This window comes from Schistocerca serialis, chromosome 4 (genome assembly GCF_023864345.2).
Source record: "Schistocerca serialis cubense isolate TAMUIC-IGC-003099 chromosome 4, iqSchSeri2.2, whole genome shotgun sequence".
Classification (NCBI taxonomy): Eukaryota; Metazoa; Arthropoda; class Insecta; order Orthoptera; family Acrididae; genus Schistocerca; species Schistocerca serialis.
The window spans coordinates 304,858,690-305,002,868 of record NC_064641.1 but is presented as its reverse complement, the minus strand read 5'-3'; the positions used below and the strand labels follow the sequence as shown (position 1 = coordinate 305,002,868).

At 41.5% G+C, this 144,179-nt stretch overlaps 1 protein-coding gene across 1 annotated transcript; it reads right to left on the bottom strand.

The window, feature by feature from the left end:
- Window positions 1-78,069: 78,069 nt before the first annotated feature.
- LOC126473694 (replication termination factor 2) lies at window positions 78,070-142,176 on the bottom strand. The gene is made up of 5 exons (XM_050100933.1): window positions 141,962-142,176; window positions 120,910-121,089; window positions 118,833-119,045; window positions 91,205-91,463; window positions 78,070-78,368 (listed from the first exon to the last, which is right to left on the bottom strand). Exons 1-5 carry the CDS (start codon window positions 142,028-142,030, stop codon window positions 78,163-78,165), a joined length of 927 nt encoding a protein of 308 aa, XP_049956890.1. The 5' UTR covers window positions 142,031-142,176; the 3' UTR covers window positions 78,070-78,162.
- Window positions 142,177-144,179: the final 2,003 nt, after the last annotated feature.

Here is a 144,179-nt window from a genome sequence, read left to right as displayed (position 1 = left end):
TGTTGTACAGACACTGCAGATGGCAATTAGGTTGTTTTGATGCACATCTCAATGAGATTAATCTGAAGATTCAGTGTACTATGGAAGAGGTGGTAAATGAAAGATTAAATTTTCTTAATGAGCTAGTTTTCAAGAAAGAGGATGGTAGCTTGGGACATACTGTTTACCAGAAAACACACGGAACATTACCTATACGGGAATTTGAATCACTACCCTAAGACAAAAGTGAGATGGTATAAAAATGTTAGTGGGTGGAGCAAGGAACATATATGAAAAAGAACTAATCAGTGTGGAACTGAAATCTCTCACCAATGCATTGCTCAAGAATGGATATGATGCAGTGGGATTAAAAGAGCTCTATGACAACCAAAAAAGGATCATGGCAATGTACCGGCATCTGTGAAAGCCAAGATTTTCATGCTGTTCATTAAAGACATTATTGGCTGAACAGGAAATATCTAGATGAAATGGATTACTGGGGTAATTTACAAACCCGTCTGAATGATATAGAAACACATAAAGTCAGCCAAGAAAGCTTGCAAACCACTACATAAAGAAGAAGTTTACAGCATTCTATACAGTTGTGCAGACATGTACTTGAGTAATACCAAAAGAGCGATTAAAAAACAATTATAAGGACAGAATGCAACTGTAGGAAAAGAGAAACAGAATGATCAGCTGCTGTGGAACATTTTTTGCAGCCAGCAGACTACTATGTTCAATTTTTTTAGAACTCAGGTACTGGCAGCCACAAGCGGAATATATGTACGGCTATACAGTGAAGCCATAATAATTGATAAACACACCAATAACTTTAGTCTGAAGGAGAGTGTAAAGCTGAATGATATCTGGATTCTGGTGCTGAAGAATATGTCCACCAGTCTTCCACACATGGGGTAATAACAGTGGACAACAACTGACAATGGCCAGTTGCGCTCGATTAGTCAAATCAGGTGACGTCATGCCTCTCTGTGGAGGCACTTGGAAATGGAAGACCTTTCAGTTAGTAGTGAGTTAAAATGTGCATCAGATTTCCAAAGAAGCTACAACTCCTATTGAAGATGAACTTCACAGTGGTGGATGAAACACTAGGGTGTAATAAGAAGTTCATCAGACAATGGCATAAGATCCTGGAATATTTTAACAAGAATGAATTTACCATCTGTTCATCTACATCTACATCTATACTCCACGAGCCACCTTACGATGTGTGGCGGAGGGTACTTATTGTACCACTATCTGATCCCCCCTTCCCTGTTCCATTCACGAATTGTGCGTGGAAAGAACGACTGCTTGTAAGTCTCCGTATTTGCTCTAATTTCTCGGATCTTTTCGTTGTGATCATTACGCGAGATATATGTGGGCGGTAGTAATATGTTGCCCATCTCTTCCCGGAATGTGCTCTCTCGTAATTTCGATAATAAACCTCTTCGTATTGCGTAACGCCTTTCTTGAAGTGTCCGCCACTGGAGCTTGTTCAGCATCTCCGTAACGCTCTCGCGCTGACTAAATGTCCCCATGACGAATTGCGCTGCTTTTCGCTGGATCATGTCTATCTCTTCTATTAATCCAACCTGGTAAGGGTCCCATACTGATGAGCAATACTCAAGAATCGGACGAACAAGCGTTTTGTAAGCTACTTCTTTCGTCGATGAGTCACATTTTCTTAGAATTCTTCCTATGAATCTCAACCTGGCGCCTGCTTTTCCCACTATTTGTTTTATGTGATCATTCCACTTCAGATCGCTCCGGATAGTAACTCCTAAGTATTTTACGGTCGTTACCGCTTCCAATGATTTACCACCTATGGCATAATCGTACTGGAATGGATTTCTGCCCCTATGTATGCGCATTATACTACATTTATCTACGTTTAGGGAAAGCTGCCAGCTGTCGCACCATGCATTAATCCTCTGCAGGTCCTCCTGGAGTACGTACGAGTCTTCTGATGTTGCTACTTTCTTGTAGCAACCGTGTCATCTGCAAATAGCCTCACGGAGCTACCGATGTTGTCAACTAAGTCATTTATGTATATTGTAAACAATAAAGGTCCTATCACGCTTCCCTGCGGTACTCCCGAAATTACCTCTACATCTGCAGATTTTGAACCGTTAAGAATGACGTGTTGTGTTCTTTCTTCTAGGAAATCCTGAATCCAATCACAAACCTGGTCCGATATTCCGTAAGCTCGTATTTTTTTCACTAAACGTAAGTGCGGAACCGTATCAAATGCCTTCCTGAAGTCCAGGAATACGGCATCAATCTGCTCGCCAGTGTCTACGGCACTGTGAATTTCTTGGGCAAATAGGGCGAGCTGAGTTTCACATGATCTCTGTTTGCGGAATCCATGTTGGCTATGATGAAGGAGGTTTGAATTATCTAAGAACGTCATAATACGAGAACACAAAACATGTTCCATTATTCTACAACAGATTGACGTAAGCGAAATAGGCCTATAATTATTCGCATCTGATTTATGACCCTTCTTGAAAATGGGAACGACCTGCACTTTCTTCCAGTCGCTAGGTACTTTACGTTCTTCCAGCGATCTACGATAAATTGCTGATAGAAAGGGGGCAAGTTCTTTAGCATAATCACTGTAGAATCTTAAGGGTATCTCGTCTGGTCCGGATGCTTTTCCGCTACTAAGTGATAGCAGTTGTTTTTCAATTCCGATATCGTTTATTTCAATATTTTCCATTTTGGCGTCCGTGCGACGGCTGAAGTCAGGGACCGTGTTACGATTTTCCGCAGTGAAACAGTTTCGGAACACTGAATTCAGTATTTCTGCCTTTCTTCGGTCATCCTCTGTTTCGGTGCCATCGTGGTCAACGAGTGACTGAATAGGGGATTTAGATCCGCTTACCGATTTTACATATGACCAAAACTTTTTAGGGTTCTTGTTTAGATTGTTTGCCAATGTTTTATGTTCGAATTCGTTGAATGCTTCTCTCATTGCTCTCTTTACGCTCTTTTTCGCTTCGTTCAGCTTTTCCTTATCAGCTATGATTCGACTACTCTTAAACCTATGATGAAGCTTTCTTTGTTTCCGTAGTACCTTTCGTACATGATTGTTATACCGCGGTGGATCTTTCCCCTCGCTTTGGACCTTAGTCGGTACGAACTTATCTAAGGCGTACTGGACGATGTTTCTGAATTTTTTCCATTTTTGTTCCACATCCTCTTCCTCAGAAATGAACGTTTGATGGTGGTCACTCAGATATTCTGCGATTTGTGCCCTATCACTCTTGTTAAGCAAATATATTTTCCTTCCTTTCTTGGCATTTCTTATTACACTTGTAGTCATTGATGCAACCACTGACTTATGATCACTGATACCCTCTTCTACATTCACGGAGTCAAAAAGTTCCGGTCTATTTGTTGCTATGAGGTCTAAAACGTTAGCTTCACGAGTTGGTTCTCTAACTATCTGCTCGAAGTAATTCTCGGACAAGGCAGTCAGGATAATGTCACAAGAGTCTCTGTCCCTGGCTCCAGTTCTGATTGTGTGACTATCCCATTCTATACCTGGTAGATTGAAGTCTCCCCCTATTACAATAGTATGATCACGAAACTTCTTCACGACGTTCTGCAGGTTCTCTCTGAGGCGCTCAACTACTACGGTTGCTGTTCAAGTGACTTTACCATACAGCTGGTGAGGCTGATCCTTTGGTTAAAGACTGAGCTTTCCAGTTTCAATGAAGGAATCATTGTCTTCCTTTAAGTGTCAGGATATGATATGTATGACCAGATTTTACCAAAATAATCAAAGTATCCATCTTTTGTGCCTCAGTAATATAGTACAATGAATTTTGTCTGACCCTAGATTTGAATTACATAAAAATAAGGAATTTCTTAATTGAAAAATATCTGTCTCTCAGCATGGGAAAAGCCATTGGGCTTAATTGAGTACCTATTAGATTCTATGTGGAATAAAAGACTATCTTCCAGAACACTATGCATCGTTTGAACAACAGAGTGTCCCAGTAGATCTGAAACACTGATGATTGTTTCTGTCTTAAAAAATAATCACATGACACATCTCACTGATCTCATTTGCTGCAGAAGTATGTAACATACGAGGGTAAGTCAATTCTTATCCGCAAAGTAGTTATAAAATTTTATTGTAATCAAATAGGAAACTTACAAGAACATCATTTTTTGACATAGTCTTCTTGCATTTCAACACACTTGGTCCATCATTCTACAAGCTTCCTGATGCCCTCATAAAAGAAGGTTCTCGGTTAAGTTGTGAGACAGGAATGCACTGCTTCTTTCACTGCTTCATCCGAGGCAAATCAGAGGCCCCTTAATGCCTGTTTGAGTGGACCAAGTAAGTGATAGTCAGAAGGGGCAAGATTGGGACTATATGGAGGATGATCCAGTACTTCAAATTTGAGTTTCTGAAGCATTTCACCAGTGTGGACAGCAAAATGTGGACAGGCATTGTCGTGCAACAGCACAACACTTTTTGACAGCAATCCTCGTCGTTTGCTTTGAATTGTAGGCTTTAGCCTGGCAGTAAGCATCTCACTGTAACGTACACTGTTTATTGTTTTGCCTCTTTCCCAATAATGTTCCAGTACTTGAACTTGTGTGTCCCAAAAAACCATAAGCATCAGTTTTCCTGTGGACAGTTGGGTCTTCAACTTTTTCTTGCCCAGCAAATTTGGATGTTTCCATTCCATCCTCTGCCGTTTACTCTCTGGCTCATAATGATGGATCCATGTTTCATCACCAGTGATGATCCTGTCTAAGAAGTTATCCCCTTCATTACCATAGTGATACATATGTTTTTTGCAGATGTCCAAGTGCATTAGTTTATACAACTGTGTGAGTTGTTTTGGGACCCATCTTGCACAAACTTTATGAAACCCAAATCTGTTGTGGATGATTTCGTAGGCAAAAGCATGACTAATTTGCAGATGATGTGCCACTTTGTTAATAGTTAATTGTCTGTCTTAAAAGAATCATTTCACGTGAAAGCTCAATAGTTTCTTCATTTGTTGCGGTAAATGGTCATCCAGCTTCTTCATCGTGCATAACACTTGTGCGACCATTTTGGAATTTTTCAATCCATTTGCAGACATTCCATTGTGGCAAAACACTATTCCTGTACTGTACCAAAAGTCTCTGATGAATTTCAGCCCCTGATATGCCTTCCGACCACAAAAAACGGATCACTGAATGTTGCTCTTCTTCAGTGCAAATAGACAGTGGAGCAGCCATGATTAACCGCATGGCAGCAATAATGAAACTAACCTACCAGCTTGAAAATTGCAAAGATATAAGAACAAATAAACAAAGCATGTGTTATCAACGTAAAATGACAGTACTACCAATATAAACAAAAATAGAACTAAATTGTGGATAATAATTGACTTACCCTTGTATTTCACATGCACAGATGATTTTTTTAGACATTAAAAAAACCTCTGTAGGAACCAATAGGCATTTTGAAAAGCATGAAATTCATCTCTGTTCATTCACAATTTTCAGATGGCTACTGATAATGGAGTATAGGTTGATGTCATGTTTCTTGGCTTCTAGAAAGCCTCCAACACAGTTTTGCACCAGTACCTAGGAAAGAAATACATATTTAGAGCATAAATTTTCACTCTGAATTGGAGTATGTACTGATTTGAAATTACCTGGCAGATTAAATCTACGAATTAGACCATGAATCAAACTCGGAATCTGTGTCTTTCACAGGTGGGGTCTGCCAACTGAGCTATTCAAGCATGACACATGAACTGCCCTCACAGTTTTGTAGTGGTCACCCCACTCATCAGGATTTTTAATGGGCATGCAGGCTGAGCAGATAAGGTGGTGCCACTACAGGTGCAGGAGGCTGAGCTTGGGAGCTGGCAAGGGAAACTGTCATACACTCAAAGGTGTCAGTTAAACAGTGTTGTCTGAAAACATATATATTACTCATAATTTCACATTACACATTGATATCTCCAGAACAGCAGAAGGTGCACTGAATTGCTCACTCGAGTGCAACAAGGAATGTGGATGCAGCATGCTGGCATTGAGCTGGTCAGGACCTAACAGCAATGTCATGCAGGTAGCCGGAACAAGAATCTGCATGTACGAATCTACCATGGCTCACCAGCAACTTGTTGGACCCACATCATTGCTGTCAAAGACAGATGTGCACTCAGGTGTGGGCCAACAGCATATCATGGAAGATGGGTGACATGAAGACAGAAGCCAAGGACACAAATCAGCAACACAGTGTAAAGCTAGGGAGGCGGTACAAAATACAACCTGGGAGGCGGTGCTCAGGTGACTCTCTCGACCAGCTGCTGTCACTCAGTAAAGCCCTTTACCATGGGAAGACTCAGGCTCATCCACATCTTCTATTAGTCATAGAGGTGATCAGACAGCAGTGGCAGCTTGCAGTAGCTAAGTTCCATTAGAGCTAGCTGGCAGCAGTCTTAGACATGAAGTCTTCACTCAGGCAGCACGTCATGACTCGCCAGTCAAGTTATCCTGTAACTAGCAAGGCTGTCATTCCATCAAAATCAGAGATGCAGTTGGGATGACAAGACACTGAGACTGAAGCTTCTGAAATGGAGTTATTTAAGCTGGACATAATGTCGTTGGAGGCAGCAGTGTGGCCATTTGCCCTTGTTACCCAGAGGTGTCAGCAGACTTGTCCCAACTGTGGTGTCTCAGTTATTGTCAATTCCTCTTGCCTTCACACTTCCCATCAGTGCTAGGATGCTATGGAAAGCTGAGCTTGAATGTTACATGTCATGCCTCCATATTGCAAGACTTGGAGAATGACGTACTGGATGCTGTCATACTGCACTGTTTGTATTTCTTGATTACAGCTCAGATCAGTGTGGCAATATGTTACCAGTGGAGCTGTGCTTTCTGCAGCATTGGTACTCTTTGTGTGCTCCAGATACTGACTTAATACATGGTATGAGCCATACCCAATCCTCTGCTGTCTGTGTTGACTAACAATTTTAAAAAATTATCTGTACACCCAGAAATTGGATCTACTGTACAACAGCTTTACTTTCATTAGTTCCTCTCTCATACATTCCAAATACCACAGATTACCTGTGTGCCTTGTGAGACTTACACACCTGAAAGAAAGATATTAGAGGGAAATGGCTTAGTCAGATTCTGGGGGATTGCCCACAAAAGCAAAGATTTTGAGTTTGAGTCCCATTCTGACACAGAGTTTTAATCTGCCATGAAGTTTCAATTCAGCACACACTCTGTTGCAGAGTGAACTTTCATTCTGCATACAGTCCCCTAGCCTTTGGCTAAGCCATTTCTGTACACTGCCCTTTCTCACAGAAGTGCTAGACCCACAAGATATAAGGAAAACTTTGGTGAAGTTTAGAAGATAGGAGAGAGGAACTGGCAAAAGTAGAACTGTGCAGATTGATTATGAGTCATACTATGGTGTAATGCAGGATTCTTCAGAATAATGTGTTCCGTCTTTATCCTCTAAGGTTGATAAAAGATGTTAACAGTACCTGAAAAATGTAGTTTAGGTAGTGCGTAAGTGTTTGGACATCCCACTGTGGAAGTTATTATTAACATGCTTACAGATGGGTTGTGAAAGCCACCAGCATGATACACAAGGCATGACAGTAATTGTGTGTCTTCATCTGTTGTGGAGGCTCACTTGTTCTTTAGATGTCATGGCTTAGTGGCGGTTTGGAGGTCAAGGAGCAAAAAGATGTTTACAAGTATGTAAATGATCATAAACAACTGAAAACTCTCATTGAATCAATGGCTAATGTCAAAGCGACACATATATATGTTGTAGTCTGTCATGAGCTACAAAGTAAGATAGATCTCTTCACCCATTATTGTAACTAAAGCTATACAAGAAAAACACTGTGTCAAAATACAGAATAGTTGATGCAAAACTGTTTACGTCATTTAGTAGCTTGGACAGATTGGAGCTAGAGAGCTCCAGTACCTGCACATTGCAACTAGGTGATGAAGTCAAACAGCACAGCTCCATGACATTGCATAGTAGAACCACAAAAGTAATTACCTTTAAGAAAGGCAACCAGAGATTACTAACAAGATAAAGATTATATACACGCATCAGGGTGGCAGATTGTACATGGAGTGTAACCACACAACCAATCAGCAACAATAACACGGTATTTTGGTGACAGTGACAGGACATGAATTGGTGATGCAAAACGAAGAGATCATTTGTGAATATTCAAGAATTTTTTACCAAAATAAGGTAAAAAAATACGATGTTGCTTACAACAATCTAAATCAATATCCAAAGTAAACAGTGCAGAAGATATAAGTTGGCACACATTGTACTGTTGCACGAAGTAATTAAAGTACTTAAGAAGAAGTAATTTTCATTTGGTTGAAACCAAAGAAGTAAGAAATGTCCTAAAAGATTAAGTAAAGGAAATAAATTGACACTAATCATGAGGTCAGCAGCAAATGATATCTATGTGCTTAACCAACTTTTGGCATGGAAGTAAAGAAACTAAACTTTCTGGCAGATTAAAACTGTGTGCCAGACTGAGACTTGAACTCAGGACCTTAACCTTACTAACTGAGCTACCCAAGCACAACTCACAACTCATAGTGAGTCATGTTTGTGTAGCTCATTCAGTAGAGCACTTGCCCACAAAAGGCAAAGGTCCTGAGTTTGAGTCACAGTCTGGCACACAGTTACAATCTGCCAGGAAGTTTCATATCTGTGCACACTCCACTGCAGAGTGAAAATCTCATTCACTGAAGAAACATTTCATCAACAACATGGAAGAATTTTGTATGCTACTTTCAGGGCTATGAGTGTGGCAGCAGCTGACATCTGAGTGGCAGGCAACCAACACGAAGACAGAGCAGCTTTGATTTGTAGTGCAGTGGCTGGAAAGCTAACTACATTACTGCACAGCAGCATACTGCTGTATCTCTTTTCCAAGCACAGTGCATTGACAGCATAGTGCAGTGAACTGTAAGACTAATTAGGTGAGCTCTAATGTAAGAGTTCGTTAAACATATTTCAGTGGTTGGGGACAGTTGCATTCAAACAGCGTAATATTACAGCAGGTGGTTATAATTAAACTTTCCCTATTTAACACATTATAACACAGAAACTAATTACCATATGAGTACCAAACTTGGTAGCATTAATATCCAGAGTATGAGGTGCATGATTTCCATGCATCACAGCACCACCATCCAGTTCCAACTATGGCCACTAGGTACCATGATCAGTCATCATGATTTCATAATCTCACACATCTGATCAGTAGCAGTGGACTTGTTAATGTGTCAAAATGAGCTCGAACAAAAGGAGCAGGGCATCATTGGTGAACCTCTGTTATCAAAACAACAATAATGCTGCTCCTGAACTTCAAGAATATCACCAGCTGAAAGGATTATGGAAGGGTCCTCTTTCTCCACATGCTGTAAGGAGCATGGTGAAGAAGTCTGAATCAACTAGAGAGCTGGGCATTGCTCCAGGAAGAGACCCATGACCAGTTGTACCACAGGTTGTTGATGAAATCACTGTTGCTATGGCAGATAACGCTGTGTACAATCCCCAATTGTCAGCAGCTTGTGTATTGTGTTATGACAGTTGAACATCCCATGACCCACTGTATCGAAGATGCTTCAAACCATTCTTAAATGGTATCTGTACAAGATCCATATTGTATAGCAGCTTGCACCACAGGACACATGACACCATGTTGACTTTGCTCTCCACTTTCTCACAGGGATTGAAGTTGATGAAGGCTGGCCCTGGACCATCCTATGGACAGACAAAAGTCATTTTTCTCTGATGGGTGAGGTGAACACACAGAATTCCCGAGTGTGCCGAGTGCATGAAGTTCCTCTGTATGGTGAGTGTGTCACCCTGTGGTGAGGCTTCATGGCTACATTCATCATTGGCTCATTCTTTTTTGAACAGGTTGGTGCTCAAGCACCAGAGCCTTGCATTGTGAATCACCAGAGATACTGGTGATATGTTTTGCCAGCATGTCATACCCACACTACAGGAGAAAGACGCATTGAACTCAACAATTTTCATGTAAGGTGGGGCCCACTACACACCGCTCATGAAGTTAACTGCATCTCTGAATCACATTTGGAAATGATCCAATTATCAGCCAATCATTTATAAATGCTTGGCTGGTATGACCATCTGATCTCACTTCCTGTGATTTCCAGTTGTGGGGCTACCTGAAGGACAGGGTTTACTAGGGGAACTTTCACACATGTGCTGATCTGAAGTGTAGCATATCAAGAGGTAACCAGCATACCTATGGGCATGCTTCGTTCTATTGTGCAGAATGCAGTCCTGTGCTTTCAGACTCATCTGCAGACTGATAGGTGCCATACTGAACCCCTCTTGTAGCACTAATGGTGTAGTATGTAATGGCACAATGTATCATAGCAGCACATTAAAAGTGTTTCAATTGAATTGGTTCTGCATTATTTCTCTTCCCCATGTCCTTGACATTAATGCTACCAAGTTTGGTACTCATACAGTAACTAGTTTCCATATAATGATGTGTTACATAGGGAAAGTTTTATTATAAGCACCCCGCAAAACTACAACAAAATGAATATTTTGTTGTCTATAATTTATGCCTGTTACCACAAGCAGAATGGAAGAGTTAATAACTCTCATGAAAGTTCAAGTGGAGGAATTTTAAAAAATTATCAAATAGTATTAAGGACACTAAACAAGAGTTATTTGATAGCACAAAAGGCAATGAATGAGAGTTACCTGATAGTACGAAAGACAATAAAGAAGAGTTGTCAAATAATGTCACAGATTTAAAAACACAAGGAAAGGAGGTAGTTACAACTTTAGTAAAATTACCTAAGGAGTTACAGCTTGAAGTAGAAAAACAGTGTGATTTTGTTAGGAAGGAGGGTGTACAACAAGTTAAAGAGGTAGTTGATAAGATAAAATGTATAGAGGAACTAGCCACCCAGAAGTTTGCAGATATTCATAGTCATATCACAGATACACAAAGCTGAGCAGAAGCATTAGAACAAAGTAGAAATTTTGGTGAAGTAGTTAGTGCCGCATATGCTTTGACTAATTTGGAGCAGCATCTACAAGATTTAGTTGAATGAAAAGCACAAAAGGAATTTGAATCCAATGGTGCTACAACAAATTTTTTGGATGAAGCTGTAAAAAATCTACATTTACATCTACATCTATATCTATACTCTGCAAACGATGATGAGGTGCATAGCAGAGGGTAAGTCCAATTGTACTAGTTATTAGGGTTTCTTCCTGCTCCATTCATGTAGGGAGCATGGGAAGAATGATTGTTTGAATGACTCTGTGCATGCAGTAATTATTTTAATCTTATCCTCATGGTCCCTTTGTGAGCAATAGGTAGGGGGTTGTAGCATATCCCTAGAGAAATCATTTAAATCCGGTACTTGAAACTTTGTTAATAGACTTTCTCAATATAGTTCAGATCTGTCTTCAAGAGTCTACCGTTTCAGTTCCTTCAGTGTCTCTGAGACACTCCACCATGCATTAAACAAATCTATGACCATTCGCAATGCCCTTCTCTGTATACATTCAATATCCCCTGTTAGTCCTACCTGGTACAGGTCCCACACACTTAGTAATATTCTAGGATGGGTCATATGAATGATTTGTAAGCAATCTCTTTTGTAGACTGATTGCACTTCACCAGTATTCCACCAATAAACTGAAGTCTACCTCCAGCTTTATCCATGACTGAACCTATGTGATCATTCCATTTCATATCCCTGCAATGTGTTACATCCAGATATTTGTATGAGCTGACCAATTTCAAATGTGACTCACTGATTTTATAGACATAGGATACTACTTTTTTTTTCATTTTGTAAAGTGCACAATTTTACATTTCTAAACATTTAGAGAAGGTTGCCAATCTCTGCAATCATCAAGATCTGACTGAATATTTATGCAGCTTCTCTCAGATAGTACTTCATTATAGATAACTGCATCATCTGCAAAAATCCTGATTTTACTATTAATACTGTCTGCAAGGTCATTAATCTACAACATGAACAGCAAGGGTCCCAATGCATTTCTCTGGGGCACACCCAAGTTACTTCTATATCTGATGATGACTGTCCATCCAAAATAACACGCTGATTCTCCCTACCAAAAAGTCTTCAGTCCAGTCACAAATTTCATGTGTTACCCCATATGATCGTACTTTTGACAATAAGCATAGGTGCAGTACTGAGTCAAATGCTTTTTGGAAATCAAGAAACATTCATCTACCTGGTTGCCTTGATCCAAAGCTTTTAGTATATCATGTGAGAAGAGTGTGAGTTGGGTTTCACATGATTGATGTTTTTGAAAACCATGCTGCTTGGCATTGAGGAGGTCTTTCTGTTCAACATACCTCATTATGTTTGAGCTCAGAATATGTTCTAAATTCTACAAGAAATCAATGCCAACGATCTTGGACGGTAGTTTTGTGGATCAGTTCTACTACCCATCTTGTAGATGGATGTGCCTTTGCCTTTTTCCGAGAACTGGACATGGTTTGTATTTGAGGGATATATGACAGATTATAATGAAAAGAGGGGCTAACTCAGCTGCAAATTCAGTACAGAACCTGACAGGTATTCCATCAGAGCCTGGAGCTTTGTTCAGCTTTAATGATTTCAGCCATTTCTCAACACCACTGACACTAATACTTATTTCATTCATCTTTTCATGGTATGAGAATTAAACTGGAGAAATTCTACTGGGTTTTCCTTTGTAAAGGAACATTTGAAAATTGAGTTAAACATTTCAGCCCTTGCTTTGCTACCTTAATTTCAGTTTCTGTTTCATTTGCTAGGGACTGGATACTAATTTTGGTGCCACTAACAGCGTTTGCTGGCCTTGGTGACCGAGCGGTTCTAGGTGCTACAGTTTGGAACTGGGCCACCGTTATGGTCGCAGGTTCGAATCCTGCCTCAGGCATGGATGTGTGTGATGTCCTTAGGTTAGTTAGGTTTAAGTAGTTCTAAGTTCTAGGGGACTGATAACCTCAGAAGTTAAGTCCCATAGTGCTCAGAACCATTTGAACCATTTTTAACAGCCTTTACATACAATCAGAATTTCTTCAGATTTTGTAAAATGTCATTTGACAATATTCTGCTAATCATTGAAGGCATCACACGTTACTCTCTTAACAGTCAAACATGTTTCATTCAGCCTCTCTCTATCTATAGCCCTATGTTTTGTTTTACACCTATTCTGCAGTAATCTTGGTTTCTGTAGTAGTTTCTTTATAGTGACTGTATATCATGCAGGTTCCCTCCCATTTTGAACTGTTCTACTGGGTACACATCTATCCTATGAGTGGTAAACTATTATTTTAAACCTGACTCTAGTGTTCCTCTACATGATACTGACCTGCACTGAACGTTTAAAGTTCCACATTGTCATAAGACATAACTGATTTTTTTATCTAGTTTACTGACCATATATATTTTTCTGCTTGCTTTAGTTGTACTTTGGTAATCATTGTTGCCACAACCATGTCATGGTCACAGATACCAGTTTCAATGTGTACATCTGCAAAGACATCAGGACTATTTGTTGCCATTAGATCCAAAATATTTCCATTATGAATCGAGTTCCTAACTATCTGTTCTAGGTAGTTTTGAGAAATTGCATTTAGTAAAGTTTCACAGGATGTCTTATCACACCCACAACCAACAAAACTGTAATTTTCCCAATTAATTTTTGGATGGCTAAAGTCTCCATCGATGGTTACAGTATGATGGGAATTTACATACAAGTAAACTGAGGTTTTCTCTTAAGTTTTCAGTTACATCAAAAGATGAGTCTAGTGGGTGATAGAAGGATCCAGTTATCATTTTATGCCCATCCCTGATACTGAGTCTTGCCCAAACAATCTCATATGCAGCTTCAATTTCTATCTTGGTGGATTTGATTTTTTTGTGTACTGCTACAAATACACCATCTCCATTTCTCATTTGCATATCCTTTCAGTATACATTTAAATTTTCCCAAAAACTCTCACTGCTAACATTTTCAGGTTTGAATGAGCTTTCTGTACCTAGTATTAAGTGAGCTTCACTGCTTTTCATGAGCACTTAAGCTCTTGCACTTTGTTACAAACACTTTGGCAGCTTACCATTAGGATTTTAATATTCTCGCCTGTGTACGGCATTTATTTTGATCTTACACTGATACTGTGTTTTCTACAGCCATCGTTATGTAGGTTGGATGGAGAGCAGACTAATCTAACAACCTTCTCTGCCAGTTGCTGGAATGACCTGTGAATGGCTTGGGAGCCCAGACAACAGGCACCATTTGTTACAATGTGTGCCAAAATCTGCAGTTGGTTGCACCCTGTTCCCTTAATGACTGAGGGAATTGCCTTTTCAACATGTTGAATGAGGCCCCCAGGCATACACACTGAGTGCACCTGGTGTCCTTTCCTGTCCCTTGCTGCCATTTCCTTAAGGGATACCATCATTCACCATAAATTTGAATTGCCGACAATTAATAGACTCCTACCCTTTTGAACTTGCCTCCTCCTGACAGCAGACAAAACTGGTTTCCCCAAAACAGGTGAAGTGGGTGTCAGTGGCTCAGTTTTAGCTTCAGTGAAAGGCAGCACCTCAAACTTCAAACTTGTTGGTTAGGGGGACTGGTACAACACCCTGAGCCCTCTCTGGTCCCTGACCACCCAACACAGGATGCCTAGATCTATCATTGACATGTCACATGTACTCAAGTGGACAAATAATGACAGATCCTGTATTTTCTGAAGAGGAGATAGGATACACAGGAGAGGGTAGTACTTGAGATACCTTTGGTACAGGTATCACAGGTACACGACTCTTGGCAGCCCTTCCAACACACCAGTTCACAGCAGCTGTCAATCATTTGGCAGTAGTTAGGGCAATTTCCAGCTGCTTACAAATGTTGATCAACTCATTCCATGTTTGAGAACAGCATTCATTAGGGTCACATTTTGGCTGGTGCAATTTATTACAGGGCAGTGAACAAATGACTTTATACTAAAGCTATTGATTATCTTTCAATCTGTTGAGCTAAAAAGTTACTAATTCCCTTTAAAACTGAAGCATATACACAAAATGAGATTTATATTATGGCAACACAAAAACCTATGGTACAATTACTAGTTTTCTAAAATGTTTTGATGTTAATTACATTTGTTAGCAAACTCAAAAACCAAGTTAATTTAGGATAAATGCAGATAATATATAGGGCTACTCTTCTATAATGGAAAACTAGGAGCAACATAGATTTTAGTTAGAAACTCTGCTACAGTGACTAAATCACAAACCCTGATTGTTCAAAGATTATGCAAAGGACAATGGTAGCTTCTGAAAATTCTCAAAAATGCTTGTTTATTTGCATTGAAATACAATGAAACACAGGTGTGATGTATATTTTGGCTGAACTGTGATCCACAAATGCTGATTTGCTATGAATTAAATTACATATCCAAAACACTTGTACCACTAACTTATGGAAATATAGTTTTGTAAGGATCCAAAAATTATGAAACTAACCATTTTTCACATAATTGGATAATGAAATTAGAGAAAGATTGTTTTGAATGAGGATACGCCTACTGTCCTTAAAAATTTTAAAAGAGCACAATTTAATTTAAGCCTACAACTGACAATAACAATATTAGTTATAGTGGCACTTGTAAATGCTCGAAATTTCACAATATACAACACTACAAATGGTATTGATATAATCAACAAAAGATTGCACAGAAGAAGGGATGCAAACAATAAAACATGTGAATAAAGAACTTTAATTTGACACATGGTCTTGTACAATAGGTCTCAGACAAGGGAAAATTCCTAAGTCAGCTTTTATACATAAATAAAAATGCATATTGCACAGATTTTTCACTTAGCTGATTTTGTGCACACTTCTATGCTAGTGTGCCGAAAAAGAACTCTGCACTCTGCAGCATAAGTTTATCTCGATTAAAATCGCAAAAATGTGCAGGAGGAAATTTAGAAGTTGTCGGAAGCATTAGAATATATCCAGAAAGAACTTAGTAAGAAGATGGCTATCGTTAGTACTGAGTTATCCAGTGATTTAGCAGGGGAACTTCAACTAGGAAGTGGAATGGATTTATCAAAACATTAAACAAAATTTAAACCTGATGGGGAATTTGTGGTAAGATCCTATGGGACCAGTCCCTAGGCTTACACACTAATAAATCTAACTGACTTACCCTAAGGACAACATACACACCCATACCCGAGGGAGGACTTGAACCTCCGACACGGGGAGCCATGCGGACCATGACAAGGTGCCTCAGACTGCGTGGCTACCCCACGCAGCTCCTGACACTTAGTTATTTAGTAGGGGATGCAGTAGAATGGTAAATGGCTCATTCAGAAGATTTGAGATCCTGGGATAATTTTGAGGAAAAAGTCAAGAGAAAATATTGGTGCTCAAGCACACAAGAGAAACTGGCTTTAGAATTATTAGGCCCAAAATACTATAATAGTTTCTAGGGTAGTTATAAGAAATACATTGAATTGCATCTAACTCAATATAAATACTTAGATAGTCCAATGTAACTGGACAGACCAAAAATCTACTCGACAAGTCGCAACAGGAGAACACACATATAAAAGTATTAGGGTCTGCAGGCTTTCAGATCTGGTGGCTCCTTTTTCTGAAAGGAGGGTTCGAGGTAAAGTTGGAAGATGGGTGAAGGAAAAGGACTGGTGAAATGTAGCAAAAGTGGTAGAGTTTGGAAAAGTCGCCCAGAAACCCAGATCAGGGGAGACTTACCAGATGAGATGAGAAGGAAAGACTGATTGCTGGGGACTGCACTGGATAAGATTTGCAAACCTGAGAGCTTACAGGTGGAAGATAGGGTAATACACAAGACAGAGATTACTGCCAGAACATTGTGCATGAGTTAATAAGAGTGGAAAGCTAAATGTATTGTATGATAGAAACGGGGGAAAGGGAATGGACGGTGGCGAAAATTAATCAGGAAGTGAAAGATATACATATAACTCTAAAGCACTCTCCCCTCCTGGGTTATCTGAATTATCCAAGGATCTCACTTTCAGCTCTAAACCAGCATTTAACCATGCTGTTTTGGTGAAGGACCTATTTTCCTTCACACATAATGTCAAATGCAAATATCACTTTTAAGCCCAATCCCAAAACTATTCCAACAGCTAACCTGACACTGAATCCCACCTTGGACAGTTCTGAGCATGATCTCAACTTGATCCACCACCACTACCTCAAAATCATCCCTTACAAGCCTTCCAAGAATTCCTCACACCCTGCATTGTTTCATAGCCCTTCCTCAGGTCCCTACAACAGGACCCTAACCTGACCTCTGCAGAATTCCATGCACTTTGTTCCCTAAAAGCTGACGACTCCATCATTATCCTCCCAGTAGACAAATGATCTATCCCTGTGGTACTTGGCTGAAGGGAATACATAAGTGAAAGTCTATGCCAGCTGCCTGTTGCCTCTACATACAGTATCTGCTATCAAGATCCCATCCTTATGATTAAAACCTCAGGCCCCTCATAAGAACTAACACCTCAATCCACAGGACTTCTTACCACACCCAAACCATGCACCCCCACCATTTACCTTCTTTCTAAGAGCCCCAAAGCCAATCACCCTGGCTATTCCACCCTTGCTGGCTTCAAAGCACCCACTGAATGTGTAGCTGCCTTAGTTGATCAACACCTTTCAACCCATAGTGCAGAGACTTCCCTCCTATACTAAAGACACCAGCCATTTCCTACATAGTCTGAAATCTGTGCCCATTCCACTCCCACCACACACCTTGCTTTCCACCATTGATGTCACCTCCCTCTTACGAGCTAAAATCCCTCTTACGAGCTAAAATCCCATAGATGTTTGGGCTCACATGCGGTTCCTCTTTGTTGAAATGTCTAGGCTAAAGGGGTTGAACTGCACATGTCACATTACACGCCCTAAATTAGACACTTGTGACCCTTTGGTTAAATTGTCTGGCTGATGGCATGTTTGCAAAATACAAAATTAACATAACATATAAAAACAGTAATAATAATATTGGGAACTAAATTAACAACCCATAAATGATGTAGGCCACACAGTTGCGATTTGGTTAGAGTAATGTTTATTCAGGAAGCAAACTAATGGCAAAAGTGGTCATATTTAGAGTTACTGTTACACTCGAGCACATATCCATCTGACATAGTTCCATCATTCACAATCTCATCGTGAAATACAAGTTATCTATGCTAAAAGTTAGAGTTCACACCAGGCATGCAGCTGCTCACCGCTCAGAGACTAATTTGCATCACATAAATTATAGCTACAACGTCATGCAATTTCAGAATCAACAGTACCATTAAATACCGCTACATTTTGATTTAAACCTGAGCATAATACCTTTACCTCTCCTACACACTTCTGCGGCAGTTTAATTTCAGAACACGCATCAAATTCAGATCCACATTCATTCTCAAACAAACATTCAAGATCCACAGATCCATCCAGAATTTCAGGTTCACCTCCATTAGTAGAGAGATACACACAGATTTCTTCCTATGAAGTATCAATACCAGCAGCTTCAACTTTCATAACTTCAGCACATAAAACCTTCCTTCAAAAATAATTCACCAATATCTGCCAATACACACACAAGTTCATCAACAGCTGATGAGAATAATGCTACGCTGCCCTTATTAACCTCCTTAACAACTTTTGCCATCACAATATCACCTGAAATATCATCACCTTCATCGCTATTATTGTTATCGCTGATTATTACCTCTTTAGAATTTTCTATACCATCTAACTCCACCAAATTCAGCTCCACCTTATCCTCCTTTTGGCACATAGAATTTTTCATTGTATTAACATTCACACACTCCTTCATCTCACATTCATAAAGCAAATCATTTAGCCCTAAATTGTCATCATCACCTTTATCGTTATCTTTCATTATCTTAGGATTACACCTTTTATGTATGATGTGATTTGAAAATTTACCTATTTCGTTCTCATCTCTTACTAATTTCATTTCAAAATTCTGATGCCTTTCTGCCGATTTATTTACACCTATCACATTTCCGTTTACTCGCATCCTGTTCATTGCTGGTTTAGTTTGCAATCTCCGGGACCTGAGATGCAGTGAAACTTAGTTTCCCGATCTCCCATTATGCTGATTCATTTTGCCAGGTGCCGGTCCCTCAAATCCACATTCTTGGTGTCGGTCCCTGTCACAAAAGTATCTGTTCCCATTACCCCTTTGAAATTTATCATTGGATGTGTTCCTGTTAACATTTCCCTTATCAAAACTGCTGTTTGCATTCCGTTGATAACTTCCCGGATGTTTTTCATAGTAATTACTCGGACTATAGTTATGATCTCCACTCTGAAAATGATTTGTCTGATTACTTTGCAGTGTAAATTTCAATGCCCGTTCTAATTCTTCTACAAAGTCCAAAAATTCATATATTGAGTTGCTAGGACTGTGCACTAGACCCAATGCAAATTTTCCAGTAACTGCCTTTTCAGCATTGTAATTTCAGTAAGCACTCCCAATGGATGTTTCACATGCATTAATCTCACAACTACATGTTTACAAAATTCTCGCATCAACCCATTCCCATATTTAAATGTTGGCCCATTCAGAAACTCATTTTGGAGTCGTGTTTGCTTTGCTTCACTCCTGAACTTGTTCAGGAAACTGCTTTCAAATATTTCATAGGTGGTGAACGTATCAATGTGTATATTTGCACATGATTACAGCTCACCTTCCAAATGTCTTTTCACGAATTTTATCTTCGCCTTGTTGGACATTCCCCTTATAGAACCAACCCTGTAGGCTGCTAGAAAATTTACTGGGCGATATTTCCTGTCGTCTGCAAAACATTTGACCAATCCAAGGAGCACTGATCACTGTAGAGGTTTGATGTGCAGCTAAAGAATTCAGTTCACATTTTATTTCATTGATTTGCTTTTTAACTTCAGTATTTTCAATTTTAATGCCAGTTTCTACTTTTCCTCTATTTCATCTGCTTCTTTCTCCCCTTTACCTATTCGAACGGATAAGTTGCTAATAGCCTCTGTTGTCTCAGCCATTAGAGCATCTTGCCTACTCATACAATTTCGTACATTGCCTCCCAGAGCTGTCTGCAACTTCTCCACCTCATCACTGAAATTTTTCTCCGCTTGATCTACCTTAGAGTCAAGTATCCCAACTTCATCAGAAATTTTGCCCATTTCATCCTGAATGGTTTTTAATTTTCCGTCTATCAATTCCTCAATTCCACTAGCCATTTTACCTACTTTGTCTTTCACAACCAAAGCTATTTTGGATTGAACTGAATCAATTTTTAAATTTATGTCAACCATATTGGTTTTAACAGAGTAATTTTTTAAATTTACGTAACCCTTATCGGTTCTAACAGAATCAATATTGGATCCTATATCGGTTTTAACAGAATCAATATTGGATCCCAATCCTCTTATCATTTGCATTATTTGCAACATCACGTCTCTCCCCAAATTCATCTCCCTTGCCTGATTTCAGACTATTTGCCCTACTAAATTCACCGCTGATCACACTCTCCTGCTCCAACTTTAGGCCAAGTGGCTTGCTAGTATTTTCAGACCCACACAAACTGGCCAACTGCTTAACATTAGTGACATCTATTATTAAACAATGGAAAATCCAGGATGGAATTTAACAATACCAGAGAAGCAAATTTGCTACTCACCGTATAGTGGAGAAGCTGAGTCACGATAGGCACACCAAAAGATTCACACAATTATAGCTTTCGGCCATTAAGGCCTTTGTCAGCTGCAGACACACACACACACACACACACACACACACACACACACACACACGCAAACGCAACTTGCACACACATCTGCAGTCTCAGAGAATTGAAACCACACTGCGAGCAGCAGAACCAGCAGTGCACGATGGGAGTGGCGACTGGGTGGGGGTAAGGAGGTGGCTGGGGCAGGAAGGGGGAGGTATAGTATGATGGGAGTGGCAGACAGTGAAGTGTTGCAGTTTAGATGAGGGCAGGGGAGAAGGTGCGGAGGGGGGAGGGGGTAAGTAGTGGAAAGGAAAGAAATAAAAAGAAATTAAAAGACTGGGTGTGGTGGTGAAATGACAGCTGTGTAGTGCTGGAATGGGAACAGGGAGGGGACTGGATGGGTGAGGACAGTGACTGACAAAGGTTGAGGCCAGGAGGGTTACAGGAACATAAGCTGTATTGCAGGGAAAATTCCCACCTGCCCAATTCAGAAAAGCTGGTGTTGGTGGGAAGGATCCACATGGCACAGGCTGTGAAGCAGTCATTGAGATGAGGGATATGATGTTTGGCAGCATGTTCAGTAACAGGGTGTTCCACTTATTTTTTGGTCACAGTTTGTTGGTGGTTGTTCATGCAGACAGACAGCTTGTTGGTTGTCATGCCTACATAGAATGTAGCACAGTGGTTGCAGCTTAGGTTGTAAATCACATGACGGTTCAACAGGTAGCCCTGCCTTTCATGGGGTAGGTGATGTTAGTGACTGGAGTGGGGTCCTACCACCACCTACTCTGAAAGAGCTGCACTTACACATTCTTATATGGGCAGATCCTGTGTAATTATCTTTTTATCTCTTTGATGCAAGTGTCCCTCTGTTCACCCAACTACATTAAAAAAAGGTTCATGTTATTCCTTCTGTGGATTCACCTGACGTAGGAGTAGACCATCCCTTCCATTGGCCTGCTTATCCTTTACTCTCTAACACATTTATTACAAGTTCCAGGTCATTTCGTCTATGGATTCACCTGACCTAGGTGTAAGCCATTCGTCCATGTGCCTGTCTACTCTTTACACTCCAATACATACCTAAAATTAGGTATACCCCATCTTAAACCTTTAACAGCATGGACAACCTCTGACTCTTACACCTCTCAAAGGTGAAGTTTCCTCAAGACCTACCAACTCTACTCACTTTCCCAGATGGATGTTTCTTAACCCCTCCTTTTATAATTTCTACATATACTTCTTGCAATATTATACACTACCTTTCTATAAATACAGTTTGTTAATTACTATTTGGTCAGGACTTATTCATTACTACTCAATTATATGATTTAATTTTTCTCTGTTATCGCAGCAGTGACATTCTAACGTCACTAAAAATCATGCAGAAGTGCAATCAGCAATTACAGATAACATGCTCTATTCTTAACTTCTTGAGCTGCATACTCATACTACAACTTAAAAGACTCTTCTGAAATTCCATTGACAATAATTCTGCATTTACTCCTAAGCTGCATTTACTCTTCTTCATAGGTATAAAATACAACACAAGTACTTAATGACATGAAATCTCCAAAATGTGTACATGTTATTATGTCATAATGAATGTCACTTACAGAATGGTTTCCTTTCCCATCCACTTCCCTCCCATCTTCATGTCATGAATAACTTGTGTATTATCAGCAAACATCAGATCTGTGTTAATTTACTGTGTATCTGTGTCATCAGTGAAGGTGTTTACTACCCCATGCTATCCCATGCTAATAGGTTGTGATCACTACGGTGTGGTCTGTGGGTAAGAATGGTTTCAGTAATAGAAACATATGCATGTGGAAAAAGGGAGGATAGAATTGGTACTCCTCTCAGAGAAGACAGAAAATGAAAATTAGGAATGGGTTTGGTAGGATAAAAAAAAAAAAGAAAGAAGACAAAGCCCAAAAGCCAGAATCCCGTACCACCCCAAATTCCTTTCTTTACATAATGAGGTACCCTGCATACTAATATCTTCACCAGGTTCTGTTTAGATACAAAAATCTACTCACCACATGGTGGCAGGAGAACACACATGTGAAGGTACTAAAGTTCACATGCTTTTGGAACTCGTGGCTCCTCCTTCCGGCAGAAGGGTTGAAGGAGAAGATGGAAGAGGAGTGAAGGAAAAGGACTGGTGAGGTTTAGATAAATGGGATAGAGTTAGGAAAAGTTGCCCAGAACCCCAGGTCAGGGGAGACCTACAAGATGGGATGAGAAGGAAAGACTGTTTGTTTGGGACTGCAATGGATGAGGTTTGAAAACTGGAAGGCATAGAGGTGGAAGACAGGCTGATCTGATGCCAAGGCAGTGTGTGAGTGTTGGGGGGGGGGGGGGGATGTTTGACATGGGAAGGATGGCAACTATCAACATGTAAGTACTGCTGTTTGTTAATAGGTTTAATGTGAACAGAAGTGTGCAGCTGACATTCACTGAGGATGAGGTCAACATTAAGGAAAGTGGCATGGAATTTGTAATAGGACCATGTAAAATTTAACTGGGAGATGGTATTTAGAGATTCTCACCATGAGTCCATATGGCAAAGATGTTATCAATGTTTCTAAACCAAACCAGGGCTGAAGGATTATGGATCCCAAGAAAGCCCCCTCCAAGCTATCAGTGAAAAGGTTGACATACAAAGGAGCCATCCTGGTTCCTATGGCTTTGACCCTGATCTGTTTGTATGTCTGGTAAGTATGAAGTTGATTAGGATGAGCAGGAAGGATGTCATAGGTTTGGAATCAGGTGGGCTCTGTCTAAGGAAATGTTTAGTAGCACACAGACCTTGTACGTGGGGAATATAGCTACAGAGTGTCAGTTAATGAGCATTTCACTCTCATTTAAGTATATGGCTGAAAGAGTCAACCTTCAGGAATTGTGAAACAAAACCTGTCGTCCAGGACTGGATGCCACAAAGGGCATAGATTCACCACGAGATGGGGAAACTCATAGGCGTCTATTGTCTATTGAGGCCAATGAGTGAGACAGACGAGAACCTATGTCATAGGGAAACCCAGTAGAAGACTTTCATGGCAAAGGAGATGTAGCAGTGTTAAATATGGCAGACTTAAGATCGGCCATAAAGGGAAATATTTTTGAAAACTATTTAAATTTGTAGTAGTGCAGGGAATGCAGCCACAGTAATTTTAATCTGCCATCCTCCGTAAAATTTCATGGTGATCCCAATAAAACTTGAATATTGACCATATCTATAATAGTTTAGGATTTACTGTTAAAGTGAAATTAACAACTTTTGTAACAAAGTCCTGAATGCTACAATGTGAATGCTTTGGTTGATCTTATCAATCGATATTTCGTACAGAAGCACATCATTAGAATGAGAAATATTGTAAATATCAACTCTGTAACTTTATTTGTTTAAAAGATATAGTAAATTTAAATTATCAGTATTTACAGTTAAGCATCATGTCATCATTTCCTTCACACAAAACACAACGAACGATGACAGCATGACACCTCATTGAATCATTAGGTAATAGAATATTTGTTGTAAAGTTTAGTGCATAACAATTACTTTGTTCTTTATTTATTTATCAGAGAGCACATTGGTGCAAGGCTACTGGCTATGACATTCAAAGTTAAGATGGAAATTGTATTGGTTTTATGAAAAAGAATTTACCAATGGATATTGTTGTTGTTGTTGTGGTCTTCAGTCCTCAGACTGGTTTGATGCAGCTCTCCATGCTACTCTATCCTGTGCAAGCCTTTTCATCTCCCAATGGATATTATTGTTACTTTATTTAGAATGTGAAAGTGGTCAAGCTTTGATTATTTAAATTTGTTAAAATGTAAAATAATGTAGAATAAGCTGTAGCCAATCAGACGGACAGCTTCAGGAAAGGGAACTGCGCTAGTCAGTTGAGCGAAGATGTTCGGTGTGCAGGAATCATGGCTGGGGATGGGCAGAGGAAGTGCTGGTGCCAAAGCAGAAGGCAGACAGTTCAACTGGAGACACCAAAGGGACAGTTCAGATTGAGATGCGAAAGTGGACAGTCAGTCTTTAGGCAGCTAGGAAGTGAAACGACTTAGAAAATTTCGCATTTTGTGGTATCGCAGGACTTAGTCTCTGAGTGGTGAGCAGCCACAAGCCTGGTGTGAACTCTAACTTTTCATGTAGATAACTTGTATTTTGTGATGAGATTGTGAATGATCGAACTGTGTCAAATGGATACATGCTCGAGTTTAACAGTAACTCTAAATATGACCACTTTTGCTGTTAATTTGCTTTCTGAATAAACATTATTCTAACCAAATCACAACTGTGTGGCCTACATCATTTATGGGTCATTAATTTAGTTCCTGATATTATTATTAATGTTGTTATATTTTATGTTAACTTTGTATTTCACAAACTTGCCATCAGCCAGAAAATTTAACCAAAGGGTCACAAGTGTCTAATTTAGGGCATATAATGTGACACATACAGTTTAACCCCCAGATGAGTTTGAGCCAAGACATTTCAACAAAGAGACACCACATGTGAGCCCGAACATCTATGGGATGTTAGCTCACAATTGCGGGATCATCCGGTATAGGAACTTGGAAAGTTCCTAGATTTGAGGGATTAGAATCTTGCAAAGTGTCAGAACAGGATTGGATTTTGGAAAGTGTTAGTTGCAGAATATGAACTCTGGAAAGTTTAGAATTGGATCTGAATTCTGCAAAGTGTTTCCAAAAGTATTATCTAAACTTTGATAGGCAGGACCTCTCGCAAAAGTTAAATGTGACATAGGTTCATGACTGATTATTAAGTTTCTTTAATAGTTGTGAAATTACAACTGTAATTCTCACAGTTAATGGCATTCTGTGACCAAGGTCCCAAGTCTGTGGTAGTTTAGGCAGTTTGCATGGGGGCTCTGAGCTACGAATTTTGCAACAGTTGTGTGCACCGAGTTTTAGGAGTGGTTAGGAGTGATAAAAAAGTAATGTGGAAGAAGTGGCGACATCTAAAGCACATGGTTCCAGCCAGCAGTGGAATCTTCAATGGTGATTCATCGTACATCGGCAGTTGCAATACCACAGCGGAGGCTACAAGATCTTCAGTGTCGGCTGCAACTGCAACATCGGCAGCAGTACCATGGCAGAAGGATCCAGCATGACAAAGCTAAGTACCTGTGCTGATAGCAAGATTATGTATGGTTCTGGAGTTCACTCGCCAATAAGAGATGTCAGAGAAGGAAAGTTGCTACTCGCCATATAGCGGAGATGCTTAGTTGCAATAGTGACAGTTAGACACACTTTTTAAGTGTTTTCAAAATAGTTAGAATCTAATAGACTTACTTGGGGCTGATGTTTCTTTGCATTCATGTTTCCACACATCTGATTTACTATAAATCAGAGATCTGAGACTGTAGAAAATGTTGTAAATTAAAACGTCAACATTTAATTCCTTATGGTAAAGATGAACCTACTCATTTTTCCACCTCAATAGATTTGAAAAACATATGTTTCTGGAATCAATAAGTTCAAAGTAAATAAAAGGCATCTGTATTTGAGTAAAACTAATATAGCCCAATTAAACAGTTCAGCTACTGCTCATGTTCTTATTGACAGAAAAAAATTATTAGTTGTATCTTTACAAATAATAGAATGAAGTATGTTCAATGTTACTCTACACTTTTTCTGACCAAACTGGATATACTGATGGAGAATCATCAAAAACAGAAAAGGATTTTGTTGTAAAAGACTTAAAGCACAGAAAATCATGATGATAGAAATAAAAATAAATCTACTAGCATTTAAAGAATATTTTAGTTTCATATGATGTTTTAATTAGTTAAATGTGTTGAATTACATTACATCTTTTGTCTAAGTGGGGTAATGTGGGATTCTTCAGGCTAAAATGTCCCACCTTCCTCCTCTTAGGCCAACAAAAGATGTTCATCATAACTGAAAACATAGTTTATGTAGTTTTTAAGTGTCAGGACATCTCACCATGGGATATATTATTAACACATGTACAGATGGATTGAGAAAGCTGCCAGCTTCAGATACTAGCAAACTGCAACGGCAATTGTGCATCTCCACCTGCTATAAAGTCTTGGCTTGTTCTTTGGACATCATGGCTTGTTGGTGCCTTGGAGTACAAGGAGCTTAAAGATGTGCACAAGAATGCAAAAGATCATAAAACACAGTAAACTCATTATAAGAATTGTTGCAATATTATGAAATGGAAAGTTGCTACTCACCATATAGCAGAGATACTGAGTTGTAGGCACAACAAAAAGACTGTCACAAACAAATAAAGTTTTTGGCCATTAAGGCCTTCGTCAAAAATAGACATGGACACACACACACACACACACACATACACACAAACACACACACACACACACACACACACACACACACACACACACACAAATGCAACTCACACACACTCACCACACTCAGTGTAGTTTCAGTTGCCTGAGACTATAGTCGTGTGTGTGAGTTGCATTTGCGTGTGTGTGTGTGTGTGTGTGTGTGTGTGTGTGTGTGTGGTGTGTGCGGGGGGGGGGGGGGGGGGTTGTGTGTTTTGGTGTGTGTCTGCATCTATTGTTGATGAAGGCCTTAATGGCCAAATCTTTATTTATTTGTGACAGTTTTTTTGTTGCGCCTATCTGCGACTCAGCATCCGCTATATAGTGAGTAGCAACTTTCCTTATTATAATACTGTTACAGTCCATCCTAGATTTTCCATTATAAGAATTGTGGTTGATTCAATGGCTAATATAAAAGCTATACACATATATGCCGTGATTTGTCATGACCTACAAATTAAGATAAATCTATTCCCCCATTATTGTTACTGAAGCTGTACAAGAAAAACATAGTGCATAAAATACAGAAGAGTTGATGCAAAACTGCTTACTTTATTTAATAGTTTGGACAGACTGGAGCTCTCTTCCCACATCCACACATCAGAATAAGATGAAGATCAAGGCCATGGTTCCATGGCACTGCATGGCAGGACCATGAAAGCATTAACTTTTAAAATGGTGGCCAGAAATTGTTAAGGAGGTAAAGTTGACATACACGCATCAGGGTAACAGACCATACATGGAGTGTAACCACAGAGCCAGCCATCAATGCTAATACTTCAGTGCCTGGATAGCTTTGTAAGTAGTGTAATTACCTATGAAAGGCCAAGGTTCGAGGTCTGAGTCCTAGTTTGTCTAAAGTTTTAATCTGTCAGGAAGTTTCAAAATACATACTTATGGAGTATCATAACTTACATGCAGAGTGAATCAAGACTGCCTAATTAACACAACCTAGTACATCATCCTTAAAGGGTAGGCATTGTCAGAAGTCAGAATTCTGTCCAATATACTTTAAGGATGTGACAGGACTGTTATTATTTCTGATATACAATGTGATTCATGTAAGGCATAACAACCATTTTATTTTATGAATGATTCAAGGTATCAAAATGAGGTTTCAAGCAAACTATAGTGTGCTGAGGGTCATGTAACTTTGTTGCTTGCACAATCTTCCTAAAAGCAACAAAACACAATGCATGTCGTTTCTGACACACAACTCTTGTAAAAGAACAATTTTGTCTCAAGGTTGTCTAACAGACAATGAAGTCAACCATTTTAAATTCTTAGGGCTGAGGGTAGGTGAGAGGCTTTCTTGAAAGTATCACATTCCAGATCTTGTGCAGTAACAGGATGCTGCTATTGGAATTTTTCTTCCTACTTTTCCTATTTTGATAATTGGTCTTGACAGGTAAAACAATTCATTAGTCAATCCGTAGACTCCTTGTAGGTTGCAATATACTTATCGGTCACAGTATTTCTTATGCTGAAAGGGTCCTGTTAATCAGTGCCCCTTTAACTGTGGATCAGCTCTTCTCAGCAGACTTCTCCTTTTGCATAAAAATTTGGTGAAAGAGATTTCTGTTGTTTGATGTATCCACTGGAACAGCACACCCAGGTAGTTTGAACTTGATGTAATGCTATATTATACAATTCTAGATGATGAAAGACTGACTACATCTGCATGTATTCCAGTCGGACAGGAGAATGTATGTCTATCAGAATCCATCAAGACAGTAAAAACTGGTACAAATATATTTCAACATCATTTGTTCTCTGGTGAGCATTTCTTTGATGTCATGGAGATCACATTCTCTCCATGCCCTTCACCCATTTCACCACAGAGTAGACAATTCCATCCAGAAGGTAGGAGTGCCCTCACCAATAGCACAGTATTGGTACAACTCTGATTTGCACAGAGCATAAAACATCTCCTGAAAGTGGGATGCTTCCTACTTACTAATTACCCTGACTCGCAAACATCTTTTGTCAGCCATTGGAGAGCATGGAAGTGGGACATGTCATTCCCAGAATAACATGTCACAGTTCATATCCCCTCACTGAGATGAAAGATTTCATGCTTTTAAACTTAATTTTAAAAACTCTTAGCACATTCACAATAAGATGATGCTTCAACATTTTTGAAACCTTTTATGTTTGCAAAGTATAATATTATGTCAGTTTATGTTTGCAACTTTCTTTCTATCTGAGATGCCAGTTGTCCTTTTTACCACTCTCCCTTCACTACAGTAGTATGGGTCATTCTACTTTCATACCCAACCAACCTAAGATTTAAGTCGTTCTCTTCATAGGGCCACTTACCATTTATTTCCTAATAAAAAGTGATACAGGTCATTCCACCCATGGAAACACCTGACCTTGGTGTAAGTCTTCCCTTCTCTGGGTCCACTTTCTTGTAAATCCCTAAATATCTGCATTGTTTTAGGTACACTGCACCATTATTTTTCTATTTCTGTACAAAGTATCTTACCCTACTCACAACATCACTTTTAGAAGACGTTACTCTCCTTTATCATTTCACTCTCTGTTTTATTACTAACGGTATATTCCCACCTTCCTCAGCTCTTACTTTAGTATTTATGTTTATTAATATTTCCATACTCTGATAGCACTCAAATTATTACTTATCCTATTATTACTTATAACTCTATACCAGTTGTGATACCTTCCATCATCAACTTTGCTCTGACTTATTATCCTATGATATTATTGTTTCATGTTATTCCATCTTTTCAAAGACAGTACAGATCTACTTTCTTGATTATGTTTATCACTTCTTAAAATGACTTGATGTGCCCATGTTCACATGTCACCTTAACTGACTCACTACATGTGCTGTAAACTTCCTGTTCTCTTACCCACAATGTGCCTCAAGTCTAACATGAGGCACATAGAAAAGCCCCAGACATGTTTCTGTCTCACCAAGAGTCATAACCTTACTCACTTGTAGGATAGGATAGCAAGACATATCAGAAAGATGACAGGATAGAAAAAGAGGGAAGCCACTGTTCCACAGAAACTAAAAGGAAATAATGAAATAGTTAGCTCTGTGCCTGGTGAACATCACCCTGCCAAACCTGCCATGAATGCAAGTTCACATAAGGGTTTAAATTTATTTGCCATGTCTACATTGTATAGATCTTTATCTTACCCTGTTATAGAGTGAATAAGATAGACATCTTTTGGACGTGTAATATCAATTACACTCCTGGAAATGGAAAAAAGAACACATTGACACCGGTGTGTCAGACCCACCATACTTGCTCCGGACACTGCGAGAGGGCTGTACAAGCAATGATCACACGCACGGCACAGCGGACACACCAGGAACTGCGGTGTTGGCCGTCGAATGGCGCTAGCTGCGCAGCATTTGTGCACCGCCGCCGTCAGTGTCAGCCAGTTTGCCGTGGCATACGGAGCTCCATCGCAGTCTTTAACACTGGTAGCATGCTGCGACAGCGTGGACGTGAACCGTATGTGCAGTTGACGGACTTTGAGCGAGGGCGTATAGTGGGCATGCGGGAGGCCGGGTGGACGTACCGCCGAATTGCTCAACACGTGGGGCGTGAGGTCTCCACAGTACATCGATGTTGCCGCCAGTGGTCGGCGGAAGGTGCACGTGCCTGTCGACCTGGGACCGGACCGCAGCGACGCACGGATGCACGCAGAGACCGTAGGATCCTACGCAGTGCCGTAGGGGACCGCACCGCCACTTCCCAGCAAATTAGGGACACTGTTGCTACTGGGGTATCGGCGAGGACCATTCGCAACCGTATCCATGAAGCTGGGCTACGGTCCCGCACACCGTTAGGCCGTCTTCCGCTCACGCCCCAACATCATGCAGCCCGCCTCCAGTGGTGTCGCGACAGGCGTGAATGGAGGGACGAATGGAGACGTGTCATCTTCAGCGATGAGAGTCGCTTCTGCCTTGGTGCCAATGATGGTCGTATGCGTGTTTGGCGCCGTGCAGGTGAGCGTCACAATCAGGACTGCATACGACCGAGGCACACAGGGCCAACACCCGGCATCATGGTGTGGGGAGCGATCTCCTACACTGGCCGTACACCACTGGTGATCGTCAAGGGGACACTGAATAGTGCACGGTACATCCAAACCGTCATCGAACTCATCGTTCTACCATTCCTAGACCGGCAAGGGAACTTGCTGTTCCAACAGGACAATGCACGTCCGCATGTATCCCGTGCCACCCAACGTGCTCTAGAAGGTGTAAGTCAACTACCCTGGCCAGCAAGATCTCCGGATCTGTCCCCCATTGAGCATGTTTGGGACTGGATGAAGCGTCGTCTCACGCGGTCTGTACGTCCAGCACGAACGCTGGTCCAACTGAGGCGCCAGGTGGAAATGGCATGGCAAGCCGTTCCACAGGACTACATCCAGCATCTCTACGATCGTCTCCATGGGAGAATAGCAGCCTGCATTGCTGCGAAAAGTGGATATACACTGTACTAGTGCCGACATTGTGCATGCTCTGTTGCCTGTGTCTATGTGCCTGTGGTTCTGTCAGTGTGATCATGTGATGTATCTGACCCCAGGAATGTGTCAATAAAGTTTCTCCTTCCTGGGACAATGAATTCACGGTGTTCTTATTTCAATTTCCAGGAGTGTATTTTGTGTGGCCCACAATGTCTCAGAAAAAATTACTAGTTTATTTTTTGTTATTCAAACTATGATGATGATCTTGAACTAGAACTAACTAATCTATATTAAATATTGGACTATATGCACACCTATTAAACTTGTGTACTCTTAAATATACATGTTTCCTTAAATGCTGTTTCACCATCTTTTATTTCATCTGAATCTTCTCTTGGTGTAGGTGACCATTTAAATAATTTTAATAATGGTTCCCCAATGAAAGTTTCATCCATAATTTCAACTGGTGATAATCCTGTAACCATATGGTGCTGCTCACTAATTACTACCTGAAATTTTGCAATCAGTTAGGCCCACATAGTATGTCTTTCCGAGCAATATGTCCTGTGTAATCTTCCTATTTCCTTCACGATGTGTACAGACGGATATGATTGTGGACAATATTTTGAGATAGCTACATGTCTCAACCCTTCCCATGCAAGGAATTCTTTAAGATTACTGCTGATAAATTGTGGCCTGTTATCGTTTAAAAGTCATCATAGTTTTCCTGTATTCATAACATGCTCTTGTAAACAGAATATTACTGTAGGTTTATTATTGGCTTGTTTAACGGGTGAAGTTTAACCAGCACTCTCTGAGTACAAAGATATACAATAACCCAACTCAACCTTGAGGCAACGGGCCATAAAAATCTGCTGTACTTAAACCATATAATAACTTTGGTGTTACAGGGTACAACTTATAAGGTACAAGTACATTAGTTTCCTTCAATTTCTGACACACTTCACAGTTCTGTAAGACTTATCTTATTTTTCTACTTAAATTTTTGAAATAATAGTAGCTATTCATATGCTGTATACATTTTCTTGCATCATAATGTCCATACCTTTTGTAAATAAACTATATTAAATTGTTCTCTGCTGTTTGTGGAATTCATAACCTCCTCTTTCCACAGCCACAGGGATCTATCCTCTTGCTTCCAGTATCAGTTTAGCATTGCTTATTTTATGACTAAAATAGCTATACATTTTAATACCTTGTTTTATTCTTATTGCCAGTTTTCTTACTTCATTGTTAGTGTAATTTAACAATAGAAAATTTGTATTGAAATAACCCCTGGTTCACCAGTTTGTTTCACATCATTCATACCTAGGGACAGCCTAGGAAATGTGTCTGGGATTACATTATCTGAGACTTTAATGTAAATGATTTCTATATGATATTCTTGCAAGAATAAGACACATTGCAATAATTGTCTATCCAATATTCAGTTCTCCATCAGGTATAAATGGTTGGCAGAAATGGATATTTTAGATTCCCTCCCCCCCAATTAATATTTGAAACTTTTGAATACTCCATATAATTGCAAGTAAATCTTTCTCAGTTGCTGTGTAGTTTAGCTTGTGTGTATTTAAGCTATAGCTCACAAAAGTGATTGTATTATGTTCTATTTTAGGATCCCATTCCCCTTGAAACAATTCACATGCTATTCTGTATTATGATGCATTGGTTGCTAGTTTGAAGAGATCATTTAATCTTGGGTGTTTCAATACGCATGCATTCACCAAGCATAGCTTAATGCTGCGGAATGCTTCTAACATTCCCTTATCCCATTTCATTCTGATTCCTGTTTCATTAACAATAACAGCCTGAGATTGTTTGTTTGTTTTCCTTGTCTGTATGTACAATAAAATGCTGCTAATCCCAGAAATGAACATAAATGCTTTACATTTAGTGGCTCTGGAAATTCCTTAATCATTTTGATCTTTTCTGGATCAGGTTTTATCCCATGCACACACACCAGATGTCCCAGGATTGTTAGTTCTTCTGTTCTGAAGTGGAAATTTGCTAGCTTTATTGTAATACCTTTCTTCTGAAATTGCTTTAAAGTTTTAACCAATATTCCACATTATGGGATTAACTCTTGCAGCAGTTTCCTGCCTGCTGTTTCACCAAGCGCTCTTATAAACACTGAAACAGATGTTCAATCTAGAGAGTAAAATTTGAAGTTGGTACAATTTCCCACCATACAGAAACACTGCATATTTTCTTAATTCCTCATGCAGACCAACTTGCCAACTGCCATAGTTAAATCCATTGATCTAAAATATTTTCTATGTTCAAATTTTGCTAACAAATCTTAAGAGGTGTATGAGAATAGTAATGAGATCTACAACACTGTGAGTAATCTGTCAACACTGTGTTGTTTCTACTGAGCGGACTGGTGTATTCATCCCTTCCAGATGCTCAATCCAAGTTTCAGTTCCATATAGCCATAGCATGGTTTTTGGGTGGCCATCAGTTAAGTTGTGCTTTTGTTGTGTGTTATGAAACTGGAACAGCAGAATTTAGACCAACATTATACTGACAAGTTTTTATTAAAACCTTTAAAAAGTTGAAACAGGCCTATGGGGAACATTCCTTATCAAGAGCACAAGTTTTTCACTGGCACAAATCATTTTTGGAAATCCAAGAATGCAATGAAGACAAACCTCACTCAGGGAGATCTTCAACTTTGAAAACCAATGAAAATGTCAAATGGGTGTTCTCTTGTGAATCAGACTGATATTTAACAATAAGGAGATGGGAGATCTTGAAAACTTAAACACTTCCACTATACATCAAATTTTGACCAAAGTTTTGCACATGCAAAAGGTTTGTGCCAAAATGGTGCCAAAAAACTTCTCAACTGAGCAGAATGACAATCAAAGAAACATGTGCGTTGATCTTCTTGAGAGGATTGCAAATGACCACGAATGGTTCAGTCATGTGATCACAGCTGATTAATCCTGGATTGAGTGCAATCCTAAGACAAAGTAAAGAATGGCAAACGGAAACATCTCCTTGACTGAAAAAAGCTCAAATGAGCATATCAAAGGTCAAAACAATGTTGATTTGCTTTTTTGATATTAGGGGTATGGCACTTAAAGTAGTTGTTCCTCCGGGCCAAACTGTCAATAATCAAGTGTTTTATAAGAATGTCCTTGAAAACCTCAGGAAGAGGACGAATTGGGTGACACTGAAAGAAGATAAGTTGATGCTGTATCATGACAATGCCTCATTTCATGCAGCCCCTTCCATCATGGAATTTTTTACCTCAAATGACATTCCTGTTGTTCCACAGCCACCTTATTCACCTGATCTGAGTTCTTGAGTCTTTCTTCTTTTCCCAAAATTGAAAAATTTTGTGGTGGTTCCAGTCCTAATGGTGATATGGTAGAGAATGGAAATCATCAATAAGTGATTCATACCATAAACCTTAATGAACATGCAGAAGCACAATAAAATTGAACAGTTCATAATGATGTGGAGACCAAAGACAGAGAGAGCATAGTCAAAGACCATAACATCAAAGATGAAGAACAAAAGTTGATGTCATGACAGAGTCTTCCCCTGGAAATTCATAGCTTGAGGGAGGTGCAGAGAAGGCAATACCATTGTCAACAAAATCTTGCATCCACTCATATGGACAAACTGGATGTCCTGTGTGGGAGCAGGGGAGGTCTATGGCAGGAGCAACGTCCATAATTAGAGGTTGAACAGGGATGACGATGGAGAGCCACCCATCGCAGGAAATTTTTGGTGAAGTAACATCCTAGTCAGTGTTGAGAGGAAGCTCAAGAGAGTTCAGGAGCCAGATGTGCATAGTGGAGGCGTCATCTCCAGGAAGTAGTGAGATGACAAAGAGAAAGGCTGTGTCATTCCTGGCCTAAATAGAAAGTCATCAATGTTGACATCCCTGATCACTACAATGAACACAGCAGGTGCAGAGGCAGACATGGAGCTGACACAAAGTACTTCACTATTATCACACAGGTCACTCGAAACAATTGGAGAAGAGGTGGGAACCTCAAGGGGGAATGACTCACTGCTAGCTCACATATTGTATGTCAGATCACTGAAAGATGAAGCTGAGACCATGGAAGGCAGGTAGGGGTCATTAGGCAGGTCCAGAGGAATGGTAGGTGCAGACTGAATAAAATCAATGAAGAGCAACCAGGCAGCTTCAACAAGACCATTAAATATGATGGCGAATATGTTCTGTCCATGAGTAAGAACCTTGTGAGGGCCCGAGTGGGGAGGCTGGAATGATGTATGAATGAAGTCATCATGGAGTATCACATAAACACAGGTAGCCAGTTTTTTGTGGACAAAAAAGTGGGGTAATGAATGTGGCTGTGGAGGTGGCATACAGATGCATGTGATTTGTGCACATACTTGGTCAACCAGTGCCATAAGCTCATTGCCCTGTGGGAGACTAAGAGGGGCAGCAAATTGAGCAGGTAGGACAGCTGAGTGACACCTGGAGATCCTCCTTATAAGTAGCATGTATCCCAAAAAGAGTCCACAGTAGCATTTCTGACTAGGAACCAGCATGTCACATGAATGCCCCCTCAAGTGCATGGTGCCAATGTTCCATGAGACCATTGCTCTGTGGGTGGTAAGCGGTTCTATGAAATTTGTCAACACTGCACAGTTTGCAAAGAGTAGGGACTCAGATTGGTGGCCCTGGTCAGTTGTAATTGAGAGGGGAGTAGCCAAAGCAGGCCATCCAGGAGTTAACAAAAGATGATCAACTATTTTAGCCACAATGTCAGAGAGGGGAATGTCTTCAACCCACCTCATAACTCAGTCAATGATAAACAATATGTAGAAAAAACCATCTGAGGGAGTTAGTGGTCCCACAAGTGTAAATACCAACAGAAGAAATTTATTGTCTGTGACGTATGGCTTCAATGTTGTTTCCAAGAATGTTGCATAAAGCTCTTTTGTTAGGTTCCATGACATGGAACAAGTAACGACAACATTTTCATACTCGTCTTCTAATTTTTTGACAGTGGCAGCAACCCGAGGACCGAATTTATTCGCAGGCTCTTGCAAACATAAAAACACAAAGGCTAAAAGTGCCCCTGAAGTGGTTAAACTGTACTGTGCTGTGTAAGAGTGGGTGGTCTTCGATAGATTGTGTTTCTTCACCTTAACAGTCTTTGCAACTTTGACATCCAGAGACCTGTTGTACGTTGACCCATGCTGGCATCCGGTCTGGTCAGTGTTAATTATATAGTCGATGTTGAAATGTGGCATTAAATGTCTCATCTGCATACGAAACTTCTCTGCTGCTTGCACTGTTTCGTCCAAAGTTGTGACATCATTTTTGCTGACGAATTTCATAATTTTTTGCTTCCTTATCGAATATGTTTTCTTGAAGGATTTTGCCCAAGTATTAGAAGCACGGAAATGAAAACTCTCAGACAAATACGGGAATGCAGCGGTCACTTCCCATTGCTGTAGGGTTCTAGTCATCACCTGTTCATAGCAGCGTCATGCATCTTCAAATTTTTCCCATGTTTCTGAGTCAATTAAGGACAACTTTTCAAGTCTGGTGCCACCTTGGTGTACTTCTTTCCTCCAAATTTTAAGATAATGCCTTTACTTCAGGATTGGGTATCTAGACTGCAATGTCGCAAATTTCCATTTCGGATGAGTGTCAGCAAATTCCAGGACCCTCTTCTTGTCAGCCAATGTTGCTGATGTACGTGGGGAACTCGTGGAGAAATCTTCAGGAGTATAATCCTCATCTGTACTTGAAGAAGTCACCTGTGACAGATAAAAAGAGACTGCTTATGATAAACGCGTGTGTGTGTGTGTGTGTGAGAGAGAGAGAGAGAGAGAGAGAGAGAGAGAGAGAGAGAAAAAATGAGATGTTCCACGTACCTCTTTGTGCCGGCTGGTGTGGCCGAGCGGTTCTAGGTGCTTCAGTCTGGAACTGTGCGACCGTTACGGTTGCAGGTTCAAATCCTGCCTCGGACATGGATGTGTGTGATGTCAATAGGTTAGTTAGGTTTAAGTAGTTCTAAGTTCTAGGGGACTGATGACTTCAGATGATAAGTCCCATAGTGCTCAGAGCCATTTGAACCATTTTTGAATGTACCTCTTTGTAAATATTTTCTTCATCAGGCTCTGTGCATAGTAACAGATCTTTGTCGTGTTCTATGAAATGTGTGGTGTCACCGCCAGACACCACACTTGCTAGGTGGTAGCTTAAATCGGCCGCGGTCCATTTAGTACATGTCGGACCCGCGTGTTGCCACTGTGTAATCGCAGACCTAGCGCCACCACCAAGGCAGGTCTCGTGATACGAGAGAGCACTCGCCCCAGTTGTACGAGAACCTAGCTACCGACCAGATGTACGAAGCCTTTCTCTCTCATTAGCCGAGAGACAGAATAGCCTTCAGCTAAGTTAATGGCTACGAACTAGCAAGGTGCCATTAGCCATACAGTGATTGTACTTAAAGTCTCCTGTGTATCGTCAAGATCGATGTACCTCAATGATTGAGTAAAGTTAAGTATTAAACCTGCTCCGTACTTTTCTTCCTAACATTAATTACGTATCCTGTTCCAGTACTTCACGCCCGTCTGCGTTAGTCTAGCTTGCCTTTTCAGCCATCTCAACTTCACGGTGTCGGCCCAGATACCGACACAACAAAATGCATATTCATAACATCGAAAACTGCCTCTGCAATTGCTTCACCTATGGATATTACTGCAGGACTGAAGGACTTAGGAGGATTTTCAGTCATCATCCCTTTTTCTTTATACATTGAAAAAGCGTAGAAAAGAGCACTGGTGAAGTTTGCTTTGAAATCTTCATCAAACGTTTCGAGATTATCAGTCACTTTTTGTTGCATTGCCATGTTTGATTTTGGTGCGACGATACTCACAGCTCCACGAATCATTGCGAACTGACAATACAAGCATAGACTAATACATACAGTCGGGACACTTACTGGTGAGAAATTCATTACTGTCTGATAGCAGACGCGACACTTGCAATTCCAGCAGTTGGGTAGGGTAACGTCTGTTAGCGTCATATACATAATAAGAATAATATTTTATTTTCTAGCCTTTTTGTACGTCATTTACGATATGATTGTTTTATATTTTATTTGAAAGCTTGAATGTATTTCAATTCTATGGTAAATAGTTGAATAATCTGAAGAAAGAAAGTTAAATAACAATGAGAAAAACAGAAAAGGAAATAGGGAAGCATCTGGGATTGATACCAGGTAGCCTGTTTCGTAAGCAATGTGCTTGACCATTATGCTATGCCGTTACCTACTGACAGAGCACTGAATAAGGTATATAGTGCTGTCAGAAAAACTTTCGAGAGAATTTTCTCCTTTTCTAAGGTCAACTCAGGTGAAATATTTAAGGCACGTGATGTGGAGACCCACCACCTACACACACAATTTGGGCAATATCGGCGTGTCCCGACTGATGACCTCCCCGTGTAAGTGTACCCCACCTGCAGTTTTTCTTACAACAAGTAATGAATTGCTGCAAATGCTAAGATCCCTTTCTATAATCTTACTTTCGACCATTTTATCTATTTCATCTTGAATTGGCTCCCTTAAAACTAAGGGTGTGGACATGGTTTACAAAAGAACGGTTCTCTACCTGTAATTTTAAAATGGTGTACATAATCCCCAATCACTCCTGGTTACCTGAAAATACATCACTATGTATTTGTTAACTATTATGTAGCTCCTCCTACTGCTCCTTGGTTAATAGGTAGGATTTGTAAGCTTTGTTATGCAAGAGATCATCCCTTACCTCACATTCTGCAGCATTTTCTCCCTCGCTGCCAATTTCAGTATTAAATAACAGTAATATTTTCCTCTTTCATATTATGTGAATGATTTACTTCAAATGGTACTTCATAATGACATTGTTCATATTTTCAGTATAGAAGTTTGCTATCGAAGTAAACCTTCCCTTATAAGTTGTCAGCCAATCAATCCCTGACAATATATGTAAATTTACATCAGATACTACTAATGGAGTTTGAGTGAACCTAAAATTATTTATACATAATGGCAATCTCATCTCCTCTTTAATTACTCTGCCTTTAGTCCCAATGATCCAGCTAACAGATACTCCAGCTACTGGCAAATACAGAACCATGACATTTATTTTTAATACAGCCTATTAGTTCTTGCAACACCAAAGTGATTTCATTCCCTGAATCTATATAAATGTCTACCTGTCTACCTTCCATAGTTATTATTACTACAGTTTAATCTTTTCCTCTTCTGCTGATTGCTGTTCATCAAGTAACCACTCTCTCATTGACATTGTCTGCATAAAAGCAGTAAGTTATTTGTATGTGGGCCTAGTGTTGAAACATTGCATCCTACATAGTGGCCCCTATTCCAGGATGTTTTCCATTTTCTGTCACCATAATAGGGTAACTGGCCTTCCCTACACTTTGATTTACGTGTACCCCCTGCGGGTTTGGGGGTAAGAATAGGTCCGCGGTATTCCTGCCTGTCGTAAGAGGCGACTAAAAGGAGTCTCAAATGTTTCGGCCTTATGTGATGGTCCCCTGTTGGGTTCGACCTACATATCTCAAAATTCTTCCGAAGAGCGAGCCGATTGGGGAAGGGCGCCTTACTTGGTGCATTGTGTCCATCTTGCGATCAGACCTTTTGCCAGCTTATTCGTCGTTGCATTGTAGTCCTGACCGCTACCCATCTCTTGGGCATGGATACGTTCCTGCGTGCACTTTCCACCTTGCGCTATGCAGTGCCTCTTTCTGCACTGACGGCGACCATGGACCACATGTTACCTAACATCCAGCATGGTAGCCAGTCCATTGTGGTGGGGCCGCCATGTACCCTGTTGGTTGTAGCCCCCTGACAACACAGGGATCGCTCTACTGATGCCTGCGCCGTTAACTCCCCACTTATGCCAAGGAGTAGATGCCTATCCTCCTGGGGTATCGGGACTCCCGGCAATGGCCATCCTGCCAGGTGGCTCTTGCTGAGGCTGGGTGGTGCCCGTGGGGAGGGCCCTTGGTCAGAGTAGGTGGCATCAGGGTGGATGACCTGCAATGAAGCGTGGTACATCGTCTCTCGCTGGTGGCCAGCCACCAGCAGTCTCTAAGTGTTCTCGGGCTCAATTTAATGCTCAGAAGTACGATCCGAAAACATTCCCCTCCCTGGCCACACCGTGGAAGGAACGTAAGTCTCAGGATGGTAGTAGCAGTTATTCGCCTGGATTCTTAGTTTGTACGAGAGCTGATGGGGAATCTTTTCCCTCCACAAAGCCGCAGTTCTTCGTTGATCATTTAGAGGACAAGTTTGGGGAGGTGGAGGGCTTGTCCAAAATGTGCTCTGGGTCAGTCCTGATACAAACGGCATCCTCTGCCCAGTCACAACGGTTACTTGCTTGTGACAAGTTGGGGGATGTTGCTGTTACGATCACACCCCATAAGAGTTTAAATATGGTCCAGGGAGTTATTTACCATAAGGACCTTCTTTTGCAGTCTGATGACGAGCTGTGCGCCAATTTAGAGCGCCGAGGTGTACATTTCGTCCGGCGCATTCATCGGGGTCCGAAGGAAAATCAGATTGCTACCGGTGCCTTCATCTTGGCCTTCGAGGGTGATACATTACCGGAAAAGGTCAAGGTGATGGTCTACCAATGTGACATCAAGCCCTATATCCATCCCCTGATGCAGTGCTTTAAGTGCTGGAAGTTCAACCATATGTCTTCCCGCTGCACTTCCAGCCTCACATGTCGAGATTGCGGATGACCATCACATCCCAATACTCCATATGCCCCGCCTCCCATCTGTGTCAACTGCGGGGAGCATAATTCACCTTGCTCGCCAGACTGCAGAATCTTCCAGAAAGAGCGCAAAATCATGGAATGTGAGACCCTGGACCGACTGACCTATACTGAGGCCAAAAGGAAATACGACCGACTACATCCTGTGAGAATGACATCTTCCTACACCGCTGCTACAACACCTGCACTAGCCCCATCAGTGTCGCAAATTCCAGCTGGATCAATGAGTAGTACAACTCCTCCTGCCCCCTTGCCAGTGGAGGGCTCTACCCCCGGGTTGCTCCTGCGCCACCTACCTCAGGAGCAACACCATCTCACCCATCGTGGACGTCCATCCCCACTTCTAAGCCAGAGAAGTGTCCAACTTCTTCAGCTTCTCACGCTCGCAAGGGGTCTCTTGGGTCCCTCCCTTCCCAGGTTTCCACCAGTGGGAAGGCTGACGAGCGATAGTGGTGTAAGTGCCCACAGTCATCTGGTTGTAGGGCTTCACGATCCTCCTCTGTCCCAGAGATTGAATCGGTGAAGCCCTCCCAGCCAGTGAAACCCAAGGAGCAGCATGAGAAATCCAAGAAGAAGAGCTCTAAGCCCAAGGAAATCGCGGTGGCACCCAGCCCACTGCAACCTTCCAGCTCGGCATCTGAGGACGAGGTGGAGATTCTGGCATCCGCTGCGGACCTCGATCTCGCCAGTCCTTCAGACACCATGGATAGCACGAGCACAGGTGCTCAGTTGGAGGCAGCAGGTGACCCAGTGGCGTAATCTGCCTTGCCAGTCCTGTCACGCCTTTCTCAGACATGGACAATGTCATCCTCCAGTGGAACTGCAGGGGTTTCTTCCACCATCATCTAGCTGAGCGAGCTCCAACAACTTATCAGCCTTCACCCTTTCTTCTGCATTACTCTTCAGGAAACTTGGTTTCCAGCAATGCGAACCCCCACCCTCTGTGGCTATCGGGGTTATTATAAGAACCAGGCAGCTTATGACAGGGTGTCTGGTGGCGTCTGCATCTATGTCCTTCACTCTCTTCACAGCGAGTGTGTCCCTCTACAAACACCTTTAGAGGCTGTTGCTGTTCGGGTGTGGACGCCACAGGCTGTTAATGTCTGCAGTCTCTACCTTCCACTGGATGGTGGTGTGGTGCAGCATGTCCTGGCTGCCATGATAGCCCAATTGCCGCCACCTTTCTTGTTACTGAGCGACTTCAATGCCCATAACCCTCTGTGCGGTGGGTCAGTGGCGCCACCATTGAGCATTTCGTCCGGCGCATTCATCGAGGTCCGAAGGAAAATCAGATTGCTACCAGTGCCTTCATCTTGGCCTTCGAAAGTGATACATTACCGGAAAAGGTCAAGGTGATGGCACAGCTCAATCTTTCGATTTTAAATGATGGTACCTTCACACACTTTAGTGTGGCGCATGACACGTACTCCACCATTGACCTTTCGATCTGCAGCCCTAGCCTCTTACAACCTGTCCAATGGAGAGTGCATGACGAACTGTGTGGTAGTGACCACTTTCCGATCTTTCTGTCACTGCCACAGCGTCAGTCTTCTGGGCGCCCTTGCAGGTGGGCTATGAATAAGGCTGACTGGGACTTGTTCTCCTCCACTGCCGCTATTGAGCCTCTCTCTAATGATGACATTGATGCGGTGGTTCACTCGCTCACCACCAGCATTGTTACTGCCGCAGAATCTACCATTCCCCATTCTTCTGGGCCCCCTCGGCGGTGGACTGTGCTTTGGTGGTCGCCTGAGATCGCTGAAGTGATTAAAGATCACCGGCGGGCGCTCCAGCGTCACAAGCGACATCCCTCCATAGAACACCTCATCGCCTTCAAACAGCTGCGTGCACGAGCCTTATCCGTCAATGCAAGCAGGAGTGCTGGGAGCAGTATGTGTCCACCATTGGCCTCCATGTCACTCCATCGCAGGTATGGGCCAAGATTTGACGCCTCTATGGCTATCGGACCCCTGTCAGCATCCCTGCGCTCTCACTGAGTGGAGCAGTTTGTACTTACTCCGACGTAATTGCCAACCACTTGGCAGAGCATTTTGCTCTGAGTTCCGCTTCTGCCAATTACCCACTGGCCTTCTGCTCCATTAAAGAGTGGATGGAACGTCGGAGACTTTCATTTCGCACCCACCATTCTGAATCATACAATGTTCCATTCAGTGAGTGGGAATTTCACAGTTCCCTAGCCGCTTGCCTTGATACAGTTTCTGGGCCAGATCGCATCCACTGTCAGTTGCTGAAACACCTTTCAGTGGACTGCCAGCGGCGCCTCCTCGACCTTTACAACCGTATTTGGGTCGAGGGTGAGTTTCCGTCGCAATGGCGGGAAAGCACTGTTATCCCCGTTTTGAAACCTGGCAAGAGCCCTTTGGAGGTGGACAGCTACCGCACCATTAGCCTCACCAATGTTCTTTGCAAGTTGCTAGAACGGATGGTGAGCCGACGGTTGAGTTGGGTACTCAAGTCGCGGGGCCTCTGGCTCCAGCTCAGGGTGGGTTTCGTAAAGGCCGCTCTGCCGCTAACAATCTGGTGAGCCTGGAGTCAGCCATCTGTACAGCCTTTGCCCGCCATCAGCACCTCGTCGCTGTCTTTTTCGGCATGCGGAAGGCATACGATACAACATGGCGTCATCACATCCTATCTATGATTCATGGTTGGGGTCTTCAGGGTCCACTGCCCATCTTCATCTGAAATTTTCTGTCACATCGTACTTTCTGTGTGCAAGTCGCGGCCTCTCTTAGTTCCTCCCGAGTTCAGGAGAATGGGGTGCCACAGGGATCTGTTTTAAGTGTCTGCCTGTTTTTAATAGCAATTAATGGGCTCGCTGCAGTGGTGGGAACGTCTGTCTCAGCGTCCTTGTATGCTGACGACTTCTGCCTTTACTATAGCTCTATTGGCATTGCCGCTGCTGAACGTCAGCTGCAGGGCGCTATCCACAAGGCGCAGTCTTGGGCTGTAGCGCATGGCTTCCAGTTTTCGGCTGCCAAGACCTGCGTTATGCATTTCTGCCGGCAACGAACTGTCCACCCTGAGCCGCGGCTTTACCTTGCCGGCGAACTTCTTGCTCTGGTGGAGACACATAGGTTTTTGGGAGTTGTTTTTGATGACCGGTTGACTTGGCTGCCTCATATTCAGCAGCTTAAACAGATGTGTTGGTGGCATCTAAATGCTCTGCGATGCTTGAGCCACAGCAGCTGGGGTGCCGACCAATCTACCCTCTTCCAGCTTTACCAGGCATTAATCCAGTCCCATCTGGATTATGTGAGTCTGGCTTATGGCTCAGCATCCCCATCTGCGTTGCGGGTGCTGGACCCAATACTACATAGCGGGATACGACTTGCCACCGGTGCCTTCTGGGCCAGCCCTGTGGACAGCATACTTGTGAAGGCAGGTGTCCCTCCACTGTGGTTACGGCGCCAACATTTACTGGCTGCTTATGCTGCCCATGTTTTTAGCTTGCCCGGGCATCCAAATTATCACCTCCTGTTCCCGCCATCAGTCATCCATCTCCCAGAACGTCGGCCCTGGTCGGGTAGTACGATCGTGGTCCGCGTACGAGTGCTTCTCACTGGGCTTGGGGTTTTCCCTGTACCACCTCCTTTCCAGGCCCCTCTGCATACACCCCCATGGTGTGTGCCTCGCCCTTGCCTTCGCCTTGCATTGGCACAGGGCCCGAAGGACTCAGTCCCTCCGGAGGCCTTTTGCCGCCGCTTTTATTCCATCCTAGCCACGTATCAGGGCTCTGGTGTGTTTTACACTGACAGTTCAATGGTTGCTGGTCTTGTCGGTTATGCGCTAACTCTAGGGGACCATTCCGAACAACGTTCATTGCTGGCTGGCTGCAGCGTTTACACTACTGAGCTGGTCGCATCTTTCGTACCCTAGAATATATCCGCTCCTGCTCAGGTGAGTCCTTCATGATCTGTAGCGATTCCCTGAGTGGTTTACAAGCACTTGACCAGTGTTTCCCTCATTCTCATCTGGTGATGGCTATCCAGGAGTCCCTGCATACTCTTGCCCGTTGCGGCCACTCTGTGGTCTTTGTGTGGACCCCTGGCCATGTTGAGATACCTGGCAATGAAAATGTTGACCACCTGGCAAAAGAGGCCACAAGTAAACCATCTCTGGAGATTGGCCTCCCGGAGCCTGATTTGCGAGCAGTCATCCGCCGCAAGGTATCTGCACTTTGGGACGCTGACCGTACGCAATAAACTCCATGTTATAAAGGAGACGACGACTGTGTGGCGTTCATCCATGCGAGCCAACCGCAGGGACTCAGTTGTCCTTTGTCTGCTCCGCATTGGCCACACCTGGGTGACACACAGTTATTTACTGTGTCCTGAGGATCCGCCTATTTGTCACTGTGGGGCGGCCTTGACGGTGGTCCACATTCTGTTGGAGTGTACCCTTTTAACTGTGCTCAGGCAGACATTTGCGCTGCCTGATACGCTCCCTGCCCTTTTAACTGATGACTCTGTCATCGCAGACTTAGTTTTGTGTTTTATTCGGGCAGGGGTTTTTTATCATTTACTTTGAGTGTAATGTTTTTTTTTTTTTTTTTTTTATTATTATTCTGGCCTTTGGCCTACGATTTTAAACTGAGTTTTTAATGTCTCTTTCAGTGGTTGGTTTCTCCTTTTTTGTTCCTATGGTCGGCCAACCATCATCACACTCTGTGTGATTTTAATTCGTTTTGTCTGGTCTTTGTCTAAGTTTCCCTTGTTCTGTGTCGTCTGTCACCTATTCTGTTGAACGTTTTTTTATTCTCTGTGGGTGTTTTTAGTATTTGGAAAAAGGGACCGATGACTGTAGCAGTCTGGTCCCTTTAATCCCATGAACCAACCAACCAACCTGATTTACGTGTGACGCACTTTGGCTCTTCCTGCCATCTGTGACCTTAATACCAGAGGAGTAAATACTTGTGTTTCATTTGTTGTGGTCCTTGGTGACTGTTATCTTCCCCCTCCTTCCTACTTCCATCTATAGTCCACATTAAACAATGTCCAGTCCAAATAATTAATAAGCAAAGTCTTTTATGAAGATTTGAGAAGAGCGAAGATTACAATACACTTTCTAGTTTACTAAGCTTGTTGTGTTGAGATGGTTCCAGTTCTTGTCTGGGGGTTCTGATTCTTGAAGCTGAAAATCTCACATCAGGTCCTCACAGTTGGTTTTCTGGCATAACCACACCTGCCAACGGCCAATGGTGCGCTGATTAGGACCGCACCATGACAGGAACGACCTCTGCAAGAATATAAGCGCCGCCCCTTCCAGCCTCGGGCAGACATTAGTGGGCAGTATTTGCAGATTATTAGCATGGCCTAGCAGAGAATGGTATGATATCAGTTATTAGTGATCCGCAAAATTTATGTCAAACTTGCATGAACATTATATATAGCAAAGGACTTGGATTTATGTTGCATGTTGCCCATCACTTGTGACACTGTTGTTATTTCAAGTTAAGTATTGTCAATCTGCTTTATTGAAATAAAACTATGAATGTTATTTGCTTGGATTGTTGTATAGCATTCCAAGAACGCACCATCCCTTAGGTACCCTATACAAGATGAGTGGGCGAGACCCTACGTTTGGCGACGAGTATACTCTGAATCCAGTGCCCAATGGCCACAAATTATATTTTTTTTTACATGCTGGTGCTTTAATTCTCTCTTGTCTTTACACTGCAGGAGCACTTGTTTGCTTTGACAGTTTCTTGTAATTTTTGCTAATGTGTGTTTTCAGTAGGGTGTTGCATAAATTTTCTTTGTGTGTGTGTCCTAATTTTACTTGTTTGCCTTACCTGTTTTTTGGATTTGTCACTTCCAACATGCTGACCCCACCTATCGTGCCCCCTGTTCAGGTGCCACAGCCACAAGCATTAGATGCAACACAGCTAATGCAAATGTTTCAGTTCCAGATGCAGCAGATTTCGGCACTACTCAACACGGTGCAGCAGCTACAGGCCAACGCTGTGCAGCCACTGGAACAAGCACCACCTACTGCAGCTGCTATACCACCTTTTTGACAGTTTAGTGAACAAGACAAGGAATGGCTCAAGTGGTTGTCTCAGTTTGAAGCCCACGTCATCACCAACAATGCCCCAGGTACTGTGAAACTTCCCTATCTATTATCAAAAGTAGGAAGTGGAGTCTTCAGATTAGTTCCAAAACTCTTTCCTAATGCCACTCTGAGTGAACTTGTGTATGACAATATTCTCTCTTCACTATCACAACCAACAAATGAATGTGGTAGCAGCTACGTATCAATTCTTTAATTGAAAAAAAAAAAAAAACAGTCAGAAGAATCTTATCACAAGTGGGTAACAAATTTGCAGGGAATGACAAGGAAATACAAATTCAAATGTGCCTGTGGTGCTTTATATTCACATGTTATGTTGCATGATGCCATTGTGTGCAATGTACCTGATGTCAAACTCAGAGAACAGATTTTTAAACAGTCCGCTCCATCATTTCATCAGGTAGCACAAATACTAGATCAGTACGATTCCAGTGCCCTGTTGGCTCATACATTTGAGTAGCCAGCTATTTGCTGGGTTGAGTCCTTTGCTTGCAATAGCCCCATTCTGCAATGGCGGCGTGCGCTAGCCACACTGAGTGAACAACCTTCCACGCCTAAGCAGTTTGCTACACAGGTGAACAGAATTAAGTGGATGTTATACATGGCACAAATGCCAAGACTGCCCCTTCCGACAAGCTCAGTGTTACACTTGTGGTAAGAAAAGACATGTACGATTTGTATGTTTCCAACAGAATAAACATAAGAATTTGGTTTATTCACAAAACTCCAGTCACAAGGCCCATCTCATTAATGCTGTATATTCAAAATCTGCAACAGGCATTAGCAAACCTAGCAAGCATGAAGTTTCTTCAGTGACACACCAGTCAAAAAAACTTTTTCTTCATTTACTTTTTCTTCATTTACTTTTTCTTCATTTACTTATTTGTGGGAAATTTCAGTTGGACACAGGTACCTCTGTTGCATTGCTAGATTATCACACATAAACTGTTAGGCTCTCCATGCCTGTCTAAAACTAGCACACAACTGACAGCTTATAATGGCAAGACATTCCTGTTCTCGGAACATGTACTTTGCCTGCAATGTACTGCTCGCACATGTGAACAGTGACTTTTACAGTGTTACAATCACGCAAGTGTGAGAACATATTTGATCTTGAATCATTTGATTTGTTTGGCTTTAATGTTCAGGACAATGTGTTGTCAGTGTCTACATTCAATGCAACAGACAGTGTAGCTAGCTTGCTAAAAGAATTCCCAGAACTCTTTTCTGAAGGTTTAGGAAAGGCTAACAATTTTACATATTACACTGAAAAACATGCTCAACCAAAATTTTTCCAGGCCAGAACCATTCCCATTGCATTATGGGACAAAGTCGCTGCTGAACTTCAAGAATTGCCAAATAGCAGAGTTATTATGCCCATATCAGCAAGTCAGTGGGTAAGTCCACTAGTTTTACTCTCCAAACCTTTAGGTCGCATTTGCCTCTGTGTTGGCTTTAAGTCTATGGTCAGCCCACAAACTGTCATTGATACTTATCCGTTGCCACACCCAGAAGATCTCATGGACAAATTAGGCGCTGAACACTACTTTTCAAAAATTGATTTACGTGATGTATATCTTCAAATACCACTCGATGAAGAATCTCAAAAACTGTGTGTAGTAAATACTCATTTGGACTTGTTTAAATATTTGTGCTTGCCTTTTGGCAGTGCTTCCTCACCAGCCATTTTCCATCGGTATTTGGAACAGTTGACTGCACAAGTGCCAAACTGTTCAAACTATTTGGACAATTTTGTAATAGCAGGTCATACATCTGAAGAACATATGGCAAATTTACATGCTTTGTTTTGTGTGTTGTCTGAAGCAGGACTAAAGTGTAGACTGGACAAATGTGATTTTTTAAACATGAGTTGCAGTATCTTAGTCATGTCATAAACAGTCAAGCTGTACATCCTCATCAGTCGCATTTGTTAGCCATACGAGCCTTACCAGTTCCTTGCGATATCATGGAATTGCAGCCAATTTTAGGGAAAATGAACTATTATATTTGGTTCATTCCAAATGTTGCACAAATCACAGCTCCATTGCATCACTTGTGTCGCAAGAATGTCCCCTTTGTTATGACAGATGAGTGCCAAGTAGCTTTTCAAAAACTTAAAGATGTATTGCCCAGTGATTGATGCTTAGTTCACTATTATCCTGCCAAACCAGTTGTATTGCAAGTTGACTCTTTCTCTTACAGAATCAGTTCAGTCCTTTCACACAGACTTGGTGATAAAGACTGACCTATTGCTTCCACATCAAAAGTGTTGTAGCTCAGTATAACTTTTCACAAATTGAAAAAGAGGCTTTGGCTATTGTGCATGGTGTCACCAAATTCACCACTATTTGTATGCCAGAAAATTCTACTTAGTAACGGCTCACAAGCGTTTGCAGTCTTTGTTTCATCCGACAAAACCGGTTCCTGTATGAACTGTCCAAAAATTGCAATGATGGACTTTGTTGTTGTCTCAATACCAGTACGAGATTGTGTATCAATCAACAGCTTAACATGGTTATGTGGACGCACTTTCACATCTTTTGATTGGCCCTGATACAGACTTTGGCACTTCTGCTGCATCTTGTCACATCGATGCTCACAATTCTGAATTGATTCAGTCTTTTCCACTGAACTATACGAAAATTGCACTTTGCACATCGGCATAGCCTCACTGTACAGAAAGGTGTGATTCTTATTCAAAGTGTCAATGGACAGTCATGTGTGTTGATCCCTAAAGCTTTGCAAAAAGGACAGTTGCAGTTACTTCACCAAGGACACTGGGGGAATGTTCACACAAAACAGTTAGCGCTTTGATGCTGTACTTGGCAGGGTGTGGACACACAAATAGAACAGATGGCATCACAGTGTCATGCTTGTGCAGAAAATCAGTCCGCTCCACCACAAAAATTCTCTGCTTGGCCTAAGTTGCAATCGCCATGGCAACATGTGCACATAGACTTTGCAGGACCTTTTAGGAACACTCATTGGTTGCTTGTGGTTGACTCCTATAGCAGGTTTCCTTTTCCTGTGCCCATGAACTGGGTAACATCATGTAGCACAATTCAGGTGTTGTCATCAATTTTTTGCCTCAAAGGTTTGCCTGAAGTAATAGTATCAGATAACAGATGAATTTGAAACATTCTTTGACCACAATAGTATACAGCAGCTAACCAGTGCACTGTTCCATCCGCAATCAAACAGTGAAAAGGAACATTTTGTCAGAACATTCAAGTGGCAGATGGCCAAACTTCGCTCCGCACACACCAGGGATCAAGCATTACATCTGTTTCTTGCCTCATATTGTCCACACCCATGAGATGGACCATCATCTGCAGAATTGCTTCACGGCAGCTGCCATGGTACACTGATCCACCCTCCTCAGCATCTGGCACTGAAGGAAGGCTGCAAGTATTGCTTCACACAGAATGATATGGTGTTTTACAGGATTTTTAGCGGCAGCAGGCAGCGGGTGCGAGGTGAGATAATCCGTCGACTTGGTTCTTGCATGTATCCTGTTTCAGGTCCAGATGGCTTGCAGTGCCGCTATAAAAATCAACTTTGCCTCTCTCATGTACACAATGATCTTCCAGTCTCTCTTCCCCCAGATTCAAGGGTCCAGAGGACAGCACAGCGACAGCAGCCACCAGAGGGTGTCCTCACAACACCGCGGGATGACCCCATGGAGATGGAGCCTCCACCTCCTCTTGTCCTTCTGATGGAGCTGGACCTGCCCACACCTCAGCAGTTGCCACCTTCTTCATCTGGTACACAGCAGCAAGAGGTGGACATGTACCCTTCTGGTCATTTTCTGGGGGACATTTCCACCAGAGCATAGGCTGGGTGGTGGGGTATGACCGGAAGCTTGATGTCCCTTGCAGCCACAGCTTCTGGCTCAGCAATGCGCCCATACTCCTGCCTCCCCCACCATGGTCGCAGTCCCTACACGACAGTCCATCACTTTGGGGGGGGGGGGGGGGGGGAGGGGGAGGAGGTGGGAGGAATGTTCTGGGGTAACCACAAGTGCTGGAACGAAGATAAAGAACGCCAGAGAAGAGAAGGCGGTGAAATGACGTCAGCCAATGGTGCACTAATTAGGACCACACCATGACAGGAGCAAGGAGTGAATATAAGTGCCGCTCCTGCCAGCCTTGGCCAGATATTAGTGGACAGTATTCGCAGAGAGTGCTATGACATCAGTTATTAGTGATCCACAAACTGTGTGTCAAACTTGCATGAACATTATATGTAGCAAATGACTCGGATTTAACTACTAATGTTATTTGCTTGAACTGTTGTATAGCTTTCCGAGAATGCAACACTCCTTAGGCACCCTGTACGAGATGAGTGGGCAAGACCCTACAGGTTTGAACTAAATAAATCTGGACATTGTTGTTGAAGTATTTTTTTATGTAAATATATTTTCTCACATTTTAGTGTATCATTCAGTAATGCTAGAGGAAGATGTCCCTTTACATGATGCGAATGATAATAATAACAATAATAATAATAATAATAATTATTATTATTATTATTATTATTATTTTGTTTACTTTTAATTATAAGGCAGTAATTACTTTCCTTCCTCCTTATGTATCTCTTTGTGTGTCTATTGTCTTCACTATTACTATTCATATTGTTGTCTTTATGGGTGTATTCATCCCTCTCCTTGCACAATGTATCTAGTTTTTCATTCCCAGAATGACATGTTTCACTGTAAGAACTATCTCCACTGTCTCTAGCACTGAAATCCAAGGGCTTGTTTACTTCCACTTGACTCTCTTGTACAGAGTTATATTTTGAGGTAACTCTGTGCATTCACCAAGAACATTCTTTGCTAAGGAAAGGGCAGTCAGGCTGATATGCAGTGTCAGTTTGCGAACTTTGCATACACCATTGTTCAAGACTCCAAGTGTCTTGGCATTCTAATTCTGTCATCCCTGTGCATATATTCTATGATGGGATATGTTGTTGATACTAATGCCTCATTCAGAAGGAACTGCAATAGTCATTCAGTGAACACTAGATGGAAAAATGACATGCACTTGGATGACACTGCCTTATGCATTGGACAGAAAGGTGTTCACTATTCAGCAGATTTCATTTTAAATAGGCTGCCAGTAAACCTGAAAAAATTGTGAGATAAACCCCAAGTTTTCAAAGCCAAACTGAAAAATTTCCTTGCGGCACACTGCTTCTATTCTGCACAGGTGTTCCTCACAGCAGTTGACAGCTTTGCTCTGTATTTATTTGTAGACTTGAACATGTCTTGTGTTTTATTAATTGTGTAATTCTTTTGTTTATAAATTTTCTAATCTCCATTCTCTAAACTGTGAACTAACTAATTCCATGACCAAGTAGGTCTGGCTCACATGGTCGTATGTAACCTGATGGATAAATACAGGGTGCTAGAGCTAGAGGTACACAAAAACGTTTGTTCATATTTCAATATTATGAACAGGATTGTTGCTATTCAACGTATAGCAGAGATGTTGAGTCACAGATGGGCATAACAAAAAGACTGTCTTTTTTTGTGCCTATTGCGGCTCAACATCTCCGCTGTATAGTGAGTAGCAACTATCCTTTCCATAATATTGTCATTATTCCAGCCTGGATTTTCCACTGTTTGATTTTTTCATATTTCAGTACGTATTAAGGTTTATAGCTTTATCTGTCCACCATTGTACATGGGAACCCAAATGTTTTTGTGTATGTTCATACAGTTCAATGTGGACACCATTTGTAGCTTGACAAATATCAAAATGGTACTCCACTTCTCACCATATGTACATAAGCATGACAGGAGTTATGGTCTCTACTGTGATGTAGATCCATTGTCTCAGATGTACCAGATATCAATCTTTGTTCTGTAAACAATGTCACTGATAAACCCACATGCACCAAAATATCTAATGGAAGCAGATTGGAAATCCCATGGAGAAATGTGATAACATACCCATGATAGTGGGATGGGGCACCATCCTGCTGGAAAATTAAGTCAGGAGGCATCTGTGGAACTGCGAAGTTCACCACCATATTGAGATAGGTGTGCCCTGTCACTGGTGCACACGCAACATGTCACTCAGCAGTGTTCATGAAATGGTGATGATAACATATTGGACACTGTCTCTATTGATTGCATATTTACCCAACAACATTAAAATGTCAAGTTCTTTCATTATAAGGATTTGTTTGTGTATACCTCTAGCCTGCACACTCTATGGATAAATAAATAAATGCCTAATTCACAAATGGAATAGGAAGATGTGAAAATGATCCTCTTACAACACGTGTCCTCTACCACAAATCATATAGTGGCTTGTGGAATACAATACATGTGTACAAGTTACACATGCCACAGACAGAGCAGATTCTAATTTTCAAATGGAGGAAGTCTGGCTGGCTCTCCTGCTGCTGTGGTTCTATTCTTGGTCTGAAATGCTGGAGTCTATCCATGATAAAGTTAAAAAAAAGTGCTCTGTCATTGTTTGATCCGTTTCCTATTTATTGATTCCCAAACTTGCATTGGTAGTGTTGAGTGATTAATGGAATACAGGAATTATTTCAAAGATCTTTTCTTGTTCTATCTTGTGATCCTCATGCTTCTGCTCTTGTTATCTGGAAGGCTACCAGATTTTTGTGTTGGGAGGTTATATTTAAACTTCTAGAGAGCAATACATCTGCCATGCACTATGAAGCACAGTTCCCTACTCTACCATAGAACAAGCTGTTCTCTACGCTGATTAGGTAATCTTACAATACTTCTGTGGCTTGCTGAATCACACTGCTAAGGTGGTTCACTATGTCCAGAAAGCTGTCACATATTTCCAAAACAGCCAGCTGGCATCAATTACGCTCTGCTACACATCTATCTTGTTGGCACCCATTCATATAAAGCTCTTTCTGAAATTTGTCACAAGAGGGAAAATCACTGTAAAATTCTACTGAACAGTATCCACATGAGCAGGTGGGCACGAGTATCCAACTTCCAGTTCTAACGTTTCTCTTGCCCCTCTGTGCAGAAAACATTGTGAAGACATGGCTCCCACTCTAGTTTTGGTCTACTCACCATCAATGCCTTTCCTTTAACTCAGATTGTAGCTCCTTAGCACAGATGCACTGGCAGTTTGAAAATGTTTTTCTAACTATACAAGAGTCTTTTTGTGCACTGACTCATATTTCATCCATTTTTTCTACTTTTATTTGTTGTTGCCTTATGTTTCACTGGTGGTGTTCTCTGAAACTTGTGACGAGGAATTTAAGGGTTGAAGTAAAAGACGTTGCAAGCACTGAACCATTCTCCCCTCCCCCCCCCCCCCCCCCCCCTCTCCCCTGGGTTGGTGCAGCCCGTCACAAATTCCTCAGTGTTTGTAACAAACTCTTCATCTCAAAGTCGTACTTGCACCCTATATCCTCAATTATTTGTTGCGTGTGTTCTAATCTGTCTTCCACAACAGTTTTGTCAGGTACAGCTCCCTCTAGTGGCACAGAAATTATTCCTTGACATCTTAACATGTGTTCTATCATCTCGTCCTCTCTTCTTGTCAGTGTCTTCCATATGTTCCTTTATTTGCTGATTCTGCAGAGAACCCTCTCATTCTTTAGCTTATCAGTCCACATAATTTTCATCATCTTTCTATAGCACCATGTATCATCAAATGCTTCAGTCCTCTCCTTTTCTGGTTTTCCCACAGCCCATGATTTACTACCACAAAATACTATGCTCAAAATGTTCATTTTCAGAAATTTCTTTTACAGACTAAGGCCTATGTTTGGTACTAGCAGACTTCTCTGGCCAGGAATAGCCTCTCTGTCTGCGCTAATCAGCTTTTTATGTCCTCAGTTGTGATGTTAATTTAACTGCCATCTCATTTTTGCTGCCTCTCTTACTCACATCTTTTTTAGGCTTACTTTCAATCCACATTTCATACTCATTGAACTGTTCTTTCCATTCAACACATCCTGTAATTCTTCTTTACTTTCATATTGAGGATTGCAGTGTCATCAGTGTATCTCACCATTGATATCCTTTCACCCAAATTTTATTCTCACTCTCTAACCTTTCTTTTATTTCCATCATTGCTTCATCAATGTATAGACTGAACAGTAGGAACAAAAGACTACAGCCCAGTATTATGCCTTTTTTTAATCCGAGCACTTGTGATATGACATATGATTCTGGAAGAGTGACGTGTATCTTTATGTTTGTCTTTCTCAAGAGAAGTTACATCCAAATTTAACACTTAGTGATTCTTTTATTTTGTCTTTTCCCATAAAGATTGTTCACAGATAATGCCTAATGCAACATGCTTGTCAACAGGTTAGTCAGTATATTTTTGAATCTTCTATTCAATAAATTAATGACATGTCACTGCAGTGCCATTGGAGTTAAACCTAAGGCTACAGGTTCGTTTGCATCTTTATTTTGCTCGATGACATTAGCATTATTGTAGTGTATGAAATTTGTTTGTGTACTTCACTAAATTCCTGCTCAATAAATTCATTAATCTATTTTATATCTTTATTTACATCTCTGAATTGTTCATTTAGCTCATTTCCCACTAAATTACACTTCTTAACTACCTCAGAATACAACTCCTGTTTTAAATTTAAAGTAATAAATTGTATCTAACTTTTATTGTGTCAGTCATTATGTAGTGGTCTCTCATGAGAACAGAACACACTGGCGACAAGTAGGATTGTATCTTCACATGTTTTCTTTTGTGCAGCTGCTTTTTGCGTTTTGTCATGGCATTCAGTCTCTGATTTAAACACTTGTGCAGCAACAGAAGAACCTCATCACAGTCATATGACAGGCTTTGGTGGCATTGCTCTCCAAAAATTCATTTCTGGCTCCATTTCCTCTTCAGTTTCCACCATTCAACAAGGCAGTGGAAGATAGGAAGGCATATGAACACTGCCTACAGTAGCATTTTCACACCTTTCAGATTACAGATACACAGTTATGTCATGCACTGTTTTTGTCATGGATTTCTCCCATCTTGTTTCAGGTGGCGTGGCAGTTGGCCCCATTGCAGGAACCTTCCTCATTGTTGTTTGACACCTTATGTTCATTGCTGTCTTCGTATTGTTGCCCCAACATGCACACCATTGTTGGTAGGTTTGAAATTTACCAATGCAAGAAGCAGCCCCATCTGTCTTATTATGCCTGGGCTGTGACCTTCCACAGCCTTAGTCACAAATGCCATTTTGTCACAGACAAGTCAAAAGAATCATTTGATAACGTCAAGGTTCACAGTGTTATCATCCGTTCTGCCCTCGATAAGGATGACTGGCAACAGACCCTAGAGTTGCAGAACACCTCTGTAAAAGAGGTTTTGTTAGTTGCCCTGATGTACGATGTTACACAAACTGCTGGTCAGAATCTGGAAAGCTGATGTGATGTCACAGCAGTGCAGGGAGGGCGTGCTGTGCCTGGAGAGGACAACAAATGGCGGTGCAAGCAGGCTCATCCAGCAGCTCCTGCACAAAGTGTATACAACAGTCCACCTGCACAACCTCCAAGCCCTCTTTCAAAAACTCCAGGCCATTGGCCTTTGTTGCAATATGAAGAACTCAAATTTTTGCAGCCATCTCTTGAGTATCTGGGCTATATCATGTCAAGGCAGAGCATTTAACCCATGGAGAGTCTCATCAGGCCCATTATGGACCTGCCATTCCCTGTTGCATGAACTGCGGGCTTTCTCTGCCTATTACCAATGATTCATTCCCGAGGTATCCACCATGGCACACCCACTACATCTCCTTTCACAAAGATGCTGCCTTTGTCTGGTCTCCAGCATGCGACCATGCCTTCACCACACTGAAGGAACGCCTCCATTTGGCACCATGTGTAGCTACTTTTGACCCCAACAAACCACTGGTTTTGGCTATGGATGCCTCACAGCATGGCATGGTGGTGATCCTAGCCCATCCAAATGGAGACTGCTCAGAGTAGCCGTTGGCGTTTGCAACCAAAACTCAGTCCAGCACAGGTCCAGTTCTTTGAGGTCAGGAAGGAGGCTCTGCCCATTGTGTATGCAGTCACCAAATTTTACATTTTCTTTCATGACATCAAATTCCAACTAATTATAGACCACAAGCCCTTAATTTCATTATTTAGTCCATCCACCAGATCCTATGGCCCACAAGTTGGAGTGGTGGGCTTGTTCCTCTCCAAATACAATTATGACATTCGTCTTTCCCCCACAGGGTGCCATGCCAATGCAGATGCATTATCCTGGCTGCCCACTGGTCCGGACCCTGACTTTGATTGGGAGAAGGCCACGTGTTTTTATTTTGATGACTTCTTCCACCAAGCAAACAGTTTTCCAATCACTACTCCCCCAGTCGCCAAGGCAACAGTGGCTGTCCCCATCCTCAGGCAGGTAGTCTGCTTCATCCAACAGCATTGGTCTTCCCGTCTTCTGAGCCACTCATCCAATCTGCTTCACAACTACTTTGTCTTTCACCATTGTCTTTGTCTTTAGATGGGGTCCTCCTCATCTCCATGGATGACACAGCTCCCTCTGTTGTCACTCCCAGGAGTTTGTGATGGGAGGTTTTACAGTTGTTATATGAGGGGCACTGAGGTGCTTCCTCCACCAAAGCTTTGGGTTGCAGACATGTTTACTCGCCTGACACTGACTGAGAGCTGGAACACTTGGTTCCTGTATGTACCCAGTGCACTAGTCAACTGGGGGCTCCCAGGTCATTGTTCTCTTCATGGCCTCCAGCAACCCAGCCCTGGAAACACATCCATGTTGAGTTTGCAGGTCCGTTTCTGAATGTTTTCTGTCTGATTGTCATTGACACATTGTTTCGTCTTCGATACATGCCCAGTTTCCCTCAGTCACTACCAAGGTTACTATTCAACCTCTCCAAAATTATTTATGTGGAAGATCTTCCAGTTCATGTCTCAGACATTTTGTGATTTCTTTGTGTGGTCACACAGTCACCATGTTCGCTCCCTTCCCTTTCACCGACAATCTAACACAGAGGCCAGGCACATGGTTTGCATCTTTAAGACCAGGATAAAATAATATCTGCAAGACTTTCATGCTGAAGAGACATTAAATTTTCTTTTCTGGCGGTCTACCAGAACGACTTCTATTGGTTCCCGTAGCACTGCGGAGTTTCTCCACGGATGCCAGCTAAAGACGTTGCTCCATCTCCTCTGTCCTGGATCTAGCCCGCGACTGTATTCTGACATACCATGTTATATGCTGAAGATGGCAGTCTGAGTGCAAGCTTTTGGTTGATATCCCCATTGCATACCAGCAGTCATCATGTCCTGGTCACACCATCGCCTTCACCTGTAGTCTGATCACTGGTTGCTGCCTACCCACGAGTGTTCCAGCCTCCTCCTCCACCTACAGCAATGTCTCCACATGAAGAGCCTATGCCTTTGCAGCCTGTGGCAGCAGCTCCAGTGGTGCTCCAGCCAGAGTGCATACTTACAATCTGATGCCGCAGAAGCAGCCTCAGCCCGCAGTGGTGTAGCCTCCGCCTTCCACAATACCACCAACAATGCCATGGATCCCAACTTGGTGTAGTGGCACTTTGAATTTCACCGTGCTACACTCGTTCCCTCAGATAAAAATTATACCGTCGCACCGGTATGAGCGCTCAACGGCAGAGAAAATACTTAAATTGTTTTGTTTTCTATCCATTTCATTTGTCTCTCGAGAGCGGAAGCTTATTGCAGACGTGATCTGATTAAGACGAAAAAACTTATTAATGTGTAGACACTGTGGAAGTTGTTATGAAATTCGGAGGATGGAGAGAAGCAACTAAAATAAATTGCATTTAATATGAAGACGGTTTTGTATACATTAGAAATTCCTGGACAATGAAACTTATTGCAAGATTTCGGAGCAGACTTTTCACGCAGAAATGAAGTAGGAGATTTTTGAAGACCTGGACGCAGCACGAAAGAAGACATGTTAACCTGGTAAAGGATGAACTCTTATCTACGCCATTTCCCCCTGTTAGTTACATTTGTTATTCTCTGTCTTTTTTCAAATAATTTTTGTGGTGGAAATTGGTTTGACTTTTGCTCAGAAACGCCACAAGGACCACCCCAGCAAGCCTTTCCGAATCACAAAGTCCGATAACTTTTCTGTAATACGAAGTCCGATTTGCATTTCATTCTTTCCTTTTTTCACGGTCATTTACAATTTTAAAACCCCTTCTTATTCACCATTCCTTCCCACCATATTCAACATTTTCTTTTGTTTTCTTCTCTTTTTCTTTTTCTTTTTTATTAACCACTACACTGGACTGCCTGTCACTGATTCTGTTACGTTCTCCGACGGGCAGGGGGAGGGAGGGGGGGGGGGGGAGGGGGGGCGTTATCTTACATCGAAAAGGAAAATACAGGGTTACATATAACTCTTCTAAAGTGATATGTAATGCCACAAGTGATATTAAACATATACAGGGTTATTACAAATGATTGAAGCGATTTCACAGCTCTGCAATAACTTTATTATTTGAGATATTTTCACAATGCTTTGCACACACATACAAAAACTCAAAAAGTTTTTTTAGGCATTCACAAATGTTCGATATGTGAACCTTTAGTGATTCGGCAGACATCAAGCCGATAATCAAGTTCCTCCCACACTCGGCGCAGCATGTCCCCATCAATGAGTTCGAAAGCATCGTTGATGCGAGCTCGCAGTTCTGGCATGTTTCTTGGTAAAGAGGTTTAAACACTGAATCTTTCACATAACCCCACAGAAAGAAATCGCATGGGGTTAAGTTGGGAGAGCGTGGAGGCCATGACATGAATTGCTGATCATGATCTCCACCATGACCGATCCATCGGTTTTCCAATCTCCTGTTTAAGAAATGCCGAACATCATGATGGAAGTGTGGTGGAGCACCAACCTGTTGAAAGATGAAGTCGGCGCTGTCGGTCTACAGTTGTGGCATGAGCCAATTTTCCAGCATGTCCAGATACACATGTCCTGTAACGTTTTTTTTCGCAGAAGAAAAAGGGGCCGTAAACTTTAAACCGTGACATTGCACAAAACGCGTTAACTTTTGGTGAATTGCGAATTTGCTGCACGAATGCGTGAGGATTCTCTACTGCTCAGATTCGCACATTGTGTCTGTTCACTTCACCATTAAGAAAATTCAAAGCGTTTGACTTTGTCATCGGGTGTCAGGGCTTGTAGCAATTGTAAACGGTAAGGCTTCTGCTTTAGTCTTTTCCGTAAGATTTTCCAAACTGTCGGCTGTGGTACATTTAGCTCCCTGCTTGCTTTATTCGTCGACTTCCGCAGGCTACGTGTGAAACTTGCCCGCACGCGTTCAACCGTTTCTTCGCTCACTGCAGGCCGACCCGTTGATTTCCCCTTACAGAGGCATCCAGAAGCTTTAAACTGTGCATACCATCGCCGAATGGAGTTAGCAGTTGGTGGATCTTTGTTGAACTTCGTCCTGAAGTGTCGTTGCACTGATATGACTGACTGATGTGAGTGCATTTCAAGCATGACATACGCTTTCTCGGCTCCTGTCGCCATTTTGTCTCACTGCGCTCTCGAGCGCTCTGGCGGCAGAAACCTGAAGTGCGGCTTCAGCCGAACAAAACTTTATGAGTTTTTCTACGTACCTGTAGTGTGTCGTGACCATATGTCAATGAATGGAGCTACAGTGAATTTATGAAATCACTTCAATCATTTGTAATAGCCCTGTATATTGCCAAATAAATGAAGTATATGGCAGTAAGCATTATGCTGACATGTAAGTTATGTTAAGAAAACATTGTTTGTAGTACTATATATAATGCCACTGAAACTAATGTATCATTGTAACAAGAAGCTGTAAAGAAAAGTAAGAGTTTTAATACTGTATTCTTAAAAGTAAAATATTACTTTATAAGGCAGAAGTATGCAAATATTTTTGTATAAGGAATCAACTGCACTCGTAAAAGTCATTACTTATTTGCAGATTTGGGATTCTGGATACGGATCATAATATACATAATAAATAGTTCCCAAGTTTCATATATACACATATGTTTTACCATAAAGACTGATACACATGAACACTGCAAGAAGTACAAAGGCAGACTGAATTAAACATGGTGGCTCGTCAGAGCATTTAATGTTCCAAAGATCATAATTTGTGTGGTCGATGTGACCTATCAATGCCCCACAGTCCCCCCCCCCCCCACCCCCGCAGTACGGTGTACGGCCTATGACCCCTGAGGGGGGGATCGTGTGGGTGTCAGTGTTGGCATGAGTGGCACAAGGCGGCAGGTGCACGACTGGAAGCTCCATCTCCGTCAGGTAGGCATGCGAAGGTGCGGCGGGCATCCACCGGTCCAACTCGTAATCCGAAAACCAGTGGGGGGAGGGGGGGGGGGGGAGGGGGAGGGGTTTGATGCGTCGGCCAACTCAGGAGTAGCGGTATGGGAGAGGAGGCAGCGTGTGAGTGTGCCTTCCCCAAATGCATACTGAGCTGTCCGAAGAAATGAAAGCTCAAACACATGACGGGTCGCACTCTTGTGGGAGGGACAAGCTGTGCACTATCTTGCTGTTGAGCTCCTCGGTGAGGGTCGGGTGTGTTCTGCCGGTGAGCAGTACAAGCACCCGATTATCTAACACCATAATCAACACGTCGTCGATGCGGTCAGGTGGAACGTTGTAGCGGGAGACGGAGGACGGGGCATCTGCGTCTCTAGTACCTGAAATGTCTTCAAAACCTGTGAATGGGGATGATGATGATGACATGCCTGAGGAACGCGCGAACTGCGGTGGTGACTCATTGGATGGAGAAAACCCAACCGCAGAATATGTGCTTTGGCAGTCCAATTGGGACGGCAGAGGGGTGTTGAAGTCTATGAAGGCAGGCTTGAGCCTGTGTGGAGAAATGGTTTGCGGGCGATCTTTTACCATAATGTCGAACATTGTCTTGCCCCTCCGGCATACTTCGAAGGGGCCGAGGTAACGGGGTTGTAAGGGTTGTCTGGCAGAGTTGTCCCTAAGCATGACATGTGAGCAAGTGTTGAGTGCAGTGGCACGTAAGTGTCAGGTGGGGAATGACTGACAGGCGGGTGTAGCCGGGTGTTTCTAAAGTGTGCACGCATCCTTCTGATAAAGTCTGGGAGGGAGAGGGGGAGAATTAGTTCCCCAGGCAAAACCGAGTTTTCGCCAAAAACGAATTCATATGGATCTTTTTAATACCGCAAAGATTACAGAGAATCATAAAAAGTGCAGATTTGAACTGTTGACCCTGGTAGGTTGTGATGGTGGACGGGCAGCCGAACCTAGTAATCCAAGAAGAAACAAATCCTTTTGCTGCTATTTCTGCTGTGATGTTGGGTAAGGGGATGACTTCCTTCCAACGAGAAATTCAGTCTATTGTGGACAGGATATACCTGTGGCCCTTCGATGGAGGCAGGGGACCGATAAGGTCGATATGTACATGACGGAAACGTCCCTTAGGGATGTCAAACTTGCCAAGTGGTGGAGAGGTGTGACATCCTATTTTATTTCGTTGACAGGAAATGCAGCTGTGTGCCCACGTTTGACAGCCCTGTTTCACATCTTTCCACACAAAATGCTTGGTGACGAGGCAAGTGGTGGCTCGGATGTCGGTGTGAGCGAGATTATGCAAGGTGTCAAAAACCTGTGGGTGGGAGAAAAGACCGCAGAATGCCCATAGAAGAGTCGCACCACACTTCGTCTGAAATACCAGGGAACTTAGCCTCGGTAAACACAAGCGAGTACTGTGGGGATGTTCTCCGTGCCTTTGGTGCAGCGTCCGTCTGTTGTAAATTGATAAATTGAGAGACCAGGTCGAAGTGGGGGAAGCGTCGGGGGGGAGGGGGGGGGATGGAGGCGGGATCCTCTGGCGGGTTGCAGGAGGCATCCGTCAGCGGTTTTTGATCAGTAAGAATGAAGAAAGGACGGCCCTCGATGTCAGTGCGGAAATGTTTGACGGCCTCGTACACCACCAGAAGCTCTCTAACAAAAGCGGAATATTTCTTCTGTGCTGTAGACAGTGTTTTGGAGAAGAAATAAAGTGGTGAAACTGTGTTGCCTTTGCTCTGTTGTAATACTGCCCCGACTGTGATGTCGCTGGCGTCCATAGTGATGAACAAATCGGCAGACTGATCAGGTTGGGCGAGTACAACTGCGTGAGCTCTGAAAGCCTCTAGCATGGGTTCAGTCCAACAGACTGGTTTAACACCAGAAGTTTGTTTGCTGGAGAGCGAGTCCGTCAGCGGGACCTGCACGGAGGCAGCAGAAGGTAGATGATGGTGGTAGTAACTTATAGTACCTTGGAAACATCTGAGTTCTTTGTACGCAGCTGGGGGTGGCAATGACGTGATAGCCTGCATGTGGGATTTGGGAGGCTGAACACGGGATTTGGGAGGCTGTATTCCATCTACAGAGACAGTGTAACCCAGAAATGTCACAGAAGACTGACGCAATTGGAATTTTTCTTTGCTGACCTCGACACCACTGGATGCCAAAGTCTGGAGGACCTGGCATAAATGATCTTCGTGGTCTTCAGTCGATTTGCTGAAAATGGGTATGTCATCCAGGTATGCAAAGCAGAACTCGAATCTTCATAAGATTGAGTTGATGAAATGTTGCCACATTTGTGCCGCATTCTTTAAACTGAATGGCATGAAGTTGTACTGGAACAAACCGAGTGGCGTGATGATCGCAGTCTTTGGAATGTCTTCCAGCGCAACGGGAATCTGGTGATAAGCACGTTTGGAGTCAATCACACTGAAGATTGTGGCGCCCGATAACATATGAGTGAAATCGTTTATGTTTGGCATGGGGTAATTGTCCATGACAGTGCGAGCATTTAAACGTCTGTAATCACCACACATTCGAAAAGAACCGTCGTGTTTGGTGACAAGGTGAATTGGTGAAGACCAATTGCTGTCCAATGGCTGTAGGATGCCTGCATCCAGAAGTTCATTAATTTGCTGCTGAGCCGCGCGCAACTTAATGGGATTGAGGCGTCTAACCTTGTGTCTAATAGAGGGGGGGGGGGGCGGCAGTGGTAATTATCTTGTGTGACATTCCGTCAGTGATGGAAGAAGAGACTGAGAACTCCACACAACGCTGAGTAACATTCTGACGTGGAGTTCTGGGACGAGTGGGGCACAATGAGGCGTAGCCGTTAGTGCGAGTGGGAAAAGGCAGCATGACAGTCGCATGCCTATTGTGCAAGCGTGGTGTGTGCTTGTTTGTAGAGATCGGCTGCATGCGCAGCACAGAGCGGAGTGGGGCGCACAGCGACTGTCTGTTGTTAACTTTGCCTTGGGCAACCGGCGCAGGCAAGAGAGGCGCTGGCGTCGCGTGAGGGACAGCGATTGCTGCCGAGTTGCTTGGCTGGCGCACAGGAGAGGGGGAATTTTTATCAACAAGCGTGACGGCTGCCTGCGTAGTGGGCATGGTTGTGCTGCACGAGCGACTATTATTAGAGACACTGTTTGAAACACGAGGCACTGTGTGTAGTGGGCACTTGTGCGGTGTGGAGGTCACTGAATTTGAATCGTCACACGCAATGAATGTTTTTGAACTAACCTGATGAGTGTTCGAAATGAAGCTTGGCAATGAAGTTTGATCCGGTGAAGGAACTGCAGATTGCAGTTTTAACAGCGAGGTGGGGCTGCAGCGAGCTCGTTGTAAGTGTGAGCAATGCGTTGTTTCAGCCCGTCATTCTCCCAGCAGAGGTGCACCACTGAGTCATATTCCAAAAGTAGGTTAGTGATGCAGGTCACAATCTTGCCCGCAAGGGTGAAACACTAGCAAACTAAATCCCATGTTGCGGCAGAAACGGAACGAGGAGAATGGGTGTCGGAGCACGGTACCTGAGTGTGAGACAGGTGGTGCAACAGTGAACACTGGACTACGTTTGGAGAGAGCTCGTAATGGGACAAAAAATCCATACCAAGAATTGGTTTGTCAATGTCGGCGATGTAGAAGGTCCACTGGAAATGCAGAGAAGGGGATAGGTGCACCATTACTTTCACAGAACCGACAGTTTGTAACGTTGATGCATTGACTGGTGATAGGAGAGACTTCGGCAGTGAAAAGTCAGTAGGAGCCAATGATAGAGGTATGATACACATGTCAGCATCAGTGTCAATTAGGTAGACAAACTGCGATGAAATGTCTGTCATCACATATAAATGACCGCTCGGCCGAGGGGACAAGTGGGCAGAGTGCAATGTTAGGGGACGCTTGTGAAGTTCCCCGCAGGACTCAGCATCACTTAGTTCCTGCAGTCAGCATTTGGGAGTTGGCAAAGTAACCTGCACTTCTTGGCCTCAGCCCCAAAAAACTTGTGGTACCAACAGCACGGATGAGCCATACGTGGTGGTGGCGGTGACTGTGATAGTGGGGGAGACTTGTCGTCATTGATCTGTTCTGGAACATTAACCGGGACGTAAGGAGCATGGGCGATTCTTGAGTGCTTGCAAAGAGGAGAGAGCGAACGATACCGCCAGGTGGCATAGAAGGCTTGGAAGCGGAATCAGACCTATCCCTGCCTGCAGACGGCCGGTAAACAGGAGGTGTAGTGTCACACAGCGATGGTGGATGAGCTGGCTGTTTCTGGCGCAGGAGCGCATACAGCTAATCTGCGATGTGTAGGCGAGAACCGATAGACTTTAAAGAGTGCGGCAGTAGGTGTATCCATAGGTCGGTAGGTAACTTGGCAGACCACACCGCCCACAGGGTGATGACTGGCATCACTCATGAGTAACCTGAGGCAGCGCCAAAATTGTGACAGAGTGCAGTCCCCCTGGTGCTCCTCATACAGAATCTTGACTATCAATTCCTGTGGTGAGCAGGCAAGTTAGTCGAATATCGTTTTCTTGTTTCTTGGCGAACTTGTACTTCGGTGGCGGTGGAGGCGAAAGTAGATCACAAATTAAATCCGAGTGATTGTTAAGGTGTGTGGTTAAACATAGGAACTTGGAGTTGTCATCAGTCACTTGATGCAGCTCGAAGAGGTGCTCCACCAGTGCGAACCATGAAACTGGATTGTCCTTGTATAGGGGAGGTACCTCGGGTATGCGGCCTGGAGGTGGAGACGAAGGGGGCTTCAGCACGTCTTGGAAGGCCTGCGGTCCTGCTGTACAAGAGTTCATGCTATCGATCCGGCATCACCGGAGCGGAAATGTTACTAGCACACACATTCGGAACAACAGCTGGTTGTAATGTCTCTGAAGACACCCGAAAACACGACGTGGCAGGCACGGTCGGTACCGTGGAAGCGAACGGTCAAGCGGCACATAATGAGGGCCCGTAAACTGGACTGGAAATTGCAGGAATAGCACTGACATTGTGCAACTCGGAAATGATGCGGAAGACCAGCACGGCAGACGCAGATGGTACTTCAGAAGGAGCAAGCGCTAGTATGGTCAGAATCGAAGTCCCCTGTGGGTGAGGGGGAGGTGGGGGGGGGGGGGGGGGGGCTGGAGCTTAAAGTGGCAACAGCGAGAGTTTTCCGCACACACTGGCCAGGCACCCTTCCTGGTAGGACCATAAAACATTGGTGAAACCTGTTGGCAGTCGCACTGTCGTAGTACAACATTCCTGGGTGAAGAGGCTATGTTGAGTGCACTTGTACCCACATGGTTGCGAAACTGGGCCGCCGGTGGTTTGTTCTGGCAAACTGGATGCATAAAAATGTCTGTTACTGATTTGTGAGGAAGGCGAGGCTGGCGTAGCTTGGTAATAGTTGACTGCGTGTGTGTTTTGCACAAATGGCGGCATTGCACACGGCACTACTGCAACTGACATCATGGTGCGTAGAGGATCAAAGCATGTGTGCGAATTTCGGTCCCTTTGAACTTCGTACGAGCTATCGATCGTCACACTATTTAGTAGATCTTCCACTTCACTTTTCACTTGTTGTTGTGCGTGATCCAGTGAAACAAAACCTGAGTCCATTGTTTGAGGCAACTGTGTAACACTCGGTTGTCGTGGAGTTACTAAAGTAGAGGATATCCTCATCGAAGATCGTAGGTCGTTGTCTGTTAGCTGTGAAATAACGGATGGCGGAGGGTTGTGTTGGCCTGGTTGTAAGAGCTGAGCCTCCAAATCTTCATAAAGAATGTTCGGTGATGTAGCCATGGCGTCATATGTGAAACCTGTGGATTCTATAGGAACGGCGCGGAAGATGTAGAACTTTTTGTCCGGGGTCACCAAAATGGGATGGATCGTAATATAAGTAATAAACAGTTCCCAAATTTCCTACACACACACACACACACACACACACACACACACACACACACACACACAGATATAAAGCCTGATACACATGAGCACTGCATGAAGTACAAAGGCAGACTGAATTAAACATGGCGGCTCATCAGAGTATTTAATGTTCCAAATATTGTAATTTGTGTAGTTGATGTGACTATCAACGCCACACAGACATTAACATCTAGCTGAAGTACAGTAAAATAAATCTGTTACAAGATAATTTGTCTAAGTGGCTGAATATTTTGTGTCACATATCAGTCCAGAAGAGTGATTTGTGACCCTATGTTTGCCCTTCTGTCGAATGATATTTTCAAATGATAAAACAATACAATAAATGTGGGAATTTATTATTTATTTCCGCATGGTGAACAATGTCAGGGGACAACGCTTGTCTTTAATGTGGGATGGCAATTGGAATAACTTCCCATGAGCAAGTACATGTGCTATCGCTGGCCTCTGTTGGAGAAGCAGTCATCTTAAGAGTAAACGCTGTACTAAAACAATGTTTGTATAAACTTTGGAAGATCACTGAAGACTCTATTGAAAGAAATATTCCAAGGTGTCTCAGAACCATCAAGTTGAAATTCACATTCACTTTCTGAATTGCAGTGCCATTGGTAATGTTATCAGAAAATCAAGTATTTGTTGTAAGAAGATTATTGCACTGAAATGAAATAATATATGGCTCATGTTCATGAGAAGAGTCATCTTATTTATTCAAGATATGATATTGTGCTCAACAATTGTCTTCCAGCAAATACTGCATTATTATATAAAGCAGTTCACAATTGGTGCACCTACAATCAACCACAGCAAACAGAACAAAATTTAGCATTCACTGCTCAAAGTAAATCTATACTTTGAGGGTATCTAAGCATCTAACAACTTATAGTCTTAATGTTGCACTATTTACCAACCAATTAAATGTTTTAGGGAACACTTACAGAAAGAATAACGGAAAATTCTTTTACAACAGTTTTTATACAACATTAACATTCATATGTCTAGTTCTTTCTGAGTAATTCTAGGTACTAACTTTTCTGGAAATAGTTAAGATCAAAGTTTTACCTCTTCAATGCATGGTTTCCAGTCTTTGTAAATTAATTGGGGTCCATTAAAAATGAATCTTACGTTGTTGTTGTGTAGCCTGGATTCAACAATCGGAGCACTTTTTTGTCTCATCGTTCTATGATTTCTGTACACTGGTAATCCCTTTCTTCTATCAGATTGATAAAGAAATTACTTGAACAACATTTGTTTTCATAAACATGTTTCTGGATAAATTTCAGTTAACAGTTGCAAATAAATTTTATTATGCTTTACACATTTTGAAAAATTAATTTATCATCGTCAGAAGCCTGCAAAATTAGGGATATTACAAATCTTTAGACCTTGGCTATACATTTATGTGAAGTATACAAATTATATTACAGAAACTAACTAACTTCAGCCGACAGTCAATATCTTTTTCATAGAAGGATAATGCCACGATACATTCAGAAATTTACATATTTTATGTGATTATTTAAGACACTGTTTGACAATTTACAATAACCGAATCACATTGTTGTATCTTTTGTGCTAGCAGCAAGGAACATATATAAAAAATATAACCAAGGCACATACAGAAGTTATGTATACCGTACTTTACGAACTATAAGACTCACATTTTTCTTCGAGAAATTGCCTCCAGAATTCAGGTGTGTCTTACATTCGAAATTAACATAAAAAGTCAAGTGTTCGATTTAAAACTCCCACCAGTCTTAAAAATGGCCATATATTCAATGAGTGGGAAACCTATCTCTATCTCACAACACTGATTCAAGTGGCAGCAGCAGGGCACCGATGCGACAAACATGAGTTGCAGCGATTCACTGTCTCCCTCCCACCCCGCCATTACAAACCCAGCACACTTTCTAGCCTATAACGCGTCATTGCAGTCTACGGTGGCAGTGAACTTGAATTGAAAGTGATTTGTATTACTGGTAACTACTTTTGTCTGTAGATTGTATCACAATGGAAAAAAATAAAAGGTATTCATCTAATGTGGGCAATAAATTGAAAGTAACAACATGTGCAGAAGAACACTGAAACAGGGCAGTTGAGCAGTATTTAGGCCCTCCATCAACAGAAAAAAAACCATTTATGATTGATGGGCTAGTAAAGAACAACTTTAAGAAGACTAAATGTGCAAATAGAGGACTGAATGCAAAGAGACCAAAACTAGTATATGACATATTGAAATGGATTCAAGGACACCATCAAAATGGCAATGGAATTAATACAAAAATGATTCAAAAACACACTTGTAAGCTAGTACTACACAGGAACTTCACAGACTTTAAGGGTGAAGTTTGTTAGTGTGATAGGCTTATGAAGCGTCACGGACTTAGCATGCAAACCAAAACCAAAATATCTCAGAAAATGCTGCAAGAGTATTAAGACAATATTTTGTCTTCCCATTACTTTATTATTCAGTATCGGGAGGGGGAAAAAAAAAAAGCTGTGTGGAACTAAGCCACATAGCAAATATGGACGAATGTCCTCTGACATTTGATGTGCCGAGCAACAGAACTGTTGTCACAAAAGATGTTAAAACTGTGACTATGAAAACAAGTGGACATGAAAAAATTCGCTACACTGTTGTCTTTTCATGTTGTGCTGATGGAAATTTAATCCAATCATCAATTTCTAGCACAGAACAATACCATAACATTCTGAAATACCACCAAGTGGTGGTGTTCTCATACATTACAAGGGTTGGATGGGATTAACAGAGCGTGCAAGAGAAGGAAAGATGCTTTAGTGAGAAAGAGTTCTTGTGTTGTGCTAGATCAATTTAGTAGCCATTTGAAAAATTCTGTGAAAGAGAAATTTAGAAAGGTAAATACAGAGCTTGCCGTTATTCTGGGGGAACTCACTTCACAATTGAAATCTCTTGATGTCTTGATAAATAAACCATTTAAAGTGCATATGAAGGAGGACTGAACAAATGGATGATTGATGAAACAGAACAAGAATTCACACTGATGGGACTTTTAAAATGACTTACGATCAAACAAATGAGTCAATGGATAGAACAGTCACGGTCTAGGGTGAGAGAAGACGTTACTGTTAAATCTTTCAATGACTGCGCAGCACATAACACTCTAGATGGCAGTGTAGACCATCTTATATGAGGGGGGACCCAAAGATAACCGGAATTTCTTTCTAGAAAGCATATACTTTATTGTTTGCAAATACAACCTTAATCTCCTTTGAAGTACTCTCCATTAACATTAATAAACTTGTCCAAACGTTCATTCCAGTGTTCGAAGCACCTTTTAAATTCGTCCTCTTTGATACCTTCTAGCACTTTCATGACATGACATTGTGTTTTACATCTTCCACATCCGCAAAACGCTTCCCTCTCAAGTCTCTTTTTCATTCTCGGGAATAGGAAGAAGTCCGAGGGTGCTAAATCCAGTGAATAGGGCGCGTGGGTCAAGGTAGTCGTCTTCGTTGAGGCCAAAAACTGGCGAACGCTGAGAGCCGTGTGCGCGGAAGTGTTGGCGTGATGCAGGAACCACATGGCAGAATCCCACAAAGCCGGAAGTTTTTGTGACAAACTTCAGCGAAGCCGTTTCATAACCTCCAAATAGAATTGTTGGTTTACTGTCTGGTTTTCACGGACAAATTCAGAGTGTACGATCCCTTTGATGTCAAAAAAACAGATCAACATCGTTTTCCCATTTGATTTCACTTGTCGAGCTTTTTTTGGTCGAGGTGAGCCAGGTGACTTCCATTGTGATGACTGTTCTTTAATTTCTGGATCGTATCCATAGCACCATGACTCATCAACTGTAATGATTTTGGTGAAAAAATGTGGATCATCTTTGAATGTGTCCTTCATTTTGAGACAGGCTTGAAAGCGACGATCCCTTTGATCTCCGGTATGAGGCTTCGGCACGAATTTTGCTGCCACTCTTCGCATCCCCAAATCAATGGTCAATACGCGTTGAATTGAGCTCCAGGACAACCCGGACAAGTTCTTGAGTTGGTCGTTTGTCCTGCGTCGATCTTCACTGATGAGATCATTGATTTTGTCAATGTTGTCTTTGCTTCGAGCAGTGAGGGTCGACCAGAATAGGGCTGATCTTCAAACACCATTTCTTCCTTTTTAAACCGAGAAAGCCATTCGTACACTTGCGTTTTACTAAGAGCATGGTCTGTGTAGGCTGTCTGAATCATCGCAACAGTTTCTGCTGCGTTCTTGCCGAGCAAGAAACAAAACTTCACTGCCACACATTGTTTGTAAGAACTAGCCATTTCCTCGTGTCACGTCTGCACTGTACGCACACTCAAAGAACTGCCAAAGAAACCACACTTCTCACTGTTGGGTGACGCCGTGTGGCAGAATGACTCAGCAGAGCTATTACTACAACCGTCTGGTGGTGCAACCTGCTACTACAAGTACACGAGGTGCAGCATTACGATTTCGGTTACTTTTTGGTCCCCCCTCGTATATGAGGAGAACAATGATGACAATTAAGGTGATGATTCATATGACAAATTTCAGGGATTTTAAAGGTCAGTTCAGTTTTAAAAACTATTTTTTTTTAATCTGACTACAATCTAACAATAAAAATGGTAAAAATGGTATTTTAAAAAAATTGCTGAAAAATTAGGGTGCATCTTATAGTCCGTAGCATCTTATAGTCCATAAAATACAGTAATACATTAGAAAAAAATGACACATTCTGATGGACTGATCTTCACATTTGATAATAGATAATATGCAATCAAAATAGTGTCTAGAATGAGATTTTCACTCTGCAGCGGAGTGTGCGCTGATATGAAACTTCCTGGCAGATTAAAATTATGTGCCCGACCGACACTCGAACTCGGGACCTTTGCCTTTCGCAGGCAAGTGCTGGTAGAGCACTTGCCCGCAAAAGGCAAAGGTCCCGAGTTCGAGTCTCGGTCAGGAACACAGTTTTAATCTGCCAGGAAGTTTCAAAATAGTGTCTTTTTTTTATGTGAGCTTGTCATTCAAAAAATCTTTTGAATTTAGGTGAAATTGTTTATGTATTTCAAATTCTTCTGAAAGATTAATTTTGTAGCCCTTGTCAGTTATATGTAAAATTTCCATCTACAGCAAGGATGGGAGAGGAACTGTGTGTTTCTCTGTTTTGAGGTGATCTGCAAAAGTTGACTTATATGAATTCTCGCCATCTTTGTTGAGCAAGTGCTCCTGAAAGCAGGCCTTGAATACCCTCCTGTCTGTCCTACACAAAAACTCAAACATATATTACACCGTATTTTATGCAATCCAGATTTGAGAAATTTGTCAGCTGGAGGTTTCTCATTACATGGAAAGAGCAACTTGATGAGATTATTGATGGTAACAGACACAGAGATGTCATATTTTTTAAATAAATTGTTTACATGAGATGAAATGTTACCCACAAATGGAATTTTAGGCCATTTTTATTAAGTGTTCAAAGATATGTTTTCTTAGTTCCTATTGCTATGTATAATTTATCATAAGCAGTTACAAAATAATATTGCATATTATCCGTCTTTCCCTATAGCTTTCATATATTTTTCTCAGAATTTCAAACATCTTGCACCATTTTAAATTGCTGAACACTTTTTCAGGTTGACAAATCCAATGAATATACCTTGATTTTTCTTAAGACTTACTTCCTTTATCAGTCTCATCATCTGAACTGCCTCTCTGGTAACCTTAGCTTTCCTAAAGCCAAACTGATCCATCATCTAACACATCCTCTATTTTCTTTTCCAGTCTTCTGTATATTACAGAAAGAAAGGACGAGCTGCAGATCCAAAAGATGAATATTCTGTATATTACTCTTATCAGCAACTTGGATGTACGAGTCGTTAAGCTGACTGGGCAGAAGCTGCACATATCTGCCCTTGCTAATTTAGATACTGGTTAAAATGGCTCTGAGCACTATGGGACTTAACTTCTGAGGTCATCGGTGCCCTAGAACTTAGAACTACTTAAACCTAACTAACCTAAGGACATCACACACATCCATGCCCGAGGCAGGATTCAAATCTGCGACCGTAGCAGTCGCGCGGTTCCAGACTGTAGCGCCAAGAACCGCTCGGCCACTCCGGCCAGCAATTTAGATACTGCATGGATGATATTTTTCTGAAAGTCTGATGATATGTCTCCCGACTCAGATTCTACACACAAACTTCAGTAGTCACTTGGTTCACCTACATATACACAAACAGTCTGCAAACCACCAAATGGTACATGGTGTAGGGTGTCTTGTACCACTACTAGTCTTTTCTTTTCCTTGTCCACAGGCAAATGAAGCAAGGAAAAATTGATTGTTTATATGCCTTCATAGAAGCCCTAATTTTATCTTATCTTGCCTTCACAGTCTTTACGCGAAATATATGTTGGCAGCAGTAGAACAGTTCTGCAATCAGCTACAAATGTCAGTTCTCTAAAGGTTCTCAATAGCTTTTCATGAAAAGAATGTCGTCTTCCCTCCAGGGATGTCCATTGGTATTCATGAAGCATCTCCATAATACAAGCGTGTTGATTGAACTTGCCAGTAACAATCTAGCAGCATGTCTCTGATTGCATCAATGTCGTCCTTTAATTCAACCTGGTAGAACACATACACAGTTACCTTTATAGATTGTCTACAATTTCCTAAAATTCCCACAATAATCCGGAGTCAACCATTTGCCTTCACTACACTACTATCGATCTTCATGTGCTCATTCCATTTATATAGTCTTACAACATTATTCCTAGACATTTTATTATTGGGGCTGTGTCAAGCAGTCAGTTCTAAATATTTTTTCTTCCTTCAGGAAACACAGTGTAGCCCTCACTTCACACTTAATGGTCAGAGGAATTTATGTAAAATGGAAAGGAGGAGCAATGTGTACTTCATTCATGTGCAGCCAATCACATTTACCACAGTGCTTTAGGCTCCATAAGAAATTATTGGGAGTATGAACATTCAGAAATTGCAGTAACACGTTAGATTTGGGGCATAAGGTCAACATATTAAGATACATAAATCAACAATGTAGCAAAAGATTGCTACTTACTATAAAGAAGCTGTGTCAAGTTGCAGACAGCCACGATTAAAAGACACTCACATATAGCTTTCGGTCACAGCCTTTGTCAGGAGAGAGAGAGAGAGAGAGAGAGAGAGAGAGAGAGAGAGAGAGAGCACACACACACACACACACACACACACACACACACACACACCTCACACATGCAACTGCCAACTCCAGCACCTCGGGCTACATCACATGGGACGCAAGCAGCAATCTGGAGGGGGTGGGGAAGGGGAAGAGGAATGGGAGGGGATGGTAGTGTACGAGTGCGGAGAGAGACAAACACTGTCTGGTGGAGTATGCAGAGACTAGACTCCAATAGGTGCAATGTCAGGAGGTTGTGGGACAGGGAGGTGGTGGAAAAAGGAACAAAAAATGATAGGAGCAGGAAATGATGGATGGATGGATGCCTTGGCAGAGAGCTGTAAATACAAAGGGTGAACAGGGCATGCAGCTTATTCTTGACTTGACCCCATCCAATTATCATCTATTTGCATCACTGGAACATGCTCTCACTGAGCAATTCATATAAAAAAGTACGAAAATGGCTCGCTGACTGGTTTGTTTCAAAAACAGATCTGTTCTTTTGGTGTGGCATTCATAGCCTGTCGGAAAGGGGGTGAAATGTGTAAACAGCAATGGCGATTATTTTGAATACAATATTGTTTATGAGTTTCAAACAACAGACGTGCAATTATTTATTGCAAACAAATTCCGATTTCATTCTTCTCCACCTGATACAGAAGAGGAGAACGTGTTGTAAGGATATCTCCCATCTGTGCAGTTCAGGAAAGCTGGTGGTGGAGGGAGGATCCAGATGGCTTGGGTAGTGAAGCACCCTTTCTTAACGTGGTGTTCCATCACCCACCCAACCTCCACAACATCCTAGTCTATCTCTATGCCATTCCCAATCCCAACCCCTAGCCACAAAAATCATATCCCTTTGGAAGACCCAGGTGCAAAACCTACCCAATCCACCCCCCAGCATTTCTTATTAAGGTCCTGTCACAGGTTTATCCTACCCCATCAGGGGCCAGGCGACCTGTGAAAGCAGCCATGTCATTCACCAATTCTGCTGCAATCATTGCGCAGCTTTTTATATTGGTATGACTATCAACCAGCAGTACACCAGGATGAACAGCCACTGCCAAATTGTTGCCAAGAGCAAAGTAGACCATCCTGTGGCATGACATGCAGCTGAACACAACATAACTGACTTCAATGGCTGCTTCACTAACCGAGCCATCTGGATCCCCCCCACCCACTACCAGCTTTTCTGAACTAAGCAGGTGGGAGTTATGCTTACAACACATTCTCCACTCCTGTAATTATCCTGGCTTCAACATACGGTGACATACTGTCGCCACAGGCTCCATCAAACAGTTTCTACCCCCTACGTCCTATCATCTCCTCCCCACTCTTGTCTCCCACCCTGTTAATTCACTGCCCTATGCCAATGCATCCACTTGTCTTTCCCCACTCCTCTCATTTTTTGTTCCTTTTTTCCCCACCTCAGTTCCCCACGACCTCTTGACACTGCGCCTGATGGAGTCCACTCCCTGCACACTTCACTTCACCAGACAGCATATGTATCTCTCCCCATCCACACACTACTATCCCTTACCCTTCCCCACCCTCTCCAGAATGCTGCTTGCATCTCAAGTGATGTTGAATTCCGGCCTGAGATGCTGGAGTTGGCGGTCGTGTGTGTGTGTGTGTGTGTGTGTGTGTGTTTTGATCGTGGCTGTCTGCAACATTGTTTGAGATACATAAATCCTTTTTTAATGTACACAAGGAATGTCACAGAGTGAGGTTAGAACAAAAATGGTTGTTTTTACAATTCTCCAGTCATTATTTTTAAGTCATTGCTTATGTCTGATATTACTACTCCAGTTTTGGTTTTCTTAAAGTCTTTTCATGTTGCAACACATTTACTAAAATCAAGGATGTTATACAGTTTCACAACAGTTGGATATTAACTTAGAGGACTCTTTTTAAAATATAGTTGCTTCAAATTACAAGTTTTCAGTTTGAACTCTCTTCACATATTTCAGATCCCACAGCAAGGTCCTCTGACCCTTCCTTGATAAAAATTTGACATTTTCAGATAAAAATGAAATGAACGTATGGCACTGCTAACCGGGAGGCCCCATCCGGGGAAGTTCAGCCGCCAAGTGCAAGTCTTATTTTGGTCGACGCCACATTGGGCGACTTGCGTGCCGGTGATGAGGATGAAATGATGATGAGGACAACGAAATACCCAGCCCACGAGGACAAAATCTCCAACCCGGCCAGGAATCGGACCCAGGCCCACTGCATGGGAGGCAAGCATGTTACCACTCAGCTAATCAGGTGGACAACATTTTCAGAGGATGTCCTGTTTCTCTCTGTAATCAAATATACATTTTGAGACACCTGTGTCCTGTAACCAACTGCAATATAGAATATAACTGCTCTGCATAATAGTCCTCTCTCATTCTGTTAACTAGCTATGTTAGTACTCACGGAAACACCAGAGATCTAAATGCTACTTTTTATGTTGGTTTTCCTATAAGTACCAACAGACAAACATGTTAACTGAGATAGACTGTCCACATTACTGAGTAAATGTAATAAAACTTAGTCACCATTTCGCCTCAACAGCCATCCACATCAACAACATACAACTACTTTAGCATTCAGGCTTTGTTGCGATCTGGGCTCTTGAGCCAAGATTCCCACTCCCTCCAATGCTTAATGTTCCGTAGTTACACACAACAGTGATCACAGAAGTACACACAGATCTTGCAGTTGTAGCAGGCTGTGGTACTGATGGGCCCCCAGGCTCAGGAAGCCCAGGCCTGCAATGCCTGTATCTAGATGTTACTGGTCTGGGATATTTGAGTAGTTGGTATATGTAAAAGTTTCCTTTTATAATGATTAACACATTGTAGAAAATAATTGAAAGTATGTTGTATGGAAACAGTGACTAAAATGGCTAACAGTGGGAAGTCCAGACTGGAATATCAACGATTATGAAAAGGGTAGATTGCGGCATACTGTAAAGATCCTTCTCCAGAAATGAAAGGAAAATACAAACATTCATTCAAGCAGACATCTCATGCCATATGAAAAATAACTCTAGCTGGTCTGGCCAGACTGCAATCAATCCTTTTCATACTTATTGGATTAACTGACAGTTGATTATGGTACCATTAATTTTAAACTGTTTATTGTGTCTTATTTATGTACAAATTTACATAAAATACATTAATGCTGGCTTGTAAAAATTATCAATATCAAGCAAATCAGTTATAAAAGGGGTTGTAAGTAATCCAATGTGCTTTAACTTGCTCATTTGCCTTATGATGAGATGTAAATAGGGATTTGTAGACTTCAGATGCCTTTGGATCCTGTGCCACACTATACGAACTTTTAGTTTTCTTGAAAACTGGATCTTCAATCTGCCCATTACCAGTTCTCTTGAGTGAAACTTTTTCTGAAGGTTTGGTACCTGCAGCAAAATAATTTACATAAACCATATAGATATGTATGGATGACAATGAATAATAATTTAAATACAGAGCACAAGTTGGATATTTCAAGTTTCAAATTAGGGAAGTAAACTATAGCGTTAACCCTTCGGCACTGTTCCCGCTGAGGTTATAAGAGATACAGTACAATACATGGTGCTTCTTGCAATACGGTGCAGAAGTAACCTTTATTGATGGAGTACATACACTGTCTGTACAAAAATTTACGATACTGACTTTATTGCTAGCGTGTAAGCCACATCGGCACAGTAACTATGGTCGAAGCTTGAATTAAGAACTATAAACAACAGACATGCAATCGACCAGCCAGTTTTAAGTACTGGACATGTGGTTGTAATGTGTCAAATTTGTTGCGCCATAAATTCCAAAGGAGCAACATCTCTCATTCAAATGTTCAGAATGTTCTCCACAATGATATGAAGAATAAAAAAAATGAGCATAGCTTGTCCCAAATACATGATTCATAAACAAAAATGACACGTGGATACCTGCCAGACTTTGATTAAAACGGGAAGCATAGAAGTTCTTGCGTGAAAAGACTCAACAAGGGTGATGAGACTGTGTTATCACTACAAACCTGCCACAAAATGACAAGGTGCAGATAGGTCTCTGATGGTTCGCCAAAACTGAAGAAAGTGCGAATGTGATGTGCGAGTTGAACATCCAAAACAAGAACTTTCCTGATAATTTTACATGGTTGTACATACATCTGTGCATTATACTCAACTGGGAGGGAGGGAGGGAGGAAGGGAGGGAAAGAATATACAAGACACCTGACATTAGAAACACCATCTTAACATTTCTCTATTTCTTAATGAACCGGTCTCAAATCTCTTTCAACTGATGACACTGTAGAAACGTAATGAAGTGACTGAAGTGGTCACAATGTGATGACAGCAGTACAACACCAACACATATCTCTGTCACACAACCTGATGCAACTGCAAGTGCTGGTTCCTCCATTGTGCAACAGTGGCATACGATATACAAAGGGGGGGAAAGAAGAACCAAATTTAATGTTATCTGATATGCTCTGAAAAAAACTGTTTTATGTAAATGAAGCAATGGTATGTCCATATCTCTCAGTGAAACTTTTTCTTTCTGAAAAAAAAGAAAAAAAAAAGCAGAGATTTTAGATTTGCATGTAGTTTCTGCCAAACAGTCTTTCTTATTTGATTCTAAGCAAACTATTTAGTACGAAAAACCGACATTTTCATACCCTATCACAGCCTGATAATTTTCTTTATGCTACTGCCCATGGATATTATGATCCTCGGCCATCAAGTAAACTAACATATATATATATATATTTTGAAAAGTTTGCAGTGAAAATGTAGTTGCTAGCCAGTTTTAAGCTAGGTGCAGATTAGGTTATGGATTGCTACATACAAAATGTAGCTAACGTACTAAAATTGTTTATAATATTGGAAGGAGAGCCATCTCTCTTTCCATTCTCATATAAATATGTGATATATATTGGTGGAGGTCATCCACGACAAGTGGTAAAGACGTGCGACATGTGAGGCTATTGCCACCCTGTGGATGGGCCTTGTGTTTATTTTTTTCATATGCTGCCAATACCAGCTAAAGCACTCACTCACACTTGCATTTTCAAGCTGAAAGATGTCTGCATCTGTGAAGAGTTCACCATCCACACCTAACTACCAATGGTGACTGATCTCACTTCAAACCCAGCACCTCAAGCTAAGTCACATCTACCTCGTAAAACTGAACAGTTTTAGAAACCTTAGCTCTATTAATTTTAACTATTATTTACATATGTACCACACTGAATAACTCACTAACAAACTTTTCATAGTGGCAATTTTAATTCAGTAGAATTAGTGCTCACGTTGAGAACTATGTTTGATATTTATAGTACTATGCAGGTGCACCCAGTACTTCCTTCATTTTTCAGTTTTTGGAGATTTAAATAATGTTGAGCCACAATAACCTACTCTCCAGATAGGTCCACGATTGCTGCAACTTAGGCAAAAACATGATTTACGCTGTATTGTTGCTTGTCATATAGCTCCAGTGGGGACACAACTGTTGCATGGATAAGCATTGCATTGCGCTACCTTTATTGTAATGTGTCACATCGCACGTTATTGGTTGTTTGGTTTAAAAGCGGGGGAGGGGGGGGGGGGGTGGAGGGGCCAAATTGGGATGTCATCAGTCCCTTGTTCCCATTAGAACAATTACCCAAAGGGAAGAAGAAGTATGACACAATAACAGGAGAAAGGAAGAACCAGTTAACAGAAAGACAACAAACACTACAATGGACAAAACAGGACAAGAAAACCACAGAGAGATGCAAGAAACAGGGAGAAGAGATTAAAATCAAGAAAGCAGATTACCATGGCTGGCTGACCATCAGAATAAAAAAGGAGAAGCCAGTCACTCTACAACACATTAAAACCTCCACCCTAAAAGCCCCAGGGTGGATGACACAGAGGGACAAAGGACATGCGCTAAAACTCAGATCAAATGATAAAACTCACCCTCATGAATAAAATGTAAAACTAAATCTGCTGTTGAGGTATTGTCACCCAACACCGAAGGTAGGGTGCTGGGAAGGTTAAAATTACCCCGCAGAGCGGCTAAAAGTGGGCAGTCCAGCAAGAGGTGGACGACTGTCATTTAGGAGCCACAGTGACACTGAGGTGGGTCCTCGCGATGGAGGAGGTAACCATGGGTGAGAGACGTAAGGGCAATACAGAGCCAACAAAGGACAACTGATTCCCTGTGAGAAGTCCACAGTGAAGACTTCCACACACTAGCAGTCTCCTTACACACACTCACAGTCTCCTTAATGACACGCAGTTTGTTGTGCATACTGTTATGCCACTCCGTCTCCCAAAGCTAAAAAACCTGGCGGCATAAGACAGAATGCAGGTCAGTTTCAGAGATGACCATCTCCAGGAGCAGTTTCCACATAGCCTCTTTAGCCAGCCTATCAACAAGTTCGTTGCCTGGGATTCCAACATGTCTCGTGGGCCACACAAACACCACTGAACGATTGGACCATTCCACGGCAGAGATGAACTCCTGGATGTTCCCTACCAAGAGATGGCGAGGGTAGCACCGGTTGACAGCTTGTAAGCTGCTCAGGGAGTCAGAACAGAGAAGAAATGACTCACCAGAACAGGAACGGATGTACTGATATGCACTAGATACGGCCACAAGCTCTACAGTGAATACACTGCAACCAGCGGGCAAGGAATGCTGTTCCATATGGCATCTGTGGACATAGTCAAACACAATATTACCATCAGCCACCAAGCCATCGGTGGAAACAACTTCAGAGTCCTGGAACACATCAAGAATTGAGAGGAAGAGAGAGCAGAGTGCAGCGGGGTTGACGGAGTCCTTATGGCCATGCAAAACAGCCAGATGAAGCTTCGGTCGAGGTGTACGCCATGGAGGTGTACGTGAATGGACCTCAATGAGAGGTGGTAAGGAGAAGGACTCCAGTTCAGAGAGAAGAGATTGTACGGGAACCGCAACTGTGAGCCCTGACCTGGGCCGCCGATGAGGGAGATGAATAGCCATGGGTGGGAAAAGGAGACAGTAATTCAGACGCTCAGGAGAACTACGAATGTGAGCAACATAACTGGCGAGCAGCTGTGCATGTGGGATCTGCAATGGAGGTACTCTGGCCTCCATCAGGGCACTGGTCACTGGACTTATTGTAAAAGCTCCCGTCACTAGGCGAATGCCACAGTGGTACACTGAGCTGAGGAAACGCAATGCTTATGGCACTGCTGAACTGTAAACCAGACTCCCATAATCAAGGCAGGATTGAACAAGGGCTCTGGAGAGCTGCAGCAGTGTAGAGCAATCTGCACCCCAGTTGGTGTTGCTCAGGCAGCGGAGAGCATTGAGGTGCTGCCAGCACTCCAGCTTAAGCTGACGAAGGTGAAGTAGCCAAGTCAATCGGGAATCGAAAACCAGTCCCAAGAATAGATGAATCTCCACTACAGTGAGTGGATCGTCATTAAGATAAACTTCAGGTTCCAGATGAATGGTACGATGCCAACAGAAGTGCGCGACACATGACTTCGCTGCTAAAAACTAAAGCCGTGGGCTAGAGCCCATGACTGCGCGTTGTGAATGGCTCCCTGTAGGTGCCGCTCAGCAACACCAGTACTGGAGGAGCAATACGAATGCAGAAGTCATCTGCATACAAAGAAGGGGAGACCGACGGCCCTACATCTGCTGCTAGGCCATTGATGGCCACTAAAAATATACGCTCAATATAGAACCCTGCGGAAAGCCATTATTCTGAATACGGGGGAACTATGAGAAGCACCAACTTGGACATGGAAAGTATGGAGCGACAGGAAGTTTTGAATAAAAATTGGGAGCGGGCCCACGAGACCCCACTCACGCAAAGTGGCTAGGATATGATGTCGCCAGGTCATGTTGTGTGCTTTACGTAGGCCAAAAAAGACAGCAACCAGGCGTTGGCATCTGGAAAAGGCTGTTCGGATGGCAGACTCAAGGGGCACAAGATTATCAGTGGTAGAGTGACCCTGGCAGAAGCCGCCCTAACATGGAGCCAGTAGGCCACATGACTCCAGGACCCAACCCAGGACACACCATACGTTCCAGCATCTTACAGAGAATGTTGGTGAGACTGATGGTCCAATAGCTATCCACATCAAGCGGATATTTACCAGGTTTTAGCACCGGAATGGTGGTGCTCTCCCGTCATTGCGATGGAAAGATGCCATCGCACCAGATCCAGTTGAAGACAATGAGGAGTAGTCAGACAAGAGATGTTTAATCCTCTGACTGTGGATCCGATTCGGCCCAAGAGCTGTGTCGGGGCAATGTGCAAGGGTGCTGAGGAGCTCCCATTCTGTAAATGGAGCATTATACGGTTCACTGTGGCATGCAGTGAATGAGAGGACTTTAATTTCGATCCTCCGTTTGAGGGTGCAAAAGGCTTTGGGGGGTAGTTCTCCAATGCAGAGGCACGAGCATAGTGCTCAGCAAAGTGCTTGGCAATCACATTTGCCTCGGTAGAGAGCACGCCATTGATGTTAACGGCATGGACACCTGTTGGGGTCTGGTACCCAAAAAGACATCTGATCTTTGTCCAGACTTGGGAAGGTGACGCGTGGCACCCAATGGTTGACACGTACCTCTCTCAACACTCCTGTTTCTGTCGTTTTATAAGGAGGCGAACACGAGCACAGAGCCGCTTAAAGGCTATTAGGTGCTCTAGGGAAGGGTGCCGCTCACGTTGCTGTAAAGCTCGCCAACACTAACTGCCTCAGCGACTTCTGGCCACCACCAAGGGACTGTCTTTGGCCGGAGGCCTCCTAGAGAACAAGGGATCATGTTTTCCACTGAAGAAATTATCGTTGCAGTGACCTGCTCAATCACGACATTGAGGGCATCAAGAGGGGGAGATTCAACTGCGACAGCAGAGGTGAAGGCTACCCAGTCTGCTTTGTTTAAAGCCCATCTGGGTAGGTGTCTGTGGGCATGATGCTGGGGGAGTGACAGGAAGATGGGGATGGGGTTACTATAACACAGGTCGTCATGTGCTCCCCACTGGATGGATGAGAGGAGTCCTTGGCTCCAAATTAATAAATCAATTGCCGAATAATTACCATGAGCCACACTGAAATGTGTGGTGGCCCCAGTATTTAAAAGGCAGAGGTTGAGTTGGGACAGTAAATTTTCGACATCTCTGCCACGGCCAGTAAGCAAGGTGCTACACCATAAGGGGTTAATAGGTGTTACCATCACCCAAAACTATGAAAGGTTTAAGGAGTTTATCAACCAGTGCAGCCAATACATTCAGGGGTACCCCACCATCTGGAGGGAGATATACGTTGCAGGCAGTTATTTCCTGCGTCGTCTGTATCCTGACAGCCACAGCTTCAAGAGACGTTTGGAGGGGCACAGGTTCACTACATACCAAGTTCAGAACATAAACGCAAACTTCACCTGACTCTCTATTATATTCGCTATGGTTCTTGTAATATCCCCTGTAGCTGCAAAGGGCAGAGGTCTGCACTGCCGGGAACCAGATTTCCTGGAGGGCAATGCAGAAAGCAGGTGTAAAGCTTAACAGTCGCCATAGCTCAGCCAGGTGGTGGAAAAAACCGCCGCAGTTCCACTGGAGGATGACACCATCGTGAGACTGGGAAGGCATGAAACACTCAATGAGGCAGTCTATGTCTCAGGGTCACCTGCTGCCACCGACTTATTTCCTGAACAGGCTATATCCATTGTGTCTGAGGATCTGGGGAGATGTAGGTCCTCAGTGGACGCCAGAATCTTCACCTCATCCTCAGACACAGTGCTTGTGGGCAGTCGTGGTGTGGGTGCCACCACAATTCCCTTTGTCTTGGGGGTCTTCTTTCTGGATTTCTCTTGCTGATCCTTGGGTTTCTCTGGCTGGGAGGGCTTCATTGATTCAGTCTCCGGAACTGAGGATGATCGTGAAGCCCTACGAACAGCTGCTTTTGGGCACTTCAACCACTGGCGGGTGTCACCTTTCCCAATAGCAGAAACCTGGGAAGGGAATGACCCAAGGGACCCCTTCTTAGTGTGAGGAGCCAAGGAAGACTTACGCTTCTCCGGCTGAGAAGTGGGGGCTGGTGTCCCTGATGGTTCAGGGGACAGTGCTCCCGAGGTAGGTGGTGCAGGAGCAACAGGGAGGGAAATGCCCCCCACCATCAAGGGGGCAGCTGTAGTCTTCCAGCTCTGAGAGACAACTGGAACTCACGGAACTAATGGGGCTACAACTGTCCTTGTAGCGGCAGTATATGAGGTGGTCATAGTCACAGGATACAGGCACTCAAATTTCTTCTTGGCCTCAGTGTAGCTCAGTCAGTCCAGGGTCTTGTACGAGGGCTATTCAGAAAGTAGGGAACATTTCCGTCTGACGCCGCTAAGCACACGCTGACCATGTATATTTTGGTATGTGTGTGCTCGGCAGCTCAGTCCACATCCATCCATGACAGCGGTAACATCTCTGCATGTCTGGTTTTTTTTTATATTCGAATCTGAAATGTGTGCTGCAATCGAAAATACCGCCAGTTGTGAGGTGCAATATGTGATATGGTTTTTGTTGGCAAAAAACCTAAAACTTATAGAAATTTATCGTGAACTGTGTGAAATGTACGGAAACAACGTAATGAGTGCATGTTCCATCAGGAAATGGTGCATTCAGTTTAAAAATGGCTGAACCAATGTTCATGATGAAGAGAAGAGCGGACGCCAGAGCATTGTGACTGACTACCTTGTCACTAAAGTGGATGAAACGATTCGTTAAAACCGTTGCTTCACAATAACGGAGCTTTCGCTTTCTTTTCCACAAGTTTCAGTGATTTTGTTGTTTGAAATTGCCACTCAAGAGCTAGGCTACCACAAATTTTGTGCACAATGGGTGCCCAAAATGCTTACAGAGCATCATAAAGAACAGCAAATGGGGGCAACTTGGACAGTTCTGAAGGCCTACCACAAACATGGTAATACATTACTGGATCAAACCATAACTGGTGACAAGACTTGGGTGAAACACATGAATTGTGAGATAGAATTACAGTCCATGGAGTGGGGGCACACAATGTCCCCCCAAAAACCAAGAAAATGTCTGCAAACCTTGTAAGCAAGGAAGCTGATGCCAACAATGTTTTAGGCTGGGCAAGGTGAGATTCCTATAGATTTTCTTGAACGTAGAGCAACCATAAATTCTGCCTGGTACTGTCAAACTTTACACAGCCTTAGAAGAGCAGTTTTAACTAAATGCCGAGGAAAGCTGACATCCAAAATTTTGTTTTTGCACGACAATGCCCGATCTCACACGGCAAACCGCACTAAAGAACTCCTCAATTCATTAAAATGGGAAATTTTCCCTGATCTGCCCTACAGCCCCGATCTTGCACCAAGCAACTTCCACTTGTTTCCCAAGATGAAGAACTGGCTTGTAACGCAGCGCTTTGATGACGACGCGGAACTCCAGGCAGGCATGACTCACTGGCTGAAGTCTTAGGCAGCAGAATTTTACAACAAAGATCTTTCAAAGCTTGTCCACCACTTTGATAACTGCCGCAATTTGTTTGGTGACTATATGGAAAAGCAGAATGTCAGTCACTCTTTCAGATGTATATAATAAAATGTATTTCTTGTACTTCGTTTTTTTTTTTTTTTAAATGCCAAAACGTTCCCTACTTTCTGAATAGCCCTCGTATTCCACGATTTTCCTTTCTCACTGTAAAATCCTGCAGTCTGGTGAGCAATAGGAATGATGCTCTCTGCAGTTGAAACAGATGGGAGGCGGGGCACACGGAGAATTGGGATGGGATGGACATCCACAATCTCAACATGGGATGCTGGAAGTACAATGGGAAGACATATGGCCGAACTTCCAGCACTTAAAGCACCGCACTGGGGGAGGGATAAATGGTTTGGCATCAAAGTGGTAGACCATCACCTTGACCTTCTGGGATAATGTGTCACCCTCAAAGGCCAAGATGAAGGCTCCAGTGGCAGCCTCCCACGGACACGCTGTACGAAATGACCTCCTCGTCGCTCTAAGTTCGTGCGCTGCTCATCACCACACTTCAAAAGAAGGTGCCTATGGAATATAATACCCTGGACCATATTTAAGCTCTTATGAGGTGTGATAGTAACAGAAACATCCCCAGCTTGTCATAAGTGAGTAATGCCTGTGACTGTGCAGAGAATGCATTTTTATCAAGACTGACCCTGACCGCATTTTGGACAAGTTTTCAACTTCCACAAACTTGTCCTCTAAATGCTCTACAAAAAGCTGAGGCTTCATTGAGACAAAGAAGTCCCCATCAGCTCTCGTACATATGAGGTACCGGAGCGAATAAGGTTCGCTGCCATCCTTAGCCTGGCGTTCCTCCCATGGTGTGGCGAGGGAGAGGAACGATTTAGGATCACACTTCCTTGCATTGTACTGAGACTTGCAATGCTTAGAGACTGCTGGCATTTAATCAGCAGCAAATGATAATGTGGTACGCTTCATTGCGTATCATCCGCCCTGATGCCACCCACTCCGACCGGGGGCCCTCCCCACAAGCAACACCCAGCCACAGCACAGGCCACCTGGCAGGATGGCCATTGCCAGGATTCCCGATGCCCCATGGTGACGGGCAGCTACTCCTTGGCATGTGTAGGGAGTTAATCGCACAGACATCAGCAGAGCGATCCCTGTGTGGTCAGGCAGCTACAACCAACAGGGTACATGGCAGCCCCAACACAACAGACTGGCTACCGTGCTGGATATCAGGTGCAAAGAAGTCCGTAGTCATTGTTGGCACAGAAAACGACACTGCATAGTGGGTGGAGGAAAACGCACCCAGGAAGGCATCCTCGCTCAAGAGATGGAGGACAAGCGGGACTGCAATGCCATGACAAGAAAGTGGGCTAAAGATCTCAATGCAAGATGGACACAATGCACCATGTAAGGCGCACTACCCAAATTGGCTCACTCTTCAGGAAAATTTTGAAAAATGGAGGTCAAACCCTACAGGGGACCACCACATAAAGGCTGAAAGGTGTGAGACTCCTTTTAGTGGCCTCCTACGACAGGCAGGAATACCTTGGGCCTATTCTAACCCCCGGGTCCGCAGGGGGGGGGGGGGGGGGGGCTAGTAACAGACAAAGAAGGAAAGCAGAAAGGCGGAAGGAGTGCATAGAGGGTCTATACAAGGGCGATGTACTTGAGGGCAATGTTAGAGAAATGGACGAGGAAAGAGATGAAGATGAAATGGGAGATATGATACTGCATGAAAACTCTGTCAGAGCACTGAAAGACCTAAATCAAATCAAGGCTCTGGGCGCAGACAACATTCCTTTAGAACTACTGATAGCCTTAGGAGAGCCAGCTGTGACAAAACTCTTCCATATGGTGAGTAAGACATGTGAGACACATGAAATACCCTCAGACTTCAAGAAGAATATAGTAATTCCCATTCCAAATAGAGAAGGTGATGACAGATGTGAAAATTACTAAACTACCAGTTTAGCAAGTCATGGTTGCAAAACACACACACATTCTTTCCAGAAGAATGGAAAAACTGGTAGAAGCCAACCTCAGGGATAATCAGTTTGATTCCGGAGTAGTGCAGGAACATGCAAGGCAATATGACCCTACAACTTCTCGTAGAAGACAGGTTAAGGAGAGGCAAACGTATGTTTATAGAATTTGTAGACTTAAGAGAAAGGTTTATAGAATTTGTAGACTTAAGAGAAAGGTTGACTGGAACACACTCTCTCAAATTCTATAGGTGGCAGGGGTAAAATATGGGGAGTGAAAGGCTATTTACAATTTGTACAGAAACCAGATGGCAGTTATAAGAGTTGAGGGGCATGAAAGGGAAGCAGTGATTGAGCAGGGAGTGAGACAGGGTTGTAGCCTATCTCCAATGTTATTGAATCTGTATATGGAGCACGCAATAAAGGAACCAAAAGAAAAATTTGGAACAGGAATTAAAGACCAAGGAGAAGAAATAAAAACTGAGTTTGCCGATGACACTGAAACTCTGTCAGAGACAGCAAAGGACTTGGCAGAACAGTTGAATGGAATGGACAGTGTCTTGAAAGGAGGATATAAAATTAACATCACTAAAAGCAAAACAAGGATAATGGAATGTCAGGTGATGCTGAGGGAAATGACACACTTATAGTACTATATGAGTTTTGATATTTGGGCAGTAAAGTAACTCACGATGGTCAAAGTAGAGGATACAAAATGTAGACTGGCAATAACAATAAAAGCGTTTTTGAAGAAGAGAGATTTGTTAACATTTAGTATAGATTTCAGTGTAGGGAAGTCTTTCCTGAAAGTATTTACACTGATTGTAGCCATGTATGGAAGTAAAAAATGGACAATATACAGTTTAGACAAGAAGAGAACAGAAGCTTTCGAAATGTAATGCTACAGAAGAATGCTGAAATTAGATGGTAGATCATGTAACTTATGAGGAAGTACTGAACAGAACTGGTGAGAAGAGGAATTTGTCACACAACCTGACTAGAAGTAGGGATCAGCTGGTAGGCCACGTTCTGAGACATCAAGAGATCACCAATTCAGTACTGGGAATAAAAATTGTAGGGGGAAAACAAGAGATGAATACATAAGCCAATTCAGGAAGATATAGGTTGCAGTAATTCCTTGTCAAATTGAGACTAAAGTAGAAACTGAAAACACTCAATGTCAACTATAAACTGAAGAATTTTAAGCTGAATTTTGGCAAGAAGTAAGTTAGAAAATTTCCTCTGAAATAAATTTTAGTCACTGCCCTCATATTCCAGGCACCTAAAAATTTGTAAAATGAAATCTTATGATGCAAAGATGGTTGCTGATCACAAGCAATGTAGATATACAGGGTTATTACAAATGATTGAAGCGATTTCACAGCTCTGCAATAACTTTATTATTTGAGATATTTTCACAATGCTTTGCACACACATACAAAAACTCAAAAAGTTTTTTTTTAGGCATTCACAAATGTTCGATATGTGCCCCTTTAGTGATTCGGCAGACATCAAGCCGATAATCAAGTTCCTCCCACACTCGGCACAGCATGTCCCCATCAATGAGTTCGAAAGCATCGTTGATGCGAGCTCGCAGTTCTGGCACGTTTTTTGGTAGAGGAGGTTTAAACACTGAATCTTTCACATAACCCCACAGAAAGAAATCGCATGGGGTTAAGTCGGGAGAGCGTGGAGGCCATGACATGAATTGCTGATCATGATCTCCACCATGACCGATCCATCGGTTTTCCAATCTCCTGTTTAAGAAATGCCGAACATCGTGATGGAAGTGCGGTGGAGCACCATCCTGTTGAAAGATGAAGTCGGCGCTGTCAGTCTCCAGTTGGGGCATGAGCCAATTTTCCAGCATGTCCAGATACACGTGTCCTGTAACGTTTTTTTCGCAGAAGAAACAGGGGCCGTAAACTTTAAACCATGACATTGCACAAAACACGTTAACTTTTGGTGGATTGCGAATTTGCTGCACGAATGCATGAGGATTCTCTACCACCCAGATTCGCACATTGTGTCTGTTCACTTCACCATTAAGAAAAAATGTTGCTTCATCACTGAAAACAAGTTTCGCACTGAACGCATCCTCTTCCATGAGCTGTTGCAACCGTGCCGAAAATTCAAAACGTTTGACTTTGTCATCGGGTGTCAGGGCTTGTAGCAATTGTAAATGGTAAGGCTTCTGCTTTAGCCTTTTCCGTGAGATTTTCCAAACCGTCGGCTGTGGTATGCTTAGCTCGCTGCTTGCTTTATTCGTCGACTTCCGCGGGCTACGCGTGAAACTTGCCCGCACGCGTTCAACCGTTTCTTCGCTCACTGCAGGCCGACCCGTTGATTTCCCCTTACAGAGGCATCCAGTAGCTTTAAACTGCGCATACCATCGCCGAATGGAGTTAGCAGTTGGTGGATCTTTGTTGAAATTCGTCCTGAAGTGTCGTTGCACTGATATGACTGACTGATGTGAGTGCATTTCAAGCACGACATACGCTTTCTCGGCTCCTGTCGCCATTTTGTCTCACTGCGCTCTCGAGCGCTCTGGTGGCAGAAACCTGAAGTGCGGCTTCAGCCGAACAAAACTTTATGAGTTTTTCTATGTATCTGTAGTGTGTCGTGACCATATGTCAATGAATAGAGCTACAGTGAATTTATGAAATCGCTTCAATCATTTGTAATAGCCCCGTATTATGATGTTATGAATAATATATGGATCTAAGATATTGTTTTAATAAACAAAAATTAACAAACCAACCATTCTGTTTATTCAAGATCTTCAGTGACCCAGCATCTAATTTACAATTTTCAACTGGTTTTTCTTGTTTTTCTTCAGCATTTTTCTCATTTGAAGTGCTAGATGTAGCTGTTTCTGGCATCTTCTTTGCCTCTACATGAGCTTTCTTTCCAGCTTTCACTTTTGCATGTCTATTCTCCAGCCTTTCTTTCATTAGGGGCATATCTTCCTCTACTGGATTAAGGACAACAACATCAGCATCACTAAACTGCTTCTGACACTGTAAAAAAAGAACAAGTTGTCAACATAAAATACAAAACAGGCAAAAAATGGCCACCTATGACCCCAATCACACAGTATTTCATAAAATTTCATACTGGGCTGTGCAAACATGGTTTTAATGTTCAAATCAGAGCAAAATGTCCAGACTTTCATACACATTATAATAAATAAAAAAGGAAGAGAATTGGAAAATTTATCCCAGACACTTAAATAGGTCAGTTTCCAGACTGTGCATGCCCTATAATAAGAATTGTGTGTTAGCTGCTACAAAAAAACAGAAAGCCAATACAGCATCATGAAAGTATTTAAGTCATCTTTCTGATTTCTCTTAGCCATGGCTATCCTAAAATAAGTGTGTCCAACAACAGGAAATATTCTAGCAATATTACCACTGTAATTAATAGCACTTACTGTCAAACAACTCAGCTTTCATCAACAGTTTGTAGACAAGAGACAAAACATTATGTACAGTGGTTTAAAACCTAAAAGCATAATACTGCCACTGGTTCTCAATGACTAACTGAACATGTCAATAGTGAACAGGTAAATGGCATCCATAATGATGTCAAGCTATCAAACTGACTGACTGACTAATTAACTGGAGATTGTCACTGATGTCCAACGAGATACACCAGCATCCATGTCTTCATTCATTCCATTAATAATGTTTCATGAAACTTTCAGGGATTTGGAATGAGTCAAAGTAAAAGTTAAAAAAATATTTAGCATCTGTTGTAATGAAGGAAGAAAGGAATGATTCAATGTCTCATTGATGACAAGGTAATCAGAGATAAAGCTCAACCTTGGAATAAACAAGGCTGTAGAAGGTAAGTTGTTGGATTGTTCTTTTGAAACAAACATTATCATTTGCCTTAAGTGACTTCGGCAAACTACAGAAAGTCTAATCTAGATGGAGAGGGGCGGGGGATTTGAAACGAAACGTGAATTCAAAATATTAAGCTCTGAGCCACTTCACAAAGTCAGCTGTTGAAAACTGCATCAGTAATTAACCATGGTTAAACTGCTACAAATTATCTGTGTTGACGGAAGCTCATTTTACAGGGTGTATATGCGGACAAGGACAAAATTCCCCGGATTTTTCCCAGTTAAAAAATACATTTTTTCCACGCTAAGTGACAGCATACTTTCCCTCGGAACTGCAAAAGTTATCAATCATTTGAATGGCTATGGTTTTATACACCGGCGTAGAATTTTTCGAAAACGAAAACGAAACTCAGGGGGAAAGAAACACTTTGATGTGCAGCAGCATGTACGCTGCTTATTTTCGTATTATGGAAGTATGAAAGTGAATTCCACCAAACACCCAAGCTATTTTCCGAAGCACTGAAATCGAGATTGCGATGCGCTTTTGTAAGCCAGTCACAGCTCATGTCACGTGATGTCGCCAGCCAATGACAGCGGATATTCAAAGTATAGGACATGTGATGTAGTCAGCCAATAGCAACATCACTGTTAAGTAGTGAGAACACACAAATAGGAAAAATTAGTGGTTTAAATTATTATACATAGTGTTGCTACATGTAAAACAAAGCTTTCACATATAATATTGGCCTCGAAGGTTTGTGGGGATGTAGAACCACCAGCTCTCACCCAAATAATATCGCTACCCTACCACAGCGAGAACAGCTGTATCTTTGCCAGATCAGTTCTCTGTAGTATACACTCTATGCTACACACACTGTGTATACACTGCATCATAGTAAGTGACGGGAGTGCGAGTGATTATTTATCGTCGTAATTATCACGTCCGCTCTCCTACCTATAGAGTAATAAGCTGCAAGACAAGCTATGCTTTCACATATAACGATATCTTTTTGTGCGTGTTACACTTTAAGATACATCACACATATGTGCCAATAAAATGTTTAATAACAACATAAATGTCTGATCTTCTGGGCTAAATGATTAATGGAAAATCTCATATAAGATGTGAAACAAATACTAACAAAGAGATAGAGGGGCTGGCCAGTACTTACCTCAGCTCAGTACAGCCGATTGATACACATAAAACAGAACTGAAAATTTACATTCCTAGCTTTCGGAACTTTGTTCCTTCATCAGGGAGGAGAGAGGGGAAAAAAGGGAAGAAGGGAAAGTGGATTCAGTTACTCACAACCCAGGTTATGAAGCAACAGGGAAAGGTAAACAGGGAGGGTAGCAAGGATGGAGGCATGGTTGTCAGAGGGAAGCCAAAGATATTCTACTGTAAGTACTGTGCCAGCTTCAAACCAAAGAGGATGCATACAGAAGTAAAGAGGTATATAGTATAAAGATAAACACAACTATGTAGGATGAAAAGATGCGTGAATGGCTAAAGAGCATAGGGAAAGAGGAGAAGACTGAAGACTGAAGACTGAAGAGTGAATGGGAGTGAGGTTGTTTAACGTAGGTTCAGTCCAGGGGGATGGCGGGATGAAAGGATGTGTTGGAGTGCAAGTTCCCATCTCCGCAGTTCAGAGGGACTGGTGTTGGGTGGGAGAAGCCAATGGCACATACGGTGTAGCAGGTTCCTAGGTCCCTAGAATTATGCTGGAGGGTATGCTCCGCTACTGGGTATTGGGCATCTCCTAGGCGGACAGTTCGTCTGTGTCCGTTCATGTGCTCAGCCAGTTTAGTTGTTGTCATGCCGATGTAAAAGGCTGTGCAGTGCAGGCATGTCAGTTGATAAATGACATGTGTAGTTTCACACGTAGCCCTGCCTTGAATTGTGTATGTTTTACCAGTAGCGGGGCTGGAGTAGGTGGTTGTGGGGGGATGCATGGGGCAGGTTTTGCAGCGGGGTCGGTTACAGGGGTAGGAACCGCTGGGTAGAGAAGGTAGTCTGGGAATATTGTAGGGTTTAACAAGGATGTTACGGAGGTTAGGGGGGCGACGAAAGGCAACTCTGGGTAGTGTGGGGAGAATTTTGTCAAGGGATGATCTCATTTCAGGGGTTGACTTGAGGAAGTCATATCCCTGGCGGAGTAATTTGTTGATGTTTTCGAGGCCAGGATAATATTGGGTGACAAGGGGGATGCTTCTGTGTGGTCTGGGGGTAGGAACAAAGTTCCCATCTCCGGGTGCAATTCCTCCTTCCACCAGTCTCTCCTGGACTTCCAGAACCTTCAATCCTTAGCCCTTACTCAACTTGTCCTGAATCTCTACACTACTTCATGTCACCACCACTCCCAACAGCTCCTATCTCTCTTCAAAGTCCTCCACCTCTCAAACTCTTGCTTGGAGAACACACTGAGGAACATCATCCTAGAAGCCAGCTGCAAACTTGAGTTCCATGCCACACACCACCTGAAAAAACTATCCACAGTGCTAGTGCAACACCTAAGAAGTGGGGTCCCTCTCCCTATCCCTCACAAACACCAACCACAACAGAACCTTCAACAAACCCCCCTCACAGCCAACAAACCTAGCCTAGCCACCCTACTCAATCTCCCCATCCCAGCACATACCCCACACAGACCAAACCTCAACTATAACCACAGTCAAATGCCACATATCACCAGTCCCAATTCAGTCCTAAACCTCTCATCCAGATCCCTCTCTCCTCCAGAGACATCTGTTCTATCAAAAGGCTTAACCTTTAGCCCCACACCTAAATTCAACCACACTGCCCTGGTTACAGATCTCCTCTCATTCACCTGGAACCTCAACTGGAAATATCACTTCACTACCCAAACACAGCCCCCAAATACTAGACCCAGTGTTGAACCCTGTCTAGAACAGTTCCGACTGCCTTCTCAAAGGGATCCTCCTCCCCTCCCCCAAAACCATCCCTTGCAGACATTTCAGGAATTCCTCACATCCAGTGTTGCCTCCCAGTCCTTCTTGAAGAACATCCCGACAACCCCCAACATCACCCCAGCTGAATCCCGTGCCATTAAGGAGCTGAAAATAGACCGCTCTATTGTCATCCTCCCGGCGGATAAAGGCTCCACAACTGTCGTACTTGACCGTGTGGAGTATGTGGCAGAAGGACTGCGTCAACTCTCTGACACCTCAACCTACAAAGCTGTTACCCAGGATCCCATTCCCTCCATCCAGACTGAGCTGCAAAAAGTCCTAAAAATCCAAGGTCCCTCACAAGGCCTCACAACGGCTTCCATAGACTTACTCACTCCACCTGAGCCACGTACCCCTACCTTCTACCTATTACCCAAAATCCACAAAGAGAACCATCCTGGCCGTCCCATTGTAGCAGGCTTCAAATCCCCAACCGAACGTATCTCAGCTCTGGTAGACCAGCACAACCTATCACCCGCAGACTCCCATCCTACATCAAAGACACAAACCACTTCCTAGAACGCCTCAAATCCATTCCCACTCCTCTCCCACCTCAAACCTTTCTTGTCACCATAGATGCTACATCCCTTTACACAAACATCCCACATACCCATGGTGTCTCTGCCCTTGAGCACTACCTCTCCCAACGCCCACCCGAAGATCTTCCAAAAACCTCGTTCCTTATCACACTTACCAACTTCATCCTCACCCATAATTACTTCACTTTTGAAGGCCAGACCTACAAACAAATCAGGGGAACGGCCATGGGAACCAGGATGGCTCTGTCCTATGCCAACCTCTTCATGGGCCGCATGGAGGAGGCTTTCCTGAAGACCCAACAGCTGCTTCCCCTGGCCTGGTATAGGTTTATAGATGACATCTTTGTGGTCTGGACTCATGGTGAAGAAACACTCCCTAATTTCCTCCATAACCTCAACTCCTTTTCGAATCTGAATTTCACCTGGTCCTTCTCCAAAACCCAAGCCACCTTCCTGGATGTTGACCTTCATCTTGTTGAAGCTCACATCCACACCACTGTCCATATCAAACCCACAAACAAACAACAGTACCTTCACTTTGATAGTTGCCATCCTTTCCACATCAAACGCTCCCTTCCCTAAAGCCTAGGTATTCGTGGCAAACGTATCTGCTCCAGTGACGAATCCCTCAACAATTACACCAATAACCTGACCAGTGCTTTCCTCTCCCGCAACTATCCTGCAGACCTTGTCCAAGAACAGATTTCCCGAGCAATACATTCCTCCCCGTCCAACAACAATGTTCCTACCCCCAGACCACACAGAAGCATCCCCCTTGTCACCCAATATTATCCTGGCCTCGAAAACATCAACAAATTACTCCACCAGGGATATGACTTTCTCAAGTCAACCCCTGAAATGAGATCATCCCTTGACAAAATTCTCCCCACACCACCCAGAGTTGCCTTTCGTCGCCCCCCTAACCTCCGTAACATCCTTGTTAAACCCTACAATATTCCCAGACTACCTTCTCTACCCAGCGGTTCCTACCCCTGTAACCGACCCCACTGCAAAACCTGCCCCATGCATCCCCCCACAACCACCTACTCCAGCCCCGCTACTGGTAAAACATACACAATTCAAGGCAGGGCTACGTGTGAAACTACACATGTCATTTATCAACTGACATGCCTGCACTGCACAGCCTTTTACATCGGCATGACAACAACTAAACTGGCTGAGCACATGAACGGACACAGACGAACTGTCCGCCTAGGAGATGCCCAATACCCAGTAGTGGAGCATGCCCTCCAGCATAATTCTAGGGACCTAGGAACCTGCTACACCGTATGTGCCATTTGGCTTCTCCCACCCAACACCAGTCCCTCTGAACTGCGGAGATGGGAACTTGCACTCCAACACATCCTTTCATCCCGCCATCCCCCTGGACTGAACCTACGTTAAACAACCTCACTCCCATTCACTCTTCAGTCTTCAGTCTTCAGTCTTCTCCTCTTTCCCTATGCTCTTTAGCCATTCACGCATCTTTTCATCCTACATAGTTGTGTTTATCTTTATACTATATACCTCTTTACTTCTGTATGCATCCTCTTTGGTTTGAAGCTGGCACAGTACTTACAGTAGAATATCTTTGGCTTCCCTCTGACAACCATGCCTCCATCCTTGCTACCCTCCCTGTTTACCTTTCCCTGTTGCTTCATAACCTGGGTTGTGAGTAACTGAATCCACTTTCCCTTCTTCCCTTTTTTCCCCCCCTCTCCTCCCTGATGAAGGAACAAAGTTCTGAAAGCTAGGAATGTAAATTTTCAGTTCTGTTTTATGTGTATCTATCGGCTGTACTGAGCTGAGGTAAGTACTGGCCAGCCCCTCTATCTCTTTGTTAGTATTTGATCTTCTGGGCTCTTCTTCTAAACTGCTCGTCCTCATAGTTGATTTTTAAATGAGAGTCAAACACTCTGTGATTTAAGAAAGTCATCATACATTGTGGCACATAATTCATCTTGCATAAAAGGAAATTTACTTTGAAAGTAATTCAAACCACCATTCGCAATATTTCCTGTGACCTGTTAGAAATAGATTTGTTTCAGCAGATGAAAACATGCACTGAAATGCAGCGAACAGTTGAAACTAGCCAATAGCGTGGAATTAAACACTTCATTTCAAATAAATTGACTGCCTCAGCAGAAAAGATTGATAAAAGCCAAATTTCTTTAGCAAACTGACAAAAATAACTTCATTGTTCTACAAGGCGATTAATGATCGGCTGTCAGAAAGGTGGAAACAAAATAAGATCTGAAACTAACAACATTTTAGCCCTCCGTAATTATGTAAATGTACTTTAATTCACGTAATAGCTCCCAGTCACAGATCCGTTTTGTTTTCATTTGACGCGAGAGCAGTAAAGGAAGAGGAAACAGCAAAATCACTAAATGTAAACACAGGTCACGTGGAGGCTACCCACCTCCCCACTACAACTCAGACTGCTCTGCACATCTGCCCCACATCTACGATATCAGACTGGTCACCATCACCATCATCATCATCATCATCATCATCATCATCATCATAAGTCGTCATGCTCATTGCTGAGCATTGTGACCCCATGATACAAGCGTTTCCATCCCATACGGTTGCCAGCTTCTCTTAGTGCCTGGTGAAGAGGTGGACCGGAGATCTTCTTCATTTGATCTATCCATCTGCTTGTTGCTCTTCCTCTTGGTCTCGTGCCCTTTTCTCTAGATTTTCTCCATCTCTTCTCACAATATGGCCAAAGAACTGGACAATTTTTTCAGCGACATGAAAAGAAAGTCATCAGGAAATGTCGAGCTGTTCAATAATGGACACATTTGTTGTTCTTTCGGTCCATTTTATGCGTAGCATCCTACGCCAGCACCAAAGCTCAAACGCATCCGACCTGATGTAAAAATGAACATGAACTATAGGTCCAGAGCATTTTACTGCATCAGATTCAAAATTTGATCAATAACAGACACAGGAGTCTCAATACAACCAATAAGCAAGTGATCTGAGAACAATTCCTGTAGTAAATAAGACCTGTGTACTGTTTGGTACCATGTCTTGACACTACAGACGTAACCTCAACTTACGGAGAGTGTATGTCTTAGGAGTACGTGAATTATAATGGCTATATTTTTCACATTAAGACAGTAAACAAGAATAAGAAACAATTTTTGCCTGCTATGTAAGCATTTCCATATGCCGCCTTAACCACAATTACATTTTGCATCTGATTATAATCAGTTGTACATGAATGTCATTTCATTTAGACGCTGAACTACATCTTCAAGAATGCTGTTTCTTCCTTAAAAAATTAATTAAAAAATTGAAAAAGAAAGGGAAGAGAGAGAGAGAGAGAGAGAGAGAGAGATTAGTGCAATGTTATCAAGATATTTTGTATGTCAAGTTTTGAATGTGTTTTATTTGACTTCTCCTGCAATTATAACACAACTTACATTTAGCACAATGATTTGAAAGAAAAAGTATATGTCCTCCACATTTCTCATCATGAAACCAGTGAAACTGTTCCAGTGAGGATTACATGCAGTTAAGAATCCTAAACTTTAACCTTCTCTTATAAACCAACTGTATAAATCAGGATTTGTATGCCTGTACAGACATTTCAATAACACTTCTGAACACAATAGTTGGAGTTCTGAGACCAGTTGAAGAATCAGACACATTGGCAGTTACATAGCTTTTATGGAGAATAAATTAAGTCTTCCTTCTCCTGTAACTCATTGTTAGATGTGTCTCCTTACATCACAGACACGCAAAGTTCTGGATGCTTTTATGAGTTAAGCAGACAAAAAAATGCACTACTGAACACTGGTAGAAAGATCTTTCTGAGGCGAAGAAAGATACTCTTCAGCCTCAATGGTACTCCCTTCCCCATCCACAGAGGAACCAGGAATGTCAATGATTTTCACTTCTCCAGTGTTCAACAGCTGAGGTTCGTTCATCTTCCTTTTCTAACACAAGTGTTCAATAAAATCATATGTATAATTCTCACAATTTGAAGAGTCAGGAGATTTCATAAGCTAGTTAATAGTGCTTGTTCAGAACAAGCACTTAATTGTTCTTTCTGCTGGATACCAATTGTAGCCATCTTTTTGATGGTACACTGAAAATAAATTATCTTGGGCATCTTGATTCCACCTGCTATAGTCAGTAAAATTTTAACTGCAAGAGTTTATTCCTCTAAAAAAATTGAATTTTATGTATGACACTTATAACTTCTTTTAACCTTCCTAATGCTTCCATTACTTCTGAACACTGTTTTGATAATGCACAACTATCTGGGCCAGAGAAAACAGCTGTACTGCCATTGCTTAAGTCCAACAAATTATTAAATTTATAAAACCAGTTGTGTTCTTTTCTTTACTTTGAGTCATCAGTCTTGTGACTGGTATGATGTGGCCCTCCACAAATTCCTTTCCTGTGCCAACCTCTTCACCTCACAGTAGCACTTGCAATTATTTGCTGGATGTCTTCCTCTACAGTTTTTGCTCTCCACAGCTCCTTGTAGAACCATGGAAGTCAATCCCTGATGGCTTAACAGATGTCCTATCATCCTGTCCCTTCTCCTTGTCAGTGTTTTCCATACGTTCCTTTCCTCTCCGCTTCGGTGCAGAACCTCCTCATTCCTAATCTTATGAGTTCACCTAATTTTCAACACTTGTCTGTAGCACCACACCTCAAATGCTTCGAGTCTCTTTTGTTCCATTTTTCCCACAATCCATATTTTACTACTATACAATGCTGTGCTCCAAACATACACTATCAGAAATTTCTACCTCAAATTAAGGTCTATGTTTGGTACTAGTACTCTTCTCTTTGCCAGGAACGCCCTTTCTGCCAGTGTTAGTCTGCTTTTGATGTCCTCCTTGCTCCATCAGTCATTGGTTATTTTGCTGCCTAGGTAGTAAAATCCTTAACTTCATCTACTTCATGACCATCAATCCTGGTGTTAAGTTTCTCACTGTTCTCATTTCTGCTACTTTTCATTATTTTGGCCTTTCTTTGACTTACTCTCAGTCCATATTCTGTACTCATTAGACTGTCCAGTCCATTCAACAGACCATGTAATTCTTCTTCACTTTCACTCAGGATAGCAATATCATCAGCGAACTGTATCACTGATACCATTTCACCGTGTATTTTAATCCCACTCCTGAATGTTTCTTTTATTTGCATCATTGCTCCTTCGATGTATAGACTGAACAGTAAGGGCGAAAGACTACATCCCTGTCTTACACCCTTTTTAAACTGCGCACTTTGTTCTTGGTCATCCACTTTTATTATTCCCTCTTGACTCTTGTACATATTGTGTATTATCCATTTCTCCCTATAGTTTACCCCTATTTTTCTCAGAATTACGACCATCTTGCGCCATTTTACACTGTTGATTGCTTTTTCCAGGTCGACAAATCCTATAAACATGTCTTGATTTTTCTTTAGTCTTGCTTCCATTATTAAATACTACGTCAAGCTGCTTCTCTCGTGCCTTTACCTTTTCTAAAGCCAAATTCATGTCATCTGACATATCCACAATTTTCTTTCCCATTCTCCTGTATCATCAAACGGGGTGATTTCGGACGGTTTTGTCGTTATTTTGATTGTAACTTTCGTATATATTGTTACATTAAATTATTGTTATGGAAGTGATCGGGTATATGTGTAACGAATAAAATATCCCAGAACCAGAAAGTGTATGTGTAGGTATATTTATCTAAGGCAGTTAAATAAAGTGTCCAAAGTCACCCCATGGATTTGGGTGATTTTGGACACACGTGTTTTTTACATCTCTGTCCGAAGTTACAGTATACAGAGGGTGAATTCCGACAGTTATTGCCTTTTTTTAAAATTCTACATGATTTTTATTTGATTTTGGTGACATTTTATACATTGATCATGTTGCTAGGTGGGAGATTTTCCAGCTTTTCTTGATATTAGAGAAAAACATCTTAACAGTCTCTTTGTTCACTTCTGCACGAGCTCGTTTAATATTTTCACTTAAGCGAACGGAAAGATCTTCTGACTGTCATTTGAGGAATAAATGCACCCATTCTTCTCCTGGCAAATTATTACGAAATTTCTTCTCTTTTCAGCCAGATTTATCAAGGTAGCCTTTAACTAAATATCTAATATCCAATTTAGTGAAGGGAAATCCCCAATGTGTAGCCCACAAGATACCTTGCTTCAACATTTCTTCTTCTTCTTTATTTAGCACTGACTGTTCTCCCATTTTTTTCGGATGTGCTTCCTCCACTTTATTTTGTAGGGTTGATTTAGGAATACCATACAAATCACACGCTTTTCTGTATGATAATTTACCACTCTGAATATCACGAACAGCTTTATCTAAAAGTTCCGGGTCATAATTACACCATACTGTAGCACCTCTCCTGCTCTTATATGTTCTTGGCATTATCCGAAATCACTTCACACAGTACAGTTTTACAAAAACCGTCATTATTTTATAACCTTGCATGAGAAACTCGTCAAACTTGTACAGAAATTGTCTCAGTGCTGTTAGCTACTGAGCGCGTCGACAATTACGGTTACAATAACTTCCCACTCGGTGCAACAATAGAAAGTTTCCACTTTACGATAGTGCATGGATTTTTAACACTGAGACTGTTCATCAGTTATTCACCTAGGGAAACAATTGATGCAAAATAAAAGTTGTGGAAAGCAATAAATGCAATCTTGTGCTTAAAATAACTGGCGCACGGACGTTAAAATAAGTAATTCTTTGTTTCTATGCAGTGACAAAGAGCAAATAAGCCATACTCTCCGAATTCGGCCCGGTGTACGAAATCACCCCACTTGACGGTATATTATTTTTGTCATCAACTTAGATGCATGAGCTGTTAAGCTGATTGTGCTATAATGTCACACTTGTCGGCTATTGCATTCTTTGGAATTGTGTGGATGATATTTTTCTAAAATTCAGATGGTATGTTGCCAGACTCAGACATTCTACACACCAATGTGGATAGTTGTTTCGTTGCCACTTCCCCCAATGATTTTAGAAATTCTGATGGAATGTTATCTATCCCTTCTGCCTTATTTGATCTTAAGTCCTCCAAATCTATCTTGAATTCTGATTCTAATACTGGATCGCCCATCTCTTCTAAATCGACTCTTGTTTCTTCTTCTATCACATCAGAAAAATCTTCCCCCCACATAGAGGCCTTCAATGTACTCTTTCCACCTATCTGCTCTCTCCTCTGCAATTAACAGTGCAACTCCCATTGCACTCTTAATGTTACCACCCTTGCTTTTAATTTCATCGAAGTTTGTTTTGACTTTCCTATATGCTGAGTCAGTCCTTCCGACAGTAATTTCTTTATCAATTTCTTCATATTTTTAATGCAGCCATTTCGTCTTAGCTTCCCTGCACTTCCTATGTATTTCATTCCTCAGCGACATGTATTTCTTTATTCTGGAATTTCTCTTATCATTCTTGTACTTCCTTCTTTCATCAATCAACTGAAGTACCTCTTCTGTTACCCATGGTCTTCACAGTTGCCTTCTTTGTATCCATGTTTTCCTTTCCAACTTCTGTGATTGCCCTTTTTAGAGATATTCCTTGCTCTTCAACTGCACTGCCTACTGAGCTATTCCTTACTGCTCTGTCTATAGCCCTAGAGAACTTCAAGTGTATCTTGTCATCCCTTAGTACTTCCATATCCCACTTCTTTACATATTGATTCTTCGTGACTAATCTCTTATAAACTCCAGCCTACTCTTCATCACTACTACATGGTGACATGAGTCTATATCTGCTCCTGGGTACACCTTACAATGCAGTATCTGATTTCGGAATCTGTTTGATCATGATGTAATCTAACTGAAATCTTCCCATATCACCTGCCCTTTTCCAAGTACGAGGGGTGTTTGAAAAGTCCGTGCAAAGTCCGAGAGATTGCACCACTGGCATGTATCAAGGTCATGTTTCGTTAGCAACATCTTTGGAAAGAACGCACACCAAGTTTCAGCCATATTGGTCTACTTTTTTGTGTTTGACATTCATGTGAATCAAGGAAGTTGAGTGATTGTCAAAAAATGGACAAAAAAGAATTTAGTGTTGTGATTAAACCTTACTTTATGAAAGGCAAAACGCCTCAGGACACTAAAGAAAAGCTTGATAAACATTACGGTAACTCTGCACCTTCGATTAGAACAGTTTATAAGTGGTTTCAAAATTTTCGGAGTGGCCATATGGCTGAATGTTCTGGACGCCCTGTGGAAGTTACAACTCTAGAAATCATTGATAAAATCCACGATATGGTGATGGATGACAGAAGAGTTAAGGTGTGCGAGATTGCTGGTGCTGTGGGCATCTCGAATGAACGGGTACGTAATATTTTACAGAAAACATTTGGACATGAGAAAGCTATCCACAAGATGGGTTCCGTGGCTGCTCACATTTGACCAAAAACGGAATCGTGTGAAGTGTTGCAAGAATGGTTTGCAGCTGTTCAGGAACAATCCACAGGACTTTAAGTGTGGTTTCATCACTGTGGATGAAACATGGATACATCACTACACTCCTGAGACCAAAGAACAATCTAAACAACAGGTTGCCAAGGGAGAATCTGCACAAAAAAAGGCAAAGACCATTCCTTCGGCCAGAAAGGTTATGGTGACTGTCTTTTGGGATTTGCTAGGGATAATCCTCATTGACTATCTGAAAAAGGGTAAAACTATTACAGGAGCATATTATTCATCGTTACTGGAGCATGAGCTGCAAGAGAAACGCCAGCGATTGGACTGCAAAAAAGTCCTTTTCCATCATGACAATGCACCAGCACACACCTCAGCAATTGTGGTCGCAAAATTAATGGAAATAGGATTCCAACTCGTTTCACATCCCCCCTATTCTCCAGACTTCACTCCCTCAGACTATTATTTGTTCCCCAATTTGAAGAAACGGCTGGTGGGACAAAGATTTTATTCAAACGAGGAGGTGATTGCAGCAACTAATACCTATTTTGCAGACTTGGACAATTCCTATTATTCGGAAGGGATCCACAAATTAGAACAGTGTTAAATGAAGTGTATAAGTCTAACAGGAGACTATGTCGGGGGAAAAAAGTTTCCCCAAACACGTAAGTAATTTCTATTTTTGTACGGAATTTTCAAATGCCCCCATATACCTCCTCCTCCTCCTCCTCCTCCTCCTCCTCCTCCTCTTGTGGTTCTTTAACAGAGTATTCACTATTACTACCTGAAATTTATTACAGAATTCAATTAGTCTTTACGCTCTCTCGTTCCTTGTCCCAAGTCCATACTCTTCTGTAACCTTTTCTTCTACTCACTCCCCTCCCTTTATGTACTGTATTAGCCTTTCAATATCCTCATATACTTTCTCCATCTCTATCTTCAGCTTGTGACATCGGCATGTATACCTCAATTATCATTGTCAGTGTTGGTTTGCTGTCTATGCTGATGAAAAGAACCCTATCACTGAACTGTTCAGAGTAACACACTCTCTGCCCTACTGTCCTATTCATAACTAATCCTACTCCCATCCCGTAATACCATTTTCTGCTGCTGTTGATAATACCCTACACTCATCTGACCAGAAATCCTTGCCTTCTTTCCATTTCACTTCACTGACCCCTACTATATCTCGATTGAGCCTCTTCATTTCCCCTTTTCAGATTTTCTAGCTTACCTACCACGTTCGAGCTTCTGACATTCTGCGCCCCTACTTGTAGAACGTTATCCTTTCACTCGCAATTCAATCTTTTTCTTGTGAACATCTCCTCTTGGAAGTCCCCTCCCAGAAATCTGAATGGGGTACTATTCTGGAATCTTTTGTCAGTGGAGGGTTCATCATGACACTTTTTCAATTACAGGCCACATGTCATGTGGACGCACATGATGTGTCTTTAATGCAGTGGTTTCCATTGCATTCCGCATCCTCATCCCGTTGATCATTGCTGATTCTTCCGACATTAGGGGCAGTTTGCAACCCCAAGGACAAAAGAGTGCCCCAACTCTTCCGCACTATTTGACAAGGCTTTTCGCAAAATGAGGGCGACTTCTTTTGCCGCAAGTCTTCAGGTGCCAATGCTGATTATTAATCAAAATTTAAGCAGTGTTGGGTTTCAAACCCAGGACCTAGGATGTTTTGATTACTAATCAAAGACACTACACCCAGATCACTAACACACTGTAACTCATTAGTTGTTGTACAAGTTCTATCAGCTGCAGCAACAGAGTGGTTGCAGACCTAAACTGTCATCTTCACATTCAATTTATGGAATGAATCTGGATGCACAAGAGAGTCTCAGCGAGCTTTAATGATATTCTGCTTTTTGTTGTTGTTGTTGTTCTCATCAATGTGTCTCGCTGACAGCTTCAAAAGAAACAACAGCACTACTCAAAGTGAAGTTGTCACTAAGCAGATATTACGAACACTTTTGAACAACTGGGGGACGTCATAAACAGCTAACATTCTCTACCCTTGACATTGAAACAATGTCTTTCAGATGTAATCTATAAATGCTTGACCACAATGATTAATAAATCCCTGATCATAAACTAGTAATTTTGGCTCCATTTTAGCATACTGCAATAAAATAATTAGTTCTTATAAAAGTCCCAATAAATCCACATCTCCCTCCTGAATTAGACAAAAAATATGAACCATTTTCCAGTACTGTAGATATCTCTAATTGTAAAAACACATGCATAATTTGCAGTAAATGGCTTCCTGTCATTATCATCCAAATCCCATACAGCTTCTACAAAATCCAGATCATTTGAGTATTCCACATGCCACGTTATTAACATCTCTCACATCACAGGTTTGTGCCACAGATTTTTTGGCAAGATGATTAAAAATGTTTTTGTTGAAGACTGGCAGAAATTTCGTGACCCCAATCCATCATCTAAATTGTTGACAGCTTTGTTAATACAATTCACAGATTTTGTAAAAATTTATGTGCTTACTGGAGATACATAAAATAACATTATAAATAGATTTTTTTCTCAACGGAGCACCAATGACAATTTTTACTCTTTTCTATTTCAGTTAGTGCCTTTGAATAATCAGCAAGGTAACGGAAACTGCCAAACATATGTTCCACAGGCATACTACACAATGTTCTGTTGATTATGACTCATTTGTCACGGAATTCTGAAGATTCTCAGAAGACTGTAGCTCTTAGTTTCAATGAAACAAGTCTACATAAGCAACAGGTTTTGAGAGGAGGGAGGAAAGGATTTTTGGTGCTCATAATTGTAGTATCCTATGCCAAAGTGACCAACAAGAAATTGCATGTTTGGCAACATTCATGCTCTAAAGTCTTTTTAAAAAGTGTAATCTTTTGAGAGATTAAGGCAAATAAATGATATTAAACAGACTCCTAATATATGTTCAATGTTCTTTATTGTCTTTTCAAATTAAACACACATTCCAGGCCTGGAAAAATTAGGGTCATTATGGGGAAGTGTGATAAAAACTGAACAACTTTACTGTCTCATTGCAGATGTTATCTGTACAGCAGTCTTGTTTCATTCATCTTAGCAAAATGTTGTGTGCTGTTAAGAGATAATACCCTGTACAATTTAAATAGAACTTTGGGGTATCTCATTCTGACAACAAATCTTCACTGAAACTTCTAGTTATCTGTGTAGCAGTTGGTAATTTCTTGTAAAAATCACAGGAAATAGTGGGAATGAAGCACAGCATTGACTCCAGGTCTTTCTTCTTTGGAATTTAAGTGGTTTACATTTAGGGAAATGTGAAGTTCAGCTGACCAATCTCTAACTTATAGTATTCTACATTGTTACTGTGACTATACTTAAACTGTATCGTATTGGGCTTCTCTTTGCTCATTCTGATATATCTTATGTTCCTCCACTCTACAGTTAGCCCATAAACTTTTTTCCTATTTCTTAAAACAGATGATTAACAAAGCTGAAGAAACTGTCACTTTTGATTTCCACCACATCAAACTTGATTCTGCACATTTTGATTGTCTTTCTTATGCTACACCTTATAGACTCACTGGCCTCAAAAGATAAAATATTCTTTATGTAAACCTATAACCTATATAGTTCCCACTTTACTTTCTAGATGGCTACACAGCACACCATCATGTCATTAGTTCAATTTCACATGAAAACATAGACTCACATAAGTGTAGACCACAAAAGACCATTTACACACTTTCAGCCAAGTTTATATATTTTTAGATATAAAATGTACCTTCACTACTTGATTAACCTGAGAATGGCAAATATTTGTCACTGGAAATATACTCACTGTCACCCGACTGAAGTGAACTTCCATGTACAAGACAGACAGCCAACTTGTCACTGGACTTAGTTCACTTCCTCACCAGAGATAATTGTAGATCTGAGATATGTGAGAAGTGGCAATATGAAAAAATCTCACACTGTCAAGCCATAGTCTTGGTTCATTATGCCACATGAATATTTATGATATTCTACATCATTTCTATCGCAAACTCAAATTGTCCAAATTTGTAGTTGGTTCACTCTGGCAAATGACCCTCAAATTACAATCACACTGGGATAGTTCATGGTATCAATGGTAACTGAAAGCTACCTAGTAATTCTGAGACAGCAGTGGCAAAATAAATATGGTTTTGAGCAATCATCTGTGTTGAAGAAGCAGAGTAAAAAGTTTTATCTGTAGCTTCAGATGTAGGCAAAGGAAATTACGCAATCATTCAAAAAATATGTTTCAATCTCTGTAAAGGAGTTACGGAACGAAATATTTGTTGATTGCAAACCTCAAGAACTAGTTCTCATACAGCGCAAGTATGGCCCAAATGGATTTCTATTTACCTATAAGACAGCATTGGTATTTTGTGGGCAAGCATTCGTTGACATCATTTAGAAAGAAGAGAAATGGAGAAGATGAGAGAGAAGAGTATCTGACTGCTTCCAGAGATAATAGTGATAACTTATACCTACAACGTATGGAAGTTTGTTCCACTGCACAAATCTTCAGGAAGCTGAAAAATACAAAACTGATGATAACTGTTCTGAAGCATTGTTTGAATTTGATGTAATAAACTGGCATAAGCTTGAAGATAAAATGAGTAGTGAAGGACACTTATTTTGCTTTCGAATTGTCAAGTAAATACCCCAATCAGATGAAACATCTGCTAACAATAGTTCATGTAACAGACTGTTTTAAATACAAACAGTGGATAAAGGATCAGTTACAATAACAAAGGACTGATTTCTGGAGGCTGTTAACGCAATGGATGAATGTTTTGTAAATTACCATGGACCATACAAATATTGTAAATATGCCAGATACTGAACTAAGTAAAAAAGTAATAAAATCCTAAAACAAAGGACTTGTTAGTTCCAGACAAGATTATTAATAGATTTATTTGTGCTAAAAATTACATCAGAGGAATCCCTGTTCAGTTCAATGAGCAATACTTGAGTTATGAGCTGGGGTGTCTTAAACGACCTCTAACTGTAACACCCAAGACAGGGATCAGAATCAACAAACAACTAGGGCACTTACGCTACACACCAATCATCGCTGCTCTGCAAGGCTTAAGGTTACACATGTTTCACAACATACTTAGAAATGTGATCGTGGTCAACTTCATACACCTTTATTATTATATTAATTATATTATTATTATTATTATTATTATTATTATTATTATTATTATTATTATTATTTCTTTACTTTCTCAGACGTTAAGTCTGGTTAAAAATGGAAGGTGACGTAGACCTTGATCAAGCGTCACTTTCTTTTAACTGTACGGTATATGTTATATTGCATTTAGGAACTTTCGGGTAATTGAACATGTATCAATAATTACGGATTTCTGTAGTTGTATATATAAGTTTGTATGTAGCTGTATTGCATTGATGTACTGGTGGATATTGTGTGGTATGACTCCTGTAGTTGATAGTATAATCGGTATAACGTCAACTTTATCCTGATGCCACATGTCCTTGACTTCCTCAGCCAGTTGGATGTATTTTTCAATTTTTTTCTCCTGTTTTCTTCTGTATATTTCTTGTATTGGGTATGGATATTTCGATTAGTTGTGTTAATTTCTTCTTTTTATTGGTGAGTATGATGTCAGGTTTGTTATGTGGTGGTGTTTTATCTGTTATAATGGTTCTGTTCCAGGATAATTTGTATTCATCATTCTCCAGTACATTTTGTGGTGCATACTTGTATGTGGGAACGTGTTGTTTTATTAGTTTATGTTGTATGGCAAGTTGTTGATGTATTATTTTTGCTACATTGTCATGTCTTCTAGGGTATTCCTAGTATTGTACATCTGCTTGTGATCTACTGTTTCTATTTGTTGTCTGCAAAGTCTGCATTTATCTGTTGTGGTATTGGGATCTTTAATAATATGCTTGCTGTAATATCTGGTGTTTATTGTTTGATCCTGTATTGCAATCATGAATCCTTCCGTCTCACTGTATATATTGCCTTTTCTTAGCCATGTGTTGGATGCATCTTAATCGATGTGTGGCTGTGTAAGATGATACGGGTGGTTGCCATGTAGTGTTTTCTTTTTCCAATTTACTTTCTTCATATCTATTGATGTTATGTGATCTAAAGGGTTGTAGAAGTGGTTATGAAATTGCAGTGGTGTAGCCGATGTATTTATATGAGTGATTGCTTTGTGTAATTTGCTAGTTTCTGATCGTTCTAGAAAGAATTTTCTTCAATTGCCTACCTGTCCATAATGTAGGTTTTTTATGTCAATAAATCCCCTTCCTCCTTCCTTTCTGCTTAATGTGAATCTTTCTGTTGCTGAATGTATGTGATGTATTCTATATTTGTGGCATTGTGATCGTGTAAGTGTATTGCGTGCTTCTAGGTCTGTGTTACTCCATTTCACTACTCCAAATGAGTAGGTCAATATTGGTATAGCATAAGTATTTATAGCTTTTGTCTTGTTTCTTGCTGTCAATTCTGTTTTCAGTATTTTTGTTAGTCTTTGTCTATATTTTTCTATTAGTTCTTCTTTAATATTTGTATTATCTATTCCTATTTTTTGTCTGTATCCTAGATATTTGTAGGCATCTGTTTTTTCCATCGCTTCTATGGAGTCACTGTGGTTATTCAATATGTAATCTTCTTGTTTAGTGTGTTTTCCCTTGACTATGCTATTTTTCTTACATTTGTCTGTTCCAAAAGCCATATTTATATCATTGCTGAATACTTCTGTTATCTTTAGTAATTGGTTGAGTTGTTGATTGGTTGCTGCCAGTAGTTTTAGATCATCCATGTATAGCAAATGTGTGATTTTGTGTGGGTATGTTCCAGTAATATTATATCCATAATTTGTATTATTTAGCATGTTGGATAGTGGGTTCAGAGCAAGACAGAACCAGAAAGGACTTAATGAGTCTCTTTGGTATATTCCACGCTTAATCTGTATTGGCTGTGATGTGATATTATCTGAATTTGTTTGGATATTAAGTGTGGTTTTCCAGTTTTTCATTACTATGTTTAGGAACTGTATCAATTTAGGATCTACTTTGTATATTTCCAATATCTGTAGTAACCATGAGTGGGGTACACTATCAAAAGCTTTTTGGTAATCAATGTATGCATAGTGTAGCGACCTTTGTTTAGTTTTAGCTTGATATGTCACCTCTGCATCTATTATCAGTTGCTCTTTACATCCTCGTGCTCCTTTGCAGCAGCCTTTTTGTTCTTCATTTATAATTTTGTTCTGTGTTGTATGTGTCATTAATTTCTGTGTAATGACTGAAGTTAATATTTTGTAGATTATTGGTAGGCATGTTATGGGGCGATATTTAGGTGGGTTTGCTGTGTCTGCTTGATCTTTAGGTTTCAGATAAGTTATTCCTTTATTATTATTATTATTATCTGAAATAACACAATCCGAATGACAAACTTTAGTTGTGGCATTTACGTTTGTAAAAAAGTTTCCATTTTTCCCCCTTAAACTACATGAAGTATGTGGAGAAATTTTGCATTGACTATTGTCATGCAGAAAGTAACAAGCAGAAAAAGTAGGTCAATTCTAGTGTCCGATTCCACTAGTCAGCTTTGAGCAATGACGTCATACCAAAGGCAGAGACGCTACATAGAGGCAATCTTTGAAAGAAACTGATCGTATCGGTAAACAAACGATTGAAGTGTATGATAAAATTACAAACACAGTTCAAGCGATTAATTACTTAGTCACAAGTTATACAGACAAGAATTAAAAGTAACTAAAATAAATACGAACAGAAAAAGAGAAGTATACATGTCTGAAATAAATTATTGTCGTAATGTATGGGAGTACGAAAAACACAGAGGTCCTTTAAGTCCCGTACAGTATAGCACATGACGAAGTTATAATATTATGAACCGACGTTAACTTTTAATACTACTTGTTAAATCTAACGGGAGGAGTATACAAGTAACGAAAATTGACAAAAAGTCTAACAAATAGTGGAATTGGTAACTGGAACTGACCTATACAGGTTCATTCTGGTAACCGATTGCAACCATTCTATGGTTCGTTATTTATATCATTTCAATAATAGTAAGTGCACTATGAAAAAGAGTGCACTATGAAAAAGAGAAAAATCTGGAAGCTGTTAACACAGTATTTAATAGTTTTTCGCAGTGGTTCTGAGATCAATAAGAAATCTAGAAATCCTACAAAAACATACCGTAGTCCACACATTTACTGCAAAAATGTCGACTATTATGAACCATCGAATAGTTGGAACTGGTAACTAGAATTGACCTCCTACATAGGCCAATTCTAGTTACCAATTCCAGCCATTCGATGATTCATTAATTATATAATTTTTTTCAGCACTGAAATGTAGGCTAATAGGATTTCTGCATTTGTAATTGCTCTCTGAACTACAGCAAAAAAAGTTACTAATATTAGAATTGATATCTAGAACTGACCTATATAGAAGGTCAGTTCTAGTTACCAATTCCAATTTTTGTTATACACCAAGTAGTTATAGAGAGCAATTACAAATGTAGAAATGTTATTACTTTTCAGTGCATACAACTGCAAAAATAATTTATGTGTATGAATCATGCAACAGTTTGAATCAGTAACTGGAATATACCTACATAGGCTAATTTTAGCTATTGATTCTAATGTCCTTTATTTTTTTTAGATATTTGTTTGCCATGTACTGGCTTTCTTTTAGAATTTAGTGTGTCGGTTGCTCCACATTTTATGCTACTGTTCTGTATTTGTTGTCATTCATTTAATTTTCCTGTTTTTCTGATACATTTTAGTTTCTCCCCGCCCAAAACTCCTACTTTCCTGCACTTCTCCCATTACATTCAATAATTAATATAAAATTAACACTATTTTATAGAAATATGACTTCACCATGCACTTTACTGTAATGCAATTTAAAAGTTCTCTGTGCTTTACTAGTCGCAGAAATTACAAGAATACTTCTTAGCAGACATGAAAATTCATTTCTAATTCTTGTTCTTAATTATTTTCGTTCCGATATAATACATGACTAAGTAAATAACTACGTGACTGTGATTATAATTTTATTGGGCGCTACATTTGTTTGTTTAAGAGTATGACAAGTGGTGTTCATAGATTGCCTATACGTAGTGTCTTTACCTTAGGTATGACGTAATTGCTCAAAGCCGACGGATGAAATCGGACACTAGAATTTGTGCAAAAAAGTTTCGGGAAAATCCGAAGCAATGGGTGTCAGGTATGGATGATCTTTCTTACTGCCCCCACCACCACAACACAAAGTATTGTGATTTCAGATTTATCTGTGTGTCAGATTAATAATTTTATTTTATTACCATGTGTACTGTCCTTGGAATTATTTAAGACCAATTATAAGTTCCCACCAGATTGGAGATATGTGATATAAGCATTTTTCAATGTGGAAGGTGTCAAATTAATTTTTTGTACTGTTCTTTGTAACTTTACTGCTTAAATAATTTCATGTCTGTTAAGCATTTGCCTCTCTTAACTTGTGAAAAAAATTCAAATCAAAAACTTAACACCTAAGTTATGGGCATTTATGTAGGTAAGTACCATTTTTCATTGGCATTATTGCAGAGCCCAGTTATTAAAATATCACTACATTTGAGATTCGATAAACAAAAAAAAAGTTTTAGTCTGAGAGCACAAAGGTTTTGCACAAATTCTTATGTTACAAATATAAGCAAATGTGTGAAGTTTCATGAAAATCTGAGATGATGGGTGACATGACATGATGTGATGTGCATGATTTGACGTGGAATGATCCTTAGATTAAAAGTCTGCTGATGTTATTCGTTAGCAACCAGTGAGTTCTTGTTTGGTTCACTACAAACACAGACAAACTGTGCAATTAGATTAAGGAGATATCACATCCGATAGTATTAGCAATCTAAGGAAGGTGTTGATGATTTAGAGCTATTGTCAACTGCATTCTCCTCTTTGGCTCGACTGGGACAGTGCTGGTAGCGTAAATGCTATGCTAAGAATAAATGTTATCAGACTTAATGAAAACTGTTACAGAATTGTTCAGAGAGTACTATACGCATATTTGACATTCTTCATCAAGTAAAATGGGTTCTGTGGCTAGTGACAGCAGTAAATAACATAGCTCACTCATTTGTTACATAGTTCAATTCTTAATTTCTTTGCGTGTTTTTGGTTCTTGCATTGTTTAATTCATAAATTTCGGGCGTATTATAGTATTTGAGAGTGTAGCATCGTGTTTTAGTACCCGAATAGTGTAATTTCGCTTAGTCTCCTTCCGCCGCCGAGCAGTGTCAGCAGTGCGCAAGTAGCAGCATTACTGCATTTACTAGGCAATCTTGTATTTTAATAACCGTTTAAATTTTGTCGATTTGTTTGCGCTCTCTGTAGATTAGTTCAGACGTTCTTTGCAAAACAGTTTTTAGCATGGATAGGGACTGCAACTGCTGTGTTCGGATGCAGGCTGAGTTGGCATCCCTTCGCTCCCAGCTTCAGGCAGTGTTGGCTTCGGTCACACAGCTTGAGGCTGTTGCCAATGGGCATCACTGTGGGGGTCCGGATGGGGGTTTGTCGGGGACGGCCAGCTCGTCCCACGCATCCTCTGATCGGACTAAGACTGTGGTTGCCCGGGATACTGCCCGCATTGAGGCTGATTCCTCACCTGTGGTAGAGTGGGAGGTCGTTTCAAGGTGTGGCAGGGGGCGAAAGACATTCCGGAGGGCTGAACAGAAGGCCTCTCCAGTTTGTCTGACGAACCGGTTTCAGGCTCTGTCTCAGGCTGATACTGATCTTCGGCCTGACATGGCTGCTTGTCCTGTTCCAGAGGTTGCCCCTCAGTCTGCAAGATCCGGGCAGTCGCAGAGGGTGGGCTTACTGGTAGTTGGGAGCTCCAACGTCAGGCGCGTAATGGGGCCCCTTAGGGAAATGGCAGCAAGAGAGGGGAAGAAAACCAATGTGCACTCCGTGTGCATACCGGGTGGAGTCATTCCAGATGTGGAAAGGGTCCTTCCGGATGCCATGAAGGGTACAGAGTGCACCCATCTGCAGGTGGTCGCTCATGTCGGCACCAATGATGTGTGTCGCTATGGATCGGAGGAAATCCTCTCTGGCTTCCGGCGGCTATCTGATTTGGTGAAGACTGCCAGTCTCGCTAGCGGGATGAAAGCAGAGCTCACCATCTGCAGCATCGTCGACAGGACTGACTGCGGACCTTTGGTACAGAGCCGAGTGGAGGGTCTGAATCAGAGGCTGAGACGGTTCTGCGACCGTGTGGGCTGCAGATTCCTCGACTTGCGCCATAGGGTGGTGGGGTTTCGGGTTCCGCTGGATAGGTCAGGAGTCCACTACACGCAACAAGCGGCTACACGGGTAGCAGGGGTTGTGTGGCGTGGGCTGGGCGGTTTTTTAGGTTAGATGGCCTTGGGCAAGTACAGAAAGGGCAACAGCCTCAACGGGTGCGGGGCAAAGTCAGGACATGCGGGGACCAAGCAGCAATCGGTATTGTAATTGTCAACTGTCGAAGCTGCGTTGGTAAAGTACCGGAACTTCAAGCGCTGATAGAAAGCACCGAAGCTGAAATCGTTATAGGTACAGAAAGCTGGCTTAAGCCAGAGATAAATTCTGCCGAAATTTTTACAAAGGTACAGACGGTGTTTAGAAAGGATAGATTGCATGCAACCGGTGGTGGAGTGTTCATCGCTGTTAGTAGTAGTTTATCCTGTAGTGAAGTAGAAGTGGATAGTTCCTGTGAATTATTATGGGTGGAGGTTACACTAAACAACCGAACTAGGTTAATAATTGGCTCCTTTTACCGACCTCCCGACTCAGCAGCATTAGTGGCAGAACAACTGAGAGAAAATTTGGAATACATTGCACATAAATTTTCTCAGCATGTTATAGTCTTAGGTGGAGATTTCACTTTACCAGATATAGACTGGGACACTCAGATGTTTAGGACGGGTGGTAGGGACAGAGCATCGAGTGACATTATACTGAGTGCACTATCCGAAAATTACCTCGAGGAATTAAACAGAGAACCGACTCGTGGAGATAACATATTGGACCTACTGATAACAAACAGACCCGAACTTTTCGACTCTGTATGTACAGAACAGGGAATCAGTGATCATAAGGCCGTTGCAGCATCCCTGAATATGGAAGTTAATAGGAATATAAAAAAAGGGAGGAAGGTTTATCTGTTTAGCAAGAGTAATAGAAGGCAGATTTCAGACTACCTAACAGATCAAAACGAAAATTTCTGTTCCGACACTGACAATGTTGAGTGTTTATGGAAAAAGTTCAAGGCAATCGTAAAATGCGTTTTAGACAGGTACGTGCCGAGTAAAACTGTGAGGGACGGGAAAAACCCACCGTGGTACAACAACAAAGTTAGGAAACTACTGCAAAAGCAAAGAGAGCTCCACTCCAAGTTTAAACGCAGCCAAAACCTCTCAGACAAACAGAAGCTAAACGATGTCAAAGTTAGCGTAAGGAGGGCTATGCGTGAAGCGTTCATTGAATTCGAAAGTAAAATTCTATGTACCGACTTGACAGAAAATCCTAGGAAGTTCTGGTCTTACGTTAAATCAGTAAGTGGCTCGAAACAGCATATCCAGACACTACGGGATGATGATGGCATTGAAACAGAGGATGACACGCGTAAAGCTGAAATACTAAACACCTTTTTCCAAAGCTGTTTCACAGAGGAAGACCGCACTGCAGTTCCTTCTCTAAATCCTCGCACAAACGAGAAAATGGCTGACATCGAAATAAGTGTCCAAGGAATAGAAAAGCAACTGGAATCACTCAATAGAGGAAAGTCCACTGGACCTGACGGGATACCAATTCGATTCTACACAGAGTACGCGAAAGAACTTGCCCCCCTTCTAACAGCCGTGTACCGCAAGTCTCTAGAGGAACGGAGGGTTCCAAATGATTGGAAAAGAGCACAGATAGTCCCAGTCTTCAAGAAGGGTCGTCGAGCAGATGCGCAAAACTATAGACCTATATCTCTTACGTCGATCTCTTGTAGAATTTTAGAACATGTTTTTTGCTCGCGTATCATGTCATTTCTGGAAACCCAGAATCTACTATGTAGGAATCAACATGGATTCCGGAAACAGCGATCGTGTGAGACCCAACTCGCCTTATTTGTTCATGAGACCCAGAAAATATTAGATACAGGCTCCCAGGTAGAGGCTATTTTTCTTGACTTCCGGAAGGCGTTCGATACAGTTCCGCACTGTCGCCTGATAAACAAAGTAAGAGCCTACGGAATATCAGACCAGCTGTGTGGCTGGATTGAAGAGTTTTTAGCAAACAGAACACAGCATGTTGTTATCAACAGAGAGACGTCTACAGACGTTAAAGTAACCTCTGGCGTGCCACAGGGGAGTGTTATGGGACCATTGCTTTTCACAATATATATAAATGACTTAGTAGATAGTGTCGGAAGTTCCATGCGGCTTTTCGCGGATGATGCTGTAGTATACAGAGAAGTTGCTGCATTAGAAAATTGTAGCGAAATACAGGAAGATCTGCAGCGGATAGGCACTTGGTGCAGGGAGTGGCAACTGACCCTTAACATAGACAAATGTAATGTATTGCGAATACATAGAAAGAAGGATCCTTTATTGTATGATTATATGATAGCGGAACAAACACTGGTAGCAGTTACTTCTGTAAAATATCTGGGAGTATGCGTACGGAACGATTTGATTGGAATGATCATATAAAATTAATTGTTGGTAAGGCGGGTACCAGGTTGAGATTCATTGGGAGAGTGCTTAGAAAATGTAGTCCATCAACAAAGGAGGTGGCTTACAAAACACTCGTTCGACCTATACTTGAGTATTGCTCATCAGTGTGGGATCCGTACCAGGTCGGGTTGACGGAGGAGATAGAGAAGATCCAAAGAAGAGCGGCGCGTTTCGTCACCGGGTTATTTGGTAACCGTGATAGCGTTACGGAGATGTTTAATAAACTCAAGTGGCAGACTCTGCAAGAGAGGCGCTCTGCATCGCGGTGTAGCTTGCTCGCCAGGTTTCGAGAGGGTGCGTTTCTGGATGAGGTATCGAATATATTGCTTCCCCCTACTTATACTTCCCGAGGAGATCACGAATGTAAAATTAGAGAGATTAGAGCGCGCACGGAGGCTTTCAGGCAGTCGTTCTTCCCGCGAACCATACGCGACTGGAACAGGAAAGGGAGGTAATGACAGTGGCACGTAAAGTGCCCTCCGCCACACACCGTTGGGTGGCTTGCGGAGTATCAATGTAGATGTAGATGTAGATGTAGTTTCTAGAGATACAGTACATAGAAGTAAATCTAGAACCAAACAATCAGAATGAATATTTAGTGTTACTTTTCATACAGTCATTTGTAATCTGCTACAAATGAGTAGTACAAACATTTTGAACTGCACTTCACACTTAAATGCATGTAGTTATACTTTCCTTTAATACTAGTAAAGCAATCTTAAACACTGAAACATAACAAAATGGCTACTCATACTAGTTGCATAATCAACGACTGTTATCAAACATTATTTTATGGCAAGATGATAGTTACCTTGTGACATGTTTGTGTTTTCACTAACTTCAAAGCTCTTTCCGAGAACACACATCCACAATTCCACAGGAAAACAAATCTGAATTTACCATTCATCTCAAGACCAATAACAGGGCAGATGTAAGGTGCTGTTTGACGATCAACATATGCATCTCCTTTCTCAGCGGATCGAGCATATGATGGGTTATTAGTCAGCTGAAGTTCTTTAACATCCTATGTTAAACAAACAAAGCTTCAGTCATAAATGTTGCACTCAGTGATAGTTTATCACTTTCACAATATATTTTTACAGCAGCTTACACATTACACTAACTCCAAGTACAAACACCCCCCCCCCCCCCCCAAAAAAAAAAAAATCTTTGTTTTCAAAATGAAAATTGAAAGCTATCATTACCCAACAAAGATAATTAACACTTATCACTTAAATATTTCAGGAAATGAACTATGATGCACCAAAAGAGAGGCCTCCCACCTCAACTTCTGAAGTGAAGTTTTCAGAATCAAATCCATCACATAAGAAGGAGCTTCTATAGTTCAAGAGATGAAAAACAACAAAGTAATGGGTGAAGAATGAATTGTCTTAGAATTGTCAAAACTGGCTCATGGAAAATTATTGCAGAGGTTAAAATGGAAAATGGAGAAATAAACAGCAAACAAACAAAAATCCAGAGAATTGGAGGTGAGCATTAATTCATACTTCACACAAGAAATGAGATTAAACTGATGTCAACAACTACCATGGAATACCACTGTTACAAGTTGCATACAAGATCATTTACAAAGTGCTACAAAATAGCCTACAGAAGCAGGTACACAACAAGATCAGGGAGTATCAACAAGGATTTCTTAAAGACAGGTCATGGGTGGAGCAGATCCTGTCTCTTAGTGCATAATCTGAGTCAGCATACAAATGATGATGATATTTGGTTTGTGGGGCACTCAACTGCATGGTTACCAGTGCCCATACAAATTCCCTATCTTTACACAGTGCCCATACAAATTCCCAAGCTTTACACAGTCCAGACTCGCCACTTCCACAAATGATGATGAAATGATGTGAACAACACAGCATACAAAGATCCATGCCCCATGTCACTGCGTTTGTAGGCTTAAAAAAAGGCATGTGGCTGTAGACAGAACATTCTATTTCAAATATTTGGATAGTTTGGTGAGGAATATAAAACAAGAAACAAAATTTTCAAACCTAATAAACACAAATTCTAAAGTTAAACTTTCATAACAGGGATCTGAAGTTTTCGATGTGTGAACAGGCATTAGATAAGGAGCATTGATTCCCCTTATTTTGTTTAATTGTGTTCTTGATAAGGTATATGAGAATGGGAAGAAGAATTCAGAAAGAATGTAGTACATGACCAGATGCAACTGAGCTGTTAAAGCAAGAATATAAGAATTCAATGTTTAGATTGTGCCAACAATCTTGCAATAGGCCCTACTGTCCAAAAACGTGGCAATGGCAACAACATAAAAATAAATCAATGTTTTGGAAAGGATTGCAAGAAAAACACGCCTTCAAATATATTACGTAAAAGCAGAATACATGCCAAATACGAAAGATGCTCAAAATTTCATGAAAACAGATTATGGAAAAATTAAGAGAATCAATAAACTTAAAAAATCCTAATGAGTTAATATATCCGAACAGCCATAATCAGGGGGCTAATAAACTCATAGCAAGGAAGATGAAAATGACCTTTCAGCTAACTAAAAATGTTGGAAGTATCTCGAAATCATCCCAAATGAGGTGAGTTGGGCCTGTAGCAGGGGTGAGTGATGCACAAGTATCCAAAAAGGTATTACAAGGAAATTGAGGACGAAGAGGTTGTCATCAGCAGAGAATCAGATGGAAAGATGGAGTCATTGAGGATTTTTGGATAATAGGTTACAGATATTGGACAGCTCTAGCAATGGACCAAGATAAATGACAGATTACTGTTTAAGAGCCTTCCAAGGCTCATGATGAGCTGTAGAGCCACTGAAAGAAGAAGAGGAAGAAGAAGAAGAAGAAGAAAAGTAATCTCTCTCTCATTACTGGTAATTGCTTGTTGTTTTTACTTACCTTCAGAGATTTTATATGTTTAGCACTTTCTGGAGCATTTGCTTTATCCAGTAACATTTCAATTACAGCGTCCTTGTTGTACAGTCTTCCATACCCACAAGCAACAATAGGAGGCTGAAGAGGCAGCTGTGTAATACTGCAATGTTGCCAACGAAAAGAAAGCTCAGAATTTTTGTCCTTCTGCAAAATCAATATGATAATAATGGTGAGTTTATAAACCAACTGTCAAGAATATAAATAAAATGGTTTCTCTGTGAATATCTAAGTGGCAGACTTTTTCAAATGACTTTTTGTTTACTATGGATCTCTTTTGTATTTATTACGGAAAAATAACATCATCTTTGATCTGCTAGTTACTCTACTACTGTCACTTACCTCATTTTCATTTCAAGTTGCGTGTTATAATATTTACTTAAGATAATGCCTGTAACATTCTCTGACAAATACACCATCTACATTTATATGTACATCTATACCGCTGCAAGTTATCATACGGTGTATGCTGGAGGGTACTTTGTGCACCAATGCCATTTCCCCCTTTTGTTGTCCCAGTTACAAATGAACTACAGGATAAATGATCACTCGTAAAATTCTGTGTGAGCTTGAATATCTCTAATTTTATCTTCAGGGCATTATCACAAGACGTATGTAGGAGGGAGCAATATATTGGCTGACTCGCCTAAATGCCTCTCTTGTAGTGCCTACCTCTGGGTGAGATGAATATCTCTATGACACTTTCATGCTTACTAAATGACCCGCTGATAAAACGCTGCTCAGACTAATGAGCAGTGTTTAACCTTCCGTTGGGCGCAGCTGTTCAAATTGATACACCTCAAAGTTTACTGTAAATTATTTGTCAACAAGTGGCAGCACTCACACCTACTTGCTAGTAGCTAGCCTTTTCCGAAAGCTTGTCATTGTTGTATGCTTCAGTGTCGATACGACTGCTCTGTTGTCGATATATGTGCTGATTGATCAGTTTGATACACTGCGCCCATTCGTGTTGCATTTCAACAATTCATTTCTCTGGTTATCAACATAACTTAGTAAGTAGTACAATGTTAATATACAATGTGTAATGCACTTATTTTCTTTTTGGACCATTTAATCATCAGTTAAGAATGTTTGAGTATCAGGTATCAAATTGATACACTGCACCTGACTGCGTTATTTTATAGGAATTTTACCATTTTAGGTGTGAGACACTTGATCATGGCAGGCTACAGTAAGACGTACAACCTCCTCAACCCAAATCATGTTGCAGAAATACAAAAAATGTTGTTCAAAGAGGATAATGATGAAGTTCAAGAGGATTTTGAAGATGAAGTAGACACAGATTGTGATGACACAGTTGAAGTTCGACAGGAAGATTCAGAAACAGAGGAAAACGAAAGTGAAAATGACAAGGAAGTACTTGAAGAAAGCCAGCATTATTATACTGGAAGGGACAAAGAGACAAAATGGAATAAAGTTCCGCCATCGCAGAGAGTACCTTTCAGGGCCCACAATATTATTCAAAAGTTACCTGGTCCTATAAGTGCGGCGAAAGCATTGAGAACGCCTTTGGAATGTTGGAATTGTCTCATAGGTAATGACATTTTGTCGATTATAGGTCTGTATACCAATTAGTATATTGAGAGCATAAAAGCTTCTTTTCAGCGAGAGTGAGACGTAAAACCTATAGATATTATTGAATTAAAAGCTTTCATTGGTCTTCTGTTTTTGGCTGGTGTTAACAAAAGTAACAGACAAAGCTTAGAAGATCTGTGGGGAAGTGATGGGGATGGAATTGAAAAATTTCATCTCGTTAGGAACATAAAACGTTTCAAATTCATCATGCGGTGCCTTAGATTTGACAATCGTGTGACTCGCGATGAAAGGAGAAAATTAGACAAGATAACAGCGATTCAGGAAATATTTTCTCTGTTTGTACAGAATCGCCAGAAATTTTACACCCTCGGAGAAAACGTTACAGTAGATGAGAAACTTGAAGGATTCCGTGGAAGGTGCAGTTTTCACCAATACATACCTAGCAAACCAAACAAATATGGAATTAAGATATACGCTCTTGGGGATTCCCAAGTATTTTATCTCTATAATCTGGAAATGTACGCTGGGCTGCAGCCAGAAGGATTGTACCACATTAGCAATAAACCTTCAGATGCTGTTCTCCGACTATGTGAACCAATTTGTCAGTCAGGTCGAAATGTGACAGCAGACAATTGGTTTACTAGTATTGGTTTGATAGAAGAGCTAAGAAGAAAAAATCTTTCTTTTGTTGGGACATGAAGAAAAACAAGTGTGAGATTCCTCTGGAGTTTGCTACCAGTAGAGGCAGGGCTGTCCATAGTTCACTTTCTGGCTTCAAGAAAGGCTGTACTCCAGTTTCCTACATTCCTAAAAAGGGGAAGTGTGTTATCTTGGCATCAAGTTTGCATGAAGATAATTCAGCAGATGCTAACACTGGAGATAAACAGAAGCCATTCATCGTAACATTTCACAATACCACCAAAGGTGGAGTTGACACTACGGATAAGTTGACCGCTTCATACAATGTAGCAAGAAATGTGTGCCGTTGGCCCATGGTCATATTTTTTGCAATGATCAATATGAGTGGAATCATTTCACAAGCAATTTACTATGGCAACAAAGAGAATTTTATCCGAAGAAAAGGATTCCTGAAGCAACTTTCACATGCGATAGTTCTACCTCACTTGGTTCGTAGATGCTTGGACACCTCAGGAATTCACAGAGATCTTCAACTGCGGCTACAACAATATAGACCAACATGTCAAGAAGAAGCAGAAGACACAAGCAGAAACGAAGAACAAGGGACTGGGATCAAGAGGAAAAGGTGTAATACCTACACAGAAAAAAAAGACTGACAAAATGTTGTTGCAAAATGTGTCAGAAGCCTATCTGTTTGATACATTGAACCTTTTTGCTCTGAATGCGGAAAAATTCCGCATTTGTTACCACAGTCAAAAAGTGACAATGAAACAAATGAATGATTTGTAATATCATTGTTGTTCTGCTCCAGTGTCATAATAGCCGTTCTGTAAAGATAATTGTCATTTGTAATGTGTTTTATTAGTGAAATATAATAAAGAAGCAAATGAAAAAGCGACGTTTTCATCATTTGTTACTGAAGCCCAACATTGACGATAAGAAATCTGAATGAAGAATATTTCTACTGCAGTTGTGCTCGTATGTCATCTTTGTCTTTCTTTAAATATATTTGGCACTTATAATATGTGTTGTGAACAGAATTTAATAAATGATCACGTGAATAAACGGTGTGATCAATTTGATACACCGTGCCCGATCTCGCTGTGACAAACACCGCGCCTGGCAGAAGGTTAATTACTGGTTGAATGAGGGTTTTGTAAGCTACTTCCCGAGGATTCTTGCCATGAATTTCAGTTTGGCATCTGCCTTACTTAGGACTTTTTATGTGGATGTTCCATTTTCTAGTACTCTGTATGCATACTCCCAAGGATTGGTCTGCAATTGTATGATCATACAATAAAGGGTCTTTCCATCCTCATATGCACAATATCTTGAGTATCAACTACACTGAAAGATTTACATATTCATTTTTCCCACATGCTCCTGAAGAACAGAATGGTAGAGAAATAGCTTGAAAGTAGTTTGATGAATCCTCAGCTGGGCACTTCATTGTGAATTGCAGAGTAATTCTGTAGCTGCAGACGTAATGCAAATTCCATTTATTCAGTACACACTTCTCCAGAGCACGATTTACAATAATGTTTAAATTTTGTCTATAAGCCTCTACATCCATATTGATGGAACTACACCACGTCAATTCATTGTCTAAGAGAGATGCTAACAACTGCTTAGCTGCTATTTTTAGTATAAATTCTTTATTAGTAGTATGGGCTTTATGGCGACTGCACGAGTGACACAACTGGTAAGAACAAGTCATACATTGCCCACACCCTGACAGTGCCCTATAAAACTGCTTGTGGGTTCGTACAGATACAGAAAAGAATGTGGACGAATTAGTTGAAAAAATGGACAGTGGGTACCAGCCTTACAACCAGCTGCTTTTGGACACTTCAACAACTGGCAGGTGTCATTTTTTCCACTAGCAGAAACCTGGGAAGGGAGTGACACAAGGGACCCCTTCCTAGTGTGAGGAGCCAAGGAAGACTTACGCTTCTCCAGCTGAGAAGTGGGAACTGGTGTCTCTGTGGTTTGGGGGACAGTGCTCCCGAGCGAGGTAGGTGGTGTGGGAGCAACAGGGAGGAAAATGCGCCCCCCCCCCCCCCACCCCCCCCCCATCAAAGGGGCAGGTGTAGTCTTCCAGTTCTGAGAGCCAACTGGAACTCACGGAACTGATAGGGCTACAACTGCTCTCGTAGTGGCGGTGTAACAGGAGGCCATAGCCACAGGATGTAGGCGCTCAGCTTTTCTCTTGGCTTCAGTGTAGGTAAGTCGGTCCAGGGTCTTGTATTCCACAATTTTCCTTTCTTGCTGTAAAATCCTGCAGTCTGGTGAGGAAACGGAATGATGGTCTCCGCAGTTGACACAGATGGGAGGTGGGGCACACGGAGTATTGGGATGGGATGGATGCCCACAGTCTCAACACATGATGCTGGAAGTACAGCAGGAAGACATAGGGCCGAACTTCCAGCACCACATTGGGAGATGGATATATGGCTTGACATCACAGTGGTAGACCATCACCTTGACTTTCTCGGGTAATGTGCCACCCTTGAAGGCCAAGATAAAGGCACCGTGACAACCTGATTATCCCTCTGGCCCTGATGGACGTGCCGAACGAAATGAACTCCTCGTCGCTCTAAGTTGCCGCGCAGGTCATCACCAGACTGCAAAAGAAGGTCCCTGTGGAAATGTGAGAGACACCTTTTAGTCACCTCTTATGACAGGCAGGAATGCCCTGGGCCTATTCTAACCCCCGGACCCACAGGGGGGACTTGTTACTTGATTGACATACTTGCTTCCATGCTGAAGTTGCTCCTGCTATGCTGAACAGTCTGTGGTTCTCCATCAATCTGTCTCTAGTGTTAAATTCACCCTTTGGTGCCTCTGTTTGAAATTATCTGAGTGCCATGTCTGAGTGTTTTAAACTTTCTGTTAATTATATCTTGTTCAATGTTTGCTTGTTTTGTCAGTTGCACCTGAAATTAACTGTCATACATTCTACGCTGCCACATGTGTTAGTGACCACTGAGTTCGAAATTGAGTTTTATTTATGTTGGAAGTTGTTGGTTCCCTGACTGATGTACTGACTATCAAATTGCCTGCAGCTGTTGTAAGCAAATTTTTGCACCCCAGTGAATCTTGGCTCATTTGGGTTATTAAGTCCTACAACTCTGGAAAGATTTTACAGCTTTCAAGAAAATTAAGATTATTGTTTAAAATATAATTACTATTGTAGTTGTCTGAGTGTTAGTCCCCAAGATTTGCCTGTTACCTTTTAAGCCACTTACGCTAATATGTGTGAGTACCATGCAATTTCCTATTTATTACATTAACTTGGTGTATTTTATTGTAAGATTAACTGGTAAATCCTTTTAGTAATTCTTATTTTTTAAAATTCTTGTTATATGCAGGGTTTGGTTGGGACTTGGGCCCATGCTTACATTGAGCTTCTTGTCTTGGTCTGAGCATTTTCATATGTTCCATGGTCTATCGTTATTATGCACGAACTATATTTTTGCTTGTTTGCTCTTGGCCTTCCGAGCTGCTCATAGTGTGTGGAGGCACTGCTTTGGGGTGTTATCTGTTACCTGCCAGCTCATTGGACATAGCCTGTCCGCAATGCTGTGTATGTGCGTGCATGGGGAGAGTGCGCTGCTTCCCGTCTCACCGTAGCCTCCGGGACATTACGGCCTCCTGGCATGCTATGGCATTCTCCATAAGTTAGGTGTCTATCTCGTAGAAATTGGGCGTTAATTCAACCAGTAATGCCCGTTATTCTATACCATCTTATTCAGACCTGGCCCGAGATGCCTGCCCCTTCCATGTTTTCCCTGATCAGAGTAGGTTTTTAACTTAACAGTTTTAATATTGGTGTAATGCTCAATTTGTTAAAAGGTCATTTATTATTTTTCCATGTCAGTATCTTGAATATGCCCAAAGGACTTCTTCGACTGATCAAATATTGGATATTTGTGTTTATACCAGACTCGTCTGAATTTATGCTACTACACATTTTGCAAGTTATGTTCATTAATGGTTTGAGATATACTTGATCATACTACACTCCTGGAAATGGAAAGAAGAACACATTGACACCGGTGTGTCAGACCCACCATACTTGCTCCGGACACTGCGAGAGAGCTGTACAAGCAATGATCACACGCACGGCACGGCGGACACACCAGGAACCGCGGTGTTGGCCGTTGAATGGCGCTAGCTGCGCAGCATTTGTGCACCGCCGCCGTCAGTGTCAGCCAGTTTGCCGTGGCATACGGAGCTCCATCGCAGTCTTTAACACTGGTAGCATGCCGCGACAGCGTGGACGTGAACCGTATGTGCAGTTGACGGACTTTGAGCGAGGGCGTATAGTGGGCATGCGGGAGGCCGGGTGGACGTACCGCCGAATTGCTCAACACGTGGGGCGTGAGGTCTCCACAGTACATCGATGTTGTCGCCAGTGGTCGGCGGAAGGTGCATGTGCCCGTCGACCTGGGACCGGACCGCAGCGACGCACGGATGCACGCCAAGACCGTAGGATCCTACGCAGTGCCGTAGGGGACCGCACCGCCACTTCCCAGCAAATTAGGGACACTGTTGCTCCTGGGGTATCGGCGAGGACCATTCGCAACCGTCTCCATGAAGCTGAGCTGCGGTCCCGCACACCGTTAGGCCGTCTTCCGCTCACGCCCCAACATCGTGCAGCCCGCCTCCAGTGGTGTCGCGACAGGCGTGAATGGAGGGACGAATGGAGACGTGTCGTCTTCAGCGATGAGAGTCGCTTCTGCCTTGGTGCCAATGATGGTCGTATGCGTGTTTGGCGCCGTGCAGGTGAGCGCCACAATCAGGACTGCATACGACCGAGGCACACAGGGCCAACACCCGGCATCATGGTGTGGGGAGCGATCTCCTACACTGGCCGTACACCACTGGTGATCGTCGAGGGGACACTGAATAGTGCACAGTACATCCAAACCGTCATCGAACCCATCGTTCTACCATTCCTAGACCGGCAAGGGAACTTGCTGTTCCAACAGGACAATGCACGTCCGCATGTATCCCGTGCCACCCAACGTGCTCTAGAAGGTGTAAGTCAACTACCCTGGCCAGCAAGATCTCCGGATCTGTCCCCCATTGAGCATGTTTGGGACTGGATGAAGCGTCGTCTCACGCGGTCTGCACGTCCAGCACGAACGCTGGTCCAACTGAGGCGCCAGGTGGAAATGGCATGGCAAGCCGTTCCACAGGACTACATCCAGCATCTCTACGATCGTCTCCATGGGAGAATAGCAGCCTGCATTGCTGCGAAAGGTGGATATACACTGTACTAGTGCCGACTTTGTGCATGCTCTGTTGCCTGTGTCTATGTGCCTGTGGTTCTGTCAGTGTGATCATGTGATGTATCTGACCCCAGGAATGTGTCAATAAAGTTTCCCCTTCCTGGGACAATGAATTCACGGTGTTCTTATTTCAATTTCCAGGAGTGTATTTACTTGTTAGTCCTTCATCAATTGGTGCATGTTATTCATTTACATTACATGATTATTCATCTATTGGTTCAACTAAAGGAATTTTGGAGTAATTGCCTGAATCGTTTGTATTTTATTAGTGTTTCTGGTACCTGCACAATAAATTGTTTTGGAAGTAACAAATGACTTGTGATAAATGACCTGCACTTTTCCCATGCCTGTTTAGTTATTCCCTCACCCTGGGGCATCCTCTGACATTTAACATATATTTAAATTTAACTTAATAACCAAATAATACACACTAATAATATATTCAATGGAAATAAAACTATGATAAGTTGTCCACTTTTTGGAACATTCATTTTTACAAATAGGTACTGACATCACAAACATAATATAAGAAAAAAAAGAAAGATTAGGTTTTCACATCCTAACAACAATGAGATCATTACACATGGAACACAAGCTCTTGCAGGACAGGATTGGGAAGGAAATTGGCTGTGTAATTTTCAAAGGAACTAGTGTTGTTTTAATGATTTAGAAAATGGCTCAAATGGCTCTGAGCATTATGGGACTTAACATCTGAGCTCATCAGTCCCCTAGATCTTAGAACTACTTAAATCTATCTAACCTAAGGACAAGCAGACACATCCATGCCTGAGGCAGGATTCGAACCTGCGACTGCAGCGGTCGCGCGGTTCCAGATTGGAAATCATTTGGAAAGGCCATGGAAAACATAAATCCTGATTTGACCCTCCTCCCCCCCCCCCCTTACACACACACACACACACACACACACACACACACACACACACACACACACACACACACACGTCTACTCATCTTGTTCTGCGATTTAAGAAAGAACTTTGCCATATGTTTTATTTGGACTGTAGTTAACTTTGACTCATAAATGTTGATCTTCAGGAATGCAGCTAGGAGAAATATTTAGAAAGCTTTTAAATCTGGCTGTGGCGAACGGATAAAAGTCAAGAGGGTGAAAGAGAAAGAAACTCCTAAGTGCTGGGAAGAACACGGAAATAAGAATTCTAAAGCTTCCTGGCAGATGAAAACTGTGTTGTGGACCGAGACTCAAGTTCGGGACCTTTGCCTCCCATGGGCAAGTGCACTGAGCTACCAAAGTACAACTCAAGACCTGTCCTCACAGCTTTACTTCCACCAGTTTTTTTCATTCTGGAAATAAGAATTCTCATGACACATATCAGAGAAGGGAATGCGAACTGAGTCAGACACACTAAGGAAAAGCTATTGGTACAAAACTATAAATGAAGTGAAAAACAGACAGCAACAGAACAGATACAGAAGGCGGTATGGCATGCTGAAAAGTGTGAAGGAAGAATATCCTACCAAACATCAAGGGAACAGCAAGAAGTAGGACATTATGTGGGACAAAGTTCACCCAAACATGTCATTTGGCAGATTTACCTATGTATAATGACAATGACTATGAAAATGATTCATGAAGATTGTTACCTTACAGATACAAATTATGTATAGTGTGAATGCCTACACTGGGAACTGAAATCTACCCCAGTTGATTCCCTTAATTATCATTACTATGGTGTTTTTAGGACCCTCATTCCAATTGCTAAGTCCCCTTTCCCAGCCTGATTACGTATATCACACATCTTACTCTGCAATCCAATTTCCCTTTCTCATTTGTAAAGCCAAGATGTAGTAGTCGAAATTTTATAGGTATTTACATTTTGGTAATACTGTTCCTACTAGTCCTTTTTTCTTTTAAGAGAATTATTTTTGTCCTTTTTAATTTTGGAATATTTTGATATTTTCCTACTGTTTGTCTAAATTTCTCTTTGTGTTGTTTCAGTCTTCTCTGATCAATTCTTACTGGTTATGTGGCTGAGTAAGTATTTACAGGAAACAATGAGAACATTATTGTCCAAACAAAAATTCTAATTTTAAAACACAAAAAGATATATAACAGTATGATTTGTTCCTAAATAAAATACTTCATTAGTTAGTAATTTAGAGAATTTCTGCTGCCAAGCATAATTTTACTGAGCTACAGTTGTCTTGTTATCGCCTACAATAAAGTTACAGGTCCGATAACAAGTCACACACAGTAGATATGCAAGCAGCTAAAAAAAACAATAATAAATAAATATCATTTAAATCTGACAGGGTGAAGGCAATCTGCAACACGAATCAAAAGTAGCGTGTCCTCTGCCCAGAGACAGTGGGTCACTGGCCTGTAATTCATTTTAAGGTGATGGAGGATGACTACCTCACATCATTCAATAGAAAAACTTATACAGGTCACCCAAAGTTTGCAGCATCACCCATCTAATTTGACACATGACGTAACTGTGTTGTGTTGTGTGCCACCATGATGGTGTGGTGTGTTTGAAAACAATCATGTTTGCAGAGGGCTTTTTGGAGTATGTAGTAATGTTCTCTACTGTGAGATTTTTGTGCATCTAAATTGTTTGAGAGTGATTCCCTGCACACCTTGAATGCTGTCTGAAAGAATAAGATTGGAACAGTTTGTGGCAGCATTTTTGGGAGTTATTTTGATGTTAGCAGTTATGGGAAATAGATTCATTTTTGGATTTGGAATTATTAGTGTAGCTTGCTGTTTACGGTTGGAGATATAATTTTATGTTCAGCTTTTTGTTAGTTATGAAGTACACAAAGACACACTCAGTACAGTTCACGAGCAGATCCGTGCATGGCGAACAATAGGGGTAACACCAGTGATTCGAGAATTTCTGTGTAAATTCTAGAACCACTCAGCCTTCTGCCGTCTCGAACACACGATATTCTAGATACGAGCGTGGGATGGTAAAATCCTACCTACTGCGCATCACATGTTTGTGTGTGCAGGTTTAAAATCAGTCACGGGAAGAAAGTAGACGGGGCGGTTGAATGGCACCGACAAGTACCTGTCGGGCAATCCACAGATGTGTTAGTGACTATGTATGGAAGAACCATGGAATCTATATGCAGCTTTGTGCTTATTGTGTCACTGACTATTGTTACGTGAAACAAGAACAGTTGAAAAATTACTCATATAGACTCTTGACTCAGCCTTGTTAGAGGCAAGATGTTTTTTCAGTCTCCTTTTCTGAAAGTCATCGTGTCTCAGCAGCCTTTCTTTCTAACATAAATCAATTTGTTTCTAACATACAACTGTACGAGAGACTTACTAAAGTTTGTACGGCTACTTATTTTGCTAGTAGAAAGAAGCTTGAAAGTTCCTGTACCTAGCATTATTCGACAGAAAAGAAGTCAAGAGATTTTCCAGCAGCCGACTATCCCGTAAAGAACATGGGCTGCAAAAATCTAAGTAAGTCACCTCATAAAGAAGTGGAATGTGGTTTGGGGAAATAAATCAGTATAACCCACACCCACACTAAGTTGTCGGAACGTTAGAACGTGGCGACCTGTGTGAAAGAACCCAGAAAACAAGAATTTTAGGTCAAAAATGAGGAAAGAAGCTCTTGTGTGTTGCCGCAGCAACCAAAGACAAGAAAATTACTCCGAGACTTTGGAATATGTTAAGTATTCAATGGAGAAAACTTTTGAAGGGAAGACTGTGAAGAAATGAAAAACTCACAGCGATAAAAATAGTAAAGAAGATTTCGATGTGTTTGTCTAAGAAGTACGCATAGAACACTTCAACCAAGAAGATCCCAGGCAGAGAGTATATAGCTCTCACACACATTGCAGATACACAGATGCGGAAACCTGCTGTTGACCGGTGCTGACTTGCCTCCACATCTGCTCACCTACGCTACAAGAATTCTACGCCAGGTGAGCATGAAACAAAACTGCATTACTTTAGTACGAAGTGGTACAAGATCACCTAATGTTGTATTAACTAGTGAAGCTGTGACTGATTTGCAATGGGGAGCTAATTAAGGGTTATCTAGACAATTCCCTAAACTTAAGCCAGATGGAGATGTACATCCGACCCGTTTCTTAAAAAGATTTAACGAAGCTTTATCAAAAAATTGGGATGATTCCAAGAAGCTCGAATTTGCTGTGGGGTACCTTCTAGGGGAAGCCTCAGAATGGGGTATAGTAAATATTGAGAAATTTTCCTCTTGGGAAGACTTTCAAAAGAGATTTAAAGAGAAATACTGGTCTGCCAGTGGTCAAGAAAAGTTGATATCAGATCTATGGGATCCGGACGGAGTCATCTATCCCCCAGGGAAGTTAACTTTCTGATTTAACAGGTGGAATGACAACCATTGGATCCCGAGTTGCTTTCAGTGTTTCTTCCAAAATAGTTTTCCTGCACCAAATTCCTTTAAAATCTAAAATTATCATATAATCTTATTGCTTAAAAAAATTGAATATGACCATAAAATAGAGAACAACTTAATAAAAAAAATTAATTAATTAATTAATTTAAAAAACTGATATTACTATGAAATAGAGAGTAACCTTAGAGAATCACAGAAAAAAAGTGATGTCTGGACAAATAAACTGAAAAGAGTATTTTGTTTGTGGAAAATACAATATGATGTGACTAACTGAATCATTGTTATAACATAGTGTATAGATTTTCTATTTTGTATAGAGCATTTTATACCTTTTATGAGATGTGGTGGTGGTGGTTAGTGTTTAACGTCCCGTCGACAACGAGGCCATTAGAGACGGAGCGCAAGCTCGGGTAAGGGAAGGATTGGGAAGGAAATCGGCCGTGCCCTTTCAAAGGAACCATCCCGGCATTTGCCTGAAACGATTTAGGGAAATCACGGAAAACCTAAATCAGGATGGCCGGAGACGGGATTGAACCATCGTCCTCCCGAATGCGAGTCCAGTGTGCTAACCACTGCGCCGCCTCGCTCGGTCCTTTTATGAGATGTGATATAGATGGGAGGGTTTGTATAAATATTGAAAGGGGTGGGTATTGTAGCTAAAAGCTTGATTTAAATCAACAGATAAATCATGCCTAACACAAAACACACATCACACCTTTCAAACAACCCTCACAAACAAGTGTGCCTGATTATTCTTCATTTGCCGTTTCCATATGTTTGCTAGGATTTCCTTCGGGGACCTCAAAGGGTTAAAGTGGGACAAGTCCGTTTTGTAGGAGACGATTTAACACCAAACCTCCTACGGCGTCTCACTCAAGTACGTGAGAGGTAAGTACCCTGGGGAAAGGGGGTGGGAAGGCTTTCCTGTCTTTGGGGCTACCTTCTTTCTCTTCTTTGATCCTAGCAACCACATCTAGTTTTTCTTTTCTTACTTCTCATCTTGAGGACATGCCTATCTTTTCCCTCTTTCCATATTCATAAACTTCTATCGCTGAAGTCCTTCCTTATTTCTGTGGTTACTAATAACCTACATCTTATCTTTACATAAGATGGTCGAAGAATCAGACTACACGAACACACATCCACATATACACAAATATACACTTCTACACAAACATTAAATTATATAAGACAAAGTCTGTCACTATGTGACAACCGCCAGGTGTTGTAGGGGAAAAGGTGTGTAATAGGGAATTATGCGCACATATATGGGAAGTTATGACAGTTCTACATCGAATATACATAAGAAGAGGTGCACATACATAACGAGGAACTATAAAGTAATAATGAGTAATGGATAAATAAGAGAGACGCATGAGCAAAGAAAGAAAATGAAAGTAGGACTAGAATTAGTCAGGTTGATGACTAAGCAACGTCAGTGCAATAAAAACTCTGATGAATTGAGGGATAGTGGCACGTACGTAGTATATATAGACACAGTATCTATTGAAAGTATAGAAGTTGATCATTAGAGAAGGACTCTAAGGAGTGAATGATATATTAAAGAATCAATGCAAAGTTTAAAATAGATTTATAGCTTTACCAGAAGATACTTAATTATGGTATACATAGAAATGTATATTAGGGTAACAAAGTGTGAGACCTACTCAGAAAGGATAAAGGGGGCGTACCCGGCATTCACTAAGTATAAAGGGCAGATGTACCTACACGGTGATAGGACGATCTGTGGCCTAAAAAAGAGAGATGTTTTGTAAGGAGCGTACCTGCCAGAATGGAAAGAGGCAGTGTTCTCATAACGTCAACCCACAAGCAAGGAATAGGTGCTGATCCTAGGAGAAGGGGACAGTATTGTGAAAAAAGTCATAATTTTATAGGAATGATTCTGGAAAGTGTAAATTCTATGAACGACTAGCATTATTATGTTTCGTGGAAGTAAATGAGTGTCATAAGAACACTTTCACTTTGCCCAGTGTTCCTCCAAGCTACAAATAATGAAAATAGTACATACTAGGAAAAATGTAGTACAAAAGATAAGAATAGAAAAAAGATTACTCATGTGTCCTAAACACCTGAAGTTTACAATTGAAAAAAAAAAAAAAATAAAGAAAGAAAGAAAGAAAAGGAAAAAGAGTCCTCACAATTACTAAATATTAGTAAAGCTGACTAAAATAATGAATACATGTTCATGTCTTAATGACAAAGTAAAATATGAAAAGAGTAGACAAAAAATAAATGGAAGGTTGTGCAAGAAAGGACAGAATTGTTACTCAAAGCAAAGATGTACATAAACATTATGTAAGAAATGTATACTGTTAATATATGAAATGTTATTATGTGTGATATTATGTGAATAACGATTATGTACAAAATATCACGTTTTGGTCTGGGGGAGGGGGGTTATGTAGTGATTTGAGCATTTCTGTGTAAATTCTAGAACCACTCAGCCTTCTACTGTCTTGAACAAACGATACTCTAGATACGAGTGTGGGATGGTAAAATCCTACCTACTGCACATCACATGTTTGTGTGTGCAGGTTTAAAATCAGTCATGGGAAGAAAGTAGACATGGCAGTCAAACAGCACCGACAAGTACCTGTCGGGCAATCCATAAATGTGTTAGTGACTATGTATGGAAGAACCATGGAATCTATATGCAGGTTTGTGCTTATTGTGTCACTGACTATTGTTATGTGAAACAAGAACAGTTGAAAAATTACTCATATAGACTCTTGACTCCGCCTTGTTAGAGGCAAGATGTTTTTTCAGTCTCCTTTTCTGAGAGTCATGGTGTCTAAGCACACTTACTTTCGAATGTAAATCAATTTGTTTCTAACATATGACTGTATGAGAGACTTACTAAAGTTTGTATGGCTACTTATTTTGCTAGTAGAAAGAGACTTGAAAGATCCTGTACCTAGCGTTATTTGACGGAGAAGAAGTCAGGAGTGCTTCCAGCAGCCGGCTATTCAGTAAAGAAGAGTGGCTGCAAAGTCCAAGTAAGTCATCTCATGAAGAAGTGGAAGGTGGTTTGGGGGAATAAACCAAAATAACTCAGAGTCACACTCACATTTTAAATCATCAAAACATTAGAACATGTTGACCACAATTAAATTTTGACAGTTACTTGGTTTCATTGCCAAAAATGTGAAGTGTTATGTATCTGGACAAGGTATGAGACAGATAAAAGTTGCTGTATCTAAGACCAATGAGCAGTATATGTGGCACTGTCAGCAGGACATAATATGGCGAGGGGTTACTGGTTTGAGAAGTCTAGGCAAACCAATCAATAGACTGTGCTGACGACATACCGCTACTGCTAGATTTGTGTGTTGGCTTACTTGGGTTGGTAAGTATGTTTTAATTGTTTTATTTTTTATTGTGGTATGTATGTTTATGTGCACAATTGTGTATACTGTATACTGAAATTGGTGTTAATGCATTTTTATGAATTTTCAACCTAGGTTATTAGTTGTTGGTAATTACATTGTACTCTGATTGGTAAGTATCATGGTGTTCATTTTACCTTTGTCAGTACGATTAGGTTTTCAACATTAGTTATGTGAGCGAGTTATGGTTTTATAGCACTGTGTACTTCTTTTTAGTTCTGTAGCTAAAGTGAAATGTTAGATACTGGATTTGTCAAGTTGCATGTGGCTTTGTGGTGGATTTCATTTTAGGCTATATAGCTCAAGTGACATTTCCAGTGCCCGGTTTTGTAGTTGTGTGTAGGTCTATGGTATCATGGACTTTATTTGTGCTATACGGGTGAAGTGAAATTTATGACAAGTTTTTTTCAGTTCTTTAAATTTTAGTTTTTCGTGACTGCTGAGGACTTTATGCAATTCATTTTTTGGTTGCTATTTGTTTCAATTTGTCTTCATTATTAGAACTGTTGTATATTCAGTATGTCCGCAGTAAATATCCCTTTAATTCCCATCATAATTCTGTTAATTTCATATTATTTCTGCACTCAAATATTTTTCAGATTATTTGTGTTTGTTCGCTTGTGTAATGAGTGACATCATGGTCACCATACTGTAAGGATGTCCACTATCTAGATAAAGTTAAGGGTCAAAGCCACTGCTACCGCAATCTTTGGTTTTGCTAGCAGCAAGAGCCTTATAATTAAAATTGTGTTCTTAAAAGCAATGTCTCCAAACTTTTTATGTGAAAACTCTTAATGCTTTTTAAATAAAATAAACATTATTTAGATTCTACATCTTTACTCTTCACGTTTACATATTTGCAGTCTCTGCAAGTAAAGGGCTCCTAGTTGTAGCATGTAACGTGATGGTGTGTAATGGTAACTCTGTTGGTGTGTGAGGAAGAGCATGCAGTAATCTAGTTTGGAATTCAAAGAGTTAGTCCACAGATGAAGCACCCTCTTCTTCAGTACGACAACACCAGGCTACACATGAGCACTGTAACATCTGCAACAATGTGATGCCTTGGGTTCACTGTCATCAGTCATCCTCCATATAGTCCCAATTTGGTCCCATCCAATTTTCATTCATTTCCAAAACTTGAAGAACACCTTCAAAGACTTCACTTTGATAGTGATGAAGCAGTGCGCACAGAAGTGAGGCTGTGGCCGTTAGTAATGTAAAACATTCTATAGTTACGGTATCAACAAACAGGTATCTTGCTGGGAGAAATGTGTATATTGCCAAGATGACTATGATGAGGAATAAATATGTAGATATGAAGAATAAAGATGTAGGATATTAATAACATTTGGTTTATTTAGAAAGCTTTAAGAATTTTCACATAAAAATTCAGACGCATAACTTTTCAGCATACCTTTACATATACATTATTCATATGTAAACGTAGTACTTAATTATGATAATTTGGAGAACAGTTGCACAAAATGTGGCCACAATATTTAAACAACAGAAAAAGGCCATAAGAATAATTACAAAGAACAACAATCAGCCAGTAAAAAATCTGTTTATAGAGCTGCACATTCTAAATGCATCATCTGAGGAATGCCTTCACCCTCCACAGACTAGTACCTATTCCACTAACATATAAATTCACGGACACAGAACACGAAACTCAATTAATTTACACAAACCAAAAAGAAAAAAAAAACTAAACAGATTTCATCCAGGTGAATTTGTTAAAATGACATGACTATGATAAGTATCACTCCCATTATTTTTTGGTGAATTGTCAAACTGGTGTCAGTATTGTCTTTATATAGGTGATGCTGTGATATGTTAAACACATTTCCAGTTTGACAGTGAGGGTACAAGTCTTGGCACTTGATATGGTTAGCCAGCATCAATCTCTCATACCCCAGGATGCGGCTCAACCAGAAGTACTTTCAGCACATTATGTCAGTAATGGGCTGTGTTGTCAGAAGTTGATGGGAGTGACACTCATCTAAGCATTATACCATTTTGACGAACTACACTCCAACAGAAACATGAGCATTTTATATCAGCTCAACCTGCCACAAAATAAAATAAGATCAACCAAAAAAACTGTTTTCTATCAGGTAACCAAAGAGGAAAACTCTGCATTCATAATCTGTGATGGAAAATTGTAGCTTCCTTTCATCATTTTAAGCTCAACAGTCCCCTCATTATGAAGGAATGTATATCCAGTTTTTCAGAGGAATGGAGAGACAGGACTATCATTAAGTACCTAACGTCAGATGAAAAATAAATAAATAAAATTAAAAAAAACTAAAAATCTATCGTGTGCGCAATGTGTGCAGCAACTCATGAGGAGACATTAATACACAGTGTTAAGTTGGTTTTTGTATTAATCAGTACTGTACTTAGTATCAACTTTTGACTACGTTTTGTTGTTGTTTTAAGTTGCTGCCTAATATTATTGTAAAAGGACCTGTGGCTATATAATCCAACATGCTAACTAAATTTACAAACAAGGGCATCATTTGTCTTCAATGTTCCTTGCTCCAAATGTCAAAACATTTGTCTTCCATTGCACTGAGCCAACGGAGGTGTCCGATCCCACCTGTCCACTTTGACCCCGTAAGGGTGTTGTGGCGTATGACGGCACAGAGTTTAGTTTATGAGTTGGCTGTGTTTGTAGATGTCGTCTTGTTGTGTTATGGTGGGGAGTTTCGTTTGAGTTGGTTGTGTCTGTAGATGTCGTCTTGTCGCGGTTGGTGGTGCCCTCTGGTGGTGAGTGTTAAGTGATGTATTGGATTCCTTTGAGCATTCTTGGTCACAGTGTGCAGTATTTTGGATTGCCTATGATTGAAGAACTGAAATTGGTTTCAGTGAGTTATTAATTAATTTTTCTGTTTACGTAATTGCAGTGTCGATTAGCGTTATTGGTTTGCTGTTTGTCATCCGGTACGGCATTTAATTTGTTTTATGGTTGTTTTATGGCTTCTTTTGTTAGGTATGGATATGACTGTAAAATACAACAGTTCAAGGTTGCATGCTGAATGGGGGAGGACATTATGTCCCTCAAAATTTCTCAAGATGTTTGGACTCCTGGCTGAAATTGTCAAGTGCAGTGTGTGTAGGCAGAATAAGCAGATGGTGAGAGTTCCGGCATCTCGGACCAGGGACTGTTATATGTGATGGTGTTGAATCTGTAACTTTTGGTGCTCCCTTGGATGCGATGCCTGGTTTGCAAAGTCTAGGTTGGCCATGAGAGACTGTTTTGATGGCTTATTCTTTTTGTTATAGATTCTCTATCAGTTTCTGTGCACACGACACTGGATTGAGTGAGATGACTATTTTAGATTGGTTTTCTTTTTGTAGGGAAGTCTGTCCAGAATATGTGAAGCATAGGGGTGGTGGTGGTCGAGATAGATGAATCCCAGTTTGGGAAGAGAAAGTATGAGAGGAGTAAGTCTCTGGTTGGGTTACGGATGTGGGGGGGCCGTTATTTCGGGGTGGGGGGAGTATGCGGATTGTGTTTTTAGGGTTTTGGAGGGACATACAAAGAGGTAATTGGTGGGGTTAATTGAAGAGTATATAGAGAAGGACAGTATGGTATTGTCAGTTGCTTTTTCGACGTATAGGGGATTGGGGAAGAGAGGTTATGATCATTTAGTTGTAAATCGTAGTTTAGAGTTCAAAATTATGAAACTGGCGCATGCACTAATACAATTGAGGAGGCTTTGGGCAGCGGTTAAATCTGTCACAGGGAGGGGGAAAAGGCACTCTTCAAACCTGCAATCTCATTTAGATTAGTATTGCATTTTTCGAGGGCAGTTAGTAAAATATACAGGCCAAGGGTGGTTAGTTGAGGGGGTTTTGTATGTGGCAGAAGAGGGGGAGGGAGGCTCGTGGGTTATGTTCATGGGTTTATGTGGGTTGGGGGGGGGGGGGGGGGTGTTATGGCTACATTGTGGAGGATCTGCAATGTTGCAGTTGTTTTTCAGTTGTAGTGTGTGATGGAGTTTCGTTTATTTTGTGGTTTCTATTTGTTGGCGGATGTTTGTTTTGGGGAGAGGGTGAAGTATAAGGGTGAGTGGAGTTGGGAGTTTCTTTTTGTTTTGTTTTGTGTGTGTGTGCGTGGGGGGGGGGGGGGGGGGGAGGGGGGCAGGGGGGGCTGTGTTTGATTGGGATGGCTAGCCTAGTGTGTAACGCCGGAATTTGTTTGGGATAAGTAGTCTTCTTCCTTTTTTTTCCCCGGGTCTATTGTTCGCACTTTCTGATGTTTTGTGGGGTTTTTTATGCGTTGTTGGTTTGGTTTTATTTATCGCAGGTGTTTGATGTTTTTGGTATCGTAAGCTGTTTGTGCCCTATATGGGTGAAGGGAAATGTTTGATTCCTAGGACGTCGTCGTCATATGTGTTTTTGTATCGTCAGTTGTAGTCGACCTATACAGGCCACAGGCAGTGTCCGATTACAATGTTTTTCGCCGTAGGTATGTGATTTAGTACAGTCAGTTGTAATTGACCTATATAGGTCAGGAAAAGTGTCCGATTCCAATGTGTGTTGTCATAGCTCTGTGTGTTTTGGCATCATCAGTTGTGCCTGACATATATAGGTCAAGAGAAGTGTCCGATTCCATTTTTATTTGTTTTAGGTGTTGGTTTTGTGGTATTGTTAGTCGCGGCCTGGATATTTTTGTAGTAGTTAGTTTCTATTTTGTGGTATCGACAACTGCGGTTGAGCTAAGTAGGTGAAAGGGAGTGACCGATTCCTGTGGATACTGTGGGGTAGCGGAAAGTGGGAATTTTGTATTGTTTTTCTGTCATAGTTTCGTGTGGTTTGGGACCGTGATTTCCCGCGCTTGTCCCGTTACATTATTTTTTGGAGGGATATGCTCTTGTTGTTTTTAAATGTATTTTCGTGTTCGTTGTGTTTGTGTAGTGATGTCATAGGCGCCATATTGGAGACATTGAGAATGGTCGTTTCCGCCATATTAATGACGTCACGCGTCAAAGACGGATGGGATCAGACGCTTCTGTAATCCCCAGTATTTCCTTTTATCTGATTCGGAATGGACAAGAAACTTCAATGAGAAAAAAAGCGAACATTCTGTTTGTAACAACAACGACACATACAAAGGCGAGAAGGCTAAGGATAAAGGTAACTTCAAAAGTTAGCTGAAATTCTTTCCAACTAACAATGTTTACTCCGTTGAACGCTACAAATTATTATATTTGGGAAACAATTAACATGTTCACCAACATGAGATACCGATATCATTCATATGACGCGCAGAAGATATATACAATATTATAGTTTTGTGGGACAATATAATCATTGCATTTTATGGTAACAAAATATTAACTGGCGTACCGTATTCAACATCTCACCGAAACATGTTGCTTTCGGTATAATTTTTTGTTTCACAAAGTGGGGAAATGTGACATCTCAGAACAAACTGATGAAAATGTTGAGTAAAATTGGGGGTCCTCATAATATGCAAGGTAGGTTCACAACAAAATACACACCTACACCGTACTTTAAATCGTGGGGGGGTTTAGCTCGGTGGAGTTCTCCAACTCCCTAATACATCCGTACAAACAGCATCATCAGTGAGCATAGTTTCCAACCTAAGATTTCAACCAGATAAGTTTTTCCAAACATGACACAAATCTATACCAATATACTTAAAGGAGAACAGTACAATGGCAGAATCACGTAAACAAAGTACTAAGTAAGAAGCAAATATACGTACTTGCTCGGGTTTCTCTTTCTTTCTAACCAGTTCGTCTCTACGGGGTATTGTGCCGCCGTCACATCCCATGTTTCTGTAGCTGTTTTACACGTTTAGAACCTCCTTCTTCAAAAACCACAAAACTTAGCAACAAACTAACTTTTGCCAAATGTCTATGAAATTACACACCTGTCAACATTTCTATCGTTTCAAAGATACTCAACAACGCAGACAAACCAACTACTTTTTAACTGACCACAACATGCTACCTTTATATACGTAATGCCTAGTTTGGACGATGACACTGGTTGCAGGCAACTGCGCTACCGGCCACCGCACATGAGGCCGCGCGTTTCCGCAACTCGTCGGTGAAATTAAACACTTTCGGCGTGCTCCAACTTTGGCGACATTAGTTGCCTGAATTTTGAGGTTATGTGTGCTCGTAGACTGTAGACAAACTGAAATATGACGTGGGGATAGGAGACTAATGTTCGCTTTTTGGATATCTATGCTTTGCATAGTTGACCACAATCTATTGGTTATGACCTGTAGATTAAAACTGAAGAAACTGTAAAAAGGTGAGAATTTAAGGAGATGGGACTTGGATAAACTGACTAAACCAGAGGTTGTACAGAGTTTCAGGGAGAGCATAAGGGAACAATTGACAGGAATGGGGGAAAGAAATACAGTAGAAGAAGAATGGGTAGCTTTGAGGGATGAAGTAGTGAAGGCAGCAGAGGATAAAGTAGGTAAAAAGACGAGGGCTAGTAGAAATCCTTGGGTAACACAAGAAATATTGAATTTAATTGATCAAAGGAGAAAATATAAAAATGCAATAAATGAAGCAGGCAAAAAGGAATACAAACGTCTCAAAAATGAGATCGACAGGAAGTGCAAAATGGCTAAGCAGGGATGGCTAGAGGACAAATGTAAAGATGTAGAGGCTTATCTCACTAGGGGTAAGACAGATACTGCCTACAGGAAAATTAAAGAGACCTTTGGAGACAAGAGAACCACTTGTATGAACATCAAGAGCTCAGATGGAAACCCAGTTCTAAGCAAAGAAGGGAAAGCAGAAAGGTGGAAGGAGTATATAGAGGGTCTATACAAGGGCTATGTACTTGAGGACAATATTATGGAAATGGAAGAAGATGTAGATGAAGATGAAATGGGACACACGATACTGCGTGAAGAGTTTGACAGAGCACTGAAAGACCTGAGTCGAAACAAGGCCCCGGGAGTAGACAACATTCCATTGGAACTACTGACGGCCTTGGGACAGCCAGTCCTGACAAAACTCTACCATCTGGTGAGCAAGATGTATGAAACAGGCGAAATACCCTCAGACTTCAAGAAGATTATAATCATTCCAATCCCAAAGAAAGCAGGTGTTGACAGATGTGAAAATTACCGAACTATCAGTTTAATAAGCCACAGCTGCAAAATACTAACACAAATTCTTTACAGACGAATGGAAAAACTAGTAGAAGTCGACCTCGGGGAAGATCAGTTTGGATTTCGTAGAAATACTGGAACAAGTGAGGCAATACTGACCTTACAACTTATCTTAGAAGAAAGATTAAGGAAAGGCAAACCTACATTTCTAGCATTTGTAGACTTAGAGAAAGCTTTTGACAATGTTGACTGGAACACTCTCTTTCAAATTCTAAAGGTGGCAGGGGTAAAATACAGGGAGCAAAAGGCTATTTACAGTTTGTACAGAAACCGGATGGCAGTTATAAGAGTCGAGGGGCATGAAAGGGAAGCAGTGATTGGGAAGGGAGTAAGACAGGGTTGTAGCCTCTCCCTGATGTTATTCAATCTGTATATTGAGCAAGCAGTAAAGGAAACAAAAGAAAAATTTGGAGTAGGTATTAAAATCCATGGAGAAGAAATAAAAACTTTGAGGTTCGCCGATGACATTGTAATTCTGTCAGAGACAGCAAAGGACTTGGAAGAGCAGTTGAATGGAATGGACAGTGTCTTGAGAGGAGTATATAAGATGAACATCAACAAAAGCAAAACGAGGATAATGGAATGTAGTAGAATTAAGTCGGGTGATGCTGAGGGAATTAGATTAGGAAATGAGACTCATAAAGTAGTAAAGGAGTTTTGCTATTTGGGGAGCAAAATAACTGATGATGGTCGAAGTAGAGAGGATATGAAATGTAGACTGGCAATGGCAAGGAAAGCGTTTCTGAAGAAGAGAAATTTGTTAACATCGAGTGTAGATTTAAGT

What these genes read in the sequence shown, in the direction of transcription:
- LOC126473694 (XM_050100933.1), bottom strand. Translation starts at nt 142,030, where the DNA reads ATGGGATGTGACGGCGGCACAATACCCCGTAGAGACGAACTGGTTAGA. An exon ending in AGAAAGAGAAACCCGAGCAA is followed by an intron (nt 121,090 to 141,961) that starts GTACGTATATTT and finishes TTGATTTTGCAG; the next exon opens with AAGGACAAAAATTCTGAGCT. An exon ending in AAACACAAACATGTCACAAG is followed by an intron (nt 91,464 to 118,832) that starts GTAACTATCATC and finishes CTTTTTTTACAG; the next exon opens with TGTCAGAAGCAGTTTAGTGA.